Source organism: Pistacia vera, unplaced genomic scaffold (assembly GCF_008641045.1).
Source record: "Pistacia vera cultivar Batoury unplaced genomic scaffold, PisVer_v2 Contig497, whole genome shotgun sequence".
In the NCBI taxonomy this organism is placed as follows: Eukaryota; Viridiplantae; Streptophyta; class Magnoliopsida; order Sapindales; family Anacardiaceae; genus Pistacia; species Pistacia vera.
The window spans coordinates 275,042-418,086 of record NW_022196331.1 but is presented as its reverse complement, the minus strand read 5'-3'; the positions used below and the strand labels follow the sequence as shown (position 1 = coordinate 418,086).

Here is a 143,045-nt window from a genome sequence, read left to right as displayed (position 1 = left end):
TCCTAATTAAAAAATTGTTTAAACCCCCTAAGTTTATTAATTAACAAAAACACCCACAAATTTTTTTTATAAATTAACAAAAACACCCCTACCTAACCCATAGTTGCCAGATCTGGCCAAATCGACGCAAGACTGGTCGGATCTGGCCGGTCGTGGCCGTAACACCAGATTCCAAAAATGGTGGCTGGAATCTGGCAACTGTGGTGGGTGGGGATGTTTTTTTTCATTTTACAAAATTTGTATATATTTGAGTGTTTAGTTAAATTAACAAATTTAGAGGGTTTTTTGTTAATTTTTAAATTCTACCTCCTAATAATCACCTAACTCTACTTACTAATAATATTTCAAAAATACTACTGAAAATAATAAAACTAATATACCAAGTGATATTTGTTGGCGTGTCGTTATGATGTTAGTGTCAATTTATAGTTTCTTAAATGTATTGGATTTTAGTAGGTAGATATTCAATAATGTGATAACAAATATATTCAGTTTAGGGTTACTTTCGAGGTTTTATTTATATTCGAGAGGTATCACACGAATTACGATTTTATCCTTTAATTGTGATCTTGATCACTCTCTTTTAAATTTATCGTAAAATCATAATTATATCATTATAAGACACGCAGATGACCGTCTTCATGGGAATTTTGGTTGATAGTCTCATTTTATTTATTTATTTATAAGTTCTATGTTACCCTAAAATAAAAATGTAAAAAATTATTAAAAGTTCATTAAAAAACAAATGATTTCTATCCGCCATGTAGTTTTTGACGTGGAGTTGACAATTCTTATTCTAAGTCGGAGTAATATAACCAAGCATCCAAACAGAACCCTCCGAAATATTCCGTACACTGGCAGTCTGGCACTCGCCCCCCAAAAACTCAAAACCTCTTTCGCCTAACTAGACAACCTCGGTCGTGTCAATGAACAAACTTTCTCATCCAAATCCTCAGTAAAAACTCCCCGACGTCTCGTTGCAGTCGATTCCTCCCCCTCCCTCCGGCCGCCACGCAATGGGTAACACCTCCTCCATGCTCACTCAATACGACATCGAAGAAGTCCAAAGCCACTGCAACAACACGTGTAACAATTAATAATCAATCTTGAACTCTTAATTAATTCAGTTGTTTGTTTCTTCACGAGCCGTTGGTTTTGAATTTTGATTTTTCGACTGATTTTTTTTTATGAACGTTTCTTTGATCAGTTTCGCAGCAGGAGATTGTGTCGTTGTACCAGAGGTTTTGCCAGCTGGATCGCAGTAATGGCGGTTTTATCTCTGGTGAAGAGTTCCTCAACGTTCCTGAATTCGCCGTCAATCCTCTCTCTCTTGTATGTACGCTGAAGTTATAAATTTTATGGAGGTTGTAATATTTGTGAAAAATAGTTTTCATATATAATTAATAATTTTAGGTATTACTGTAGATATAGTGCTATATTTTTCGAGTCTAAAACAGTGTTTGAATATTAAATTGAATGCATTTTTAGAGATTAGAAGAACTGAGATACGGTTTAGAGTTTGGATTATATGTTAGTTTTTGGAAATTAGTATAAGTTCATAAACAAAACAGATAAAGAGCATCAAAACAAGTGAAATTTTAGGGCTTATTTTAAGATTTCTCTTCATGTATTTATGTGTATGTGAGAATATGTGTATTGTTTGTGAGAAATGATGAATTTATTAGTAGTTTTTGTTATTTGAATAATCAGAGGTTGTTGAGGATGGTAGACGGATTGATTCAAGGAATTTGTGGCGTTTTTGTCTGCATTCAGTCCACTTCTTCTAATTAAGTGAATTATGTTTGTGCGTGTTTATATTTTTCCCTTCAAAAAAAATCTGATAAAAAATTTGTGGAAGTTGTAATATTTGTAAAAAATAGTTTTCAGATGTAATTTTAGTTATTAGTGTAAATCTGGTGCTATATTTTTTGAGTCTGGACAGTGTTTTGAATGCATTTTTAGAGATTAGAAGAACTGAGATGCAATTTAGAGGTTGGATTATATCTTAGCTTTTGTAAATTATTTTTAGTTTTAAACCAAACAGATAAGAACATAAAAACAATTGATTTAAGGCATATTTTAATGTGTGAAAATGCACACGTTAATTGTATTTGTATTTTTTTTTTTTTTTTGAAATGATGGATTTATTGTTAGTTTGTGTTAATTGGATGATCAGAGGTTGTTGAGGATGCTAGATGGATTGAATTTTAAGGATTTTGTGGCATTTTTGTCTGCATTCAGTCCACGTGCGAGTTTGCAACAGAAAATTGAATGTAAGGGTTTATTTATGATTCAGTTTTTGGTTAAGTTAATAAGATTTAGATTATTATTATTATCATTTTTTTTTTTTCGCATAACCATTAATTTTTCGTTCATTTTTGGTGTTTGCTTATATTGTAGTTATATTCAAGGTGTATGATTCAGATGGAAATGGGAAAGTTACATTTAATGATATGCTGGATGTTTTGCGTGATTTGACTGGAAATTTTATATCCGAGCAACAAAGAGAGGTTGGTTATTCTCAATCTTCTTTGCACTTTCAGTTACTTACCGAAGTTTATGATTTTAAAAGTTTCTGTGATTCTGTAGAGTGATATAGTTGCATGAGGTTTAGTTTGTGGAGGATTTCATTATTTCAGATCTTCAATTATAGAAGACTATATATTCATGGTTTTAGTATCTAATTAGGCAATGTTTAACTCATCTATTGGTAGCACCTTTTTATGCTAAGATTTTGAATTCTGCCTGAGTGACATTATAACAGCCTCCCTCTTATATCTAACTCATGATGACCAAGTAGCATGATTGTTGAGGCTAAATCAGAGTTATGCCTTGAAGTAGATGTGCATTTGTGTTTTGTGCAGCAAGTTCTGACGCGTGTTCTTGAGGAAGCAAGCTACACAAAGGATTCCTTAATAGTTTTATCGGACTTTGTTAAGGTACTATGACATTTAATTGCAACTACTTTGACATGCTTGCAGCATAGATGGTTTAATTTTCCTTTATTTTTTTATTAGGATTTGTACAGAGAGTAACATGATTTCTAGAATGTTATCATTTTCTTTTTGGCTCGCTTATGTACTCTTCGTTACCTGGGTTTTCATTTTCTTTTCCTATACACTTTTTTCTATCAATAAAATCCTCTTGTAGGAACAAACTCATACAAAAATTTCCTTCTATTTTTTATTTTTATTTTTATTAATTCTAAGACATGCTTTTGAGTTTCATATAATGTCTTCCTGCCCTTTGGGCTAGTGTTCATCAAGAGTTTGTCTAGTTATCTGAGTCAGGAATTTTGATGGTGAAGTAAAGAAGCATTTGTATCTTTGGCTTGTTCTAGAAATGCAAACTTTAAAACCACATTACCGTGAATGGTATTTGACATTGATATACATAAAACTATGGAAGTTAGTGTAAGTTACGGGATGTGATTATGTTGACTGTTGATGAAGAAATGTGATGGAGAAATCTTGTGATTTTCCTGAATCTTAAGGCCTCATTAAGTTCATGAACACTGTGTGAAGTTGTTCTAATTAATATCATCTTAATGTAAGCAAACAGGTTATCTGCACTAGGGAACAGGCCTTTAAGGAAAACCAGCATTCATGAGTCATATACAAAGTGTTTTTGGGAAACATCCTCGTAATATCATAACTTTCACGACATTATTGTACTTCCATATTTCAGTGCATATGGAATAAATGAAAATTTGCCCCGCAATGCATGCAGATACTTGGAAACTCAGATTTGAAGATGGAAGTTGAGGTTCTGGTGGACTAAAATAAGACCTGCACTCGTTTAACGATACAATGCCAAAAGTGTTTGTAAAATTTGTTCCGTTGTTGAAGCTCAAGGTTTGAATTCTTCTGGGGCGCATTAGAGCAATCTGCTGCTGCTTAAATCGTTGGGCATGTTTGTTGTACGGTACCTAACTTCTCAATTAGACTATAAAAATCTGGTGTAATTGCTATTTGTCATCTCCCTCAGTTAAATTCCCGAATGTGTTTATAATTTAAAGTTCCTCACAGATCTCATTACAGATCAATCGAAGAGAACTAGGTGAGTTCATCTAATTTGCCCTTGTTCTGCGCTTTTCCTCCTTCATAAATCCGTCGCTTGTTTCTTTCTGTAAAATGGTTTCAAACAATGTGTATCGAGTCAATATTGGATGACAATACAATTTAAGATTCTCTTAAGAAATGTATAATTATTCCCCAAATTAAATCCCAATTGCTCTTTCTAATTTTAAAAGGTTTTCAAGGTTAAGAGTTCTGAGTTTCAAACTGATTGTTTTCAAGTTCTGCCTTTGCCTCATCACATGGATCAGGAGTCAGAACTAGTTGCTTGAAAAATCATTTTGGGTTACTTTATTTTATGTAATTCATTTATTTATTTATTTTTGGCTGTTGGATCTAGATTGACAATGGTCAATAATAGAGTACATGGAAATGAGATGTGCAAATTAATGGAAGAGCGATAATGGCTCAAGTACTGTGGAAACTGGAGGAGGAATCTTAAAAGGATCATACTTCCTTACTGGCTCGGTAACGCTACCAGGTTAGATCTAATCCTCCAGTCGGTCAACAATGATCGAGATATTGACCTGGTAATGTTGCCTGGGTAGTTTCTTCTATGGGCCAGAATTATCTAACGGTAGAAAGCAGCCCGGTAAAGTTACTGGGTCAGTAATAGAACAACACCTTTAAAAATGACAGTAAAATGTATATCATGAGTGACTGCTAGTCTGCTACGGTACTGGGGTTCCTCGACACAGAATATAATAATTGATGATGTTGGGTGGAAAGGCATATTTGTTCATATACATCATGATCAAGAGGATCCTTACAATTATATATCATGAGCTACCGGGTTAGATCAAGATACTGACCCGGTCGGGGGTAGTTTCATCTATGGACCACAATGATCAAGTGGTAGAAAGTGGCCCGGTAATGTTACTGGGTCAGCAACAGAACAACACCCTCCCGGTAATGTTACTGGGTCAGTAATAGAACAACACCCTGAAGAAAATGACAATAAAATAATAAATCATGAGTGACTACTACGGTACCGGGTTCCATGACACAGAGTATAATAATTGATGATTTTGGCTCGAAAGGCTAAAATCTCGATTATAATTGTTCATATACATCATGAGGATACTTTTGGTATTGAATTTGGCCAAAAAAATTTATTAAAAATTATTAGAAAAATATTTAAAAAAAAAATATGAAGTTCTTGAACAAGTATCATTATGTGTCATGAGACCTTTCAATATTTATTCAATGGACATCACTCTCATGCCCACGATTTATTCAGTATTCATAGTCACAGGTAACAATTATTTTTGAACCGTCAATAGAATTTTTGTTATTTTGTCTACCTCATAACAGGGGTCTATGTCTTTAACCTATTGAAAATAACAGTTAAACCCACCCTCTTTTCTCCTTATATTAGTCCATCATATGGTGGTTGGTAAGGGCAAAATTAATGTCTAAGTAAATCTAGAAGGACTTTTATTTCCTCCTCAAGGTTTGACAACATAATACACCCAATAAATTGATTATTCTATAAAAACAGTCTTTATCTAATTATATTGTCTTTCGGTTTTTATTTCTTTAACTTTATAAATATTAGTATTTATAAACCAACTTTTTATAGTAAATTATAATTAAAACGAATATATAATCATAAATACTTAAAAAAATGAATAAAAAAATGTGAAAGGGAAGTATAATAAGATAAAAGATACGTAAATCTCTTCAAAACAGAGCTTCATATTCTTTTCAGTTTTTTATTTCTTTATTTTCTATATTCTATATAGTTAATATAAAAATTTAAAAGAATATACAACTTGATTATGGGTATTATAATCTTTACTGGTAAATTATCAATTTTTTTGGGTTCATTTTACTTTCCAAAACCTTAGGGTGCATTGTTACTATCCAAATTTAGAATTTACTGAATTTCGCTACGTTCTGTCGTTATCTACCTTTATCACACATTGGATATGGGACACGTCATCATAGCTAAAAATGAAAACAGTACTGTGGAATCAACAAAAAGGTACAACTCAACTGTACTCATCGCCTTTCTATACTCTGACACGTGTCATTTTGTCTTAATCAAATGATGTTTGCAAAGCGTGTGACATTGTTCTCAAAACGGTCGGCCACAGATGGGCCCCGCGGGTCTGGTCTGGGCCCGTTATATTAGCCGTTAAAGTTTGTATCAACTCAACGACCTTTTAAAAATTGTAACTGAACTTGCGGGAAAATTAAAAAAAATTAATTTAAAAAACAAAAAAGAAATTAAAAAAAGAAAGGTCAGTGTGCCCCACATGGTAATTATGAAATTAAAGGACTAATTAATTAATGCACTAAATTAATCATGTCAATGCCAACACATCTTCTTATTGAAGGATTGATATTGTCAAGGCAAAATTTACTTTCTTTCTTTTTTAATGAATTTTATAGATTAAATTATGAGAAAATGTAGTAAATATTTTACATAAAAATTACTTTATTTATTTTTATTTTTATTTTTATTTACTAATTTATTTTTTATGTATATTTACGACCGAAAAATTTGGTGTAATAATAAGATTGTAATAATCCATTTTTAGGACAATCCGATATAATAATAAAATGTAATAACCCATTTTACAATTTTTTAGTTAATAACTAGAGTATTTTAAAAAAAAAATAACAAATTTTTTTAACTAATTATGTAAATATTAGGTGGTATATCAGACATTTTTATATCTCTTCAACTACTCGGATTGAACGATAGGTGATTTTGAAGTTCGTCGTAAACCTTTTTGGTATTTTTTTTACCAAAAAGGTTTTAATAAATTCTAAGAAACGTTAGAAAGGATATTCTGAGTTTTCGACGATCAGAAATCACCCAGAAAATAAATTCACTGAATACCACCTTTGTTCTGTTAATTCCACTATTTATCCTTGTCAAAATCAATTTTAATCGTTGATTAGGCAACTGTTTACCGTAACTTTACTTTACTTTGCAAGGAAGAAAGAAAGAGAGAAACGGCAACAGGCTCCTGGGGCCAGAGTATGAGATATTCATGTTGAAAAAAGAAGGAATCTTTCGATCAAGGGCGTGCTTTTTTGAGGGATTTTTGTGATCATTTTGTCTGCGGTTCTTCTGGGTTTGTGTTTTGAGCTTCTCTCTTGCAGAAAGCTGGAGTCTTTTTAGATATTTCAATACTGCAAATTCATAGAGTGAAAACTGTTTGTTTGGTGTCGTTTTGAGGATCAAAACTGTGGTTTTTCTTGGCATTTTTTGGTAAGCTTTTCTCTATCTCTTCTTGTTTCTGTTTTTCTTATTTACTTGTTGCCTGAAAGTCTGTTATCAGTTTGCTATAGTATAAACTATCTTGAAACTTTATGTCCTCTTTGTGTTTGTGTATGTGAATGAATCTATCCTGCAGAGTATATTGAACTGTTATTGTAATGGATGGAAGAGGGTGATGGGATTTTGTTTTTGATGGGTTATTGGTATTGATGGAGAATTATATTGAATTTTGTGGTTAGAGGAGTGTAGTTGGTGTCGGCGTTTGATTTTAATGAGATATGGATGAAGGTAATACGAATTCGGGGATGGCAGAGACTGATGTTAAAGCTATGAGAGAGACACTGCGTGCTCAGCAACAGCTTCTGCAGAATCTTTATGCTGAGTTGGATGTGGAAAGAGAGGCTTCGGGTACTGCAGTGAGTGAAGCTTTGTCGATGATATTGCGTCTGCAAGGAGAGAAGTCAGTGGTTATGATGGAAGCAAGTCAGTATAAGAGAATGTCGGAGGAAAAGATTTGTCATGCGGAGGAGTCTTTAGCAATTTTCGAGGATATTTTGTATCAGAAAGAGATGGAAATATCTGCTCTTGAGTTCCAAATTCAGGCTTATAAGTACAGGCTATTAAGCTTGGGTTGTACTGAATTGGGTGTCTGTGAAAGTAGATTTTCGGATAATCTACATATGCAAAATAATGATGCATCCATTGGAGAAAGTGGTTCTAATGGGGGTGTGAGGAGACTCAAATCTATGCCTCCTCTTCAAGCTGAAGATTCCTATCAAACCAAAAATGCTATTGTAAGGGAAAGCTCATTGACCCCGGAACCAGAAATGGTCTCACCTTTACCGGATGAAAAACCGTGTCAGGATTTTATAGAGAATGGCCCGCAGTCAAGGAAGAATTCGAGCAAGTCAATAATCGGAGACTTTAACACATATTGGGAGCAAATAAAAAAATTAGATGAAAAAGTAAAAGAATTTGCAGATCATAAAGATACAAGTGGAGATAAGTCTGCAAGCTTAAAGCCGGAGGCCAGAACGTCTACTTTACTTTCACAATTAAGCAATGACATATCCTCGGACTTAAGAAGATGCAAAATCAACACTAATTTGGACAAAGTAAAAGAATGTAAAACTCGAGTGGAAAAAGAAGAAGTTAGTGAGAGTCACAAAAGTTGCAAAAAAGAGGAGAAAGGAAAGAATAAGCGGATTTGGGAAGGAGAGAACAGACTTGGGAAACCGGATCCAGTTGTGGATGTAACTTTGGATTCTCATGTTAAAAATGAAACTGAAAGTATTAAGACAGTTTTGCATGGTACAAAGCTGAAGAAGAGATTATCGAAATCGAAGGAAGGGAAAAGTGTTGATTTCAAGCCACCTCTTGCTTCCCAAAAATTCAGTCATGCTGAAATTCACTCTGAGTTTCAACAGCTAAGTCAGAGAGTTGAGCGGCTTGAGGGAGAGAGACATAGTGCAAGGCATGAAATTGTTGCTGAAAGGGAAGAGGAATTGAATTTGTTGAAGGAGATACGTGAGCAACTCAATGCAGTACAGTCTGAGATGCAAAGTTGGAGGACTAAGAAATCCCGTCCAGTTGATGAGCCATCCCTTCTTCCTCTACAAGAGGTATGCTTTTATTCATCTTGTTATTTCTTGAACGCGTTTTTTATCCTTCTGCATTTACATGCTATTTTTAATAAACTTCTGTGCACGTATGAACATAATTTTATTTTCTTCTGCTATGTCAACAATACATTATTTATAACATGACTGGTTTTTGTTAACAGGCAATGCTACACTTTTGGCTTTAATCAAGCCACTGAATCAATTCTTCCTGAAACAATGCCCTTGAACATTCATCTATTGCCGGCTGTAACATAAGTGAGTGTGTGACCATACCTATTTTTTCATTGAATTCTGTGGAAATATAGATTAGACACATGAATTTGACCTGATTTGAATTTTGTACTTGCATCTTTGTTGTGTATAATGTAGACGGTGTAGCAGTTGTGTATGTACCCTCCTAATCTCATTATAGGAACTGTGTTTTTTAGATATGTTTTAACTTGTATTTTATTTTTCTACAGAAATTGACAGAGTGATTGTAAGTAATATACAAATTTCAATAACATGATATTTGCTTTGTTTTGTGAGCTGATGGCTTTTGAAATATAATGTTGTCTCATGTGCAATAACAAAACCAATCTGGAGGTTGAGTGAAGTTGCAGGTTGTTTTTAACATAATTGAACCAGATGTTAAATATTTTATATTCTAGCATTTTCATTGTTGATGAATGATAATTGTACAGCAGATAGTCTTCTTTGATGAACTTGTGAGAACCAGTAAATGTTCAATGTTTGACCTTTATCACTCCTCATTGCTGAGGTATTGAGTACTTTGAGTTCGAAGAATTTATGTAGCTGACAATATAAAGAGCCTCTGATGTACTATTCAGAATGTTTCCCTTTTTCCATTTCATAATTACAGGAAAGTTTTGTTAACGACATAGAATTCCCTGGTTAGAATCGCGTCACTGAGCCATATTGATATGAGACACAATTTGAGGTTCTTTATTCTCAGTTTTTTCAGTTATATTAGAAACTGGATTTCGACAGATTTGCATGCAAATGAAGACACAGATATGTGCAGAACACAAGGATGAGTAATTCTTATTGACAATGGCACAGTTAAAAATTTAAGTATTAATTCTTAATTCTTCAATGCATATATAACTCTTGCTTGGCTTGTTCTTCCATGTGCTTTTGTTACTTAATAGTACTTAATAAAGTAAAATTGATCTTAGTCATTGTTTAATTGAGAATATTCCTTCTCAGAATAAGAAAAATTAAAAGTTTTTTTCTACCTGGAGAACACCACCTGCTCTAAAACTGATAGGACTTTTTTGTATATAGATTTAACAATGGCCTAAAACTTGTTCGTTCACTTGCAGAAAAGAATACAATATCGAACTCTGTGAAGAAATCAAGCTGACTTGAAAATATATTTTTGTCATGTTCATATTTTTGTACAGGAAATCTTGCTTTAGTTTTTTGGTGAACTACACCTGTCTCTGTTTTTTGCTCTGTTTTCTCTGTTTCATAACAGCGAAGGTGACCTGAAAGTATCTGGAGAGTGGAAATACTTCAAATACGAATAAGTATATGTTTATTTGATACCATTTTCATGATTTTCAAACAATTTTGAATGTTTAACTAATAACTAGACTTCGAATGAGGTTCCCAAAGACCGAAACCTAGAACGAAGCAGGTGAAGTGATATATACTGAACCTCGGTAAAATGTTGCAGAAGGATCAGAACCAAGTTTGTTTAAACACAAATGCGCAATTTAGTTTTAGCATTTGCATATATGACGTGGCACTGTTGTCAAAGAACCTGCTAATTTTAGCCCATTCGCTTTCTCAAAAGGCTTACAGGAAAAGTTTTGACCCATTTACTTGTAGTTTTGTTGCCTTTAACTCTGAAGTTTTACACTTCATTTTCTCTTCTACTTGACTGGGTAGTTCAACTAATAGTCCTGTAATATCCATGGAAAGAGACTTAGAAGCAAAAAATTGTTTGTGGAGGTCACTTTCCTGGTGCACAAGAGTGAGTATTGGCAACCTTTTTATTGCTAGTGGGATGATCACTGTGTTATGTAATCATTTGTACCAGCTTGAAACCTCCTTACAATATCTGGCCAGTAGCAGTCATTTATGGCCTATCACTTTTATCTACAGTTGCTTTCTTTAAAAATTCAAGAATCATTCATTACTCAAACTTTTATGCCTAAACACCTGTACAACATCGTCGTTGTGTTTTCGTTCTGTTATGTTTATGGTTTTTTGCCTACTCTTGGAGGCTATGTTCTGCATATTTTGAGTTTTCATACGCAAAGATTTACTTTTTTCTGGTAGAATTTTTAGAAATGATCTAGCATAGAGCAAGAGGTTGACAAATTGGTTTTCTATTCTTTATTTTTTAGTCTTTCAGAACTTTTCATCAGTATGAAATATCCAGAAAAAGTTCCTGGAATACCTTGTTGACAAAGAAACCAACTTTTGCAGCTCAAATATCAAAAGCAAAAGCTGTTTTTTGTCACTGTTCAAATGGAAATTTCTATGTTCAATATGTGCAAAAACATAATTATTCGAAGCTCAATTCGATGAATTTTTGTTATTGCGACGAAATCCCTGATAAGATTTTTAGTCATTTCATGGCTATGCAACACAAATCACTAATTTTAGATCTTCCTATAACATCTGCAATATCTGCAGCTGGTGATAAGATTAATCGTGACACAATCGAGAAAATGTGACATCGAATGCGTCGTAACATGATGCAACAATGCACAACCAGTATCAAATCCAGAAGCAGAAAAAAGTTGTATAGCAAATCATGGATAGAAGCATGCGTAAGGCAATTGAATAGGCCAGCTGCTATGCATAAATCTGGAAAAAGTAAAGAACACATCATCTTGTGAGACTATTTGGAATCTTACCAGACAAGAAACTGACAGGAACATAAACAAATTTTCCGGATTTTGGAAGGTCTCCTGAGGAACTTAAATTGCAGAATGACTAAGCATAGAATATTAATACTTTAGATTGTGAAATATATATTATAATAATCCAGAAATCCCCCGAACTCGTTTTGCAAGCTCGAGTTCGAAACTGGAATCCTTGTCAAACTCTACAAATTTGAGAAGTGGGAAATAATAACCTTTGACTGTGTAGGTACTATGAGGGGACTCAAACATTAGACTTTGTGTGAGCAAACCACAAGCCTAACTATACGGCTAATTTCTCAATGAAATATTAAAGTGATGGTCTAGAGTTTTCTGGGATTTTTATTTTGTGCTTTGTTCAATGAATCTAAGCTGGTAGAACCAGCAAAAGTCCAATCTGATGTGAATGAAAATGTTTTATAAATTTGCTTTTGTTGTTTCAAATAAGGTAAGTATTTCTTGATTAATTCTCCAGATAACTAACATCTGAAGAATTAAATCTGATTAAACTTTGAAAGAAGTTGCCAATAGTGTTTTCTTTTCTACATTATCCTTCCGTCTCCCCGTGTGGATGTCTGCATTTTGTTTGAAAATACGAACCTTGCTTATCAACACCGGTTACCGTTCATTATTGTTAATAAATATTAAAAAACAAAATTTCAATCAAACTTTCTCACATTAAAACCTATAAATTTTTTTATTTTTTATGTTTATCGACACCGAAAGTTTGGATGAATTCTGAATATTTTGGAGAAATCATAAATGGATAGTGGCAAGTGTGATTCATGTTTACATTACTATTATATTAATTTATGTTGATAATCAACAAATGAAAGGTGAGGGTGGTAGTGCAGGTAGGTTAAATATGGTGGTGGAAATTAGTTTAATTTAATTTAATTTAAGAGAGTATTCGTGAAGAAAATAAAAAGTTACATGATGAGGCTAGCAATTTGTTTCACGATATATTAAAATATTTAACTTCTCTACCCTATAACTCTATCAAGTTATCCCATGAAATTGAAGGAGATTGGTGAAATATGAGACTTTGTTTTCCAGGGAAGATTATAATTAGCGATAGAATTTGAGGTTGGTCTGACTCTTCAGTTACTAAAACTTTTTTGAATTGAAAGATTATCTCTTATAAACTAGTAAACTTGAACGTGCCTAGTTGGTGTGAAACTCTAGCACTCTCCCTCACGGTCAAGCCCCCTAGCACTCTCCCTCACGATCAAGTCCATATGTTGGATCATGTCTATTGATGGAGGTAGTTGCTGATTCTAACTCCTCACTCACTGGTCAAGCACTCAGCTCAACTAGGCTTGGCTTTGATACCATGATAGAATTTGAGATGGGTTCAACTTCTTATCCAATAAGGTCTTATTGAATGAGAAAATTACCCTCTCTTATAAATCATTAGACTTGAGTGTGCCTAGTCGGTCTGAGGCTCTAACAATTAAGCATTAGATAATCTAAATGATTAAATATTCTTTGTTAGAAGTTATATTTATCTCACATTGTCAATTTGGTATATTGTTATAGTATATATGTGTGTGTGTGTGAACTCTCTTCTCCCTTGAACTAGCTTTTGACCCATTCTATCATGGTATCGGAGGTTGAGACGATGGTGGGTATGTATTCTGATCGTGCACACCGAGCATAACTCACTCCATCAAAATCAACCTCAAACTACACAACTTGTGGTTAGCTACACCAGTAATTAATTGACTAGGAATTCATAATTTGCAATGACTTTAGATTATAGTTATATATTATAATATCTAATTAAGTCTATCCTTGGCCTTGCTAGGACAATTTGACCTACTATCACAAGTTGTCCATTTTGATATTAAGTGATATTATATTAAGAAAGCTCTAAGTCCATTTTGATAAAAATTAATAATATGTTTAGTGGGGGATTAGGGTTCCTCCACTACCAAATATTGGTAGGCCAAAAGAGCTACCAAGACCTTCTGGATCCTATTTCTCTTTTGGGAATTAATTGAATTACTCATGTTGTTTAATTAATTAAACAAGTAGATTTGTATGATTCTAAAGAGATTGGATATGAAATGAAAGTTGATTCATGGAACACAAACTTGATTTGAGATCCCATTACACCAATAAATTCTTATATATTATTGCAAAAAGCCTTTAACAAAGGCTGCCTTTGGTTGGTTCTATTATAATATTTAAGATGTGCATATCTTTGCACTTTGGTGGTGAAAAGAATATCTCCTTTTTTATATACTTATATAGTAAGAATAATTTTACAGAACTACGTCATTAATTTTGTCTGTTTATGATAATCATTAATTAGATTGTTACTACTCGTTTTCTAAATGACGAACTAATGATTATCAAAGACTAATTATAGGAAATTTGTAACCACTTGGTGTGTGACTAGATGACAAGACTTCTGAATGAGTTATCCAACTTGATAACTCTTTGTTTCTCCAAGTTCGAGCAATATGAAAATAAATTTTATTATTTTCCTAATAAATCAATACAATTAATGATGAATTATTGATAGTCACAACTCGATGAGCCCAATCAAACAAGGGCATCTCCCTTGAGAGAAGCTTCTTGAATCAAATAGGAGGAAGGATCGGAGAGATATTGCTTCAACCTGCCCATTTCAATGGCAACATCAAGCATGGTTGGCCTTGTTGAAGGAGAGTATTGGGTGCACAACAGGCCAAGCTCAATCAATTCCAATATAACATCATGCCATATGATTTTATTACAATCAAATGGTGGCATTTGAATATTATATTTAGGCATATACCTAACAATAGCTTGCTCAACTATTGGCTCTAGCCCATTTGGGTAGTGACGTTTGATCCATTCATGCAAGCTTGAACCATCCTGAAATAGCACATCTGTTGGCCTCCTTCCTGCCACTATCTCTAACATTAGCACCCCAAAGCTGAATACATCTCCCTCTGTTGATGCCCTTTTCCCCATTCCATACTCTGAAAATTTCATCAAGTCAACAAGGATTAATCAGTATCAACCAATACTAGCGAGAAATGGACCCTGTGGATTAGTTTAGGTGCGTACAAACTGACCCAGACATTCCAGTTACAAAAAAAAAAATAATAATAATTGTAAAAAAAGTCGTGATTTTTTAATAGTGATGGATAAGTTATAGAGTAAGACCCACCTAATCATCAAGCTTGACTATTTCAGAACCAAAAAGGATTGAGTTGAAAATGGGAAAGTGAAAGGTATTATGAGTCAACCATTTGCATCTACAAAGTACTGTGAAAATTAAACTCTCTACTATGAAGGAACAATGACATTGACACTACAGGAAATTCAATGTCTGATCCATGGACGCAATAGAAAACATCGGAAAGTAATCTGACAAATTTAATATAATGGAATATGAAAGAGATGTAAATTAAAGAAGAAATTATGTACATACCAGGAGCAATATAGCCAACAGATCCACATAACAATCCATCTGTTGAGCTATAGGACATTGATTCATTGGAAGCAACACTACTCTCATCAACTTCTTTAACCAGCTTCGCTATTCCAAAATCAGCTACCAAAGCTGTCATATCGTCATCAAGGAGAATGTTGCTTGGTTTGAGATCACAGTGCACAACTTTCACTGGAGAGTAATGGTGCAAATAGGCCAACCCTTCAGCCACATCAGTACAAACATTCACCAGCTGCAACAAATCCAGGCCAGGGCTACACCCATGGCTCGGATATAGATGCCTCTCCAGGCTCCCATTTGACATCAGTGGCAGAACCAGTGCCTTAAAATCTGGCCTGCTGCAAATTGTGATGATTTTTATCAGGTTTCTGTGCCTGGTTCTTTTCAGGATTTGGCATTCTCTTTTGAAGCTCCCTTTAATCTCCTCAGCTGTCTTTGAGTTCAACACTTTGACAGCAATTCTTGTGTTGTCTTGAAGAATTCCCTTGTAGACATGGCCGAACCGGCCGGAACCGATTAAGCTTGAAGGACTGAACCCTCCTGTGGCTTCAATGAGTTGTCTGTAGGAGACTTTTGGGTATTTGGATTCCTCTTTGTCTTTCTCTTCATCTTCCAAGTTTTCTCCATTGAATACTGATAGTTGCCTTTTGAATTTTGATCTGCGGACCAGAGGGTATCCAAATACGCAGATTACAGGAATTGCAAACAGTGACAGTAGTATTGGCAGAATGACCAAATGAAAATTATGTTTCTTTTTGCAATTTGGCATGCCTTTTATTGATCCACAGAGGCCATTATTGCCCTGGAAAGACTCCATGGTTAGAGATGAAAAGGCTCCCTTCCTGGAAATGTTCCCTGTGAATTTGTTGAAAGAAACGTTGAGTTCCTTCAGAGTTGATGATGCCTCGAAAGACTCAGGAATTTCACCAGACAATCTGTTTGATGATACATCAAATTCCTTAAGATAAGGCAGCTGGCCTATTGAAGATGGAAGAGGACCTTCCAAAATATTACTAGAAAGATTGAGAGATTCTAAGGCAATGCAGCTTCCAAGCTGCGGCGGAATCGTGCCGGAGAGACTGTTTAAAGACAAATCAACTGCCAGCACCATGTCCATCTTACTCAGCTCCAATGGTAGAGGCCCCTCCAAGTGATTGCTGGACAAGTTCAAGTATATCTTCAGGCTCCTCAATCCTGCAACTTCACTAGGAATTATCCCAGAAATCTTATTGTGAGAGAGGTCTAGAATCTCCAAATTGACACATTTTCCTAGACTTGGAGGGATTGTTCCTGAGAGCTGATTTTCATAGAGCAATAGCCTTCTCAGCTGGGAAAGATTAGCAAAACTATCCGGAATTGAACCCGAAAACTTGTTTTTTGATAAATCGAGAAGACCAAGATGGGGAAGATCACCAAGAGCTGAAGGAATCTCACCAGAAAGTGAATTATTTGACAAGAAAACTCTCTCTAGTTTCCTCATCATACACAACTCAGGTGGAATGGTTCCATTCAAGAGGTTGCTAGACAAATTCAAAAGGGTGAGATTGACAATATTAGAAATGTCAGGAGGGATTGAGCCATAAATGAGATTCTCTTCAAGATGAATCTGTACAACTTTGGTGGAAAGATCACCAATAATAGAAGGTATCTCTCCACCAAGATTGTTTCCTGCTAACTCAAGTTCCTTAAAGTTAGAGGAATTAACTAAAGAAGCGAAAAGTGGTTCAAGGTTAGTGTTACCATCATGGCTAACAAAGTCATTGTATGACAAGTAGAGGAACTGTAACTGTGGCATTTTACGTATAATCTCCAAAGGCAACTCCCCGGTTAACATATTCGACTCCAAATCGAGCCATTCGAGTTTCGAAGAGTTTCCAAGAGCTTCAGGAATCTTGCCCTCTAAACGATTAGACCAGAGGAGAAGAAATCTCAAATTTGTGAGCTGACATTCATTCTTCAAAGGAATTTCACCGGTTATAGAATTGTTCGAAAGGTCGATGTATGCCAAGGAAGAAGAAGAATTGTTGCAGAAGAGCGGCGACGGGATATCTCCAACAAGCCTGTTGGTTCCAAGATCAAGATAATTAAGCTGGTGAAGGAGCCCCAAAGTATCAGGAATTTCACCCTGGAGAAAGTTCCAGGACAGGCTGAGTTGCGTGAGTTGAAGAAGGTTTCCAAGCTCTTCAGGAATGTGACCTTCAAAGAAATTCTTTGACAAATCAAGGACAGATAAAGAGGAAAGATTCGCAAGAGAAGGACCAATAGTGCCATGAAGAGACCTTCCACTAAGGTCAAGCTGCACTACTTGGTCACCACCATCGTTGCATTTTACACCAGTCCAATTGCAGACATGAACGCCAGGAGAGTTCCAGCTCTCAAGAGCTTTTCCAGGGTCTGAAACAATACCCTTCTTGAATGAGAGCAATGAAACTCGATCTTTCATTATCTCAGCACTCATTTCCTCCCCAGAAACCTCCACAAACAACACAATGACCAAATATAGAAGACAGAACATGGAGAATTTACAAGACCCCATTTTGTAAAACTGTTGAAAATGAACACATAGAGAGGGAGAGCTAGAGATATATTTTCTTTCGTGTACTGTGGATTTATACTGAAACTTATAATATATAATAAAAAGATTATGACATGATAATATGGAGAGATATAAATCTAAATACAAATAAGCAAGTTGATGATGAGGATGATTTGGCTGTGCCTAACTGCCGTTGCGAAGTGAGGAAAAGATTTGGCACCTGTGAAGATTGACTGTGAGAAGTCAACCAATACGCGGTGGACAAGTGTGAAATGGTGGGAGGACAAATGAGGAAATTAACTTTGGAAGCTGGAGAAGGAGGGACCAGTGGTGTACATGTCAGCTTTGGACCTAACACTTCTCGTTAATGTTGTTTGTTGTCTGTTGTGTTTTGAGTTTGAGTTCTGGGGGGTTGGGATGAATTGTACTTAGTGGAGGATGTGTTGTTAAGGTGGATGCAAGATAATTTAGGTTAATGGAGGGCATGCTTTGGGAGATGATGTGACTCTACTTGGTGCTTGGATTTTGGCACATTTGTCGGCTCAAGTGATGCACTTCACCACTCTGATGATGTCAGTACAATTGGGTAGAAGGGTTTTTTTTCTTTTTCCTCGTATCAAGTGTACATATATCCAACCAATCATGGTTTATCACATCATTGTTTAATGTATACATACGTCGTAATTGGATATACATATATTCACATAAGAAACCTCTATGATAGAATAAAAGTTTTATGTAAAGGTTTATCCGAATGATCAAGTGTGTAATTTGCTCTCACAAGGTCTAAGATTTGGCGGAAACTCCAACTTTGAACTTGGATTTGTAAAGTACGATCCGACATTTCTAAATTACCAAGTGAAAAGAAAGAAAAACAAGGATTAAGGTTAGACAATATAAGAGGTTAGCTAGATGGTCGAGTGTATAATTTACTCTCACAAGATCGAGTATTGGGATGTGTGGTTAAAACATCTAATCTCAAGTTCAAACCCTCCTGACTCTCAAGATTTAAGTAAGGAGCCTCGTGATAGTAGATTGTTACGTTAGTCTTAGTAATATTTCAAATTAATTAAGTAACTAGATCCATCGATGTTTAATTTGTTAATGTTATGCCAAAGTAGCAAGAACTGATTAATCAAACAACACAATCAAATCAAGAAACACAAGAAATACCACAGATATCAAGCACACAGAACACGCCACAATTTACCGTGGTTCACTTATCCTTTTATGGATAAGCTACATCCACGTTGAGCTCAAGAAAGGTATGAGTTCGCTGCACTTCGATTACCAGAAACCAGTCAAGATTACACAGATTCCACTCACCAGATCTACCCGTTTTACAACAGCACTCAGCCTTACAAGATACCCTAAGAATATCCCAAACCCTAGAGAACAACACTCTCACCTGAATGATTAAAGCCCCTAATCACTCGACTGATACTCACAATCTGGAATTGAATCTGAACCCTAACACAGAGACACTAGCCGACTCAAAGAATAACCCTAGCCTCCTTTTGTTTTCTCTCTCAGTAGAATGACTGTATCATGCGCTTATATATGGTTGACTCTGTGAGTGATCCTGGCCATCCAATCTGAAACGAATCATGTGGTATGCATTTGCCCAAACTAATACGCCTGAACGACGCCGTATTAGAGTTACTTAAACGACGCTGTTTTCAGGCTTCCACATTTAACAGTTAATGAAATGGGGGATAACGGGAGGGTGTGTTTTTTGGGCTTTTGACTATAAAAAGGCAAAAGATAAGGAAGAAAAAGTGTTGAAACACATTTATATTGTAGACTTCAAAAACTCAATTATATTCTTCCATGCATGTTGCTGCTTGTTAATTAGCTAGCTAGGGCATCAATATTGACTTGTTTGGCTTCAAGGTCAACACCATATCTACGATGCTAGAGAATTCTTCTTTTATTTGGTTGAGTTTTTTTAATTGAAATCTAGCATAAATTCTTCTTTGTTCGTTAAAGTTTTAGTATGTTTTGGAGGGATCTCGTGTGTTCTAGTGCGACGATGCTAGAGAATTCTTCTTTTATTTGGTTGAGTTTTCTATTGATTTCTAGCATAAATTCTTCTTTGTTCGTTAAAGTTTTAATGTGTTTTGGACACATCTCGTGTGTTCTGGTGCGACGATGCTAGAGAATTCTTCTTTTATTTAGTTGAGTTTTCTATGGATTTCTACATAAATTCTTCTTTGTTCGTTAAAGTTTTAGTGTGTTTTGGAGGGATCTCATGTGGAACGAATAAAAGTTTGTTATCTACAATTTTTAATAGTGTTGACTCTATGTCAATAGATTTTAGGATTGGTTTTCCTACAATATCTTTAATTCTACTCAATTGTTCGTCAATGGTATTTAAGCATTGGTTTAAATAATTATTTTGTATATCATTTATTGACATTCTACTTAAATTTTCTTTGACCTTAAAAGGTGAAACCTTAATTTTTACTCTTTTATAGGGAATCGTTAATTCTGTTAAAGGTGGATGAATTGATTCTATTTCTTCCATATCTTTTTCTCTTGTGATTTTCCATTGTTTTGCTTTTGTTTGGACATATTGATTAGTTTTTCATTGTCAAACCCACTTAAAGAAAGGTATAAGAATTTGGTGTGTTGTCATAAAGTTGTAATAATTTTGTTAAATTATATCTCTTTCTTTTTTATTAAAGGTTTCAAAGAATGTTTCCCCTAATTCTTAATTTTCTTTCGAATAAAAATCATTTCTTAAGTCTGACAAATTTGTCATTTGGGAATAGGTCGGAGACATTCTTTGTGATGTCTCTTTCCCATTTTGTTGGAAAGGTGTTTGAACTGAATAATAAGGTTGTGGTATTGTTGAGGAATTATCTATTCATTAAATATTTGTTTTAACTTGGGTAGGCCTAGGGGAGTCTCTTACTGAACAAGAAAATCTTCTTTGTTCTTTGGGATTTAAACTAGATTAGGGTAAGTGTGAGTAATCAAACTTATTCTTGAAGGCCTAACAAACCTACTCCGAACACTTTCATCAGAACTTTCAGTTATGTTTTCAATCTCTGTATTTTAGATTGGTTGGGTTAAAGGTTAGGGAATTCTCGTTTTTAAAGGTATGACGGCATTTGCTAATCCTCAATATGTGTTATATAAAATTCGCCCTCTTGCAAATAAACTATACCAGAGAAAAGCAATGGAGAACTGCAAAGTTTCTGGGCAGAAAGAGAGCATTGATTTGAAAATTTTATTAGACAAGTTGCTGTGTGAAAGTGCAGATAATGCTTGTTAAATTATTATGAACACACTGTGGCTTGAAATTTCTATTTCCTTTTGTTCTTAGTCCAAATTCTGAAATCAATTAACAATTCCTGTAGTGCAAACCAGACTGTATGGAACTATGGATATCTAATTAGGCTGAAAACAGATCTTGGTTTGATCGCGATTGAAGCTTTCTCACCATTTAATTTTTAATAATATCATGACTAAAATGAATGAATCCTCAGTAAAATATCTTCGAAAATTCATGTATGTTGATGACAACCAATCTTTGTGACACTTTATAAGAGATTATTACGGGCGATCCTGTAAGGTTTTCAAATTTATCATTCGGATGATGTTTTTACCGTAGGTTATCCTCAAAACTTGAAACTATATCATAGATATCTCTTTACGTTATTAAGTGAACTCTCAAAGTTTAAAAATTTGTCGTTAGGTTTGCAAAACACTTTTTTATAAGATTAAAGTTATTATTTTACCTTAATACTTTCTTATAAGACTAAAGTTACCATTTCACTCATTTACCGCAAACGACAACATAATGGAGTTAGGACAAAAGGATATCTATAATACCATTTCAAGTTGTAACTCTTGGCCATATATAGTATATACAGGCTCATTTGCACTAATCAATTTCAGAATTTGGACTAAAAACAATAAATCGATAATAGACTTTTTTGAGTCTCGTCTCATCTCATCTCATCTCATCTCTTTCACATTAAAATTAGAATATGAATGTTAGTCAAAAAAAAAATATATATTTTACAGAGAAAAAAAAAAGTTAAATTAGAATATTTTATGAATTTTTTCATGACACTCATACTCGACATAATAAAATAATAGAAAAATCTGATTTATTTTTTAAGATTTTAAGAGATCGAAAACAATTATTGGGAGACGATAGAACTTGATTTGCATTACATAGTTATGAATCATCAAAAACCAACTAAGTATTCTCCATCAATTAAACATATTACAATCCCAAATAATTATGAATGAAACAATGAGAATTACATTATTATTATTATAATTCTCCAATTTATTTATTTAATTTTGGAATTTTCCCGAGAAAATGTAGTCATGGAATGACAATATAAGAAACTTTATGGCTTTGAAGACACAAGTTACATTACGGCCCAAATATGAAGCCCAAACTGTAATGGACTGAACATATCGGACTGTTATGTTTGAATTCACAGGTCCATACCATGGGCCGGTTTGGCCCATATAATAGGTCGGTTATTCAGTTATATATTAAAAAATTGTTTAAAATATTTTTAAATTTATATTTTGAGTTCTAATTAATTTAAATTTTTAACATGTTTTTTTCAACATAAACATGATAGAAATATTTTCTTTATCTCTACACCTTTTTATTCATTTAAGCAATCATTGTAATTTTTATTAATTAAGTATTAATGAGCTTTTTTTTTTTTTTTTTTGGTTTATGATGATAAATAGAATAAAAACTTTAATTTAAAATTTTAATGGTGCATATATCTAGAAAATGATTGTAAAATCACTTGACTTTTAGCCCCAATTTTATAAATACTATGATTTATTATATGTAAGCCATTGTGACTTAAATCACTTAATTACCTAAATTCTCAATAATCAATTTATTTTAATTCTAATAATATAAATAGTTTAATTACTCTTTGCATTAATTTATTTATTTTTGCCCAACTTGTGCTCAAATTTAGGATTTTCTCAATCATTTTCCTCCATGAAATTACATCTCGCAACAAGTGCCACAAATAAAATAAAAACTAAAAATCCTTAAATTGTCTTTTTCTTTGTGTAAAATAAAAAATAAAAAAACAAAAAACAAAAATATCTTCAAAAATAAAAAACAATCATTTTCAATGGTGATTAGTGAGGTTTTAGAGAGGTTTCTGAATTTGCATTTTCACCCTTCTTCTCCATTCACTCTTCTTCTTCATCACTCTTATCTTCACCTAACCAGCTGAAAAATGGCTTCCGCAGCAGCTCCATTCTTCTCCTTAAGCCCTAGTGCTCAAATCCAATACTCACCAGCATGTACAACCACCGCAACAGCCACCAGAAAAACCCCCAATGTTTTCAACTCAAAATCCCATGAACAAAAGCCCCATAAAAACCCTAATTTCTTCTTTTCATCTTCTTCTTCTTCTTCTTCTTCTTTTCCTATAACTCTGAGAAGATTTCCTTCAAGCCCACTTCAGTTGCAGCCTCTACAAGACTCTGTTCATATTGATTTCCTGGAAAATCTTGAAAATTCAACGAATTTTATTGTGCCCACCGATGAAAGCCACGAGATTGTGCAGCAGAGAGGTGAAAAGATTGAAACTTTTAATAATTTAAGCGTGCCCGGAATTGAAAGTCAGCAGCTTGTGTATTTGGAGCCTCGTAGGAGAGTTTTTATTCAGGACCCACCTTGGATTTCTCCTTTGCCTTTGAAGGGTCTTTATAGTAGAATTAAGCAGCAAGAAGGGAAGGTCAAGTTGGAGAATAGGAGGTATAATTTGTTGAGGAGGAGGCAGGTGAAGGCAGAGACTGAAGCTTGGGAGAGAATGGTGGATGAATATAAAGAATTGGAGGCGAAAATGATTGAGAAAAAGTTGGCACCGAATTTGCCGCATATAAAGGGGCTATTTTTGGGGTGGTTTGAGCCATTGAGAGAGGCAATAGCCAGAGAGCAGAAAGCCCAGAAGACAAAGAAACAGAAGGCGGCATATGCTCCTCACATTGAGTTGTTACCGGCTGATAAGATGGCTGTCATTGTGATGCATAAGATGATGGGGTTGATCATGGCTGCTCATGAGGATGGGTGTGTCCAAGTTGTCCAGGCTGCTGTGCACATTGGCATGGCTATTGAGCAGGAGGTAAGGATGTAAAAGTTTTTGATTTTATTGAATAGATGTGTTTTAGTTATAGACCATGAGATATTTGTATGCTGATGTTGTTATAATTTAGTTAATACATTGTTGGATTGGTAAATGAGAGAAGCAGTTGGATAATTGCTTAGGTTAGTTCAAGTTTGGGATATGGTTGGAGAACATTTGAATTGTGGTGGGAATTTTGCATTACTTGTACTGAAGTTGGGCTGGTTTGTATAATTTCAATATTTCAGTGCTTCTTCTACCACTTTGATCTTAGGTTAACTCACTCTTTCTTGCTGAAATTTCATAGGTAAATGTTGCATATGACCAAACTACCTTAGTTTGACATTTGCTTAACTTATTCATGTGAGGTGCCATCTCTACATTCAGGTGTATATGTTAGTGCATACTACTGATTTTTCATATTCCCAGCATCAACCTTACATTCTCTTGAAGCAAGGTTGAAACGTGTTCCCATCTCCTGTCTGAACAATAATCTCCCCTGTTTCCCTGCTTGCTGGCTATTTATCTCCAATTTTTTGTGATAACAAGACTCTCTCCACATTGTATGCTGATTGAGTTCTATTTGCTTCAGCGGTCAACTCTGTTCTCATGTTTTAAATTTATATAATCTCAGGTTAGGATTCATAGTTTCTTGGAAAAAACTAAGAGTTACAAGAAAAAAAAGATTGTAGCTGATTTTCAAGAGGTTCTGAGCAAGGAAAAGGAGATGTTGAGGAAACGGGTTAATGGTTTGATTAAAAAGAACATGCTTATTGAGGTGCAGAAGTTGCTTAAGAATGAAGAAACTAAACCTTGGGGTCGAGATACTCAAGCTAAGGTTTGTGGCCTTTGGCATGTTTCTAAAATGGTTAATGTGCCATTTTTCCCTTTTCCCTTTTCCTTGCTTTATTTATTTATATTTTATTGAAGATTTTATCATCTTATGGATTTTAATTCTCCCTCCTCTATGTACTTGTACAGCTGGGGAGCTGTCTAATAGAACTATTAATTGGAGCAGCATATGTACAACATCCTGCTGACCAGGTGGGGGACTTTCCACCTGATGTTCGGCCTGCATTTAGGCACAAACTTAAAACTATTATGAGGAGTCCAGGGTGAGACTTTATTTACTTTCTATCTGCAGTTCTTCTCCGATCTTTTAGATATGTCACTCAATTATGGTCCACCAGACCTTATAGACAACATAATCAAAAGCCTTTTCTTGGTAGGAATTGCCTGAAGTCTTGATTAGCTTTTGTTACTTAGTCCCTGCAGTTTATTTATATTCAGGCAATGCCACATATATAAGTTGGTTAATTTGTTGACTAGTTTGAATTCCATACTTTATTGAGCAATATGTATACCTATATTTTAAAATACACTCACTCTGAGAGAGAGAGAACTTTTTTATTTCATTCTGACACATTTTTTTTTTTTTTTTTTTTTTTTGGGGTTCACTAGGCAGAAAATCACGAAGAGGTATGGGGTATAGAGTGTGATCCCCTAGTGCTTGTACTTGAAAAATCTGTAAGTTTAGCCATCTTTTTTCTTTGGATCTTACATTCTTTGTCCACTTGTATGTGATTTGGGTTGACATATTTGATTCTGATCTCATGCTGTAACTCCATGCAAAAGTCAAATTTTGAAGCTAGAAAAAAAAAAAAAAAAAAAAAAAAAAAAAAAAAAAAAAAAAAAAAAAAAAAAAAAAAAAAAAAAAAAAAAAAAAAAAAAAAAATATATGATTTCCAAGTCTCGAATTCATCCTTCTTATATTAATGTAAACTACGTCCCAACATTATAGAGAGAAATCACCACCATTGTATGTTATCTTCAACTTTTCATTGGTCCACCAAAATAAGAAAGTCTTTTAAAAGATTCATTTTTTTATTCTAAATTGTTTGTAGACCTGATTGCTGTAGCTTGTGATCAAGGCATTAGATGACTCTTTAAAAAAAAAAGGGAGTATAAACCTGATGGATTTCTACTATACAACACAAGTACTAGATTATTTGTGGTGTCTTGACATTTATAATTCAACTAAAGTCATGTATCTTTGTTTTTCTGCAGGCTAAGCATATGTTGATTCCTTATGTGCCAATGTTGGTACCACCCAAAAGATGGAAAGGGTACGATCTATATTAATAAGTGATGGTAGTGTAACATGAGTAATGTCAAGAACATAATCTCCTTAATTCCCAATTTTCTCTTGAAAAAGGAATAAAAATGAACAAGTGAAAAAAAAAAATCATAATTTTTAAATGTGATAAACAGTATCTAATTTCAATGAAATAAAATTTACTTAAGGACTGCAATTAGCTGTCAGGGATATTTTAAGTATCTTTAAAATTTTAGTTCTTAAGTTGATATTGAAATTCTTCTACTTCTAGGTATGACAAGGGTGGGTACTTGTTTTTACCTTCGTATGTCATGCGTACTCATGGCTCTAGGAAGCAACAAGAAGCGGTCAAGAGTGTTCCAAGGGAAAGTATGAAGAAAGTATATGAGGTAAAGAAGAATAGAAATTTGCTTGTTTTCTTATCTTTCATATTTTTCTTTCGTTTAGGGGTATGGTCAAACATGTTCTGGGGCTCTCAGCTGGTAAAAATAAGGGATGCACCTTTAACCTGATTTCAGGCATTTGTCTGAGAATGCTTTTTCTCTGGCTTGCTACCAAAAAAAGGAAGAAAGATGTACAGGAGATAGAGTTTGAAATGTGTCAACTGTTGTTCCCCCCGTGTTTATTATAAAATATATCACAAGCCACTGCATCCCTGTATATCTAGTTAAGAGCATGGGTTGGTTTCTAGGTGGAGTTTCTTATAAGTGTTTCTGTTTTGGGGACATGTTAATATCTTTTTAATAAACTTTATATTATGTAACGGTGAAGACTATAAAGTATATAATATACTAATAAAACTGGGAAGAATCATAGTATTTTTATTTTTCTCTTAATTAAACATTTTATGACCTTTCTTTGGGTAATTAACATACTAGATTTTGACTCCTATGAGTTTCTTTTGAAATATAGTAAGTGCTTTCTGTGTCAATATCTACTATTTTCTTTCTCTTTTAATAATTGGAAGCTTGATATTGAACTTTTGCCATTATTCTAGTTCTCACTGGTGGCACTGAATGAACTCCTTATGTGTTTCTTATGCATCATAAAATGAAGTTTTGACTTCAATTACCTATCTTCTAAATGAAATGGTAATCAAGCAGGCTCTGGATACCCTTGGGAACACCAAATGGAGGGTGAACAGAAAAGTACTTATTGTGTTGGAGACCATTTGGGCTAGTGGTGGCAATATTGCAGGCTTGGTTGATCGTGATGATGTAAGTACATGAATAACATCACCTGAGATATGAATTACTCATGCCTAAAAAAATATTTGTATTCTGCTTTTAGGGTACTTTCACTGATAGTGCAGTGAAAAACAGTGACAATGCACTTTTAGCATATGCGTGTTCCCGTCACCTAGCAATTTAAAGGCCCTACTAAACTTTTTACCGTCTGAAAGCACCACTGAATAAATCCAGTAAATTTGACATAAAGATTTCCCCTAAATGCCATATGCGAACAGGATTCAAACTGATGGAACTCCCCTGAAAAACAAATCAACCACAGCCGCAACACAACACAATAACAGAAAATATGCACAATCTGAAAGAAATTAAGATAGTATTAATCAGGATTGAATTATCCCTTGGCAGACCACTTTCATTCATGAACAGGTTCCCAGCAGTTCGAGGAGCTGGGGGCCTCCCAATCAGTCCTAAGAAGATATTCCTTGATAAAAAGACCTGCCTCACACTCTCCTCTCTATATACTAATTATTCTATTTTGTAACCACTTATTAGCCATGTGTACTTTCTTAAATCAAACTCACCGCACTCCTAACAAACTCACCATACTCTCCACATTCACTGTTACGTCACCCTTATTGCACCTTAATGCCTATTCCTACCCCTGCCCTTTGATTTATAAACCTTGTGTATGGGTGGTCTAACACAAACCAATAGTTTATGCAGGTTTTGGCAATTTTGTGTAAAAAAATATGTACATTGGACCTTCATCTAACCCACAACTTCCATTGACCACCTAAGCCAAGGCATCATTTCATCAATTTTCTTTTTGGTTACATTCCTTGCTTGTCAGTTCAAGACATGCTGTTGCATATGTCAGTTATTTATTTGGTTCATCTTACCTGAACTCTTCCTCTTTTGGCCTTTTAGATTCTCATACCAGAGAAGCCCCCGTCAGAGGATTTGACAGAAGTTCAAAAGTGGAAATGGAGTGTGAGAAAGGCAAAGAAAATGAACCGAGAGAGGCATTCTCAACGATGTGATACTGAACTTAAGCTTTCTGTAAGATCTCCAACCCTCTGAAACTATGAATTTATTTTGTTACAATATCACATATAGAAATCTATATGACCTCCCATGTAGAAACAAGGTGATGAAAGATTTCTGAAATTTCTTCCTTATGAAAATATGAGATGGCTGTTGAAGTATTTAGCAACATATAGAAACCTATATGACAGCCCCTGTAGAAATTAAGTCCAGTCTCTTCAACTTTGTGAAGTCATTTTCTGGGTTTAATTTTTTGTGCTGTTCCATCCCTTAAAAATCAATTTCTTCAAAATCAGTTTGACTCTGGTTAGATGTCGGGTAATTAATGGCTGGACAAGTACTGTCCATGTGTCCTTTTAATGTTTCATTTTTGTGACAATGGGTATTGAGCAAACTTGTTTAAGACAGGTGGCTAGGAGAATGAAAGATGAGGAAGGATTTTATTATCCTCACAATCTTGATTTCAGAGGCCGTGCATACCCAATGCATCCACATCTGAATCATCTAAGCTCTGATCTCTGTCGAGGAGTCCTTGAATTTTCTGAAGGACGTCCGTTGGGGAAATCTGGTTTGCGTTGGCTGAAGATACATCTAGCAAACCTGTTTTCTGGTGGTGTTGAAAAGCTTTCACATGATGGGCGCCTGGCATTTGTGGATAATCATTTGGATGACATATTTGATTCAGCAGAAAACCCTATTAATGGAAACAGATGGTGGTTAAAGGCTGAAGATCCTTTTCAGTGCTTAGCTGCATGTATTAATTTGTCAGAAGCCTTAAAGAGCCCATCACCTCATAGTGTCATCTCACACCTTCCCATTCATCAGGTAAATGTTTCATCAGCCGCCTTCAAGCAGCAAAGGGGAATATCTCAACTTTTTACTTCAAGATAGCATACAGATGTTACTTTTTATTTCATTGTTAATTTCATACTTTATATTTTGGAAACACAATGCCAATGTTGTTTCCTTATTGAGCTTGAAAACTGTCATTCAAAGGGAACATTTTGTTGCATTTTCTATTATTGCATGGACTCTAGTTCTCCGGTATCCTTCTCCTTTTGTCTGACAGATGCTATAATTTGTTTTCTTTTCTCTTCTTGTGTGAGTAGGATGGTTCTTGCAACGGCCTGCAACATTATGCAGCCTTGGGGAGAAACAGTGTAGGTTTGCTGTACACGTATCTATATTATTTCTTCCGTTCTTAGTAATTAATTGTTTCAAAATTTTCTTTTTCCCTCTTTGTTTACCCTATTACTAGGGAAAAAGAATTGAGAACTCATTTTGTTGATACAAATGGAATTGGTTTTTTACAAGCCTTATAATCTTTGCCTAGGTTTTCCAAGTCCTGCTTGAAGACTTGCTTTTAGTTTTTCTATAAAAGGTTTACTTCATTTATTTGAAACGTATTAATGTTCTCGTGTTCCCTTTTTGGTTGTTGTCATGTATGTGCTTTCTCAGTTGGAAGCAGCTGCAGTTAACTTAATGGCAGGAGAGAAACCAGCTGATGTTTACTCAGAAATAGCTGTGAGGTATTAGTTACTATCATTATGAGCTTGTAACCTGATCATTAGTATCTCATAGGTTCATGATTTGGACTTGATGTTGAACCATCTTTCTTTCTTCTAGGACATCTTCTATAGGACAAGAGAGAGAAAGAAAATCAATAAGCTAAAAAATGTGATAACATATAATTAAGATGGTTTAAGAGCACAGTAAAACCATTAATCAGAAAGATATGACGGCTTTATTTCACTTAGTGTGAAGAAGATAGTTCATTGGTATCCAGCAAACAAATGTTTGGTACTATATGGTAATTGAGAAAATTGCTTGAAAATTTATTTGGTCGAACAATTAAATATTTTTTGCCAATTAAGATAATAAGAGAGTGTTCGTGCTGCTCAAGAAGTAAAAGCAGTGCAAAGAGAAACTAGATTCATGAGGCATGTGCCTATCAAGATCACCTTATTTTCAAAAGCATGAAGACTTTATGTTAGTCCTGTGTAGACACTATTTTGCTCTTTGTTAAAGCTACTTATTTTAATTTTTCTATTATTGATTCAATCTCTTGCCGTTTATATTTCAACTCCTTATTTGGGCATTTTTTTTCTCTATTTAGTTACTATTTGTTAATGTGCTATGAGACCTGAACTGACTTTTGCATGGGTAGGGTTCACAATATAATGAAGAGGGACAGCAACAAGGATTTTGCTAAATATCCACATGCTTTATTGGCCAATATTTTAATTGATCAGGTTGGCCTTTCAAAGTTCTTAACTGTGATTTTGTTATGTTTTCTTGAACTGATTGTTTAAATGTTTGTAAGCTTCAGGTTGATCGGAAATTGGTGAAACAGACTGTGATGACCTCTGTGTATGGTGTCACTTATGTTGGAGCAAGAGAGCAAATAAAACGAAGATTAGAGGAGAAGGGTCTTATTACAGATGATAGACAGCTCTTTGCTGCAGCTTGCTATGCTGCTAAAGTAAGCAATTAGAATTTTGATTGTGATCATTAGGTTTGCGTGAGGGCTTAATAACCGCCTTAGATTCCAATTTTTATTCAGGAAATAAATAAAACACTCTGTTGGCTTACTGATCTGAAAATTTCAGTATAATTGGTTGTGAGCCTTGGTTCTTGACTTTCATGACAGTATTTTATTGGATTCTAGTTCATTATTTTGTATTGTTGGAGGCTAGAATTATAGCTTAAAGGGTCTTGCGTTTCTAAATGTGAGTCCCATTTCAAGTTTAAACTATCTTTATTTTTAGGTGACATTGACTGCGCTTGGAGAGATATTTCAAGCTGCACGCAGCATAATGGGTTGGCTTGGTGATTGTGCAAAGGTATTACTTTCTGTTTCATCATCTTTTTCTTGTTGTTCACCAGATTGAATTGTGATATAGTAAATTTTCTTTTTTATCTTAAAAATTTTGCAGGTTATTGCTGCAGAGAATCAGGCTGTGCAGTGGACCACTCCCCTAGGTCTTCCAGTTGTGCAACCCTACTGCAAAAGTGAACGACATCTAGTGAGTGCTAGCTTTGTTACTAGTCTATGATTAACCTGATAACCAGCAAGTTCAGATTTATTATTTTCCAATGGCTTACCTGGACTTGTGTTCTTACCATCGTTGTGATTACTCTCCTTCTGTTAGATAGGGGTTACTGTGTTGTGTTTTTTTGACATGTCACTGGAGAAAGAAAAATAAATTAAATAGTAGATCGGTGATCCGGCCTCTAAAATCTTAAAAGTTGGCTGGCATGTTAGCTTCTGTTCAATTGCAAAAGAAATGCCTGGCAAGAAAGTTATCTAAGCTACTTCCTCAGCATGCTATCTCTGAGTCCAAATTTCCCTATATATATGTGCCTTTCGAATTGAAGTTTTCTGATCAAAGTTGGTAGTTTACTCTCTGATGCAAAGCTTTCATAGATGGAGAATGTTAAAAAGTTGAATGCCTCTTGTGGTTGTGCACAATTCATTATTCTATTTGTGAATGATAAAAACCTTTGCATGGTGCTGAAATTATAACCTGGTCCAAAGATATACTCGCTCAGCACCAATCTACTCAAATAATTTTGTGATAATATGGTAACTGAACTCAGTTTGTGGATGCAGATAAGAACATCTCTCCAGGTTTTGGCCTTGCAGCGTGAGGGTAGCTCAGTAAGTCTATTTTAATGTCTTCTGTCTGCTCTTTCTTTCATATCTTTTGTTCCTGTGACTTAAAAATTCATTATCATTTCAATTCTCCAGGTACAGATTAGGAAGCAGAGAACTGCATTTCCTCCAAATTTTGTTCACTCACTGGACGGTTCTCACATGATGATGACTGCTGTTGCCTGCAGGGATGCTGGCTTACATTTTGCAGGTTTGTTTTCCCAGTCTGCTGAAGTGTGCTCAATCTTTTTTTTTTGGATAATCCAGAAATCCCTCACACTTACTTTGCAAGCCCGAGTTCGAAACTGAAGCCCCCGCCTAACCCTGCTATCATTGGGGTGTGGTTAAATATGACTTTTGGCCATGCAAGTGCCCATGAGGGGACTCGAACCTCAGACCTTGTGGGAGCAAACCACAAGCCTGACTATCCAGCTAAACCCTCATGGGTCTGAAGTGTGCTCAGTCTTGTTCATTTGTTTTTGTAATCATTTACATTCTGTAGTCGGTTTTCCCTCGAACATTGTTCTTCTCTTCCGTTTCATACTGCTCATGGAAATTGTTTTTTCTTGATGCTCCAATTATATAGCTGGACAACCTATCTAAATCACCGAGCTTTTCGCTTGCACATGAACATGCTTAAAGGATATGATATTTTAATGTTAAGTCATGTGTCGTCATGTGTCGTGTACTATTTATTATAGAAGCAGCATTAAAAGATCTTTGATTTGAGTTGTATAATACTTTTAGAGAGTATCCAATGTTGGTCATAATGGTGATGCTTACATCTTTATGTTTTTTTTTGGTTGATAATTTTGAGACGAAAATCAGTATGAAAATAATATATTTTTTTGGTCCAATAAATATGTTTGCAGGAGTTCATGACTCGTTTTGGACACATGCATGTGATGTCGACCAGATGAACGAGATACTTCGGAAAAAGTTTGTGGAGCTCTACAGCATGCCAATCCTTGAAAATGTAAGTTTATAATGACCTATTTTCACTTCATTAAAAAGAGAGCCCACGTAGCGAACGTTTTAGGCATGCCTGAAAGCAACTGAGAGAAGAATGCCTTTTTCACATTCTGTAGACATATTTTCTGCCAGGAGAAAGTTAAATGAACTTAACAAAGAATAGCACGAACCTATGCTACTTCATTAGAATGTTTCCATTTGGAAAATGGCTTCAAAAGTAGATGCACACATAGCTTTTCTGTAATGAATTGCAAGGATTACTTTACCATAGTAACAACATTTTGAAGTAGTTTCATGAACTATACAGAATGCTATTATAAATAGCGGTTGTTTTGATTTTGCTTATGACTTCCATCTATGATTCAAAGCATCGTCTTATGGATCTTGGACTATTTAAGACTGCTCTATGATATCTCCGAGTTTCCGTTGACCTTGTTATAACTCATTCTGATTTTCCCAGTTGCTTGAGAGCTTCCAGACATCATATCCGACATTGAAGTTTCCTCCTCTCCCTGAAAGGGGCGACTTTGACTTACGTGAGGTTCTTAAATCTCCATACTTTTTCAACTGATCCATGAACAAGCTGGACTCGTATATGTTAAAGGTACAGAAGCACGACTATCGTGTAGGCCCCAAAAGGATCACAAAGGCTAAGTATGCAGCACTATACACCAAAAGTTTCAGAAATAAGAGCACAAGATCACTTTTGGTGACAGCCAGGAAGGACTACATAAATGTTCAATTCCAATGGCTAGCAGAAAATCATCGTATGGTGGTTAAGATAAACGCCGAAACAGTTGTTTATCACATAGAGGATGACTCACTGACTTCCCAGCTTGGTGACACATATACGCAGAAAACTCATGCATTGATGGGATTCAATTTGAAATTTCATCACCCGGGTGGCTTGTCTGGAGGTTGCGATGACAAAGCTCTGCTAAATCTTGCAGCAAGTTTTTTTTATTTTGCTGTAGGAGCTGATCATCGGAGATCATGATCAATTCTATTCTTTTTTAATATTGTAACATATTAGTGTATCTGTTGTCCAGGGAAACTGTGCCTCAGTGAACTAATGGCAAATAATGTACTTCTTTGGCCAAGAAAAAGAAAATGGAAAGAAGACTTCTGGAATTCAATCTCACGTTTCTTTTGTTTTCAGCCGGAAAACTTATTGCAACACAGGTCACAGTTGTGAATTCACGAAAAATGATTAAAATGCAAACCAATATCAAGTACACATGTTTAGTATCGCATATGTGTTATAAGATTTATAAAAGTTAAAGAAAACTCTGATCAGAAAATGATGAGTTACGGCATGATCAACAACTAGGTAAGATTTAGGCAAAACACCAAAGAAAACTGACATCCTTCATTGAAAAGGGTATTTAGCTTTGGATAATGTAGTTTCAGGTGCAGCGAAAATGCAATCAATGGAAAGAATAGTGAATGCGAAGGAACATTTTGACCTAAAATAAGGACTAATAAAAATTTTCTGAATCTCGAATCCACCGGTATTTTAATTTTACTAGCTGATATGAATGAATTTTGCATATTATTTTCATCTTTACTACATTCAAATCATCTGTGCACTAGACATTACAAGGACAATATACTGAAGATTCAAATGGGACTCCTTCAATAACAGTGCCAATCAATTCAATTTAGCAGGAAATAAAATGTGTTTACTTCACAAAAGAAAATTTTTTAGTTGAACCTTGGGAGGAAACGGTGAGGAGCATCACTCCTTCAAAGGCATATTATCTGCAATCTGCCTGCTTGGTTGAGTTCCCAGGAAGAGTTTTACTTCTACTAACTAGCTGCAAAGACGCAAGTTCTCGCTTGTTGACACCTTTGCCGTGTGTGAAACCTTTGCTAAGATTCCTCTATGCATTTAGCACCACACGCTAGCCATTTTTTTTTCCTTGCAGCTGATTAAAATTGTGGAATGAGTAGAATCTTTGGGTTCATACCTGAATTTAGAGAATTCTCAATATCATTTAGTTGGTAGAGGCAAAATATGTATAAATATGATTTACAGAAGGGGGACATCCATAAGAAGATTGAAGAGGAAATTTGATGCCAACACATTATTTGCAACCAATTAGAACATTCAAGAAAATTACGTGTGTAATTCTCTTTAAATCATGCATAGAAAGTTCAAAGCAAATCAAGTGCATATCAGTTTCAGGTTTTAAAACAGACAAAGAAAACAGCACATCAAACGTATTAACTAGTATTCACAAAAGCTGCTTAACATAGTCAGTCAAAAGAAAGATGGACATACTTTGAATTAGCAACCGCAGAGTCATAAATCCAACAAACTCAAAGGGTCCAGGAAATCAGTTTGGAATTGATAGAATTCCTCGAAGTCAGTTGGCAAAACGTTACAACTGACAAGCAACATTAACTAGATTTCTGTCAAGGAATTTATGGTTCAGATCATATATGTAAGATATTTCATCATTAAACAATGTCTAACAGCAATCAGCAAGCAAAAGCAGCATTAAATTCAGTCAAAAGGAGCTTTGTAATCCTTTTTCGATAAAAATAGGAAGACCAGCCTCAGATACACCTATAAGACACTGCTAAAAAGAAAGCACAAGGATATCCATAAACTAATCAGGCCACCATATTTTTTACTTGCCCACGTCAAGATGAATCAGTATAAGCGAAAAGAAGCTATTATTGGAACATGATCATTTATCATAAATGACAGTACCTCACTTGTAAGGTATGCTGACGTGGGACAATAATAATGGCTAGTAAATTAAATTAGCAGTATTAGTTTCACTAGTATCTATTATCTTACCATCCAGTGAAATTTCATGTGGATGACAAGGATCTGAAGTCAACGTTCTTTCAGGTGTGAAGAGTGAAGGCAAAGCATAAAAAAGATCACATAGATCAGCTGTGTACTTATATACCCATCTGCTTCATCCACAAGGACCACTTGATAGCCTCTAAAAACTTATCATTCTTCCGCAGTGCAGCGATCAGATTCTTGTATGTTATCTTGTCAGGTTCTATACCAGTCTTTCTCATTTCTTTTACCAAACCTACTGCATCTTCAACCATTCCAGCAACGCCATATGCCTTAATTAAAGTGTTATAGCTGCACAAATCAGGACCGAGCCCACATTCTTTCAGTTCTGCGAGCACACTAGCAACTTCATGGATCCATCCTTTCTCTCCATAGATATTGATCATGATGTTGTAAGTATAGTGATCAGAAGCACAACTTGCTTCCTTCATTCTCTGCAAAACATTTCTAAAATTCTGCATTTGACCTTCTTTCCCATATGCATCCAACATACAATTATAGGCTTCAAGGGAAACCGAAAAGCCATCAAATTGCATTTTCTGAACAGTTGATGACATTTTTGTTAAGTCCTTATGTTGACCATAGGCAGCAATGATAGTATTGTAAGAAATAACATCTGCTAAACCTAGACTTTTAGCCATTAAGAACAACCTCCTAACTTTCTTGAAAAGCTTAGCTTTTCCATAAACGTCAAGCATGGTATTGACGGTGATCGTATTGGGAGTAAACCCATGCTGAAGCATCTCATTCAAAATCCTTGAAAGCTCATCAATTGGTAGAGCACGAGCACAACAATTTATGACACAATTATACAAGTCCTGATCCCAAGTGATTCCACTCTTCAAGATGTTATAGTACAGAGATGCTAACTTATCCTGCATGCCACATTGTTGATAAACACGGAGCATATCCCGGTACAGATAAATGTCTGGAACAATGTCTTGCTGTTTCTCCATTGTTTCTAGAACAGAGCAAGCATCTTTCAAAGATCCAGCTTTGACATACATTCTTACAATAATGCTAAAGGCAATCATGTCCAAGACAATTCCTGAAGATTTCAACTTCAGATAAAGTTTTTCTGCTTCAGTGAACAGACCCATAACGCTGTAGGTGTCAATCATTGTGCAAGTGATGTGCAAGTTTGGCTTGCCATCAGAACTGGGCATGTGAGAGTATATCTTAACAGCATTCTCGGGATGACCCGACTCCTTGCAAGAGCAAATTAACAAATGATACAAATTATCCTCAAAAAGTGGATCTTTCCACTTCTTGTCCCCCAAGACAATCATAGCATCATCAACCAGTCCATGTTTCACATAAGCCATGACCAGAATGGAGCAAGAAGTTGGGTTGACTAAAACATGTTGATAGAAGGACCCTTTCAAAATAAGAGGTACTTTATCGATCCTTCCGGCCCTCTCATGTGCTTGCAAAAGAGTACCAAGGATGGAGGAGTGTTGGCAACCCATCTTCAGCATATCATCAAGAATTTTTACAGCACCCTCCCCATCCTCATGTTTAGCTTGCAAGTTTATTAGAGTGTACAAGTTAGATGAGTTTGGCTTGTAACCCTGCCGCTTAAGTTCCTTATAGTACCATGCTGCCTCCCTATAGTTTCCAGCTCGACCCCAACCTTCAATCATGGAGCGGTAAGTTGTCTCATCCGGTACTAAACCGACATCCTGGATGCTTAGGAATAGGCGTTGAGCAGCATCCATATTGGATACTTTCCCATACCCAGTAATTAATGTATTGTAAGCAATGATATTTGGTGAAAAACCTGCTTCATGCATTGAGACTAATACTAGTTCAGCCTCCTCTAACTTGCCTCGCTGACAATAAGTGTTAAGCATGACCAACCAATTCTCCAACCTAAGAACTACATGATCTTCTTTCATTAAGCCAATAACCTCTTCTGCTTTATCGTACAAACTTAAACGGGTATAAATTGTGATCATTGCTGAGTAAGCAGATTCACACATGATTCCAAATTTCCTCATCTGGGAAAACGTAAATTCTGCCTCCTCAACATTCCAACCCTTCTGGTAAAGGCCCATAAGCATACCAAAGGTGGCAACATTAGGTCGAACATCACATTCCAACATCATATGGAACCACTTTGCACCCAACTCCACAAGTCCTCGTTTACTACACGCATAAATAAGCGTATTAAAAACCTGAAAATTCATCTCACTACCCAACTCGTTACTCACTTCCCTAACAATTCTCTCTGCTGCATCCCAATCTTCTCTCCTACCAAACACTCGCAGAAGCAAATTATAAGCAGTCAAATTCTTATCCAATTTCCCATTAGTCCTCATCCACTCAAAAAACTTCAAAGTATTGCTATCACTACACCTCTCAAGCCGTTTCAAGATTGCATTACATCGCTCCACACTCAAATTAGCCCTAACAACAGAATAATCAACATCCAATTCACCATTATTAACAAAAAATTCCTCCTTTTCTTGCTCCCTATCACTCCTTTTAAAACTAAAACTCAAACCCAAATCTCTTTTAACCCCTTTCTTCATCCCATAACCTCTCCTCCTAACTTTACGAGAAAAATTCGACTTTTCTACATCTACATCCCCATTTCCCAGATCACTTTTTCTCAAAACACTCTCATTATCAGTTTCATTCACTTCATTACTGTTAGACAACCCAGTTTCTGAAGCACAAACATTGACATGCTTGACCCTATTCAAAGTAGAGATGATACAACACCTAGTGAAATGAATGTATCTAGAAACTGAAAATATGGGACAGTTATCAGACAACTGAACTGGGTTTGAACTGAAACTGAACTTCCTTGACTCAGTTGAGTCCAAAGAGATTGGCAACAACTTCAAAGAAGCCATGAAAACTCAACAATTAAATGATCAAACTTAAACTTAACTCTATATTTAGACCGATAAAAAAAGTGCTCTTGCGTGAGTTATGAGTGTACCTTGGGATATTTGTTCGGATAAAATGGATGGTGAAGTATAGGAGCAAAATAAACGGCCTTTAAAATTTCCTGTTTTGTTTTTCTCTGTATTATAGACAAAATATGGGGGGAACAATGAAGTTTTCTGCTTGGTCTTGGCCCTACTAGAAATAGACAGAAAAGTGGGGACCTTTCATATTTAAATATGTGAAATCCCAGCAACATTACAGGGACAAGCTAGTTTCGTAATCCCAGAGGACCCAGACCATTACTGTTATGTTTGAGTTTCTTAAAATCCCAGTAAAAGTACCAAAATGTTAGTGCAGTAATATCCTGTCAACATTCTCACAGCATTACTGTAATGTTGGAGTTTCGTAAAACCCCAGTACCACTACCGGAATGGTAATGCAGTTTCGTAAACCCCAGTAACATTACCAAAACGATGCATATTAAAATTTCAGTGAAGCTGCCAAATAGATGTTGTTTCATAAAATCCCGGTAACAGTACAACTACAAAGGAGTTTCATAAAATCCCAATAAGATGATGCAATTTTAACCCCAGTAATGTTATCTAAACGATAAAGTTTTATAAAATTCCGTTAACGTTACCAAATACACGCAGTTTATGAAAATTCCTTAAAAGTTACTGAAAAATAGTGAAGTTTTGTAAAATGGCAGTACCTATACTTCTTAATTTGGAGTATCCAAGTAACTTTACTGGAACGACGTCTTTTTGTAATGTATAAAATTCTTGTAAAATTCCATGTCATTACTAATGATAGACTTTATTCTCAAATCTAATTTATAATGGAACATTACAGAACAAATAAACATTGTTTTCAAACAACACTATAGTTTAAGAAATCACCAAAGGGAAGCAGTAAAAAAGATCATCAGCTCATTACATGATCAAAAAGAGTTAAAAATTGTGTTCCATTCACATGAAAAATTCAATTATTCAGATAAATCTTAGATACTGTTGATACTTGATTTTGACACTAATGACTCGCACATGTAAAGTGCTAAATAACTTTTAGAAATTACACGTGAATAATAATGATAATCTAATGCAAAAGCTGAATAATAATTTAGAGATGATTTTTAAAATGGTTTGGATACTTAAAGCGAATCTTACATCTACTGTTTTTTTATATATGAGAGATTACAGGAGGTCGCATATAGCAAACAGCGAATAGAGATACAATAACTGAATATTCAGATAAAATATCAAGTCAGCCTCTTTCTCTTGGGTTATCTTTGCTCTAAAAATAAAGATTACAATCAGGATAAGGGTTCAGTATCAAAATCCCGAAAATGAAAAGGGGAGTCCTCTATTTATAGTAAAGGAATTTAAGGTAATGCTTACAAATCTGCAAGTGGGTAGGTGCCGTGCAAGTCTTTCCTTGCGTCCCATTGACTGATAACTTAGGAAATATTCTCAAATTAATTGGGGTTTGGATAGGTGTGTAGCCCACATTCACTATAAACAAAACCTGAATATGTCAAGCTGGTGATAGCCATACTCTTTCTGTCATAGAGCGATGTGGTAGCTCTTGAACGGCGTAAAATCTTCCTAATCTCTTATTGGGGCTTACTTATATAAGTTTACGTCAATCTAACTTTTTAGGCATAAAAGATACGTTATACATTAAATATAAATCAAAATCCAAGTAATGATTTGATTGAGTGTATAAGACTTAATTAATTTGTGCATTCAACCATTAACTAAAACTTCTTGTTCTTTAACTCATCATGAATCAACAGAACTAAGAAAGAAATGGATGCTCTAGCAGCTCTTCAAAGGTCCATCTCAGTGAACAGAAGTTTCATAATGTTACCGGGAATCTCCTAGTACCATTACTGCTACAACCCAGTTTCATAAAATCCCAGTGACATTATAGGAATAGGCAGTTTCGTAAACTGCAGTAATGTTACCGGAATGACGTAATTTTCTAAAGTCTCACTACTGGACCTTTGCAGTTTCATAGAAGCCCAGTAACATTATTGAAATAATGCAATTTTGTACCCCAGAAATGTTACAGTAATGATGTAGTTTTCTATAATCCAGGACACATGCAATTTTTTCCAGCAATATTACTGAAGCGGTATTGATTGTTACCGGAACCATGTATCTTTGTAATGAATAAATTTTTTTATAAAATTGCCATCAGAAGAATCATAGATTCATTATACATTAAATACAGATAAAAATCCAAGAAATTAATGAACTGATTAAGTTTATAAGACTAAACTGATTTGTACATCAACTGCTCTTGTTTTAACTGATTATCATGAATCAACAGAAGCAAGAAAAGGATGCTCCAGCAACTCTTCAGCCGTCCATCTCCGCATAAAATCTCTGAAGAAGCACTTGTACAGGAAATCCCTTGCATTCTCCGATATATTTCTCGGAAGAATCAGAACTTCTTTAGTGTACCCAATATGCAGGAGAATCTCCTCGTTCGTCTCATATTCCCAGGCTGGTTTTCCACATAACATTTCCTCCACAACACACCCAAGAGCCCAAATATCTGCAGGCTAGGCCAGGATTTTGTCTTCCACCAACTCCGGTGCCATATAGCTACACGTTCCTCGGTAAGAATCTTCCTCCATGTCCTCGTCGTCCATGTTCTTCGCCAACCCGAAGTCCACCAGTTTTGCAGTGAATCCTCCACCACTTCCGGGAACAAGCAGCATGTAATTTCCAGGTTTTATATCACAGTGAACTATCCCATTCCCGTGAATGTAAAACAACCCCTTGACGATGTCTCTTGTGTATTTCATTGCTTCTTGCTCAAGCAATCCGTTAGAAGAAGAGTAAGACTTATTGATATAATCGTAATGACTACCTCCACTGCAGAACTCCAGAAACAGGTTATAAATCTTTTCACCTTCACACCCGATCGTCTCCTTGTCTCCATAGCATTTAATCACGTTCGGAATCTTTGGATCAAATCTCGAGAACACCTGTTTGTCGTACCTGAGTGATGAAGCTTGAGCCATGGACTCTGTTTTCACCGCCATTTCAGAAGGTAAATCAGTGAGCTTGTCGTATTCGTTCAAGGGTTGGTTTCTTTTAACCAAGAAAACCGAACCAAACCCTCCTTCTCCAAGAAACCGCTCCCTCACGGCCTCACCCACAAAAAGCCATTCCAGTACTCAACGTTAATTTCCAGTCTTTTGTTCTTCTTCACCCTCCATATCTGGTGTCTCTTGAAAAGATTCTTCTTATTTTGTAACTCCAGCCTCTTGGTCCCACGTCCCAGATGTGGTTTTGACACTAAAACCGCCATAACTGAGTGGGATCCTGAGGCAGAATAAATTGAAGAAATGAGAGTTTTTGACGAGAGAACAAACAGAATTAGGTAACTACTTAGCGCATTAGCTTGAAGTTTAAGAATTTGAGTACAAATAGGTAATAAATTAAACTTCTTGGGTTTATATGTACCAATACTCCTGAACTTCTTAAACTTTAGAAGTAGTTTATTACCTCTCTACATTTATTTTAAACAATCTTGGCACCTTTGTTGCGACTTTTGTTTTTCTTGCTATATTCTCTGGGATTCGTTTAATTCAAGTTCATTAACTGTTTAATTTCTGTTAGTTTGTTTTTAAACTTATGTAAAAATTTAACTTTAAAATTTTAAACACTAGGGAATTGAAGTTTAGATTGATAATATGTGAGATACTTGCTTTTCTACTCCATCAATTTGATTTTTGTTTGGTGCTGCAGTACATTCTATGAACTTGGAGGAGTAGTCTTTCTTTTCTATTGCAATTTCATAAGTTTTTGTCACATATTGTATACCCCAGAATAATTATAATTTATTTGTAATTATTTAGTTTCTTGCTTGACTTATTGATTATACATTGAATTAATGGTAGGAAAAAGTGATAGAGCTGTAAGATGAAACACAAGCAGGGGAAAGTGAAAAAACAGAAACAGAAATATGTGAGGAAGTTCTTGGTAAAGCTTCCGAATTTAACCAAAATTTTGCATCTTCACATACTCAACATCATGATACGGTAGCAAAAGCAGAGTTAAGGCGCATAGTGCAACAACAAGAAAATAAGATTAAACAATTGAAGGAACAACTCATCTTATTTGATCAACAAAAACAGAAAATAAAAATGCTTGAAGAACAACATTTTCAAATGTTAGAGATGCTGAAACATATCACTATAGCAACTGCACGCGCCCAACGAGCTAGAGCTCTAACTTGACTGTCATCATCATCTCCAACTAATGAAGAGTGTTCCTCATCTGCTATAACTATTTTATGAACCTCAACTAGTGACACTTGAGATGCTAACAATATTGATGGTTAGTTTTTTTTTTATATGGGTAGTAGATATTTTGACATGAGGGTAGGACCATCTTTTTGGACTTTTTAAAATTGCTTGCATATATCCTTAGATTGTGTACATGGGGTGGGCATTTTGTTTGTTAATTATGCACAGATAGATTGTTACTTATGAAAATGTGGGGTGCATACTTTATTTTTTTGTTATGCACACATGATAGTGCATTTTGGATTTTTATTGCTCATCATGCATAAAAATCCATGTATGGACTATATATATATATATATATGAAAATATGATATTTGATAGTGATCAGATTTTTATATTATATCAATTATTTTATTGATGTTGAATGTATAAACTGGGTCATTTACAAAGAGCAAAAATAATGCTCTTAAATGTTAATCAATTAGCTATTAAATTATTAGATGTAGAAATAATATAACAGCAAAGACTAATAAATAATATCTTACTAAAATAATTAGTTTCTAAAACTCATATACAATCGGTTACTATATTATTTAGATGCAAAAAATTAATTTTAATGACTAAACATTAATTACAAAATGTAAGAAACCAAATTAATTTTTATATATATTATTCTGATAACAACTTCTGATGGTATGATTGTATGCATTTTGTATATACCCAGTTTGGTTTCTTACATTTTGTAACTAATGTTTAGTCATTAAAATTAATTTTTTGCTTTTAAATAATATAATAATAGATTGTATATGAGTTTTGGAAACTAATCATTTTAGTCAAATATTATCTATTAGTCTTTGCCGCTATATTATTTCTACATCTAATAATTTAATAGCTAATTGGTTAACATTTACGAGCATTATTTTTTCTCTTCGTAAATGACTTAGTTTATACATTCAACATCAACAAAATAATTAGCACAATATAAAAATCTGATAACTAAATCAAAAATCATATTTTCATACATATATATATAGTCCATACATGGATTTTTATGCATGATGAGCAATAAAAATCTAAAATGCACTATCATGTGTGCATAACCAAAAAATAGAGCATGCACCCCACGTTTTCATCAGTAGTTATCTATTCATGCATAACTAACAAACAAAACACCCACCCCATGTATACTTTCTAAGGATATATGCAAGCAATTCTAAAAAGTCCAAAAAGATGATCCTACCCCCCTGTCAAAATATCTACTACCCATATATATAAAAATAAAAAAAATAAAAAAATAAACAAAAATAAAAAAAAAACACTAACCATCAATACTGTTAGCATCTCAAGTGTCACTAGTTGAGGTTCATGAAATAGCTGTAGTAGATGAGAAACACTCTTCATTAGTTGGAGATGGCGATGGCAGTCGAGTCGAAGCTCTAGCTCGTTGGGCGTGTGCAGTTGCTATAGTGATCTGCTTCAGCATCTCCAACATTTGAAAATGTTGTTCTTCAAGCATTTTCATTTTCCGTTTTTGTTGATCAAATAAGATGAGTTGTTCCTCTAACTGTTTAATCTTATTTTCTTGTTGTTGCACTATGCGCCTTAACTCTGCTTCTGCTACTGTATCATGATGTTGAGTATGTGAAGATGCAAAATTTTGGTTAAATCCGGAAGCTTTACTGAGAACTTCCTCACATATTTCTGCTTCTGTTTTTTCACTTTCCTCTGCTTGTGTTTCATCTTGTAGCTCTATCATTTTTTCCTACCATCAATTCAATGTATATTCAATAAGTCAAGTAAGAAATTAAATAATTACAAATAAATTATAATTATTCTGGGGTATAAAATATGTGACAAAAACTTATGAAATAGCAAAAGAAAAGAAAGACTACTCCTCAAAGTTCACAGAATGTACTGCGGCACCAAACTAAAATCAAATTGGAGTAGAAAAGCAAGTATCTCACATATTATCAATCTAAACTTCAATTCCTTAGTTTAAAATTTTAAAGTTAAATTTTTACATAAATTTAAAAACAAGCTAACATAAATTAAATAGGTAATGAACTTGAATTAAACGAATCCCATAGAATAAAGCAAGAAAAACAAAAGTTGCAACAAAGGTGCTAAATATAATGGCACCGTTGCTATTAATGAAACTGAATTTTTGGAGATGGCATGGGGATTAGGCAATAGTGGGATGCCTTTCTTGTGGAGATAGTTTTTCCAATCTCCTCTTAAAAGATTCTCCAAGTTTTTCAGTGTTTGGTGTGCCAAAGTGATGTGCAATATGTCCGAACTACTGTTTACGTTGTGATAATTTTAGTGGTGTAATTTCAAGAAAATAAACTAAAAAGGATTAAAAAGTAAATAAGCAGGATAATAGAACTTATTAACTCATTTCAAAGTGTTACATCCAAAATGAAGGAAATGGGGTATTCAGGACATAGAATATGGATTATATTTATACATAACTCAAAATTCAAACATGAATGGCAAATATGCAATATACTACAATTTCCATGGTTCTTTTCATACTAACATACATTCCTCTCATCAGAACATATAACACAAAACAGAAGCATATTTATGTTTAGGAAAAAATTACTCATTTTCACTACTCCTGATCACAACACATAACATATAACAGAAGCAACCTTATTTTGATAATTCAAAGATGATGAACTTACATATAGCTCTCTTGCTTGTTCATTAATCCACCCTTTCCCGACGCTCCAACGAGTGTCATGAAATAATTGTATAGGACCAACAGATTGTCTAAGTTGGTTTGCCTTAAGAGTTTATATAGTCATTGACCATAAATTGAAATAAAATTAGTAAACAGTAAAACAAAGTTGTATATTTGTATAGATGAATAATATTAAATACATTTTCCTTTTTGTGTTGAATAAAATTCTTGGAACCACCGCGGTGGTTACACCTCATCTTCGACTGGTTCTTAGAATAAGTTTTTGACCATGCCTAACACCACAAAATTTAATATTAAAACACAATACATATATAATAACATAAAAAGTGATGTTGACCTTATCTGAAACTTTTCACTAGAAAAAATGTCACAAAGATATATCCAATCATCGGGATCTTTAATTTCTTCAGGTCTATTCTATAATGCTTCCTCCTTTGTAGCATATGCTTTGAATTTCTTGTGTAGGGCACTCCGAAAACTGTTGAATCTCTTACACAGTTTGTGCTTCAGCCATTTGAGTACATAAAGCTCCGTGACATTGATGTTAAACTTGGTCTGAATTCAGCATTAATGTACATGCATTAAACTTATATGGGTATTATATATTATTTTCATAAAGAAGTACGACAATATGGATAACGATATGAAAGACATTACCATGATACAAGCAGTCATTTGTTTTTCCACATCGTTGGGAACTTTCTTCCAAGTAAGCACTCCAACGGGGGCATAGTTCCTCACAACTATTCCTACCTCAGTACTCAACTTTGATGCATTTACTCTAGTATGTACTCCATCTTCTTTTTCAAAATCTACATGGAACTTCGACTTGGCTGTTTGTAAAAGTCTTTCACATCCGACTCCTCTAGTCTTCCCTCTCACATTCTTTGCCACAATATTGCCTACAAAATTAAAATAATGAATCATTAGTAAATAATATGTTATCACAAAGACTGTTTACATGTTGGTAAAGTAAAATGGATTCTTAAATTTTAAGCAAACATTGGAGACAATATCTAAAATCCAAGTATATATTTCAGTATGCTTAAGTTAACCAATATCATAACTTTACCAGCATTTGCAGCAGTTTCAAGAGTCGGTTCAACACTCTGATTCATCCGAACAACATTTGCACGTCTAGCTAGGGTCATTCTTGTACCAGGAGCCATCTTCGGAATCTGCAAACATCAACATATGAGAAAAAATAACTAGTAAGATTTAAGTCACTGTATACAATTAATCTCACGAAATTAGATCATTAATTGTATTTAAACATACATATAATCAGTAAATAGTACATAATAAGCATACAATCATACCATCAAAAGTTGTTATCAGAATCACTCATTAATTCATTTTCATTATTAGTACAATAATCAATCAACGTAGCATCTTCTTCTTCAACATCAACATTGACATTATCCCTCACTACTTCAGCTCCAACATGTGTAATTGTTGCATCAATCAAGTCTGGATCAACATCATTTTTAATGAAATGTCCCTTGTCAAGCTCATCTTCTTGTACAAGAACAACGTGCTCCTCTTCTTCATTTGTGTTATCCATCTCTTGTACATCCCATAGGTTTCTACGTTGAGCTTTTCGAACCACTTTCCAATTAGTCCCAAGTTTGTAATCATCAACATAGAATTTTTGTTGAGCTTGAATTGCAAGTATAAAAAGAGATGGTGTTTTGCATTTTCCTTTGATTTCTTGGGCTTCAAAACAGAGCTTATAGCATTGTATATTTTAAGTAAAAAATTGGAAATTTTCATTTCATTTATTTGTGGTTTTGAGGATCGTTTTTACTATATGTTTAAGGGAACCATATCCTAAATTGCTCTTATCTCATGATCAAATGTGAATATCATTGAATGTTCTTTTGAACTTTGAAGTAATGTATCACTTGCTACAAAAATTACTTTTTTTTTTCAGAATTCATGAAAGACATTGCGTGCACACAACTACATTGCGTGCACAGACATTAACAGTAGAATCTCTCATTTCATCAAATACAGAATCTACTGGCCTATTATCAACCATTTGAAAGAACCAATAGCACAAAAAATAACAAAACTATAATCACAGGTAAAAACTGATCATATTAAACTCACAATCATATGCTATATCCCAAATTCATATATTTTATTATCCTGCTGCTAGCTATTAAGTTTGTGTCCATAAATATGATGTTCCTATTTCATATATGAGGTGTGAGCTAACAAATGTGGAAACACATGTTGTCCAACAGACTTTGACAGCACATTTTGGCATAAAGAATAGACCCACGAAGATATTATGCCTTGAACATTCTCTTTCAAAAATCTATGACAGATTTAATATTCCTCAACCTGCCCCTCACTGTCATCCAATGCAGGTAAGGGGCTATAAGTCAACTTGAAAACTTATCACGTTTCTCTACTGACATGGTGGAAAGAATTAGTCAAAGTGTTGCAGAGAATCCCAAATCCATAACAAGGAAATTAAAGTCTAAGATGCCAATAAGACCTCTAAGTCAACAAAGAAAGGATGCATATAATAATGGCACCAATTCACAAGTTATCAAACAAAATTAAAGTATCATTGGGAACTAATTATTATGTCAAAATGCAATGTCAATACATGAAAATACCTCAGCTCCTCAATATTTGATATTGGATTCAATGTTACCATGTGAGAGAACCAAAGAACCAAAATCTGTACTTACAGGAGGTTAGGGACTGCCTCATATTGGATGAATGAAGGAAGCCAAGAAGAACAATTGAAAGATGAAGGTGCGTGGAGAAGAGATGAGGTGAGGTTCTGAATTTGGGAAATTCAGGAAATAGGGATTAAGATGAAGATGCGTCGAGAAGAGATGAGGTAAGTTTCTGCATTTGGGAAATTTGAAAAATAGCTAGGGATTCCAACGAAGATGCGTAGTGAAGAGATAGGGATTGGGACAAAAAAAAAAAAAAAAGCCTTGCTTTATATAGGTTAGGGTTTTGTTATATAACTTAAAAAAATAAGGCTTTTATTTAGTTGTTTAATTTTTAAATATAATTATATTTGACAAACAAGTAAATTTGGAACTAAACATTTAGTCACAAAAGAATTAGTCTTACTTGCCTATATTTTAGGTCTAGCGGGAACAAATAATTTGGAGGGAATATGAATTTTTCAACTTAAATTGGCAACTAAACCGATTTAATTGTTGTATATAATTTTTTTTGCAACTATTGTTAATATGAACACAAACATTTGTTGTTAAAAATAGCTTGGACCCTTATAATTATTGTCCAAATATGGGATATTTTGGTAATTTTATTATTATGTAACTAATCATAATAGTTACTAATAAATTCCTAATTATTCGCAACTAATTTAACTACTAAGGGCTAGTTGCAAAAAATTGTTTTCTGTAACTAGTCATGTAGACGCAAAATATAATATTTTACATGCAAATTGTCAAATTATGGATGGAAAAATCACCCGCTAAAAATGGCAACTAAATTTATTAATCAATAAAGTAATCTATTCTGTGACTAGCAAAATAGTCGTAGAAAATTAACTTTAGAAGCCCAAAGTTGGAACATGTGGACCCTAAAATTTTAATCCTCTTTGCCCGACCAATAGCAATTTAGTTGGTAAATTTAACCTTTCTGCGACTAATTCTGGTCCGTTGCTAAAAGATTGGTTACAGAATATAGTTTTTCTTGTAATGATCCCATTAGTGGAGGCACTGAGCTCACTGACTAGCCATCTGAAATGGCTGTGAAAAGCGCAAGCATGGCTGAGGCAGCCACTCTCAAGTATGAGAAACAGATTTTTACGTGCTTTAAAGAGTCTCCATACGTGGTCAAATGTTATGGAGACGTGGAAACTGAAGAGGGCGAAAGTGAAAAGATTTTTAATTTGTTGTTGGAGTTCTGTGGTGGCGGCAGTGTGTATGATTTACATAAACAAGGGTTCTTTCAAGGGGTTACTTGAGGAAGAAGTAAAGCGTTTCACAAGAGATATTGTCAGAAGGTTACGATTTCTTCACTGTAATTTGATTGTTCATAATAACATCTTGCTTGCCCCTGTAAGTGATGTGAGGTTGATTGCGAAGCTAATTTTGGACTGGGGCTGATTGCGAAACTACCAGATTTCGGACTGTCGAAGAACTTGAACTACGAGGACAGGGAAGAGATTTCTCATAAAGGGACTTATATTGGAGTCTCACACTGACTGGACACGCTCAAAACTTTTGATTTATAAAGGGATAATTCTTCCATTCAACAAGACCTTATTGAGTAAGGAATCAAACTCATCTCAAATTCTAAATGTTGAGTGTTTGACCAGCAAGTAAGGCTCCATAACCAGCGAGTGGGAAGTTATAGTTAGCAACTACCTACATCAACAAACATGACTCAACATATGAGTTTGACCATGAGAAAAGAGTGTTGAAGTCCTACACCAATTAAGCACACTCAAACCTAATGCCATATGAGCTTGATTGACCGCCGAATAGTTGCTGCAACATCCTTTTCTATCTGTTGATGCTTGAGTTTAGTTTATTAGTTAATTGATTCTTTTATCCATATTTAATGTATGATGAATCAAAGATTCATCCGACAACCGGATTTTTATGTGAATGAAGTACAATTAATTCTTTCATCAATCCATGGTTTAGTAACCACATATCTGTGTGTGAATTTCTGAATCTGTGATGACCTTGTATGTGTTTTTAGTCAGTGATTTTACAGTATGACCAAACATATCCAATTTTGTCAAGCATCAGTTCAGAAATAACAAGAAATTAGGGATTGTGGATGAAGTCCAACTGTTTTCTTTATTTAATAATTCAACTGCAAATGAAGTATAACGTAAATTGGATTTTACAGATTTCCCTATGGGGAGTTCCCTTTGAAGTGCTTCTTTGATCATTCTTTTCAAAGGTGAAGAGAAGCAAAGAACTTCAGGAATCACTGATGCCAACTTGTTCTTTCAAGGTTGGCATTGAGCTTCCAGATAAGAAGGATTGGATGAGTATAAGAGCAAGTTTGGGTCTATGCAATGGAACTTCATGGCCTGCTCCCCGCACTGAAACAAAGGTTAGTCCGGCGTAATCTTGGGTCCATCCCCCCACCTGCTCAGCAGATTATGTTAATTCCGAGTAAATACTATTTGTCCACCGAAAGTAGATTCTCTATGTCCCTCATAGAATGATAAACATTTTCACTGTAAGAAAAAACCAAGTATTGCTCATTGGAGAGTGATTTACCTGTCCTTCATCGTACCAGGCATGCCAGGGTGTTATTGTTGGAAGCTTAAGAGCATCTATGCTGTACCGGGTGGATGTAACAGGGATAATGGCATCTGTATCACCACTTTTGTATGGAAGAACAAACAGGACTAGAGTCATTACAATGCTACTAGCTACATTCAAAAATTACACCACGCAGACATATGAAAATGCAAAAGCAGAGGTCAGAGTGCACCTGAACATCCATATACGAAGTCCATGATGTATAAGCTCATGATAAATGTCCAGCACTGACCGAGGAGAATCTTTCCAGTTACTACTAACCAAATCACTGCAAAATAGTAAAAAGAAAGAAAATTTATGGAGGCATGCAGCTACTATTTATCTAATCCACTTTTTGTAAAAGGATTTGCAACCAACTAAACTAAGCACTGAGCTACTAATGTCCCCATTTACTACTAGCAAAGGAACCGACCAACCATTAATAAAGTATTCTTAAAAGCAGTATACCTGCAAGTATCCCATTTTGCAGGTGCAGCTGCTGGTATAACATGGAGTGCCTTTCGAACCTCAGGTCGATTAAAGTATACAACGGAGTGCTTCTCAGTGCAAGGATCATACTTCTCATTGACGTGACCGACAGCCTATAAGATGAAATATTCAATAATGATCTGAAAAGTTATCAAATATTAAGGCGTCACTCAAAGAAGAGTTCTTTCATAGTTCACAAAGCATGTTCTCACATGCACTTTTTTCAGCAGCCGATTTGACTGGCTAACATTAGCAGTGCAGGAAGGAGTGAAAATGCTATATGGGTCGATGTTCCCCATTTCTTCACCAGCAATATCTAGCATCTTTTCACAAGAACTTGAGCTGTGAATAAATGACTGAAAATCACATAGAAGGTTCAGTAGTTTGTATGTTTGATCAGATATCAGACCAGCTGCCCACATAAACTGGAAAACCCCCAAGTGATCGTGGAAATCATCAGTCAGAGCATTTCCCACCTGCATTAGAAATGCAAATTAACATTTTAATCTGTTCACATGAGTCCGAATGACCATGAACCATAGCGATTTCAATAAAAAATCCATACCATGTAACCCTTCAGATTAATTGTTTTATCCCCAGTAGCTAGGTTGTACCTCACGATAGCTTGGCTCAACTGAGGAACATAATGTCCTGGAACACATTTTACAACATTTTGAGGTATACTCAAAAGAAGTTCCAATGCCATTGCATAGAGTTAAAATGATATTATAAGGTCAAATAAATTTAAAGCTTCTAATAAAATCCTCAGCCATTATAGCTATCGATTAGGAAAAGGTGCAAATAGTACATTAACAAGTGCAGTATTTTTGCAGTCTGAAGAGATACAAATCATAGCATATTTCATACCGCCATAACTTTCTCCAGTGATATAGAAATCCCTGCCTTTGAACTGTGGAAAGCGATCAAGCCATTTAAGTAAAAATGCCAGGGAGTCCGCAGCTGCAAATCAAAGATGATAAGTTAATTAATATATAAGACAGCAGCAATGACCAGAAGTTTATTGCAGAACTACAAGATACAAAGTGGAAGAAGCATTACCAGTTCTTTTATCACCATTGCTCAACAGGTCAGAGGATGTATTTGAATATGAAAAACCAACTCCAACAGGGGAATCAAGAAACAGAATGTTGGCAACTGCAAGTTGTTGATAGTTATTAGATATAATTGCGTTCACTCAAACGAGGGAAAGAAGAAAAAGTAACAATTAATCATTCTGGAAAATATGACCATAAAATTTGAATATTATTAGGACAGCTATCTAAACGAAATGTCACATGTTCACATATTTAAACTATATTCAATCAGGTTATTCTACTGAGGTAATCTGATTATCAGCAAAAAGAAACAAACAACATCTTAAACTCATAGGAGAATATAAATATATGCTGAACATTCAAGTATTTGACATCCAAAGGACTGCATATAACCATTTTCGGGAGAAACTTCAATATGAAATAAATCCAGAATTACATTATCAAGAGATTTTTTACACTATCTTATGCAGACAAAGTGGTTTTGTGCAATCTTAAATACTAGTCAAGTCGAGGACTCAAACTGTCAAGGAATCCTTGGCGTCAAACTTGGGGAAGATCATGTATAAGGTTGTAAATAATCTCACTATTTGGAGAACAGGAATCTGGAATCTTAATCATCTCAAATCATTTTACAGAAAGACATGACAGAAAAAAATCATGATTTGGTAAAAAAATATATTACTTAGTTGTTTCTTTTGCTAGGAAATTTTAGATTTCCATTAAGAAAATACCAGAGCATTATGTTGCTGCATCAATCTTGCATCAGATTATCCACAAATCAAACACAACAGTTACTCTTCTAGTTACCACTTCAACATGCACAAAACTGACAATATAAAAAATTGATTCATTGAAAAATCTATCAGGTATCTCTTACCTTGATTCCAAGAATAAGGATTCAAATAAAGGGTCTTCCCATCTGGTCTTATATGAAACGGACCAATTTCCTCTGCCTCTCCATATGCAATGGATGAACATCCAGGCCCTAAAGAAAGCACTTGAATCAGAATCAACTCATAGAACTGAATAATAAAGTTGAGAGCTATTAAAAAGCCAAGAAAAATATCAACTTCCATAGATAAAAAATAGCAAGAATAGAGGAACAAGTCTGGCCATCATTCATTTTACACTATTGTTCATTCCTCTTTTGAGTGTTAATCATAAACAAGGTTACAACTATATTACTGGTCCAGTAATTTCACCTTATCAGGTGGAACACAAAAGTCATAAATTTTTAGAAAGTCGCTTATGTTACTAAAAATAACCTTGTGGGTATCATAACCCCATAATTGTAAGAAAGAATACACAAAAATAATAACACAAGAATACACATAATCGTCTGTATAATCTCTCAACTGCAAGGTTTTAGGTTTAGGATTCTACTACTGATAACACAAGAATACACATAAGCATCTGTATAATCTCTCAACATAATCAAAAAGTAAAAAGCCAAAACAACAGTAACCAAAAAAAAAAAAAACAAAAAAGGATACACAAAAATGAAAACTTTATACCTAAGCCAAATATGGTACTATTTTTGTTTTGATTGTTACTAACATGACGTTATCAAAATGACCTTGTGGTATATCATAACCCCATAACTTTAGTAACTATACCGGGACTGTGTAACTGATAATACATGAATTCACAGATTTAGATTCATGAACAGTCAACAGAATCAATAAAGTGAAGAGCCATACAACAGTAATGAAGAGAAAAACTAAAAATGGTTCACAAAAGTGAAAACTTGTATACTTTAGACCTACAAATTTGGTAACTTTATACCTGATATATGATTATTCACCATAATCTAAAAGTAAAAAACCAAGACAAAATTACTAAAATCAAAGAAACTACATAAGGGCACACGAAAGTGAAAACTTTAGACCTCCATTGAACCATATATGATTCTATTTTTATGTTTAATGTTACTAATATGATATGTCAAAATGACCTCGCCAGGATTATGATACTGTAACAGATTCAGATGCATGAACAGTCAGCATAATCAAAAGGTAAAGAGCCAGAACACAGGAATTGAAAGAAAGAAACTAAAAGTGCTTCACAAAAAATAAAACTTTGAGACCCACAATCAAAAAGTTAAGAACAAAATTAAAAGCGAAAGAGTTAAACTATTTCAATGAAAATAAAGTAACTGAAAAAGGGTATGTAAAAGTCAAAACTGGAGACCTCCATTGAGCCAGAGAACAAGAGGTTTAGAATCAGGGTCTTCATCAGCTTCAATCAGCCAATAAAACAAAGCTCTCCCGAACTCTTCATTTACTGGAACATAACCAGCATAGTGCTCAAAGCTGGCATTGAAACTCTGCCCTGGAAGCTTCAGAACCTTATCAAGTCTTTGCTGCTCAACTGGGTCAACAGAAAAGCCATTACCCAGATAAGAAAATGTCAAGATGAACACAATTTGAGAAAGAAACGAGGACCCTTTTGGATTGGCCATTCTTGGAGGAGATTTTGTGGGTTGTTATTGGCATAAAAATAGAAGCTTTATATGGGTGGAGTCAATGATAACAAGTTGGTTATATAAAAAAGGAGTTCATCTTTTGCAGCAAATGATGTTGTCAGAAAACAAAATTCTGTTTTTCTTATTTTACTAAACGTCATGATAATTTTTTGGAAATTTTTTATGATTTTATTTTCTTCAAAAATTTCTTGAAAAAAAAAAATTCTAAAATAATGTTTGTGAGCCCAACTCAAATCGTCCAAACAGAAGCGAAAGCCCAAAGGCACAATCCACTAATTGACTCCAACAATTTCAATGATTTAAGGTCGGTTTGGTTTGTTATTTTGGATAAGATTTTGAAAATAGTATTGGGTAGTTGAGTTGGGTGATTATTAAGAGGTAAAATCTAAAAATTAACAAAAAAAGGCTTAGGTTTGCTAATTTAACTAAACACCCCAATATATAAAAATTTTGTAAAATGATAAAAACACTCTCACCCACCCACAGTGCCAAATTTCGACCACCACCGCCAAAATCTGGCGTTACAATGCAGACCAATAGGATATGGCCGTCAGCAACCGACGAATTACCGGCCAATTTCGATCGTTTGTATGCCGTTGTGATAGATTCCAGCTACCACTAACTATGGTTGCCATAATCTAACAACTATGAGTGGGTGAGGGTGTTTTTATTNATGAAAACTTTGAGACCCACAATCAAAAAGTTAAGAACAAAATTAAAAGCGAAAGAGTTAAACTATTTCAATGAAAATAAAGTAACTGAAAAAGGGTATGTAAAAGTCAAAACTGGAGACCTCCATTGAGCCAGAGAACAAGAGGTTTAGAATCAGGGTCTTCATCAGCTTCAATCAGCCAATAAAACAAAGCTCTCCCGAACTCTTCATTTACTGGAACATAACCAGCATAGTGCTCAAAGCTGGCATTGAAACTCTGCCCTGGAAGCTTCAGAACCTTATCAAGTCTTTGCTGCTCAACTGGGTCAACAGAAAAGCCATTACCCAGATAAGAAAATGTCAAGATGAACACAATTTGAGAAAGAAACGAGGACCCTTTTGGATTGGCCATTCTTGGAGGAGATTTTGTGGGTTGTTATTGGCATAAAAATAGAAGCTTTATATGGGTGGAGTCAATGATAACAAGTTGGTTATATAAAAAAGGAGTTCATCTTTTGCAGCAAATGATGTTGTCAGAAAACAAAATTCTGTTTTTCTTATTTTACTAAACGTCATGATAATTTTTTGGAAATTTTTTATGATTTTATTTTCTTCAAAAATTTCTTGAAAAAAAAAAATTCTAAAATAATGTTTGTGAGCCCAACTCAAATCGTCCAAACAGAAGCGAAAGCCCAAAGGCACAATCCACTAATTGACTCCAACAATTTCAATGATTTAAGGTCGGTTTGGTTTGTTATTTTGGATAAGATTTTGAAAATAGTATTGGGTAGTTGAGTTGGGTGATTATTAAGAGGTAAAATCTAAAAATTAACAAAAAAAGGCTTAGGTTTGCTAATTTAACTAAACACCCCAATATATAAAAATTTTGTAAAATGATAAAAACACTCTCACCCACCCACAGTGCCAAATTTCGACCACCACCGCCAAAATCTGGCGTTACAATGCAGACCAATAGGATATGGCCGTCAGCAACCGACGAATTACCGGCCAATTTCGATCGTTTGTATGCCGTTGTGATAGATTCCAGCTACCACTAACTATGGTTGCCATAATCTAACAACTATGAGTGGGTGAGGGTGTTTTTATTAATTTTTAAACTTTTTTCTGAAGGTTTTTAATTAAATTAATAAACTTAAGAGGTCTAAAAGTAATTAAATAAAATATAATAATATTTTCTAAATAATGAAACAAACAGTTGTTTTGAAAATAGGATTGGGAATAGAGTATAAAATAAAGAACCAAACGAACCCTTAGATTTCCTCTTACCAAGAAGGGAATTCTGAAAACAACTAGATTTCAAAGCGAGTAATGCTACAGTCACCGAAGTAGTGCACCGAATTCATGCACCGAATGACGTGGCTAAATCCTGACCATTTATTAATTTAACTGAATATTAATAGACAGTCAAGATTTTACCACATCATTCGGTACATAAAATCGGTGCACAATCTTCGGTGGCTTTATCATTTCCGTTTCAAAGCATGGGCTAAAAACAAAAAACAAAAAAATGAAAAATGAAAACAATTTGCTTTGAAAACAAGTTAAATTCAAAACAGTGGTCTTCATGGTCCTTGAATTGCCTTCAATTGTTAACAAAATTGAGAGACCCTTCTTGTCCATTTGCTTCTTGGGTTGCTTTTGAAGCATGGAGTTTATTTTGTAAATATATTTCTTATTTCCATTAAAAAGAAAAAAGAAAAAAAATACCGAAATTATGAAAAAAAAAAAAGAGAGAAGAAAACGTTAAATTGACAAATTTTAAAAGTTTAAACAATAAATTCGATCACAAAGTAAAATATATCATAACATACCAAAGTAGTGTTAATATTCATAACAGTATTGAACTAGTAATCATCGTTAAATTGAAATCTTTAATGGTTATGTATGGTTAAGTGTTCTAATTAAATAGCGTCTATCAATTTGATAACATTATCAAATTTGTAATGTAACGAACTGTGGTTGTTTTTGTTCGTTATATAATTTCCATTTATAATAAAGATTTTACATATTTTCATATGCAAGCAAGGAAATTGGTAGCTCCAAAGAGCATGTTTGCTTTAAAAGTAAGTTTTAACTTTAAGAGCTGGCTTCATCAGTTCATGAGTTGCTTTGACAAACTTGAGAGACCCAACTTCCTATATTTATATCAGAAATACTATGCTTACTCACGAGTTTTACTAACAGTCTTATTACCTTTGTTAAAATTACATATAGTATCTGTACTATGCGTATGGTACCCGTACTATACATTATATTTATAAAGGATAGCAAAATGGTGTGTAAGCATAACATTACTCTATTTATATACTCAATCTTCAATATGGATGTCTTAAATTTTTGAGTGTGAATTAAAGGTCAACAATTAGTCATTGACTTCACAAATGCAAAATTAAAGATAACATAAAATATCACTTAACTTTTGATCCGTACGTTAAAAACTTCGTAATATATCTATCGGAGAAATTACAATAGTATATTGTATTAGTAGGTCATGCTCACACAACCCATTAACCAAAAAAAATAAATAAATAAATAAATAAATAAAAGATGCATTTGTTTGAGTATTTTATTCCTATTATAAATAAAAAAAACATATTTATTTCCTTATTCTCAAAATTATATCCAAAATTATTTAACTATTTTTAGTTTTCAAATCTAACTCGTAATAATCACCCAACTACCTCATAATAACCACTCAATTCTATCTAACAATAATATTTCAAAAATACTACTCCAAATAACTGAAATACGCGTTTGTTTCTCTATTCTATTCATATTCCAAAAATAAAAATTCATATTTGTGTTTTTATTCTCAAAATCCTATCATAAATTATTCACTATTCTGATACTTTTTAAAATAGTATTTTGGAATAAGTAAAGTTGAGTTGAGTTGGGTTATCTTTACGAGAAATGTAATTATTAATATTTTGAATTGAATAAAATATAATTGAATTTTGAGAATATTGAAACAAATGCATTTTTTAGTTTTTAAGGTTGGATAGGGTAAAAATAATAAACCAAATGGATCATACTATTTTTAATTTCAAATCCTACCTCGTAATAACTATCCAACTCTACCTATTAATAATATTTCAAAAATATTACTCTAAATAACTAAACAAATGCACCACTCTGTATGAAATTATCCACTTTTGTTATAAAAAAATTTCTGATTATTTCTGTACATGTTGAAATGTATCAATACAAAAAAAAAAAAAAAAAAAAAAAAAAAAAAAAAAAAAAAAAAAAATGTATGAAAATAATGGATATTATAAGACCCACTTTCTCAATAATTATTTTCTAGCAAATTAATCATCTCTTTTTGTAGTTTATGACAATATATTATAGATATATAATTTGATTTGATTGGGCCCAAACATTTTGGGATCACATGTGATTTGATTTTAAGCATAAATTAATCATGTGGACCATGTAGTTGTTGGTATGCTAATCCACACTGTAGCAGATTAAATTATAGCTTACTAATTTTAAATAAATTTATTAATTAATTATGAGATGTGAGAAGAAAAAACAAAGTTAAAATATAATATGGTAAAGTACATATTTGTCCCGATGAAATTTCTTAAATGCAGACAAAAATAAGATCTAAATGATATTATTTATCTATTATTATTTTTAAAATATTTATAACGGGAGAGAGTCTATTGTACAATAGATACATAAGTATTTATTAATGTTAATATGAATACACGGCAGGTTTTTCATTATAATGATTATCTCATATAATGTCACATATGTTATGTTTAAGTCAAATACTTAAATATAACTCACAAATTGTTATATTAACGAATGTATTAATCACACTCTCTTCGAAAAATAATATAATAACGAATCTGAACATGGAAGAAAACCCTAAAAAATAAACTTGAATAAAAGATAAATAACTCATCCATGGGTAGCCAAGCAATAAGGTCGAATCAAGGGAATTATACATGGCTTCAACCCATAATCTCTGGTTTGATTGTCACTCTTGATTTACCTAGAGGACCGCAGCAATGGATTGCTGTGAGATAGTTTTCTTTGAGAATTAATTGAGTTTACACGTAAAGTAATTTGACACCTTAATTAAAAATAATAATAATAATAAATAAATAAAAATAACCCTGGGGTACCCGTATACTGAGTAGAGAAGAAAAATAGAAAAGGGTATCTTCGACTTCATAATTAAATATAATAAAATTTAGTAGTTTAGATAGCAAAGTGTAATTTTAGAAGTGCATGCGTGCTTCATTAGGCCATTGTTCGGGTGGAAAAAAATCGTTTACCCTTTGAATATCAATAAAATCGCGTCCGCATTCATTGAACCCTGGCGCCTCCAGACTTGACATTTCGCCTTCTCCGCGCCCACATTCGCTCGCTGTCGTGACCAAATCATCACTAATCATGTGTGTTTTATTGTTTCCTTAAAAAGCCTGCAGCTTCATTGTTTATCTCCTCACTGTCTTCCTAAACCACTAATAACCACAACACATGGCCTTCACGGAGTTCAGACCACTCGACGAGAAACTTCTGATAGAGTATATCAAAGCCACGCCCTCTTTGTCCTCCAAAATTGGTAACCAGTTTGATGACTTGACCATCAAAGAAGTCGGAGATGGCAACCTCAATTTCGTTTATATCGTTGTCGGCACTTCTTGTTCTATAGTCATCAAGCAGGTATTTCAAATATAATTTCTTCTGTCTTGATATAATTCATAGTGTCAACTGTTGAGCTAACCTTTGTAATTCGCTTGTGGATGCGCAGGCACTCGAATACATTCGATGTATAGGTGAATCATGGCCAATGACAAGGGAGCGAGCCTATTTTGAGGCATTGGCGTTGAAAGAGCACCGCCAACTGTGCCCTGATCATGTTCCTGAAGTCTATCATTTTGATCGTCCGATGTCTTTGATCGGAATGCGATTCTTGGAGCCTCCACATATTATCCTGAGGAAAGGGCTGATTGCAGGAATTGAGTATCCATTGCTCGCAGAACACATATCAGAATATATGGCAAAAACTCTTTTCTACACATCTCTTCTGTACCGTTCTACCATGGAGCATAAACGAGCTGGTAAGAATCATTACGTAACTTATATCTTAATTCACAATTTACGCACTTAATTTCCAGTGGGATGCTAATGAGCTTACTTGAATGATTGATGCAGTCGCTGAATTTTGTGGGAATGTAGAGTTATGCAATCATACTGCGCGTGTTGTTTTTTCTGACCCCTACAGAGTATCTCAATATAACCATTGGACTTCTCCTTATCTTGATCGAGATGTGGAGGCTCTGAGGGAGGACAATTATTTGAAGATTGAAATTGCTGAGTTGAAATCCAAGTACTACTTCTTCCAATGTACTAATTTTCTTTCCACAATATGTGGCAATTCCAATATAGTTATATCAGAGCTTCCATTTCTGTAGGTTCTGTGAAAGAGCTCAAGCTCTCATACATGGGGATCTCCACACTGGCTCTGTAATGATTACTCTTGATTCAACTCAAGTTATAGATCCAGAATTTGCATTTTATGGCCCAATGGGTTTTGATATTGGAGCTTTTCTTGGAAACTTGATTTTGGCCTATTTTGCCCAAGATGGACATGCTAATCAAAGGAATGACCGTAAAGTATGTCAGTTATAATTTAGTTCTGGAATTTTGCAGATAAACTAGAGTGTGATGCATACCATTAATGTTTGGCACTTTTGAGATTTTTCAATTAGTTTTTTTTTTTTTTTGATGACTTTTAAGGGTCATTTCTGGAGTTGGCATTGTCTTGCAGAGTTATAAAGAATGGATTTTGAGAACAATTGAAGAGACTTGGACTCTGTTCCACAAAAAATTCACGGCACTTTGGGATCAACATAAAGGTGGCTCTGGTGAGGCATACATTCCAGAAATTTATAATAATCCTGAGATTCAGCAGCTTGTTCAACAAAAATTTATGAAAGATCTGTTCCACGACACCCTTGGATTTGGTGCTGCCAAAATGATAAGGTAAGATAAATTCAAAGGAATATGTTAAGAGTTAAAATATTTCTTGTTAGTTTAAACTTTCAGGATTCGTACTGAAACATTAATAAATTTTTTCTTCTTTTCGAAACATTATTGACATTCTACTTCTCAAATTTATGTCTTCTGATGATATTTTAATTTTTTTGATTGTTAGGAGGATTGTGGGTGTGGTCCATGTTGAGGATTTTGAATCAATTAAGGATGCCAGAAAACGAGCAGCTTGTGAACAACAAGCTCTTGAATTTGCAAAAATGCTTCTAAAGGAAAGGCGGAAATTCCAAGCCATGGCCGAAGTTGTTTCAGCCATTGCAAGCCTCCATCTACAGTGACTGTTCATATACAGTGATTAAATTCTCCCTCTCTGCTCTTTTGACTCGTCGACTTGGTGTTGTTAATGCGTTATTTTCATCTGCAGCATTCGTGTTCTGTCCATATCACCTTTCTCAATTAGCTAGTATGTCTAGAACCAATTATATTGAAGATTTCATAGCCACACATGGGCATCACTTTTGAGTAATGAAATGTTCAAGATCTAAATAAACCTTCTGCAGTCTGTTAAACTAATTAATTGATACTTGTTATTGGAGCAAGTGATGACTCAAGATACTGGTAAAATTAAATATAATACCCTTTGCGGTTCGGTTTACGGATACCCGGTTTTGCATAGTCTTACTTTTGGTTATAAAATATTTTAGTCAAAAATTTCTTTAAAAAAAAATTAAATTAATGTTTGTGAGCCCAACTCAAATCGTCCAAACAGAAGCAAAAGCCCAAAGGCCCAATCCACTAATTGTCTCCAACAATTTCCCTCTTGCCAAGAAGGGAATTCTGAAAACAACTAGATTTCAAAGCATGGGCTAAAAACAAAAACAAAAAATGAAAACAATTTGCTTTGAAAACAAGTTAAATTCATAATAGTGGTCTTCATGGTCCTTGAATTGCCTTCAGTTGTTAACAAAATTAAGAGACCCTTCTTGTCCATTTGCTTCTTGGGTTGCTTTTGAAGCATGAAGTTTGTTTTGTAAATATATTTCTCATTTCCATTAAAAAAAAAAAAAAAAACCCAAATTAAGAAAAAAGAGAGAAGAAAACGTTAAATTGACAAATTTTAAAAGTTTAAACAATAAATTCGATCACAAAGTAAAATACATAATAACATATCAAAGTAGTGTTAATGTTCATAACAGTATTGAACCAATAATTATCGTTAGATTGAAATCTTGAATGGTTATGTATGGTTGAGTATTCTAGTTAAATAGCGTTTATCAATTTGATAATATTATCAAATCTGTAATGCAACAAACCTGTGATTGTTTTTGTTCGTTATATAATTTCCATTTATAATAAAGATTTTACATATTTTCATATGCAAGCAAGGAAATTGGTAGCTCCAAAGAGTATGTTTGCTTTTAAAGTAAGTTTCAACTTTAAGAGTGGCTTCATTGCCTTCATGAGTTGCTTTAAAACTTTTGATCCGTACATTAAAAACTTCGTAACATTTGTATCGGAGAATTTATAATAGTATATTATATTAGTAGGTCACGCTCACACAACCCATTAACCAAATAAATAAATAAATAAATAAATGTGTATGAAATTATCCACTTTTCTTATAAAAAATTTCATGTTAATTTTAAATTACATGTTTAAATGTCTCAAGTCAAAAAAAAAATTATTTGAGTATGAAATTAGTGGATCTTATAAGACCCACTTTCTCAATAATTATTTTCTAAATAAGAACATAATTTATTTTTTAATTACAATATTCATTTTTGTAGTTTATTACCAACTTTATATACCAAATAATAAAATACCCAACAAAAAAAGGAGTCAATAATTAAAACCCAAAATTAGGAAATTAATCATCTCTTTTTGTAGTTTATGACAATATAGTATAGATATATAATTTAATTTGATTGGGCCCAAACATTTCATATGATTTGATTTTAAGCATAAATTAATCATGTGGACCATGGGGTTGTTGGTATGCTAATCCACACTATAGCATATTAAATTATAGCTTACTAATTTTAGATAAATTTATTAATTAATTGTGAGATGTGAGAAGAAAAAACAAAGTTAAAATATATTATAGTAAAGTATATATTATTCCTGATGAAATTTCTTAAATGCAGACAAAAATAAGATCTAAATGATATTATTTATCTATTATTATTTTTTAAATATTTATAACGGGAGAGAGTACATAGAATTTATTAATGTTAATGTTAATGTGATATAATGTCACATATGTTATGTTTAAGTCAAATACTTAAATATAACTCATAAATGTTACAAATGATAATTGTTATATTAAAGAATCTATTAATCACTCTATCTTCGAAAAATAATATAATAACGAATCCGAACATGGAAAGAAAACCCTAAAAAATAAACTTGAATAAAAGATAAATAACCTACCCACGGGTAGCCTAGCAGTAAGAGCGAACCAAGGGGGCTATTCATGGCTTCAACCCACAATCCCTGGTTTGATTGCCACCCCTTATTAACCTAGAGGACCGCAGCTGTGGGTTGCTGTGAGATAGCTTTCTCTGAGAATTAGTCGAGCTTGCACATAAACTAATCATGACATCTTAGTTAAAAATAATAATAATAAATAAATAAAAATAACCCTGGGGTGTGTTTGTTTCTCTATTTTGGGTAGGATTTACATATTTGTTTCTCTATTCTGAAAATCAAATTATATTATATTCAACTATTTTTAAACTCCCCAAGTTTGTTAATTTAACTAAACACTCCCAACCAAAAAAAAAAAAAAAAAAGTTTAGAAATTGACAAAAACATTCACATCCACCCACATTTGCCAAATTTTGGTCACAACCGCCGAAAGGTGGCTAAAATCTAACATAATAGCGCACTGCCTGCTAGATACGGCCAAAGATCTAGCCGTTGACGGCTAGATCTTTGGTTGTAGCTAGCTGTCAAAGATGGCCAAGGTATGGCTGTCGTTGACGACCAAATGTAGTCAGATCTAGCCGTAATGGCCAGATCTAGCCGAAAAATGTCATATCAATGTACGACTGACCAGGTCTGTTAGTCATACGTTATTACGATGACTTTCGGCCACCCTCCAGTGGTGATGGCCGACTGCCGACATTTAATGGGTAGGTAAAGGTGTTTTTGTTAATTTTTAATATTTTATTATAAGAGTTTTTAACTAAATTAATAAACCTAAAGGGATATTTTTATTAATTTTCAAACCTATATGAAATAATCACCTAACTCAACTTCTTCTGAGTACTAAATTAAAACAGTATCTTGTTTCTTACAAAAGGCCAAGGCTTTGTGTTGTTGAATGAGATACTGTTTGTCAGAGAAATGCACATGAGAAAGCAAATAATAAATCAAATTAAATCCACGTGGTGGTCCTGTTCTTTGCCCCTCTTTAAATAGGATAAAAACATCACCTTCAAGTCCTGCAATTTGCAACTCCCCCCATGTGCTTTGCTCTTTATTTCTATCTTCCCACTGTATCATTTTGTTGGGAACTTGAGCTTCTCATTTAGTTTAGATTTCTGTACTCAATATTTTATGCATATTAGATGCAAGAACATCGATCCCCTATTTTCTTCCGTTTTGCATAATATGATATGCCAAACTCTGGGTATTCGAGAAACAAGATAATTCAAGAGATGCACTAACATGACGTCTCATAATATGTTACACGTGTTTATATAACACTCTCTGATTAGTTTAGTGATGGCAATGAGCCGGGCCGAGATCGGTTACCTTGGCCTAGATCCAAGCCCGACCTCAAAATAAAGGCCCAAGCCCATTACGGGTATCACAAGTAAAGCTCAAGTCCAGTTTGACGGGTTTTTTGTAACCTCAGGCCCGACCCAAACCCATCTATTTTTATAATGTGAATTTTTAAATATAAGAATACGCTCGAAACCTATTATATTAATAGATCTATATTTATTTAGATAAAAACTGGAGAAAATATATGATTTTGCGTTTGTGTTCATAAATCAATACAACAAAGATAAGACAACGACATTGGAAAATATAGAAAGAAAACAAACATTTCTCGATATCGACATCAATAGTTGCAACATTCTTGGTCTCATATATTAAATGCATGACTATGAAAAATGTATTGGGGGACCAATTTACACTAGAATTTCAATTATTATGGCTCTATTTTTATCATGAACCATGTGTTTTATGTCCCATCTTTTATTTTTTCATATCAATTTTATAAGAGAAAAATAAATTAAGAAAATAAACTCATAATTTATTTAATACTAAAATGGAAAAATATTATGAAAATTCATATGAAATAGATTTGGTTGTACCGTTGTAGCAAACAAATGACTTAAATCGAACATTTTTAGATGGTCGGACAAAGAATGCACATCTGATTATTATAATAGTTTATGCTCTTATTTTATATAAACGTGTAAGATCGATTAATATAAAGTGTTCCCACATTTATTTAAAAAATAATAATATTAATTAATCTCACAAGAATATATAAACCTGCTAATTGACAACTTTCATTCACATTATATGTTCAACAATTTTTATTTTATTTTATGAATTGACATTTTATTAGTATAAAAAAAATTGACCAAATTGCCAAGGTCATTTTCCAAGTAATTCAGTGGATTCATGAACCATTATATGAAATTCCCTTTGGTTATTTCCTTAGTTAACATCAATATTCTTCTCCATCTCTATCAAGAGATAAATTAATAGACGGTGAATATTTTTTCCTTTAATATATGATTTTAGTTTAATAAGATCCACGAGCATCACATGGGATATTTTATATTAATTTATCATCTCTCTTTCATTATCATCATTTTTTTTTTTTTAATTTATTGACGGCTTATAATTTGGTCAAAAAAATCCACAAAAAATAAAATATAATAAAGTTCCTTTAACATCAACTTACATCATGGGTGTAAACTAGGTTACTTTTACTTTAATTTTCAAACCTTTATTTGTGTTGTGTCTTAGATTCTATGGTTACAAAAATTATAAAGTGATGATATTCAATACAAATTAAGATTTATCGTACTATTGAAGTAATGTTACCCTTTTGTCATGATGCTCGTATTGTGAATCGTAATGATCTTATGATTAAACTGAGGTAAGATTGCACTATGGATTTTAATATTATATTTCGATACAAGCCAAAATTTAAGTAAAATTAGGATTCCACATAGACTAAGTATGATATTTGTAGTTGGTTTTTCAACACTGACCTCATCCAACCTGGTTTTAAGGATGAGTTTTATCCCATCGGTTTGTAAAATTAGTAGTTGAGTAAGCAGTATGTAGAAAAAGCCTTAATCATAGATGGGGCAACCTAGGGATGTCGGCTACCTAATCATTTGTAAAGTCCACAAAGTCATCTAAGATAATCGACCGTATTAAATTACATATTATATGAAGTCACTTTGTCCTTCTCGGATGTGATATCCATAAAATAATAATAATAATTCTTATATGCACAACTAAAATCCAAGTGAACCCCAAAGAGATAGCTTCACGGTCAAGGAGGCTTTAGATTTATTTAATTTTTTTAGTTTGTAGAGTGTTTAATGGATCCGAAAGATTAATTAAGGAAATATGATGGGTTATATAGACTTTTAAACTTATAAAATATTTATTAAATCTTAAAAATTAGTTAAAATACGGATAAAATAATATAAATACTAAAAAAAATCCAGATTTTGAATAAACATAAATTTTTGGTAACAAGAGCTTGATGATGCATTGAATATTGGAAGTGATAAGAACTGGAAAAGGGCCAGCATCGAAGATATTTATTTAAAGCTCATAATATTAACACTCACCGTGGAGACAATGGACTGGATATGAATTAATGAGATAAAATAATAAAAGGCACATGTGGGTTTTGGAGATAAGTAGAGAGACAAACATCACGTGTTGCATGACGTAATTTAATAATTAAAATCAACCCAACACGTAATCAAACCTTAAACATTCTGAACCACACTCTGATGACACGTTTCAATGAGTTGGCGCCCCACATTGGTCTTTGGAATTTGCTTCCCGTTTCATTTTAGGGTTTAGCGTTTGATTTGACATTATAAAAAAAAAATTATTAAAATCTCAGATGCTTTATTGAAGAAGTAGAATTACAATTTTTTAATTATTTCAGATGTACAAAAAAACGATGAAAAAAGATAATAAAACTTTATCATATTTAAAATTATAAAATACTAATAAATAAAATTTTTTTACCTTGTAATAAAAAAAAAAAACTCCCAAAGACCGGTTGAATTGGAGTATTTTTATGAGCATATATATAAATTTATTATTTTAAAAAATTATCAGAATTGCTAGAATATAAACTCTCAAACGTAGGTTGAGTGTTTTAAAAACCGCTACTAAACACCCTTTAAAACCTTTATGATCATTTACCTTCAAAATCACTACAATAGTTTATCCTCATAACCGCTATTATGAAACTCCTAAGCGGACGACATCTCTAAATTATATGTTCCAATTTTTTTATAAATATTTGAGCTATTTAGTTTAGGTTTTAACATAGGAGTTGTTTACATATAATATATATTAAAATACATATTTTTTTCTTAATTCTCTAGTGTCCATATTAATATATCACATCAAAATAGATCAACTTAAAATTTAAACTAGTTGGTTTGAAATGTTGTGAACTCAAAAAATCTAAATATAGTTGTATAGTATATTTATAAAAACTATAATGATCATAATCTAATTATATTTATTATAAATAAACATATTGTATGTATTTAATGTGAAATTACAGGAGTCGAAAAAATCAGAAGCCAAACATAAGAGCATGTGCTACCTCGTATAAAATGGTGATTAATACTATAGTAATATCATATATAATGACACATCATTTGATAAAAGATTAAAAATAAAAAATACTTTGAATTTGTAACATTATTCTAAATATTTGTATATGAAAAGTAACACGTAAAATCTTATCAATTAATTGTTGTTTAATTTTATTTTTTTGTTAATTTTTTTTTATAACTAACAAAATTATTCTAAATTTTCCACATAATAGTCAATTAACAACTGTTTATCTTTTTTTTTATTTTTTTATTTTCTATATAAAAAACACTATTGGGATATTTTAGACTTTTACATAAACAAACTTTCAAAAATGCTATTAATTAATAAAACCTAAGGACCAAACCTAAATGACCAAAATATATTTTACTCATCGTCGATATATATCTACGAATTTACTCGAAAACTATATAAATAACATGATATAATTAGATAAACGTATAAATAACAACACTATACTTCTGTCTCATAATTTTTTCATCTTTCTTCCACTGTATTTACATCAACCATCCACGAAACTTGGCAATAATTTCCCAAAATCTTGTAGGTTTTGACAAAGAATAATGGTTACTTTTTGAAATTTCCAAAAGCGAATTCCCAAGCAATTTCTCAAAAGAAGCCAAGGAAGTTGCCAAGAAACACACAAAATTTGGATTTGATGTCCAGCCTTAACGCCACCATTCCGCCTCTAATTTCTTCCCCGCACATGCAACTAAATACACAAAATCTTGGACGGCTACAACTTGCATATCTTTATTTGTTTTTATCCACCAAGTTACCTATTAATATTCTTCTATAATGTGAAGATAATATATATTATGATAAGATTTTATTCGATAAACGTTTGTTACAACCTACATAGATGTAACACGTACGGAGATAAAGAAACACTTGTGGTGAGATTTTATTAGATAAATGTAAGATGCTGATGCAACATGATCTTCGCGGTTAATTGCATACAAAAACATGTATGATGAGATTCACATTAGATAGCGTAAAACGTGAATGTAATGTGTTAAATTTTCGGTACATTGAAACTCAAATAAGGGTTAATTTTCAAAGCTTTTTTCTATGATTATGTTGTTGAAATCACTATCATGAGCAGTTAGCACACAAAAATGGACCACAAAAAACTTTAAATTATCACATGCAAATGCATCCATCAAGTTGTGTTCTTGGTCTTCCAAGTTCAACAAAAGTCTACCCCAGTAATTTCCTTCTTTTGGCTCCCCAAAGTGATGCCAAACTTCAACTTGTTTCTCACTCAAATTCACTATATTTGATTGGGAAATATAAATTATATATCAAATTTTAAATAATATATTTAATTTCATATCATGTCAAAGACTCACGACCAGGGTCGTTATATAGAATTCGAACCATAGTTGATTATTATAGATGTATATATTTGTATTAAAAAATGACTTTTTAAGTGAGAAAAATATCTTGTATACTCGATATATATGTGAACAACTAATTACGAAATCACATGTAAACCATGTGTACCGAGATAATATATTCGATTGATTGGTCACATACGATGGGCACGTATCGAAAAATATCTCATTATGATTTAATTTGTATAGAAAAAATTGGTAGAAATAATAGAGTAGGTGAGATTGTACAAAAAGGGGGAGAGATTGGTTAGAAAAGGTGATGGGTAATGAAAGATCATATTGATGGTGATGCATATGGTGGTGGTCAAGTGGCATTTCCTTGTACTTGGAATGCAACTACACTTCTTTATGTTACATTCAAAATAAAAATACAACCATAACATTAACCACCCCTTGACAGTCGGGTTGGCGGTCGGGTAGAGCAATATAGACTTTTGGGTATATTACTCATGTATTACTGAAGAAGTCTTGAGTTCGATTCTGCTCGGTTCCTAATAGGAGGGCCCAGATAATTAGTTAAATTATGCATATTTTATCCTTATATCTATGTTGTTCTTATGTTATAAATAATTTATCACCAGAGATAAATAAAATGTGGGGTTCTTTTGGAATAAGAGGGTTTGCTATAATATTATATAGTTTACAAACTTTATACTTATATTTATCTTTCTCTTTTCTCATAAATAATATTATATATCTTAAATTTTATTCTATATTTAATAAATCCATACGATATTCAAATAAATATCTCTTTATTTATTGTATTAAAAGCTGTCTTCATGTAAGATTAATAAATGAAAATGATAGCTAGTATAATGTGAGTCCTCCATATAATTATTAAAAAGTGTTAACCTTTTATAAGCATGGCCCAATTATAAAGTGAAACTATACTCATAAATGTTAGGGCAAAACTTTATAGTAAATCTCAATAAAGTTTACCCCCAAAAAAATGGAAGGAATTTATTGCTTGAAATAAATCATCACAAATTTGTATTATAGTTAGATTATAATTATTAATTAAAATATTGAGATTATGATATAATCAAGTTAGTTGTTAAATAAACCCTTATCTCCTAGATTTAATTGAAGATTTAAGTTAGAGTTATTTACAAGTTATAGATCATTAATTATTTTTTTAGAAATTACTTTATCTTTACTCAAATGTCTACAAATTTTTTAAATCGACGCTAATTCTTGTAAATACAGAGAATCTTTTACCTAATTATTGTATAATCGACACTAATAAAACCCGGTCAATATATAAGATCATTTTAAAGACTATATTATGCATTCATTGATTGAGATATGAACGTCATGATATATAATTGACACTAATTCTTGTATATATAAGGCGGATGATTTGTCATTATTTAAGCATCAAACTAGTAAAACTCAATCAAATGATTGTTTTAATTACAACGACAACGATATATATTCACTGATTGATTGATATATAAATGTCGTGATATATTTATGTATCACACTGTAATATACGAAAAGTATAATCCGTGTTTTTGTTATGTGTCAAACTAATGAAACTTTGTTGAATATAAATAACCATTTTAAAAACACAAATACATTCGTTGTTTTGACATATGGATGTTGTGATATATTCCTTGTCCGGTAGACTTTTCTTTACTCGGATTTCATCCGAGGACCAAAATGTGATTTAATTAACATTATGGGGAAGAATAGTAATATTTAAAACTTTTCATGGTGAAGTGAAATATCATATTAGTAAACAATTACAATTTACTTCTAGATAGACCCCCGAATAAATAAAATATAAATAACAAATAATAAAAATTTCTAGTTCTTCAAAGCTTGTTGCTGACAGAGAGAGAGAGAGAGACAGAGAGAGAGATAATAGAGGGACAGAGCTCTTCTGCTACGGTGGTTTGGTTACTTATCGCAGAAGGTTCTCTGGGTCTTTTTTTATTTATTAAAAATTAAAAAAAAAATTATAAAAGACAAGCCGTAGATTACGATAATACTTTGATACAACAACAAAGTATAAATCAAAGGGGTTTCGTGGGGAGAACCTGTAAGAAGGGATTTTACCGTTTTATTGATTCATATCTTCACGTAATCGCTTTTGGTTATCTGTTCTTTCTCCTCTCTCTCATAAAAGGGGAAAAAAGGGGTCTCTGTAGTGTTTTGATTGGGATTTTTTGTTTTCTGTGTTTTTGTTTGTGGGTTTGGTGAATTCGGGGCTAATTTTGGGAGATAACTTGTGGGTCGTTTGGGGTTTGTGATTGTTTTGAAGAATTTGATGATGGGTTGGTGACGATTAGGGTTTTTTTGGGGTTATCTCTGGTGACTTGGCTTTGGATTGAGGGTTTTTTGGAGGATTGTTGGTGAGGGTTGATTGTTATTGGCGTTTTTAGGGTTTAATCTTTGGTGGGTATTGTAAATATTGGTTGTTTTTGCAGGTTTTTGAAGTGGGTTGGTGATTATTCTGGGTTATATCAAGGCTAAAGGTAAAAAAATAAAAATAAAAAAGTTTGTATTTTGGTGAGGCTCGTCTTGTAAAGGGCTTGAGTTTGAACTATATTTTCTGTGTTGTGGTGGGGATTTTGGTTTTTGAGGTTAAGATAGAGAAGATGAGTTCAAGTATCACAGAAAGTTTGGTTCATGAGGGCAAGCTTTTAGTTCATATTGCAGAGAATGGCCACTCATTTGAGCTTGAATGTAATGAAACCACGCCTGTTGAGGCTGTTATGCGGTTGATTGAATCTCTTTCAGGTATAAACTTTCATGATCAGCTTCCTCTCTGCTCGGACTTGAAACTGGAGCCCCAAAAGCAGCTTTCAGCTTACAGGCTCCCGTCTAATGATAGAGAAGTGTTTATATTTAATAAAGTGAGGTTGCAAAATAATTCACCACCTCCTTCACCTGAGCTAATTGATATACTTGAGGCTGCTGAACCTGCTCTGCCAGCTTCGTCGCAAGACCCTCACCCTTTAGATGATGCCTCGGACCCTGCTTTGAAGGCATTGCCTTCTTATGAGAGGCAATTTAGGTACCATTACCATAAGGGGCACGCCATATATGTTCGCACACTAGCTAAGTTTGAGAACTGTGACCGGCTCTTGAGGGAGCAAAAGGTGCAAGACAGAGCTGTGGAGGTTGCCAGGGTTAATTTGGAGAACTATTATAGGGTGATTAACCAAAATTATAATGAATTCATGAAGCGTTATTTCCAACAGTATAGGATACATTCTGATCTCTTGGCGAATTTCGGGAAGGAAATTGAGAAATTGAGGTCTGTGAAGCTTCATCCTAGTTTACAGACCCCTTCACGCAAGTGCTTAGTGGATTTTGTGAAGGAAGAAACTTTGCGGAAAGCAGCTGAGAATTGTAGTAACTCACACAAGCAGTTTGAGAATAAAGTTTCAAAGTTTAAACAGATGTTTGCCGAAGTTAAGCGCAAAGTTGAGGACTTGCTTACCAGGTCCTCCTTGCCCATCAGGAATTTAGAAGCAATGATCAAAGAGCACCAGAGATTCATCCATGAACAAAAGAGTATAATGCAGTCATTGAGGTTCGTTCAGCTTTGTTTCTCTCTCCTTTTTTTTTTTTTTTTTGTTGCCAGTTAAAAAACATTATTAATCGTTTTATTGAGGTCTATTTTATATATGACTTTCTGGGGCTTGTTTTAAGTTGCTTGATGAACTTAATTGTGCCCAGTATCACGGCATTGCAAAGGGTCAGGTGTACAGCTTGTCTGATCGTTTATCTATGTAACAACTTTTATTGATATTGATGTTGCACAATCTTCTTTTTATCTGGGTTGGGATCCACATATTCTCTGATTTTGAGATCTTGGATACACCGCTTGGTTTTGTTGTTTCTATGTCCTTTCCTGTTGATTTAAGTTATGGCGTTTACTTCTTTGAGAGACAACCTAGAATACAGATGGGGTGGGGTGCCGGGGTTTAGTGTTGTTGTGCTAGGCTTTGATGCCCATAGTTGGGAGATGGAGATGTCATGTTGGGATACTGGGATACTTGATTTTTCCGTTGTGGCTCACACAGACAATTGGGTGCTAACCATATTGCTTTGGTTGGGAAGTCACCTCATACCCGCTCAGAGATAAAAGGTCTTGCTATATGTATGTTGCTGTGATCAGTTATGAGATATGTACATCTTTGCCTGAGGAATTAAGTAAAAAAAATTTGTTGTATGCATAAAAGATCGTAGACCTTCTTTGTCATTTAAAAGTGGTTCTGATTCATTCTGAAGTTGAGATTATTAAATTTCACAAACTTGGCATTTTTTGAGTATTGCATAATGTTTTAAAAGTGCATGAGGTTCTGAAGATCATGATGCCAATATAATCAAGCTCTTGTAGTTATAGTTGATTATTTGGTTTCTGTGTGTATATATGATGCGAATTTACTGCAACAGTTGTGTTTTAGTAATTTACCAATTCTCTAGTTAATAACTAGACATGTACTATCATGCAGCAAGGATGTCAGCACGGTGAAGAAGCTTGTGGATGATTGTCTGTCCAGCCAGTTGTCCTCCTCAATTCGTCCTCATGATGCCGTTTCAGCCCTGGGTCCTATGTATGATGTCCATGACAAGAATCACCTTCCTAAAATGCAGGCTTGCGATCGTTCTATCTCCAAGCTGCTTGACTTTTGCAAGGATAAGAAGAATGAAATGAACAACTTTGTGCACGATTACATGCAAAGGATAACTTATATTACTTACATAATTAAAGATGCTAAGTTACAGTTTCCTGTTTTTAAAGAGGCAATGATGCGCCAGGATGAGATATTTACAGACCTGAAGTTGGTCCGGGGTATTGGTCCTGCATATAGAGCCTGCCTTGCGGAAATAGTGAGAAGAAAGGCTTCCATGAAGCTGTACATGGGCATGGCTGGACTATTGGCCGAAAGGCTTGCGACAAAGAGGGAGGTTGAGGTTAGGAGACGGGAGGAGTTTCTGAAGACGCATAGTGCATATGTACCCAGGGATATATTAGCATCCATGGGTTTATATGATACTCCTAATCAGTGCGATGTTAATATAGCTCCTTTTGATGGTAATCTGCTTGATATTGACATTTCAGACCTGGAATACTATGCTCCTGAGTATTTGGCAGGACTGTCTTCTAAGGGTGAGAAATCTGGAAGCTTAAGAGGTTCTGTTTCCATGTCAAATGACAGTTTACATTCGGCTGAGGCTGAAGAGATTGCAGTGGACACTCTTGAGAAAGATGACTCTGAGGAGCTCCTTGAGGGATGTGAGTTGGTTGAGATAGCTGGAACTAGCAAGATGGAAGTTGAGAATGCAAAACTAAAAGCTGAACTTGCTTCAGCTATTGCTATAATTTGTTCCTTCTGCCCTGATGTAGTATATGATTCACTTGATGACAATAAATTGGATTGTATATTAAAGAATGCCACTGAGAAGACACTTGAAGCCTTGCATCTGAAAGACGAGTATGGAAAACATCTCCAATCCATGCTTAAGGCAAAGCAAATGCAGTGTGTTTCGTATGAGAAGCGCATACAAGAGCTGGAGCAGAGATTTTCTGATCAGTATTTGGAGGGGCAGAAGCATTTAAACAGTAAGGATTCATCTGAGTTTTCCCTTTTCGGTGCAAAGCCTGATGATTGCAAACCGGAAACCTCAAGTGGTGGAGAAACCCACATTCCTTGTATATCTACTTCTGAGCCCATGGATGAGGTTTCATGTGTTTCGAATTCGTTGGATGTAAAGCTGGGGCTTTTCAATAGGCAACCAAGCAAAGGTCGAGAAGCAGTGGATGAAAATATGTTGGATTCTTCTGGCATGATAAATCCACAATTAGATTCATCAATGGTGGAGCCACCTCGTGAAGAACTGCCTGTCGGTGATAGATATGGGAAAGACAAGATGGCAGGGCAGTTGGGCATGTCCCTGACTAACAGTTCTACTGCTGAGAGCATGCCTGAGCGTCTGAATGTCTTACCTTGTGATGCTGCAGCTGATTTGAGGTCGGATTCTAAAGATAGCAGTGATCTTGTGTTGGAGTTGCAAAATGCACTTGCTGAAAAGTCAGATCAATTGAGTGAAACTGAGATCAAGCTTAAATCTGCGATGGAGGAGGTTGCAATGCTTGGAAGGGAGTTGGAGATGAGTCGGAAGCTCCTTGACGAATCTCAGGTAATAATGCTTATTCCCACTTTGGTCTTTTAGCCCAATTATCTAGAGAATATGTGGGAATTTACCGTGTTATGTTTCCAACAGTTGTTCCTTTAAATTTATTAATAAGAACATAATTTATTTTCTATTAATACTAATAGATATAAAGAATACACCTTGTCTTTTATAGGATGAAAACACGTGTTGTCAATCAAATCGTGATTTATGGTATTTAGCATTAATTAATTTACCCTATTTAACAAATCCTGATTATTGGTGTTTAACAAAGGATGGATGATTTAAGAAAGTCTGATTGCTATGCATAAAAACAAACTGATCAATTTTTGGGTTTGGGTGCTTATTATGCGACTCTGAATCTCTTCTATTCTTAATTCATGAAACACTTAGCGGCCAAGTATTCCACTTGGTTCCCTCTTATTTCTTTCTGCTTTACAAAATTCTGTCTCTGAAAAATGCACATATTTTGATATTTCATCTCTGATCTGGCACCAGTACAAAGACCTGATCAATTCTCCATTATGCCTTCAGTGTCCAAGTAATAACAAGGGATTTGTCATAACAATTGAAGTTGTTTCCAATTAACTCTTTGATGGTTTCCCCCCCTGATTGCATAAGGTTTTATTGAAGATGAGAGACACAGAAAAGAGGATCTAACTTTTGTTTTCACAATCATGGACCATCTCTGTTTTAGCATTTCTTGTACAATATATTAGTGTTGTCAGGTTTGTCTGAGGTTCGGTCCATTTTTTCGATGAGAATTTGTCTCTCCCCTTGTCATGTTGAAATGTTAATGGCTCTAGTAATGATTTTCATCTGAGTCTTTTTCTGCATGGAAACACCTCTTTGATAAATTTATCCCTGAAGATGTTTTAGTATCCTAATTTATAAATTTCTTCCTGTGTAACAGATGAATTGTGCTCACTTGGAGAATTGTTTACATGAAGCAAGAGAGGAAGCCCAAACACATCTGTGTGCAGCTGATCGGAGGGCCTCAGAGTATAGTGCATTGCGTGCTTCTGCTATCAAATTGCGTAGTCTCTTTGAAAGACTTCGTGCCAGTGTTTGTGTTTCGGGAGGGGTTGCTGGTTTTGCTGACTCCTTGCATGCCTTTGCTCAATCTTTGGCCAAGTAAGTTAATTGCTAGAGTTGTGTTTATGAACTCCCCTCCATGGCTTGCAAAATGTCGTTTCCTGATCCCATGTGGAATTTTCATATATGGATTGACCTCTTACAAGATAAAAAAGAATTTTTTTTTTTTCAACTTTTTGATTGACTATGGGGGAGGACTTGGTTTGGTTTGTGGGTTTCCCTATGAATTCTAAATCGCTTCCAAATTACATATCAAATGCCTCGGGATATCTTACTTATTGGCCCATTAAATCTAAGAAACCTATTACAATTGCATGTTGAATATAAGTTTAGACATAAATGAAGGCTTGAATTGTTTTTGATTTGCTAATTTTTTTTATTTTACTAATGATGGCGGTGTGAATTGCTTTTCTTTGAAAAATTTGCAGTTCCATTAATGACAGTGAAGATGATAGTACTCTGGAATTCCAGAAATGCATTCGAATCCTTGCAGACAGAGTTGGTTACTTGTCTAGACATCGTGAGGAGCTGCTTGACAAGTACCGTAAGGTTGAAGTTGCCAATGAACAGCTTAGGAAAGAATTGGAAGAAAAGAAAGAGCTGGTTAAAACACTGTTTACAAAGCATCAACTTGAGAAGCAGGTATCGTGTTCTCATATTCTTAGTTTCCTTTACAGATTTATAATCTGAGCTAAGTTTGTTGCATGAGTTTTGGTTTTCGTTACCCAATTGTTTTTATCTTCCCTTTCCCCCCAACCCTCCTTTCCCCCCCCCTTTTTTTTAATAGATAAAAAATGAATATATCTAAGAAAAGTGGTTGCATATTTTGCTTTAGGCAAACAAAGAGAAGATCTCATTTTGCCGTCTAGAAGTCCATGAGATTGCTGCATTTGTTCTCAATGCTGCTGGTCATTATGAGGCAATCAACAGGAACTGCTTGAAGTACTACCTCTCTGCTGAATCGGTAGCCTTGTTTACAGAAAATCTCCAAAGCCGACCCACCTTCATTGTCGGGAAGATTGTGCATATTGAACGCCAAACTGCAAAACCGTTGCCGCCTATTTCTTCCAGTAGGCCTGACCATGGCAAGGCAGATCAAATTGATCATCTGACTACTGACACTGGGACTGATCGCTTGACCTTGAATTCTGGATCAACTTCTTCTAACCCATATGGTCTCCCAATTGGCTGTGAATATTTCATAGTGACAGTAGCCATGTTACCTGGCACCCCCATTCATTCACCACCTCCTTCCTGATCTTGCTCCAGGCAGATATTGATGTGATGGAAGACACCAAGTGTATATACACCATATAAATATATTCTCAATATAAAGCACTCATGGAGAGAGTTGAACTTGCATTTTCTTCTGTACAGCTGATGATTTAATTTAAGTTTAATCTCCCCTTTGTATATATCGAACTACTATGAATTCTCTCTTTAGTATGTACAAAATTGTGAATATTCATCTAGACCTTGATCCTTAACTGCCCTTTTGCATTGCAAAACTTTATACATTTATTCAAGTTCTTTTAACTCTAGTAGATCTTCTCTTCAGTCCATTACTGCAGCAAAGTTTACCAAACATGCAGATAGAAGAATTGATATATGTGATCTCTTGCTCATTACTTGCTTGGTTTAGCTCAACTTCACAACATTAGTTTTATGATTCTTTCATGATTTAGAAAAATCTTCTGACACGTGTCTATTCATGGTAGTATGTGGTTGAGATTTATTTCTATTTTTGTTCTGTAAAAATCAGGTTATGAAATGATTTTCTATTGGAAACAAAACATTTGCCAGGGTAAACGACTCTACTGAAAATGAAATGTTCATATGCATTTGTACAAAGCTGGTGCTATGAGCATACACAAAAATTTTCACTCTGTCTTTATTCCTTCTGCATTTCGGTTGATTCATACATAAAATATCATTTGTTCTTAATGAAAATATACATATTTTTACATCAAAACACCATTGTTTTCAGCAGTTGATTCCACAATCCTTAGGATCAGGTCCCCTGGCTCTTGTCACAAAGGGGTCTATTCTCACCCAAACCAAAGAGAAGATTGAAGCCAGAAGAACTGACCATATGATAACGATGGTTGGCGTCCGGTTTTGCCTCCCCATTAGACCTTTCAAGAAAGGATAGAGATGTGCGATAACCCAGAAGACAAAGAAGAACTTTCCAATTAGCGGTCTAAGTGCCTGGTAACCAGTGTTTAAGGCATCTGTGAAGCCTGCAACAATGCCGACAAGGTTGATGATCAAAACAGTGGTTGGAGGGATCAAGAGAGTTGTCCATTTGAAATTGTATAGTTCTTTTGACTCCTTATCATCAAATAACTTGAACGTGACAGTGAAGATTGTGTCAACTCCAGCCAGGATTTTCAGCAGGCCTTGCACAACAGCAAAGAGGTGTGAAGAAATGCCTCCAATTACCCAGAATTGCTCGTTTCGCCACCATTCTTCAACGGTTACTCCACTCCATCTCAGCTCAAGTATGCCACTGGTAAAGAATGAGATGAATAGAGCAACTAACAAGAGTCCTGAAAATGCACTCATCTGGATTGTGCAAGAATCAACAAGAAGTTCATTAGCTGATAAAAACCAAGAATTCTAAAGCAAGTACATGACTAAATGAGTTTCAGTTTCTACCTCTGACATGATGAATTTATCTGTGAGCAAGCAGATTGCAGGTAGGAGACAGTAAGTGAGAATTATTATAGAGGTGAAGGGATACATTGTTGTGTTAATATACGCGAAACGCTGAAGAAGCTTGAGCTTTCCGTCCTTGAAGCCATACCAGATTGGATTATGCCTACTGAAGAAAATCTCAACAGAACCAAGTGCCCAACGAAGGGCTTGATTGAGCCTATCTGACAAGTTGATTGGAGCTGAACCCTTGAATGCAGACCTCTTCGGCATACAGTAAACGGACCTCCAGCCTCTGGAATGTAGCTTGAATCCTGTGATGATGTCTTCTGTAATTGAACCATAAATCCATCCTAACTGCATTGGCAAAACAAAAGTGACCAAAATGTTCATGCATTTAGATTGATGTGAAGAACAACGGAAGAAACAATGAAATTCTAGGTGTTGAGCTTACCTCAATTCCCCATTCAGTTCTGTCTTCATAGTCACAACTCATCACATGAATAGCTTCTTTCAGAAGTGCTTCTTTGCTTGAGGAAGTTGGGGCACCACCTTCCTCTATTAAAGTTGAAGTCACAAAAATTGATGAATCTCCAAATCTATGCTCAAAATTCATCTTGGACATCAACTTCTCCTTGCTTTCACCATCCACTTCTACTCCATGAAAAATTTTAAGTTCAAGTTAGATAATAACTAAAGTACAATAACTTGAACTCAATCGAGTAAATATACTGAGTTAGACTCTCATTCGTTAACTATTTGAGATGTGATATATACTGTCAATGAAATATTTAACCAAGATTGCTGATACCTTCAAAGTTAGCAACAACTCCATTTACTAATGACTTGGAAACTTTCTGATGTTTCTTTTTGCGTCCAAAACATGGACAGCAGCTACAGCTTTCCATTTTCGGACGCTTGGCGACTTTTGGAGGTTCGTGGCCGTACAAAGCTTGCCTTCTAAAAACACATCCTGTGCCAACATACATTGGTCCCTGAATGCCATCTAGGCCCTTCATGTTAATCTGCAAAACATTGTGAAAGCAATGTGACTTTGTCTGGTTTTGAACCATTTTGGAAGTTGTAAAATGTGTTGAATTTCGGGGAGACTTACATCAAAGAAGACTCTATTTCTGTTGGCATAACGATCGTGTTTATCGATGCCATCGAATCTTTGAGGGAATTGAACAAAACAAACCCTCTTTCCAACCTGTGGATCCATTAGGAAACACATTGCTTCTCTCACAGCCTTGCTGTTGTTTACATAATGGTCGCAGTCCAAGTTCAGCATGAATGGTGCATTTGTCAGCACCCCGGAGACACGAACCTGGAAAGAAATTACAAAGAATCAGAAGTGGTTTATATTACATTATGCAGGACTGAAAAACCTGACAGAAACTGGGAATACGAATTATTCTGATTTTACAATAGTTTTTAAGATCGTATTTGAAAATTGTTTCCGAAAACATTTCAACTCGTATGAACCAGTCACGCTGCTATAATATTACTGTTCTTTAGAAAAACGAGAAATTGTATTTAGCTTCTATATCAAACAAGAAATACATTGAGCTATTTAGCAAGTTGGAAAGAATAACAAAGAGTCAGAAGTGGTTTATATCCCATAATCCAGGACTGAAATACTTGAACATAAGCTGAAGCAAATTCTAAGGACCTTTCAAGGAACTGTGAAACAAATTATTTTGATTTTACAGTAGTTTTGAAGATTGTATCTGAAAACAATTTCTGAAACATTTCAACTCTTATCAAAATCACGTTCAAAATCGAGAAACGGTATTTAAATTCTATATCAAGCAGGAAAGACAGTGAGATATTTACCAAGGCATTCATGGCACCAGCTCTCTTATTATGGTGAAATGCAGGCCTTTTCTCACGAGAGACATAAACGAGGCGGGGCAGTTCATTTCCCTCAGCATCAAAGCCTCCACCTTCTCCAAGAAACACTTGAATCATTCCAGGATGATCCTGAGTATTGTTTCCCGGCCATGGCGTTCCATCTTGCATGATCCATCCCTCTACCGGTACTATTCTCGCTTTCGCCACAAGGGCATTTATCCTCACCTTGAACTCTTCATATTCTCTCTGAAAAAACCAAACAAAAAATTACCTTATACGTGCAGTTCAAAAGCTTTTAGTTCAAGTGGTAACTGAGCGTTGCGAACCTTCATGACGCGACGTTCCTTGACAAAGGTAGGCTGGATTTTATCAGCGAGATAATCAACTTTTAGAGCGAAGTACATCTCGGGAGCTCGAGGCTCGATGTTGAATTTCTTGCAGAAAGGCACCCATTTGCGGGAGAACTCAGCAGTTTCCGAGAGGGTTTCGAAGGTCAGCAAGGAAGCTCCATCGTCAGAAACGTAGCATGAGATTTTATCAACAGGATAGTCCATTGCCAAGATTGATAAAACTGTGTTGGCCGTAACCAGAGGAGGCTCCTTTAAGGGATCCACTGTTGTCACAAAAACATCAACCGGAGCTAGCGTGTTTGGTTCTCCTTCCCGCTCATATCTAACATTGCAAATTTATCAGGACCAACTGGAAAAAGTTATAATTATTCTTGAATTTGCATTTTAATGTAGATTACTAGAGGAATCAAATGGCCTGACCGGGTAGGACACGGCCCATCTTTTAATTTGTTAAGCCCGGGCTACCCGTATGATGAGATCCAATTTGAATTCCAATGTGGGCCTAATGATGGGCTTAAAGGTTGGGCCTATTCTGGCCCATTATCAGGTTCAAGCTTATAATATAAGCTTAAGGCTTGATTGGTAGATTATTTGAAAAATGTTATTTTGACAAACTATTTTAAGTTTAGTTGAGTTTGATTAAATTATGAAAATATGTTTACTATAATATTTGAAAATTATATCAAATTTGGATAAAATGTTGAATAGTTGTTTGGTATATTTTTGGAAAAACATTTTCTGAAAACATTTAAATTATTTTTAACCTTTTATATTTGTTAATTTAGCTAAACACCCCCTACAATGAAACTTTAAAAATTAACTAAACCACCCCCCAAAATCTGGCTGTCTTCAACCGCCAAATCTCTGGCCGAAAATGGCAAGATCGACGCACGAGCAACCAAATCCGGCCGGTCGTGCATCGTTCCGACACTAGCTACTAGTGGTTGCTAGTAGACAGTAGTAGTCTTGAGTGGATTATTTTTAAACTGGAAGGAGTGAAAGGTAATTGTTTTTAGTTGAATAAAGTTTGGAAAAATATTTTGAATTTAATAGAATATGATAATAGAAAACAAATCCCCTCATCTTTTCATTTTTAATAAAAAAAAATTATTTAATTTAGATTAATTTTCAGAATAATGATCCTAGAAGTGTAAACAAGCATATATTTTGTTTTTTTATCCAATTAAGATAATAAAAAAATAATTCAAAAGAGTGAAACAAATTAACATGGCTTAGTATTTTGCAAATGATATTGATAAATTTGACATCTTTAATTATTAAATATTTTTTTATTTGATAAATCGGTGTGAGTATGATGTAACCTGATGGAAAGGCGATCGAGATAGGTCTCGCGTAGGATCGGAAGCCATTTGGGAAGTTGATCGAAGACCCAAGAGAAAGCGAACCAAATTTCGCAAATCACAGAGGTGAGCCAGAGCCCAATGGCGTCAGGGACTGGGTGGGTAACTCTATACTGGAGAAAAAGGCCCATTATAATAAACCGAGCCACCACCACCATCCGATAAGGGCTGAGCTTGCTTGATGGGATGGCTACTTTTCTTGACAATGGCTGCCTTGATTCATCAATCCTGCACCAATTCACAAATCAATAATGTTTTATTATCAATTCGTTAATATTTGTTTATTTATAAAATCCATTTTTGGAAACACTAAAACGAAAAATATTCTTATAGCTTGAGAATTGGTATGTTTATCATAGGATAAACCCTAGAAAAACTTGAATTTGCATGTAAATATGCTAATAATATATGCAATGAAATAGAGAATAATTAAATGTAATCAAGCACATACATGCCCATTTCAGGATCATTTGTGCCATCCATCTCCATCACAAGATTGCCTTGCTGCAATATTTTCCAGTCATCCATTTTCTCCTTCGCTTCTCCATCCTTTTTATCCCAGCTTATTTCACTTCCTGATACGTATAAATCATATTTGAACATTAATTTCTAGTCCTATATATANGTAAAACAAATTAACATGGCTTAGTATTTTGCAAATGATATTGATCATTTTGACATCTTTAATTATTAAATATTTTTTTTATTTGATAAATCGGTGTGAGTATGATGTAACCTGATGGAAAGGCGATCGAGATAGGTCTCGCGTAGGATCGGAAGCCATTTGGGAAGCTGATCGAAAACCCAAGAGAAAGCGAACCAAATTTCGCAAATCACAGAGGTGAGCCAGAGCCCAATGGCGTCAGGGACGGGATGGGTAACTCTATACTGGAGAAAAAGGCCCATTATAATAAACCGAGCCACCACCACCATCCGATAAGGGCTAAGCTTGCTTGATGGGATGGCTACTTTTCTTGACAATGGCTGCCTTGATTCATCAATCCTGCACCAATTCACAAATCAATAATGTTTTATTATCAATTCGTTAATATTTGTTTATTTATAAAATCCATTTTTGGAAACACTAAAACGAAAAATATTCTTATAGCTTGAGAATTGGTATGTTTATCATAGGATAAACCCTAGAAAAACTTGAATTTGCATGTAAATATGCTAATAATATATGCAATGAAATAGAGAATAATTAAATGTAATCAAGCACATACATGCCCATTTCAGGATCATTTGTGCCATCCATCTCCATCACAAGATTGCCTTGCTGCAATATTTTCCAGTCATCCATTTTCTCCTTCGCTTCTCCATCCTTTTTATCCCAGCTTATTTCACTTCCTGATACGTATAAATCATATTTGAACATTAATTTCTAGTCCTATATATACATATATATTACATACTTGTTTTTCGTATTATTCCCTTTAGTGAGGCTTAGAGTACGTTTTCCCAACTTAAACCTCAAATATTATCTATCTCAGACTTGTTTGGATAGATTATATTTATGATTCGAGTCGAGAGAATGCACTTTAAACTTTATTAAATGAGATGGATATAACAATAATTTTTTTTGTCTTAATAGAGAAGGTGAGTAATTTAAAGCGATATATTCTTAATTATTTTGGTTTAGATTATGAAATAATTAAAAAAGAAAATTGGCATACTGGGTTCAGGTAAGGGATGCACTCGTTTATGAAGAGAAGAAGAAAGCTTTTGTTCTCCTTTGATAACTTGTGGGAACTCGGCATTTTCATCTTCATTAGGGCCTCTTCCATAGTTCAACTTCCCACTGAGCACAGCTTCCATTGCATGCTTCTGCTTTTCACTTTCATCTTCGATGTTAAACTCATGTTCAATATCATCAATATCCTCTTCATCGGCATCTCCCGGCACCCTTGGACTCCCTTCATGCAAGAACATTCAAAACGATTAGTTAATCCCTGACAAGTTACTGTACTCGAGTTAAATAAATCTTCTAAGATTGTATAAGAGGTCTTAAGATTGATTCCTGGTCGCACCAGTTAAACCGTTTTAACTTGGATAACGTCTTGAATGGAATATACCTTTGAGACGTTTGTATCTGGTCTTGCACTGAGGACAGAGTTGAGTTCCTTCTTTTCTTTCATACTCATAGCATGGCCTGCAAACTGGAAACCCGCATTCATCGCATGCCACAAACAGATCTCCCTCTACAGTTTTCCCAATCTCATCTCCACATATCTCACAAATTTGCCCATCCAAATTTCTTGAAGTCGACTTTGGCTGCAACCGAAACAAAAACAGATAAAATGTAAAAACACATTTCAAAAACAGTTTTTTTCTTTCTTTCTTTTGGTGTGTGTGTTTAATATTATTATTACCTCTTCATGGTTGTGAATGGCAACGAACTCATTGCGGTTGTGGGAGCCTGCAAAGAGAACAGAATTACTAGCCATGGAGGGTGGGGAGGGAGAGAGAGGGGAGGTGAGTGTGGAAAGGAGAAATGGGGTTTATATAGAAGATGAACGAAGGTGGGACATAGAAGTCTGCATATCTCTCACCTAATGTGTCTACATAAGAGTGAGATTGTTGGTTGCAGAGTCCACATCAATTGCTTGAACTTAAACCTAATTTGATCCTCCATTAATTTGATCCTCCATTTTTAGATAATTAATAAAATGCATGCAATATTCCCGCAGCCATAAATATTGTTTTAATTAAACTTCTTATTCAATCATGATTGTGTTATGTCAAAAGATTGAGAAAATAAAATATTTTATATAAATGATTATGAGATAGATATACGAATTAACATGATAGTATTCTGTCCAAGTTTATCTCATAGGTATGATGAGTCAACCTTGGGGGTTTACACACACACACATATGGGGTGCTCAAAAGAACCTATTGGAACCAGAATCGGAGGGTATCTGGGGTTTGGTTCCGGTTCCTACCCAGAACCAATCGTCAACGGATAGGTTTTGGTTCCAAATTTTTAGAACCGTTACTGTACAATTCCGGTTCCAATTCCTATAGTTAGGAACCGGAACTAGGAACCGAGACTAATATAAAATAAAATTAAAGATTATGGCGGTTAATAAAAACATTTGTAAAAAAAGTAATGTTAATACATTTATATTTATATTTCATAATATTTAAAGTAAGTTGGTTTGACTTTTGAGAATCTACCTTTACAAAGTAATAGAGTTTGTAATTTTGAATTTATAATTTGTAATTTTATTTTTGTTAACAAGTGCCAGGTGGGGGGGTATTTGTAAGATTTTAAGGGTTTTTTTGCCATTTTAAAAACTTTTGGGGGGTCATGAATTTTACAGGATACCTAGAACCGGAACCGGAACTGTTGTTACAAGTTCTGGTTCTGGGTACCTAGGAACCGGAATCGTAAGTTCCGGTTCTAGTTCCAAATTTCAAGGAACCGTCGATTCCGGTTCCAGTTCCAGTTCCTTAAAAAAATACAGGGTACCCAGAACCGAACACCCCTATATATATTATTTCCTTCTGCGTTTTTGAGCTCCCTTACACAAGTTCATCCAACCAAAACAGGAAGTTATTAATTCATTTGATTCCTTGGTTTGATATTATAGCAAAGGTAAGTTGCAGTAAGTACTAATTGCCTTTTACAATTCTTTAAAATGGTGCACCATATTTCATATCCATGGAAAAACAAGTGTATCTGTGTGTCTGGGCAAGCGCTTCTTTAAGATCCTTCAATTAGATCTTAGATATGAGAAAGTCGATCAATGATATTGCATGGTAGTATTGTTGACCTAATACCATAAATTAATGAACTTATGACAAATAATTACTGTATTTAAGGGTTATCAATGTCATTAGATAGTAATATTAATGATGTGATACATGGTAATATTTTAGATTTTTTTGGTAGATTTTGATGATCATTGATTTTTTTTTTTTTTTTTTTTTGGTTAATGAAGGGATTATTTTTTCCATATCTCAATTAGTCATCGGAAGCGAGGCTACCTTATTAATAATCGAGAGGAATCGAACTCAAAATCTTGAGTAATATACTCAAAAGTCTCTCATATCACACCATCAGCCAGACACTCAAGGGTAGTTAACTGTCTTATTTGATGTAAACATATTGGAGCTATACACTGAACTAACAGTATAATTAATTTGAGAAACTCACGTCATGAAAGTATCAAAAAGTCCACATCCAACTAACATCTCCATAATTAAACCTCTCAACTAACTATTTTTAAACCCTAAACATGCTGCACACAGCACTATTCTTAAGGCTATGGATTACGACTGCACAATATATGTAAAATAACAATATATAGATCGAACAAGTCTCCTTGCATTAGAAAGACAATTTTAACTATAGGTATGGTTTAACTGTGATAGACTTTCAATGAGCGAACTTTACTTACAATGTCAGAAGATCGAATCTCTTAGAACGAGTATTTACTCAAGCCCATTCTCATATCTTGTGTGGGGCATTCAGGCTTTCACAGAAAGAAAAAAAAAAAAAAAAAATTGGCTAAATTCATATAAAAACTATAAAAGCCTGCCCTTTTAATAGTTTTTTTTTATATAGAAAATTTATTAGGAATCCGTATAGAGAATGAAAATTTACGGGGTTCTTTTATTTCTTACCTTGATAACCCTTCTATAATTTTCTTGTTGCGTGCATGTTGGTTCCTTAATCAACAACGAATTATAGGAGCCGAACTTAAATTTCGGATGAATTAACAATTTTTTTGTAAGTATACTGATAAAACACTATTACTCTTAATTAAATACTTATATGACATAGTTTTTATTTGATTATTGTACGATGACTTTATAGAATCGATATAGTTCCTCGAACACTCAAGCACCATAAAGATACAAATCTAATTAAATACATAGTCATAATCAACTCAACAAAATCATCATCCCATATATATACACGTTATTTTTGAAAACAACAGGATCTATCTTCTTACCTAAATGCTGCCTTCTATTACTTAATTAATCTTCTTTTGCACTTAGTATTTTACGTTACATTATGTGTGTGTATATATATATGTGTGTACGAATTTGTTTTGAGCTTCATTCACTCAAAACATGTCCATTTGATTACGATGACCAAACACTTATATAACAACACGTTTCTTGATTGTCTTTTTGTAACCAGACATGTAAGATATTATACCTTAAAGTGTTGGATCCTCGGTGTTACATATTCACCACCATTGCACCATGCACCCACTTAAACTTGCTTTAATCTCTTAAAGTGTAAGTGGGAAGTGTTTAATGAAAGCAATTTTCATATCTTGTCCTCGTCACATGTAATCTATCAGTTTATTGTATCTATGCAACAAAGGTGGTTTGTTCTTATCAAAAGTGATTACAAACCGTATCATCAGTTTAAGCTTCGGAGATTAATCAAGTCATTATCCCTATACAGATCTTAAAGTGTTGCATACCAATCAAAGTTGTTGTCAGAATCTGTAATCCTACCCACTTATATATGTATGTACATGCAACCAGGAATAGTATATGGTTCAAATTAACAAGCTTCTGGCATCAGGCCAATCCAAAATCTCATATAAGATATGGTGTCACATTATAAGTATACCATGAAAAATTCAATAGTGTGACACATTCCAAGTACTTTAATATATATAAACTCTTCCTACAGGATTTTTGCAAGTGGGGATTTCTTTTAATCAGTTGCTGATTTTCCAGGACACAGTTCCAGGTTTGATCAATGAAATTTTCAAATATGAGCCAGTTGATTACCTTGTTGAACCAATGCTGCAAATTATCAAACTTTTAGATTGGTATGTTCATGATTTACATATTTGTTTGGCACTTTCATGTTTATGTTTGAGTTTTGATAAACTAATAAACGTTATATGTTATATTAATGCGGCTTGTTGCTGATTGTTTTGAGTTTTGGAACTTTTCTGAATTCTATTGCTTATTGCTTGCTGGTCTTTGATTCTATTGTAAGATTGTAGGAATTGGAAATTCTTGCCTATCTTTCAGGGAATTGTAGTTCTATAGAATAGATTATTTTTCTACTTATTAATAAATTTTAATCATTGGATTATATTATATCAGAAGCTTGCTGATGATTCTTTTGCCTCAAATATTAAGCCTAAAATGATGTTAAATTTTGCTTCTAGGTCATCTTCTTTTATGTATTAGACCCTTCTTTTTTTTTTTTTTTTTTCAGTGGATACTTTATACCACATTTTCCTTGTTTCTCTATATTACTTGCTTTGATATGTTTACCCTTGAAGTCATCTTGATTTTCTGAAGTTAGCATAAGGGGATAGGATTGGCATTTAATCTCCCTATAGCTTAGTGATGCTAAATTCTTTCAATTCCATCTTTGAATATTTGTTGAAGTGCATTGAAGAAGTTTGTTCAATTGTGTCAAGTTTAGGCTTCANTTCTACTTATTAATAAATTTTAATCATTGGATTATATTATATCAGAAGCTTGCTGATGATTCTTTTGCCTCAAATATTAAGCCTAAAATGATGTTAAATTTTGCTTCTAGGTCATCTTCTTTTATGTATTAGACCCTTCTTTTTTTTTTTTTTTTTTCAGTGGATACTTTATACCACATTTTCCTTGTTTCTCTATATTACTTGCTTTGATATGTTTACCCTTGAAGTCATTTTGATTTTCTGAAGTTAGCATAAGGGGATAGGATTGGCATTTAATCTCCCTATAGCTTAGTGATGCTGAATTCTTTCAATTCCATCTTTGAATATTTGTTGAAGTGCATTGAAGAAGTTTGTTCAATTGTGTCAAGTTTAGGCTTCATTAGCTTCCTATATATTCTTTTGGAGTCATAGATGGTCCATCAAGTCATTAAGAACAAAGGACGCCTTCAATACTAATGGTTTTGAAATTCGTCTGTACTCAAACTGTAATAGTCTGGGTTAACCCAGTAGATATTGCCTGATTAGGGTTTACTTCAGTGCATGGTTTTGAATGATGAGAGATGGATTTTAAAGTTTCTGGTTGTTTAGCTAGATAGTATAAAGCTGCATATCTAGAGACATTTTGTGTGTGAAAGACTGAAAACTCTAATTCTCATGAGCCAAGATGTGCAGTTTGAGATGTCTAAACTTTAAACCAACTGATAGATTCATGGGGGCATCCCATTTGAGAAGTAACAGAAGCACCATTCCTTCAAATTCATCAATTACAAAACTGTTACAACGTACATCACACATTGCTACACAAAAATTTCCACTCTAGTTTTATTCCCTCCTGTGCATCTCCAGTTTGTTGGTTCATGCATCACATATCTTATACTTTTAAGCAAAGAATTAATGTACAGAAAGTGCCTGGAGATGCATAGATTGATTCAAAGAAGAATAAGATATCAAATCTTTCAGCAATTGATTCCACACAGCGAGGTGTTAGGCCCCTTGGTTTTCATCACAAATGGATCAATTCTGACCCAAAGCAAGGAGAAGATTGAAGCCAAAAGGACTGACCATATAACAACAATAGTTGGCGTCCTGTTCTGCCTCCCCATTAGACCTTTGAGGAAAGGATAGAGATGGACAATCACCCAGAAGGCGAAGAAGAGCTTTCCGAATAGAGGTCCCCATGCTTGAGTTCCATTGTTTATGGCATCTGAGACACCGGCAACAACTCCAACAAGGTTTACGATCAAGACAGTGGTGGGAGGGATCAGAAGAGTTGTCCACTTGAAGGTGTAGAGTTCACCAAACTCCTCATCATCGGATGCCTTGGATGTGACAGTGAAGTTGGTGTTAACTCCAGCCAAAACTTTCAGAAGACCTTGCACAACAGCGAAGAGGTGTGCAGAAATGCCACCAATGACCCAGAATTGTTCATTTCTCCACCATTCCTCAATGCTCACTCCACTCCATCTTAGCTCAAGAATACCCGTAGTGAAGATTGCGATAAAGAGACCAATGAAGAAGAGACTTGCAAAAGTGGTAATCTGGATCATGCAAGAACGAGTTTATTAGTATACCGGAAGGATGCAGTGTGTATGCATTTGTTGGACGAATGGAAATGCAGTGATTCCTTGTAACACAAGGCATTTGAAATGTTTTTGTTTCAAATTTAAAGTATTGAAAACGGTTCAATTTTACCTCCGGCATGATGAACTTATCAGTGAGCAAGCAGATAGCTGGGAGGAGACAGTAGGCAAGGAGAGGTAAGGAGGTGAAGGGATAGATAGTTGTGTTGACATATGCAAAACGCTCGAGAAACTTGAGCTTTCCTCCCTTGAAGCCGTACCAGACTGGACTATGACGACTGAAGAAAATCTCAACAGAACCAAGTGCCCACCGAAGGACTTGATTCAGCCTATCTGACAAGTTGATGGGAGCTGAACCCTTGAATGCAGCCATCTTTGGCATACAGTATATGGACCTCCAGCCGCGGCAATGCATCTTGAAACCAGTAAGAATATCCTCTGTAATCGAACCATAAATCCATCCCAACTGCATAGGTAAAAGCAGCCAAACTTTAGATAACCAAGCATCAAACAAAATGCAGAGTGTTAAAGATTGAAGCTTCTGATGTTACCTCAAGACCCCATTCAGTCTTTTCTTCGTAGCCACAACTGATGACATGAATGGCTTCTTTAAGCAGAGCTGCAGGACTTGAGGAAGGAGGGACACCACCTTGATCCATTAAAGTTGAAGTCACAAAAATTGCTGACTGTCCAAATTTCTTTTCAAAGTTCATCTGGGACATCAATACCTCCTTATCGTTCTCCATTCCTACTGAGGTGACGTATTTAAGTTCTAGTTATGCAATGAAAGAATGAAATAGTGTGCAATTCAGAGATGATTGACTTGATAAGAATTTGATACCTCCTAGGCTTGCATTTTCTCCATTGGCACCATGCTTATCATACTTCTTCTTGCGGCGTCCAAAACATGGACAGCAGTCACAGACTACCATCTTGGGGCGTTTGGGACCTTTTGGAGGTTCATAGCCATACAAAGCTTGCCTTCTGAAAACACATCCTGTGCCGACATACACTGGACCCTGGATGCCATCTAGGCCTCTCATGTTAATCTGCAAAACAGGGAGAATAGAAAAATTACTTTACATTGATCTTACACAATCTACAAGGGATTAAGTAACCATTTTGAATGGTGGATATATGGACTGATTCTTTTAGGCTTACATCAAAGAAGACAGTGTTTCTGTTGGCATAACGATCGTGCCTATCAATACCATCGAATCTCTGAGGGAATTGGACATAGCAAACTTTCCTTCCAATCTGAGGATCCATCAGGAAACACATGGCCTCTCTCACAGCCTTGCTATTGTTGATATAATGATCACAATCCAAGTTCAGCATGAAAGGAGCATTGGTAAGCACCCCAGAGACACGAACCTGGAAATATAGACAGGCAATTGAAAGAGTTATCACTCAATACTGAACAATTACAGTGGCTCAGATCATTACAAGACAGTGGAATCTTTACCAAGGCATTCATGGCACCGGCTTTCTTGTGGTGTTGGAAACCAGGCCTTTTCTCACGAGACACATAAACAAGGCGGGGTAGCTCATTTCCTTCAGCATCATGGCCTCCACTTTGACCAAGAAAGACTTGAATCATTCCAGGGTGATCCCTGGTATTGTTTCCTGGCCATGGTGTACCATCTTGCATAATCCACCCCTCTGGAGGAACCTTCGACGCCTTTGCAACAAGAGCGTTTATCCTAACCTTGAACTCTTCATATTCTCTCTGTCAAACAAGCACCATCCAATGACACTTCATTTGAAAAAAAAAAAAAAAAAAAAAAAAAAAATTCATTCAAAGTACTCTGAACTTGATGAAGTCAATGAAATTTATGCGAACCTTCATTGCCCGGCGCTCCTTAACAAATGTAGGCTGGACTTTGTCCTTGAGTATCAATCTTCAAGGTGAAGTACATCTCAGGCTCTAGGCTCATGCAACTTCTTGCAGAAAGGTACCCATTTTCGAGCAAATTCAGCTGTTTCAGACAAGGCTTCAAAGGTGAGCATTGAAGCACCATCATCAGAAATGTAGCATGAGATTTTATCAACAGGATAGTCCATTGCCAAGATTGACAACACTGTGTTAGCTGTGACAAGAGGAGGCTCCTTCATGGGATCCACTGTACTGACAAAGATATCCACTGGATCAAGCATATTTGGTTCACCCTCCTGCTCATACCTACATTAAAAATTTATCAGGAAGCAATTAGTCACCAACTTGACTGAATTATGAAAACGCATAAATTAGAATAAGTTAGAAATGTTTTCAAAAACAGTTTTCGGGTAAGATTGTTACCTGAATGAAAGGCGATCAAGATAGGTCTCTCGATCGATTGGGAACCACTTGGGAAACTGATCAAGAATCCAAGAAAATGCAAACCAGATTTCACATATGATAGATGTTAGCCAGAGTCCAATAGCATTATGCACTGGATTCAAAATTCTATATCTGAGGAAAAAGGCCAAGATGACAAGCCGAGCCACAATCACCATCCTATAAGGATTGATCTTGCTAGAGGCAATTGGCACTTTTCTTGAGAGTGGCTGCCTAGCTTCATCAATCCTGCAATATTTGACACATGAGGACATTTCTTGTTAGTGAATATTCTCAGATGCAGATGTCTGCATTTTTTTTTAAATCTGGACTCGAAGCCCTGACGGAAAGAGTTTGCTGAAATGGAAGTTTTTGCTGTACTCCTTCCGCCTGGAGTTTGAGTTCGGATTTTGAAAAAAATGCAGACGTTCACAGGAAAGAGAACTTTTAATTTCTAGTAGTTTGGTTACATACAGGGCCATATCAGGGTCATTAGCATCATCAGGTTCAGGGCCAAGATTGCCTTGCTGGTATTTCCAGTCATCCATTCTCTCTTTCCATCCTCCTTCTTTCTTTTCATCCCATCTTGCACTTCCTGTTTGACACAAAATGTAGTTTAGAACACGCTGTTAACATCTTACAAGTTCTATCAGAAGGATTATTAATTTACCAGGTTCGGAAACTGGATATGGATGAACTCTTTTATGAAGTGAAGAAGACAGCATCTGTTCTCCATGGCCATAACCTCCAACTGGAAACTCCCCACTCACCTGCATACATAAATATGTTTATTTTGATCTTTTTTATTACAATAATCCCTTAAAGATTTATTGATTCTTCACAATGAGCAAAGCTTTTTTTGCTTACAGGTCTGGATCGAACACCGGCTATAACCGGAGGGAACTGGGAATTCTCATCAGTCTCAGGGCCTCTTCCATAGCTCATCTTCCCATGAAGCAGATCAGCCACATGCAACTGCTTGTTCTTGTTTTGTTCCTCATCAATTTTGAACTCATGTTCAATATCATCAATGTCCTCTTCATCATCGTCTCCCTCCACTCTTGGACTCCCTTCACAACAATCATCAAACATAAAGCAAACTCATCAGTACGCTCTCAACGGTACGAGAAAATTTACTGATAGCCAGATAAAAAAGGAGTGACTAACTAGTCTGGTGACATAATGAACCTTACCCGTCAGAAAATGCATGAAAATATGCTATACTACAGAAGTGATTTTAGAAAACCTCGACAGTACGAGAAAATTTATGGACCAAAGACATAACAAGCGTTACCCTCTAGAAAATGCATAGAAAAATGAACAAATTTCATTACCTTTGAGACGCTTGTATCGAGTCCTGCATTGAGGACAAACTTGGGTTCCTTCTCTCCTTTCATACTCATAGCAAGGCCTACACACAGGGAACCCACATTCATTACAAGCCACAAACAGGTCTCCATCCACAGTGAGCCCAACTTCATCGCCACAAATCTCACAAACTTGAGCGTCCAAGTTCTTCAAAGGCTTAGGCTGCACAAAAAACCAAACCACAAAACACACATTACAACACAAAACCACCCAACAATTTCCGCTCTTTCAACTCATTTTCTTCTCAGTCAATTACCTCCTCATGGTTGTGGATGACAACAAGTTCATTGCGGTTATGCGACCCCGCGACGAGTCCGGCGCTGGCTTCCATGGCTGATGGGGAGAAAGAGAGGTGATGAAGATAGTGAAATGAGAGTTGGGGGGTTATATTTGATGAAGGAGAAGAAGAAGCTGTAGGACATAACTTGGACACTGAAAATATTGATTATTTTTTTTCACCTAATGTGTCCACATAAGGGTGGTGAAGTTAGTTGCAGAGTCTCCATTGCCTTAAAGTTAAGCTTCGTCTATTTTTCAACTACCGTTTTGAGCTTTGTTTTTCAAGCTTCGACGACCACCATTTTCGTTCCTTCTTTTACACTGTCTCTTCCTTTTAATGGGATATATTCTAAGTACTTCCAAGGAGTTTTAAGAGTTGTCAAATGACGATTCTTATGGATATTTCACTATTCAAATCATTAGTATTTCAATATTTATTATTGATATTGATGTTAGTAACACCAAATTTCTCTAATATATTTATTTTGGGTGAAGTATGATTGCGACAAATCTATATGAGTTAAACTCAAAGCGAACCCATGAATAATCCGTTCAAGTATACCTTTGAGTGACTAATTCTTTGAGAAATTTAAGACTTCTTGAATAATACATCCAATAATTATCATTTAATTACTCAGTCGATCACGAATAGTTTAAATTTTTTTAAATAAGAACGGCCGTTGATGAATAATAATTTTGTCTTTTAGTATTGATTAATGATAATTAATCGTGAATTACCGTCTTAAGCAAGATTTATATCTTGAAAATAATGATGGTCTACGTATTTCCGAGGTATAAGTTTAATCCTAAATGTATGTATTTGAGGGTATAGTCAGCCTCTTATATTGAGTAATCTATCTTTCGACCATTGAACCACTGTCAAAATTATAGACTAAGTTATAAGGACTAATCTTGTGACCACTGACCAGGAATTAATTAATTAATATTTTTAGTCACAATTGCAACTATGAAAAGCACCAATTAGAAAGTGTTTTAGTTTCTGGGTCAAGGTCTAACCATTACCAAACTTCAAAAGTTGGCGGCAAATTGAATTGTTTTCAATTAAGATAATCCTTTGATGCCAGATTTAATCTTTCTGATTGAGTACCTCTTGAATGCAGAAATTAATTGGCTATTCAATTTGAAATCCTTATCACTGCCACCTGAATGAAAATTAATATGTGGATCAACACTAATTTCTGGTTTAAAATTTTTGGGTCCATCCTATACCCAGAAATGTCGATCAACTATATACGTAAAGAATTATTAAATTTTGTTAAATTTATCTGAGTTCTTTACCCGAATAGCTTACGAAAAATACGATTATATGAATAAATAAAATAAGTCAAAAAAAAAAATGCTTAGAAGAGGAGCAATCAGGCCAAACGTGATACAAGTATGGTACAGAACCATTGCTTTCAGCAGTTTGTTTGGTAAGTAGTTTTGCAGAGGAAGAAAGATAAATATAACATGTGGAGAAGTATGCTTCAAATGCAAGAACTTAAAACCTAAGTCAAGTTCACATCATTAGGTAAAGTAAGATGGAGCCTCTACATCTGGATAGTTTTGTCTCTCCTACTTAAAAATTTGATCGAAAAACACATATTACTTACATAATCACATACTTATATATTCCCTTTTCGTCTAGGGCGATTTCTCCCCGGTGGTCAATAGAACAAACTTGTCACCGGCACATTCAACCGATGAATTCATATCCATATACTAGAGGTAGGGATTATGTGGTATGTCTGTTGTATCCGAGACTCTACTTTTGATATCTCTAAGATGCAACACACAGTTTAACAGGAAAAGTGAACAGAAGAGTTTCCAGATATCCAACTTGGCATGGTTTAGGTAAGTTCTTGACGCAGGTAATAACACAAGCAAAGTCTAGCACACAATAGAGATTAGCTAAGTTGGATGTTAAAACATCTTCATCATGCAACATTTGAGAAAGTGATATTTACATTTTCCTTTTCCTATAATCAACCAAAAGGTTCCAGCAAAGTGACTACGCAATGACTTTGAGAATGAGAAAAGAAAACAGGAGAAATAACAGGACTAAGTTGAATAGTTTTGACAAATCGGCGAAGCAAACAATTACTGCAAACAATTTAATCGGCAAAAACTTATAACTGAATCGTTCTTAAATAAGGTGCAGGTAAAGATATCATGCCTGCCCATCTTGCACATAAAGCTTACAGACTGCATTTCTTCCACAAGAAACTTCCACAAAAACTTATACATGCTCGCTTGACTTGAAATTGGAAAGAGAAAAACGCAAAATTTATGCCAAATGTTACAATATATGATTTGGAAATGCTGCTTATGTTGTTGATAATCTAATCGACTTGTCGTACAGGTGCTATTTTACACTAAGGCTATACACAAGTTTCAAGAATCGACCCAGTTGCAGAGCATAGATAAAGATCACTGGCCAACTTTCTCTAGTTAAAATACCTCTTGGAATATTAGAGTGAGCTCAGACACCAGCTGAGACTTCATTTGCGACTGGAATATCTTTTTTCTTTGGTGGTTCTTGTGTCTTCTGTAATAGAGCCTTGTTTGGAACCAAAACGATGGATATGTTCCTGTCTCTGAAGTTTTTGCTCTCCTCAGTTGCAAGCTGCAAACCATTGCACCAAGAAAGATCGGCATACAAAATTAAATGAGTGGAAAAGGAAAGGCTAAAAGTAAAACAGGGAATCACATTGATTGTTGAAGTTTCATTTACAACTAATTTCTCCATGAATTGCCTAGTTTAGCAACGAAATTCCCAGAAAAATATTTAGAAATTAATAAAACTAAAATACAACAGTAAACTAATATTACGTTTTATATAATAACAAATAATAATATCGCTCTCTCATAGTAGGAAACATATAAAATACTATTGTTCCCAAATTTCACATAGCGCATATTCATGGTAGGAAACAAATATAACAGTTACCTCTCCAACATCATTCTGGAAACGTTTAATAAGCTCAATTGCAATATTTCTGAACTCATTCTCCCGCCCTTTGAGGTTTACTATAACCTTAACCTGAACAAATTTGCTCAAATTCTTAAAATGGAAAAAAATACAAGCAAATATCATAGATGTGTTAATCTAAATAAGATATGTTCATAAGAATATCTAATCTACCTTGTCACCATCTTTCAAAAACCTCTGTGCAGCTTTCAAGCGAACAGTATAGTCATGTTGATCAATTTTGTAACTGTTAACAGAGTCAAACATAATGATTTTCAATAAAAATAAAATAAAGTAACCATAACTATATCTATGGTATAGCTCCAGAATAATTATTTTGATCAATGTATCAAAGAACTTACCCCATTTTTAACTCCTTCAAATCCATACGATTGGCTAACATTTAAAAGAATGCTTTGGTCAGTATCTTTATTCTTTTCTCATAAGTGAAAATTCATGCATTAATTAGAGAAAAGGTAAGCTCTAAAAGGTAGAAGACATTCACCAGCACTTTTTTTCTGCTGTTCTCTTTTCTTTTTTTGTTGCTCATATCTATATTTACTGAGAAAAAAGTAAAAACAGGCATTAATTATCAAAACCAAAATAAACCAGTCACTGCCATACTGATCTATATGTCATCATTATTTACGTGAGCACTAAAGCCAGTGACCCTCAAAATTCATCATCTTGGGAAATTCACAAAAATATATATACAACAGCAGATTTTATATCTGCAGAAATCTTTCTTCCAAACTATAATCAAAAACATAATAAAGAAGTAAAATATAAATATAGACATGTGCATTATCCCATGTCATTCCTTGAAAGAATTAAGCAAAATACATACTCGTAGTCCATTATTCTGACAACTGGTGGATCGGCTTCTGGGGATACTATTACCTGCAAAAATTGCCAATAGGGATTAGTTCCATAAAATTCCATAGCACTATCCTAGTGTTAAAAGTAAACTTCAAAGAATGTTTACCTCTCATAGAAAAAAATTTAAGATATGTAAAGAGCTAAGGAACAAATTACTCAACCACGGCAGTGAAATAACTAAGAAGAGAATTAACATGCTTCTTTAAGGAATAGAAATATACAACTAGTAAGTTGAAAAGTAAACCTGAATTCTTACTTTAATGTCACTATTACAAGGGATTGTTCATTTTGTCTGGAAAATTTAAGTGAATAACAATAATTAAGATATTTTATGTTGTTTGTGGTACTGACTTTACACTTATTCTAAGAAATTATGTATAAACAGAAAAAGTTAATATCTATCATTTTTATACAAATAGAAGTAGTCTTAAATTTCAACAGACTGCATACACTTTAAAACACTCATTAAGAGTAAGAACTTTGGAAAGTTGAATTCTTCCCAAGACATAAAAACGAAACATTCTTAGTCGTGATGCGGCCACAACACAAAAGTTTGCAGATTCTACGACATGCAAATGAACCCAATATAAAGCATTCTCACTACTAAACCCAACCAAAAAGTAAGTAGACAATAACACTGGCCCTGTAACACAATGAACTCCAATCATTAGAACGCAGTAGTTTGCAGCAAATGGCTAATTTTACAAAATAAATCTTTTGTAACGAATTATGCCCTACAAACATTTATTTGTCAAGAAAAACTGAAAAAGAACAGGAAAAAGCATACCAGGTCAAGTTCAGCGTCTTCAGCCATTTGAATGGCTTCACTTTTAGAAACCACACCAACCTGCAGCACAAAACAAAATCAATACTTTCACACCAAAAACAAGAAATTTTCCCGCATTACAGCGCCCAGTACTGTAATTTTTACTTGGACAATTCAATTTTCTATTTTTTAACTTGAAACATTATACTTGTAATATATTTAATATAAAGTTGGCGTACTAGCCTACACCATACAAAAAAAAAATCTAAATTTTTTTCTTAAAACCAAGCAAAGATTCAAATTTTCCAAAAAGAAGATTATTTTGCCCTTTCTCAGCATCCAAACAAAAGATACATTAGAAAGCAAAAGAGAACTAACCATATTCTGCTTTGCATCGATAAGTCTCACAGCAGCTGACCTATTCCACACAAACAACCACTTCAAGTCACTCCGCAATCACAATAAACATGAATAATTAACCGTAATCAAAGATAAACACCTGATGCCATCGATATCGAAGACTTGTTCATCGTCTGATTCGTTCCGTCGGGACCGTCTGGAATCGAAACGGGGCCCGCCACGACCGCCTCCGCCGCCGTAGCGGGCGGTGATGCGAGCTGTTGTGGTGCTGGTGAGGGGACGAGGAAATAGAGACTAGAAAGAGATGGTTAGGATTACGGATAGAAATGGAGACCGAAGAATTTGGATTCAGATGAAGAGAAACACGGCGCGGTTTTAGTAAAGGGGAGAGCTGTGGTGGCAAGAACAGCCATGGCGCTGGCGTAGTTCCAGTGGAGCGCGTTTGCTGATTACTTAGCTCAGCTCACCAGCGAGAAATTTTTTTTCTATCCAGAAATTTTTATTTTAATTTGAAGGTTGAGCGGACTGGTTGTCAGATTGGGCCGGGCCGGGCTAAGCGTCCGGGCTTAATCTTCAGCCCAAGATAAAATTATAAGTTTGATATATATATATATATATAATCACAAAAATTGTTTTATATAAAACAGGAAACTTGCTTTATATGTTTGTTGAAATATTTGAAGTTGTGTTCAACTATTTGTTTATTTTTAAAGAGTATAATTCAAAATCACGTGTGACAATAAATAATTAAAATGGTTTTAATTTAAAATAATTTAAACAAAAGTAATCGAACATAATATATTTCCAAAAAAATAATAATAAATAAATGGATTTTAATTTAAAACAAGTTAAACATTAGTAGCCGACAATAATTCATATTTCCCAAGAAAAAATCTAAAAAAATGTTTATATACTTTTTATGGAAAATCCCTGAATTATTAACAAAATATTCTAATAAATGCACATTATCTAAGACGATCCAAAAGATGCTCTCATAAGAAATCCTTTTAACCATGTAAATATATTTCTAAGAATGATATTATAAGAATTGTTTTATAGTGTAGAAAAGTGGCTCAATAAAATTCTTAAATATATTATTTAAAAATTTTAAATTTTAATTCCTTAATAACTCGATAAGGAAAAAGTATTAAATTTAAATCTTTTCCTGATTTTGAGAAAAAAAAAAAACCAACTAACATTCTAACACACAAGTAATTAATTAAAATACACATAAATTAACTTAAATATTTCAGCCATCTTCAAAGCTTCAATTTGTCTCTCGTTTTATTCAATTGAGTTCAAGATTGTTAATTTCTATGCTGAACCATAATATTACTGCAAGTAATGGGTATGATATTTTGCTAGCTCTATTAAAAAACATTTGATAATATATATCAAAAACTTTATTTAGAAAAGAGTATTTATGCTCTTACTACACCTTACATTATGTCTTATTTTTGTAAAGAAGAAAAAACTAAAACATTTACATGCAAACCTTAACCAACCCATATACAAATCCAATGGATCAATCCATGACCCGGACCGACCGGGTAACAGAGCAGTCAAAACTCAAAAAAAGCACACCAACTCTGCCCTTCAAGGCCCTCAAAACATTAATTTTAATCAACTTCTTCAATCTTCGGCCCTGCACCCTCCAGACCCGGCTGAGCACCACCATAGCTGCTGGCGCCACTGGGCATACATCCCATTGGCATATCACCACCAGCGCCGCCCTGGTACATTTAGCAATAATGGATTGCAAATCCCCTCCAACTCCTTCAACTTGTCCTCGAGCTCATCAACTTCAGCCAACTGGTTCGCATCCAGCCACTCTATGGTCTCAGCCACCGCCTTCTCGATCTTCTTCTCCTCTGGCTTCAGTTTCCCGGAAAACTTCTCATCCTTATGGTGTTATGTTATATGCATATCTCCAATCCTTTTTCGCCTCCACCTTCTTCTTCACTCCCTCATCCCAGCCTTGTACCTCTCCGCCCTCTTCACATATTCTCAATCTCTTCCTTGCTCAACCTCCTTTATCATTCGTAATGGTGATCTTGTTCTTCACACCAGCCGTTTTATCTTCCGCGCTGACATTGAGAATGCCATTAGCATCAATGTCAAAACACACATTGATTGGGGAACTCCCTCGGCGCAGGAGGGATCCCGGTGAGCTCAAACTCCCAAGAGATTATTATCCTTCGTTCTCGCCGCTCGCCTTCATAAACTTGGATCAAACGCCGGTTGATTATCCGAATAGGTCGAAAAAATCTGCTCTTTCTTGGCAGGGACTGTCGTGTTCCTTTGGAAAAAGTAGTCATCACTCCACGGCAGTTTCAAGGCCAAGACTCGAGGCGTAACATCAAGAAGCAACAAGTCGAACCTCTCGTTTCCTTCCCCAGTCAAATGGCAGCCTGAACCGCCGCTCCATACGCCACAGCTCATCGGGGTTAATACTCTTACAGAGCTCCTTCCCGTTGAAGAAATCCTGCAAAAGCGACTGAACTTTCGGGATTCTGGTGGATCCACGACAAGAACCACTTCATCAACATGACTTTTATAACCTTGGCGTCTCTCAAACATCTCCACAGGCTCCATACACTTCCGAACAAATCATGTTCAGCTCCTCGAACCTGGCTCTGGTAATCGTCGCTAAAAATCAACCCCTTCGTACAAGAATCAATCTCGATTGTCGTTTGACTGGTGGAAGATAAAGTTCTCTTCGCCCTTTGCACGCAGTTCTCAATCTCCTCAAAGCTCGAGCGTTGCCGCTGATATCTTTCTTATTCTTTCTTCTAAACTCCGCCACAAAATGATTCACCCATCCTGTTGTCAAAATCTTCACCGCCCAGATGTGTATCTCCCGCCGTGGCTTTAACTTCAAAGACCCTCTTCGATCGTCAACAATGAGACATCAAAAGTCCGCGCCGCCGAGGTCGAAAATCAGCACGTTTTGTTCGCCTTTTCTTGAAGCTTTCTTGTCCAACCATAAGCAATGGCCGCGGCAGTTGGTTCATTAATGATTCTCATCACGTTAAGCCCCGCGATCACTCCGGCGTCCTTCGTGGCCTGCCGCTGAGAGTCGTTAAAATACGCCGGAACCGTCCCACTGCGTTCTTTAACTCTGACCGAGATAAGCTTCCGCGATTTCTCTCATTTTCGTCAGCACCATGGACGATATTCTTCAGGAGAGAACTGTTTCTTTCTCCTTTGTACTGAACACGATCATCGGCTTCTCTCGGGTCCCGGAATCACCCTAAAAGGCCAGTGCCTCAGTCACTTTGGACGTCGGGTCGGAGAAACGACGACCGATGAGTCTTTTCGCATCGAACACTGTGTTTTGCGGATTCATGGCCACTTGGTTCTTCGCAGCGTCGCCGATTAACCGCTCGGTGTCCGTGAAGACGTGGACGAGGTCGTGCGGTTGCCTGGTGGTTGGTATGATCTTACGCGGTCGCGTTTTGCCACAGCCCACGCAGCTGTAAGTCGTGCCGAGGTCTATGCCAATTGCTTTGCCTTCGCTTGTACTCGCCATTTTGAATCAGAATAATCCGATGAATCGATCAGATAAAAGAGTTAAAGAAGATTTTGAGCGTTTTCTGATTGTTTTGAGGGAAAATCTGAAGTGGGTTTGGAACAAGAAGTTGATTTTATAGAGATATTTTAAATTCCCGAGAAAGTTCGAGAAAAACGAGTGGAAAGTAGAAGAAAGTTTTAAAAGAGGAGAGTTCTGGAGGAGTTAAATGGCAGTCATTATAGGCGGGTAGTTTTCTTGACGCTTTTGGGGCTGATAGTTGGTTCATTTACGTGTGTTGTACGGTTGAGTGGTGATTAGGTTGAACCGATGAGGTGTTTTTGGAAATTTAGTTTCAGATTGGTTACACTTTGACAGTTAGAAACTTGTCGAAGTGAATTACGGAAGTGGAATTGTTTTTTATTTCTTTCGGTGACGATAATTCAATCCCTCTATATTTCTTAATCCATTAATTACGCGATATTTAGGAAATAATTAAAAAATCTATAAAAAATTTGATGCTTAAGAAGTTTAAATTAAAAAATTAACTTGTATTTATAAATAAATCAAGATTGTGATGATAATTAAAGATAATATTAAAAAAGCATTTTGATAACTTTTTATTATTATTTATTGGTAAACCAATGGGATTTTATCCTTTTAAATAAAATATTTGTTAATGGCAAAACGTGGTCCTAAAAGCGTTTTGGAAGCATTTTGAGTTGTTGATGTGAGAGAATCGGCCGCTTTTAAAGTGATGAGGTGGCAGGTAACTAAAGAGTCTTAATTACACGTGGCTTTTCTTCGTACACAACGGAAGAGGTAAATTCCGAATTGTGTCGCTTTTTTTTTAGGGTTAATTTTATTAATTGCCGTTATGAAATAATAGATCTCTTAAGATTTCAAAAATAAATGTTAAGAGAGTAATTTAATAATATTTATAAATTTTTTATCACATAAATGTTAACAGTTCAATAACAGCATATTAACGATAAAGAGACTTTTTTCCTTAAGGGTCGATGTTTAAAACTTTTTTTAATAAATTTACATTTTTTTATTGATATACAATAATAATATAGAGAATATAAAAATTTGTAACATAAAATGATGTATTTTAATATAATCAGAAGACATATGGCTCCGTTTGGTTCACATTTTTACGTTTTTGGGAAAAGTTTTTTGAAAAAAGTTAAAAAAAAGTTGAATTGAGCGGGTATTACGATGTAGGATTTACAAATTAATAAAATACCCCTTATGTTTGTTTATTTACAAAACACCCCTATAATAAAACATTAAAAGTTAATAAAAACACCCATATAATAAAACATTAAAAGTTAACAAAAACACCCCCAACCCACCCTCAAATACGGACAGCCGGCCACCACCTCCGGAGGGTGGTCGGAGTCGCCGTATCAACTCATGACCGGTTGGATCTTGCCGGTCGTGCGCTGATATGACATTTTTCGGTCAGATCTATAGCCGTATTTGCTCGTTAATGACGGCCAACAAACGGTCGTCATTGATGGTCAACGACGACCGTTTGTTGGTCGTCGTTACCGACTGGTTACGACCAAAAATCTGGCCTTTTCCAGCCAAATGCACCATGGATCTGGCCGGAAAAGGCTAGATCGACGCACTATCGGCCAGATTCAGCCGGTAGTGGCCATCCTACCAAATTCCGGCCATTTTCCGACAGTGGTGATCGGAATCTGGTAAATGTGGATTGCTGGGGTGTTTTTGCAATTTTTTTAAAATATTTAGGGGTATTTATTAAATTAACAAATTTAGGGGGTTTAAAAAAAGTTGAATAATATTATGAGTTTTTAAGGCTTCGTTTGGTACAAAATTTTGGGTTTTTGGAAAAAGTTTTTTGAAAAAAGTTAAAAAAAAGTTGAATTGGGCGGGTATTACGATGTAAGATTTACAAATTATAAAATACCCTCTATGTTTGTTTTTTTACAAAACACCCCCTATAATAAAACATTAAAAGTCAACAAAAACACCTCCAACCCACCCTCAAATACGGACAGCCGACCACCATTGCCGGAGGGTGGCCGGAGTTGCTGTAACAAAAACATTAAAAATATTTAAGGGTATTTAATTAAATTAACAAATTTAAGGGGTTTAAAAAAAGTTGAATAAAGTTGAATAATATTATGAGTTTTTGGGTATTTTACTGTTTAACTTTTTTGAGAATACTAAAAGTAGTATTCCCAAAATCCAACCAAACGAAGCCTAAGTATTTTACTATTTAACTTTTTTGGGAATACTAATAATAGTATTCCCAAAAACCAACCAAACGGAGCCTAGAATTTATAGAGGAAAAAAAAAGTTTTATTTAAATAATAAAACAATGGATTTTATAAATCAAAATTCATTTCTTTGTCCAACTTATTCATTTCTTTGTCCCACTTTGTTTATTGAATAAGCTAGTTGAAACAATTTCTATTCTATTTTGGTTTAATCATAAAATCATAAACTATTCTAACCACATAAACATAGATAAGAATAAGAGTATATTTTAAAAATAAATAATTTTAACAGTACAAAAGGTCAATAATTTAATTGTGATTAAATAAATTGACATGATTAAGAATAAGATCAAGAGTTTATTTAATAACTTCATCTTTGGCAACATGTCCTTTCAAAGAAAATTTTGTCATACCCAAATGATATAAAAAATGTACTTTGCAACTAAGCAAATTTATCTTCATCAAAGTATGATATCATTGATGTGTCAATTGTCATAAGTTTATATTCATATTACAAGAGTGTAGTGGATTATCGTGTTTGTCTAAATTTGACAATGCCATGTGAGAAAACCCTACAACGTGCGAGCTATTTAAATTTAAGACATATATGTTATGAGTTTATAATTTAATTAATGATATAAATAAAGGAAATTAAAAGAACGGGAATAGAACATATATGCCAAACATACGACTTCTACGATTGAAGAACATATTGAAGGCACGAGTAAGAAGGAAACATTAGGGAAAGAACATCTGTTAAGACATGTAGGAATAACAACTCAAGAGAAGAGCATTCGAACTATAGTGTAGCGGATTGTCAAGTTGATCTAAATATGACAATATCATGTGGGAATAAGACCAGGAAAATAATATAGTCACCGACGGTAAGTGCACCGAATTTATGCATCGAATGACGTGACAAAATTCTGATCGTTGATTAATTTTAACTTAATATTAATCAACGGTCAGGATTTTGTTACGTCATTCGGTGCACTACTTCAGTGACTGTAGCATTACTCACAAGACCAAAGGTCTTGTACTATTACTACTCTACGTAAAACCTATTGGGAGAATGTCCTCTGTAACTTTGGAATCATCCACTTGATGCCATCGAACGATATTTAAGATTAAGACATGCACTCGGGGAATTTTCTCTACCTCTTCTTACCTTGAACGGGTAGGAATACCTTATGTCGTTGAACTGGTAAACCATCTTTTGATTATCATAACCTTATCCATTGCTCAATAACAAAAGAGTAATGTTACCATCACCAAAAGTATGCACCAAATAATATAACACAATACTGACCGTCGATTAATATTAAGTTATAATTAATGAACGGTCAGGATTTCACTACGTCATTCGGTGCATACTTTCGATGTACTATTTTCGGTGACGTATCATTTTCCATAACAAAAAAGGGTAATGCGGGAATATTTACCTTTTATCCAACGACAAAGAATGAAGAAAATGAAAATAGAAACATATATGGCAATGAGGTGGGCTGCCACGATCAAAAGAAACTTTGCACAAAAAGTGCAGAATTATATTTGTACTACTAACTTCAAAAAGCCCACAGAGAGACGTTACATGAAGAACTCAATCTTCTTTAAACTCCCCAAACAGGCCGCAAAAACAGCAATTCCCTCTATTCCTGTCCGACGTCATACACACGTGGCGAAATCACGGAAGTCCAACCCCTGCCCCACTGATCACAGTAGCAAAAGTGAGATAGATACTTATAGATTGGCCTGAAACACCGACACGTGGCATTGGTGTCATTGCCGTCGAGGTGAGATTGGCGGGATAGGGACACGTGTGGGTTTTAACCGGTTAAAGTTAGGGCAAACGAGGGAGAGTGAAACGATGCGTTTTGGTTTTGGGCGTTTTGGGAAAGCTGTTTTTATCAGGAAGTGGAAGTGATTTTTCGCGATGCACCTTTTTTCTTATAATCTGAGGAGTTGAAATACCGATTTTGTCCTTGAGTCATTACTGACACGTAAGACATATGTGATAAGTTGAAGATGAATTTACTGTTATACCCTTATTGTACTCTTATCCAAGTACTCTTGTAGTCTTGTGATCAAAAAGTACTTCACCTAACTTTGCACTGCTTTTCGCTACAGTTTAAAGCACTCCGAATATTCTAAAATAATTAAAAAAAATTGAATATTCAAAGTGAAAATAAATTTGAGAAATTAATTATTTTATATTTTTAATATTAGAGTATTGAACTTTAAGGATTATTTTGATAAGTATAGAATTCAAAATGTTTTTGTGATGGATCTCAAATATACGGAATGTTTGAAGTGTTTAATTTAATTTAAATGTTATAAAAAAAATTCTATTTTTTGATTTTTTTTAAATGTGGAAAAATGTTTAAATTATCTATTATAATATATATTTATATATTATTCATTTATGATTTCTTTAGCTTAAAAATTTAGCTGAAAATTGTTTGAATTCCTTACATGCAGCAGTTATTCATCTCTATGAATGATCGAAAATAACCCGATCGATCACAATTTTAAAAAATTGAATTATATTATAATCTTTAGTTGATTATTAATATTTACCAAAAATATTTTCTCAAAATATCAAAATTATTTATTAATATTAAACTCAAAACTAAAATGTATTGCATTATATTTAAAATATAATATGCATATTTATTGTGAATCTTTCTCTTTATAACTAACTACATTTAGGTAGTTTGAATGTTTGTTTGAAACTCTTGAGTGTATTACTTAAGAGGTTCTTAATTCGAATCCTCACGACTATTAATAAGAGATAGCTATTTGAGACTTACTTAACCGTTAACTTCGAGGCGAATCTCCACGACTGCTAATGAGGAATAATCACTGGAGACTTATCTAACTGTTAACTTCGAGGCTCTAGGGGATTAATTAGTTGAGATACGTATCAGCTAACCCACACCTCCAGATACCCGAAAAACGAAAAAGAATCTTTCTCCTTATAGCTATTTTATCATTAAATATAAAATGAAATTAAAAAAATTTCAAAAATAGTTAAGAGTGTGACAAAAATAGACAGAAGGGCAAAATAGAGAAATCAAAAGGAAAGAAAATCTTAACATACTTCTCAAGTCCTCAACAACCAAGGACATTGACGTAATCCTACACCATTCCAACATCAAAATAAAACCAAACAAAATAAGGAAAACAAAACGGTTAAATTTCCTAAACTCCCCTGATCTTAAATTTTTTTTAAAATACCTCCTCGTGTTATAAAATCATCATATTCCCCCTTACAAAAATCCCTCTAATTCTCAAAATCCAAATAGAACCAAATTGAATAGTGCATTTTGATTCGATATATGACAGTTTACATTCTAATTAAATATAAAAATACAAAATTCGCCGAACCGGCACCATGCGTCTTTATACTCTGACCGAGATAAGCTTCCGCGATTTCTCTCATTTTCGTCAGCACCATGGACGATATTTCTTCGGAGAGAACGTTTCTTCTCCTTTGTACTGAACAACGATCATCGGCTTCTCTCGCGTCCCGGAATCACCCTAAAGGCCAGTGCCTCATGTCACTTTGGCCCGTCGGGTCGGAGAAACGACGACCGATGAGTCTTTTCGCATCGAACACTGTGTTTTGCGGATTCATGGCCACTTGGTTCTTCGCACGTCGCCGATTAACCGCTCGGTGTCCGTGAACGCCACGTAGGACGGCGTCGTGCGGTTGCCTTGGTCGTTGGCTATGACTCTACGACCGGTCGTTTTGCCACACGCCCACGCAGCTGTAAGTCGTGCCGAGGTCTATGCCAATTGCTTTGCCTTCGCTTGTACTCGCCATTTTGAATCAGAATAATCCATGAAATCGATCAGATAAAGAGTTAAAGAAGATATTTTGAGCGTTTTCTGATGTTTGTGAGGAAAATCTGAAGTGGGTTTGGAACAAGAAGTTGATTTTATAGAGATATTTTAGAATTCCCGAGAAATTCGAGAATAACGAGTGGAAAGTAGAAGAAAGTTTTAAAAGAGAGAGTTCTGGGGGAGTTAAATGGCAGTCCATTATAGGCGGGTAGTTTTCTTGACGCTTTTGGGGCTGATAGTTGGTTCATTTACGTGTGTGTTGTACGGTTGAGTGGTGTAATTAGTTTGAACCGATAGGGTGTTTTTGAAATTTAGTTTCAGATTTGGTTCACTTTGACAGTTGAAAACTTGTCGAAGTGAATTACGGAAGTGGAATTGTTTTTTATTTCTTTCGGTGACGTAATTCAATCCCTTATCATTTCTTAATCCATTTAATTACGCGATATAGGAAATAATTAAAAAATCTATAAAAATTTGATGCTTAAGAAAGTTTAAATAATAAATATAACTTGTATTTATAAAATATACAAGATTGTGATTGATAATTAAAGATAATATTAAAAAAGCATTTTGATAACTTTTTATATTATTTATTGGTAACCAATGGGATTTTATCCTTTTAATAAATATTTGTTAATGGCAAACGGTGGTCCTAAAAGCGTTTTGGAAGCATTTTGAGTTGTTGATGTGAAGAGAATCGGCGCTTTTAAAGTGATGAGGTGGCAGGTAACAAAAGAGTCTAAATCCACGTGGCTTTTCTTCGTACACAACGGAAGAGGTAAATTCCGAATTGTGTCGCTTTTTTTTTAGGGTTATTTTATTAATTGCCGTTATGAAATAATAGATCTCTTAAGATTTCAAAAATAAATGTTAAGAGAGTAATTTAATAATATTTATAAATTTTTTATCACATAAATGTTAACAGTTCAATAACAGCATATTAACGATAAAGAGACTTTTTTCCTTAAGGGTCGATGTTTAAAACTTTTTTTTATAAATTTACATTTTTTTATTGATATACAATATAATATAGAGAATATAAAATTTGTAACATAAAATGATGTATTTTAATATAATCAGAAGACATATGGCTCCGTTTGGTTCACATTTTTACGTTTTGGAAAAGTTTTTTGAAAAAAATTAAAAAAAAAGTTGAATTGAGCGGTATTACGATGTAGGATTTACAAATTATAAAATACCCCTTATGTTTGTTTTTTACAAAACACCCCTAAATAAACATTAAAAGTTAATAAAAACACCCATATAATAACATTAAAGTTAACAAAAACACCCCAACCCCCCTCAAATACGGCCAGCCGGCCACCACCTCCGGAGGTTGGTCGGAGTCGCCGTATCAACTCATGACCGGTTGGATCTTGCCGGTCGTGCGCTGATATGACATTTTTCGTTCGATCTAGCCGTATTTGCTCGTTAATGCCGGCCAACAAACGGTCGTCATTGATGGTCAACGCCGACCGTTTGTTGGTCGTCGTTACCGACTGGTTACGACCAAAAATCTGGCCTTTTCCAGCCAAATGCACCATGGATCTGGCCGGAAAAGGCTAGATCGACGCACTATCGGCCAGATTCAGCCGGTAGTGCCACCTACCAAATTCCGGCCATTTTCCGACAGTGGTGATCGGAATCTGGTAAATGTGGATTGCTGGGGTTTTTTTGCAATTTTTTTAAAATATTTAGGGTATTTATTAAATTAACAATTTAGGGGTTTAAAAAAGTTGAATAATATTATGAGTTTTTAAGGCTTCGTTTGGTACAAATTTTGGTTTTTTGGAAAAGTTTTTTGAAAAAGTTAAAAAAAGTTGAATTGGGCGGGTATTACGATGTAAGATTTACAAATTATAAAATACCCTCTATGTTTGTTTTTTACAAAACACCCCCTATAATAAAACATTAAAAGTCAACAAAAACACCTCCAACCCACCCTCAAATACGGACAGCCGACCACCATTGCCGAGGTGGCCGGAGTTGCTGTAACAAAACATAAAATATTTAAGGGTATTTATTATTAAAACAATTTAAGGGTTTTAAAAAAAGTTGAATAAAGTTGAAAATATTATGAGTTTTTTGGGTATTTTACTGTTTAACTTTTTTGAGAATACTAAAAGTAGTATTCCCAAAATCCAACCAAACAAGCCTAATTTTTACTATTTAACTTTTTTGGGAATACTAATAATAGTATTCCCAAAACCAACCAAACGAGCCTAGAATTATAGAGGAAAAAAAAGTTTTATTTAAATAATAAACAATGGATTTTATAATCAAAATTCATTTCTTTGTCCAACTATTCATTTCTTTGTCCCACTTTGTTTATGAATAAGCTAGTTGAAACAATTTTATTCTATTTTGGTTTAATCATAAAATCATAAACTATTCTAACCACATAAACATAGATAAGAATAAGAGTATATTTAAAAATAATATTTTAACAGTACAAAAGGTCAATAATTTAATTGTGATTAAATAATTGACATATTAAGAATAAAATCAAGAGTTTATTTATAACTTCATCTTTGGCAACTGTCCTTTCAAAGAAAATTTTGTCATACCGAAATTATATAAAAATGTACTTTGCAACAAGGCAATCATCTTTCAAGTATAATATCATTGATGCATTATAAGTTTATTCCATATTGCGAGAGTGCAGTGGATTGACTAAATTTGACAATCTCATGTGAGAAAACCCTATACATAGGATCTATTTAAATTTAAGACATAATTGTTAGGAGTTTATAATTTAATTAATGATATAAATAAAAGGAAATTAAAAGAACGGGAATAGAACATATATGCCAAACATACGACTTCTACGATTGAAGAACATATTGAGGCACGAGTAAGAAGGAATCATAGGGAAAGAACTCTGTTAAACATGTAGAATAACAACTCAAGAAGAGCATTCGAACTATAGTGTAGCGGATTGTCAGTTGATCTAAATATGACAATATCATGTGGAATAAGACCAGGAAATAATATAGTCCCGACAATCACGTGTGACAATAAATAATTAAAATGGATTTTAATTTAAAATAATTTAAACAAAAGTAATCGAACATAAATTCATATTTCCAAAAAAAATAATAATAAATAAATGGATTTTAATTTAAAACAAGTTAAACATTAGTAGCCGACAATAATTCATATTTCCCAAAGAAAAAATCTAAAAAAATGTTTATATACTTTTTTATTGGAAAATCCCTGAATTATTATACAAAATATTCTAAATAAATGCACATTTATCTAAAGACGAATCCCAAAAGATGCTCTCATAAGAAATCCTTTTAACCATGTAAATATATTTCTAAGAATGATATTAATAAGAATTGTTCTATAGTGTAGAAATAGTGGCTCAATAAAAATTCTTAAATATATTATTTAAAAAATTTTAAATTTTAATTCCTTAATAACTCGATAAGGAAAAAAGTATTAAATTTAAATCTTTTCCTGATTTTTGAGAAAAAAAAAAAACCCAACTAACAATTCTAACACCCAAGTAATTAATTAAAATACACATAAATTAACTTAAATATTTCAGCATCTTCAAAGCTTCAAATTTGTCTCTCGTTTTATTCAATTGAGTTCAAGATTGTTAATTTCTATGCTGAACCATAATATTACTTGCAAGTAATGGGTATGTATATTTTGCTAGCTCTATTAAAAAACATTTGATAATATATATCAAAAACTTTATTTAGAAAAGAGTATTTATGCTCTTACTACACCTTACATTATGTTACTCTATTTTTGTAAAAGAAGAAAAAACCAAAACATTTTACATGCAAACCTTAACCCAACCCATATACAAATCCCAATGGATCAATCCATGACCCGGACCAACACGGGAAACAGAGCAGTCAAAAATCAAAACAGAGCACACCAACTCTGTTCTTCAAGGCCCTCAAAACATGAATTTTAATCAACTTCTTCAATCTTCGGCCCTGCACCTCCTCCAGACCCGGCTGAGCCACCACCATAGCTGCTGGCGCCACCCGGCATATCATCACCCGTTGGCATGTCAGCACCAGCGCCGCCCTGGTACATCTTAGCAATAATGGGATTGCAAATCCCCTCCAACTCCTTCAACTTGTCCTCGAGCTCATCAACTTCAGCCAACTGGTTCGCATCCAGCCACTCTATGGTCTCAGCCACCGCCTTCTCGATCTTCTCCTTCTCCTCTGGCTTCAGTTTCCCGGAAAACTTCTCATCCTTAATGGTGTTCCTCATGTTATATGCATAATTCTCCAATCCATTTTTCGCCTCCACCTTCTTCTTCACCTCCTCATCCTCAGCCTTGTACCTCTCCGCCTCCTTCACCATATTCTCAATCTCTTCCTTGCTCAACCTCCCTTTATCATTCGTAATGGTGATCTTGTTCTTCACACCAGCCGTTTTATCTTCCGCGCTGACATTGAGAATGCCATTAGCATCAATGTCAAAACACACATTGATTTGGGGAACTCCTCTTGGCGCAGGAGGGATCCCGGTGAGCTCAAACTTCCCAAGAAGATTATTATCCTTCGTTCTCGCCCGCTCGCCTTCATAAACTTGGATCAAAACGCCCGGTTGATTATCCGAATAGGTCGAAAAAATCTGCTCTTTCTTGGTAGGGATCGTCGTGTTCCTTGGAATCAAAGTAGTCATCACTCCACCGGCAGTTTCAAGGCCAAGACTCAGAGGCGTAACATCAAGAAGCAACAAGTCTTGAACCCTCTCGTTTCCTTCCCCGGTCAGAATGGCAGCCTGAACCGCCGCTCCATACGCCACAGCTTCATCGGGGTTAATACTCTTACAGAGCTCCTTCCCGTTGAAGAAATCCTGCAAAAGCGACTGAACTTTCGGGATTCTGGTGGATCCACCGACAAGAACCACTTCATCAACATGACTTTTATCAACCTTGGCGTCTCTCAAACACTTCTCCACAGGCTCCATACACTTCCTGAACAAATCCATGTTCAGCTCCTCGAACCTGGCTCTGGTAATCGTCGCATAAAAATCAACCCCTTCGTACAAAGAATCAATCTCGATTGTCGTTTGACTGGTGGAAGATAAAGTTCTCTTCGCCCTTTCGCACGCAGTTCTCAATCTCCTTAAAGCTCGAGCGTTGCCGCTGATATCTTTCTTATTCTTTCTTCTAAACTCCGCCACAAAATGATTCACCATCCTGTTGTCAAAATCTTCACCGCCCAGATGTGTATCTCCCGCCGTGGCTTTAACTTCAAAGATCCCTTCTTCGATCGTCAACAATGAGACATCAAATGTCCCGCCGCCGAGGTCGAAAATCAGCACGTTTTGTTCGCCTTTTCTTGAAGCTTTCTTGTCCAAACCATAAGCAATGGCCGCAGCAGTTGGTTCATTAATGATTCTCATCACGTTAAGCCCCGCGATCACTCCGGCGTCCTTCGTGGCCTGCCGCTGAGAGTCGTTAAAATACGCCGGGACCGTCACCACTGCGTTCTTTATACTCTGACCGAGATAAGCTTCCGCGATTTCTCTCATTTTCGTCAGCACCATGGACGATATTTCTTCAGGAGAGAACTGTTTCTCTTCTCCTTTGTACTGAACAACGATCATCGGCTTCTCTCCGGGTCCCGGAATCACCCTAAAAGGCCAGTGCCTCATGTCGCTTTGGACCGTCGGGTCGGAGAAACGACGACCGATGAGTCTTTTCGCATCGAACACTGTGTTTTGCGGATTCATGGCCACTTGGTTCTTCGCAGCGTCGCCGATTAACCGCTCGGTGTCCGTGAACGCCACGTAGGACGGCGTCGTGCGGTTGCCTTGGTCGTTGGCTATGATCTCTACGCGGTCGTTTTGCCACACGCCCACGCAGCTGTAAGTCGTGCCGAGGTCTATGCCAATTGCTTTGCCTTCGCTTGTACTCGCCATTTTGAATCAGAATAATCCGATGAAATCGATCAGATAAAAGAGTTAAAGAAGATATTTTGAGCGTTTTCTGATTGTTTTGAGGGAAAATCTGAAGTGGGTTTGGAACAAGAAGTTGATTTTATAGAGATATTTTAAGAATTCCCGAGAAAGTTCGAGAAAATACTAGTGGAAAGTAGAAGAAAGTTTGAAAAGAGGAGAGTTCTGGAGGGAGTTAAATGGCAGTCTATTATAGGCGGGTAGTTTTCTTGACGCTTTTGGGGCTGATAGTTGGTTCATTTACTTGTGTGTTGTACGGTTGAGTGGTGTAATTAGGTTGAACCGGGGAGGGTGTTTTTGGAAATTGTGTTTCAGATTTGGTTACACTTTGACAGTTAGAAACTTGTCGAAGTGAATTACGGAAGTGGAATTGTTTTTTATTTCTTTCGGTGACGATAATTCAATCCCTCTTATCATTTCTTAATCCATTTAATTACGCGATATTTAGGAAATAATTAAAAAATCTATAAAAAATTTGATGCTTAAGAAAGTTTAAATTAAAATAATATAACTATTATTTATTAAAATAAATACAAGATTGTGATTGATAATTAAAGATAATATTAAAAAAGCATTTTGATAACTTTTTATTATTATTTATTGGTAAACAAATGGGATTTTATCCTTTTAAATAAAATATTTGTTAATGGCAAAACGGTGGTCCTAAAAGCGTTTTGGAAGCATTTTGAGTTGTTGATGTGAAGAGAATCGGCGCTTTTAAAGTGATGAGGTGGCAGGTAACTAAAGAGTCTTAATTACACGTGGCTTTTCTTCGTACACAACGGAAGAGGTAAATTCCGAATTGTGTCATTTTTTTTTAGGGTAATTTTATTAATTGCCGTTATGAAATAAAGATCTTTTAAGATTTCAAAAAAATAATGATATACAATATAATAAGAGAATATACCAATTGTACATAAAATGATGTATTTAATATATCAGAAGATATAGAATTTATGGAGTAAAAAAAAAAAAAAAACTTTTATTTAAATAATAAAACAATGGATTTTTCAATCAAAATTCATTCTTGTCCAACTTGTTTTTGAATAAGCTATTGAAACAATTTCTATTCTATTTTGGTTTAATCATATATCAAAATTATTCTGACCACAATAACAAGATAAGAGTATATTTTAAAAATAATTAATTTTAACCATAAAAGGTCACATTTAATTGTGATTAAATAATTGACATGATTAAGAATAGGTCATGAGTTTATTTATAACATCACTTTGGTAACATGTCCTTTCAAAGAAAATTTTGTCATACCCAAATGATATAAAAATTACTTTGCAACTAAGCAAATTTATCTTCATCAAGTATTGATACATTGATTTGTCAATTTGTCATAATTTTATTCATATTACAAGAGTGTATGGATTATCGTGTTTGTACTAATTTGACAATGCCATGTGAGAAAACCCTACAACGTGCGAGCTATTTAAATTTAAGACATCTTATGTTTATGAGTTTATAATTTAATTAATGATATAAATAAAGGAAATTAAAAGAACGGATAGAACATATATGCCAAAGATACGACTTCTATGATTGAAGAGCATTGAGTACGAGTAAGAAGGAACATTAGGAAAGAACTACGTGAAGACTTAGGAATAACACTTAAAGAAGAGCATTCGAACTATGGTTGTAGGGATAGTCGTCAAGTCGATCTAATATGACAATATCATTGGGAATAAGACCAAAGTTTTGTGCCATTACTACTCTACGTAAACCTATTGGAGAATGTCCTCTGTAACTTTGGAATCATCCACTTGATGCCATCGACGATATTTAAGATTAAGACATGCATTCGGGAATTTTCTCTCTACCCCTTCTTACTTTTAAAGTTAAGAGTATCTTATGTTGTTGAACTGATAAGCCTTTTGATTATCGTAACCTCATCCATTGCTCAAGAACAAAAAGGGTTATGGCGGCATATTGACCTTTTATCCAACGCAAAGAATAAAAAATAAAATAGAAACATATATGGCAATAGGGTGGGCTGCCACGATCAAAAGAAACTTTGCCAAAAAGTGCAAATTATATTTGTACTACTAACTTCAAAAAGCCCACAGAGAGACGTTACTGAAGAACTCAATCTTCTTTAAACCCCCAAACAGGCCGCAAAAACAGCAATTCCCTCTATTCCTTTCCGACGTCATACACACGTGGCGAAATCAGGAAGTCCAACCCCTGCCCCACTGATCACAGTAGCAAAAGTGAGATAGATACTTATGATTGGCCTGAAACACCGACACGTGGCATTGCTGTCAAGGTGAGATTGGCGGGATAGGGACACGTGTGGGTGTTAACCGGTTAAAGTTAGGGCAAACGAGGGAGCGTGAAACGATCGTTTTGGTTTTGGCATTTTGGGAAAGCGTTTATCAGGAAGTGGAAGTGATTTTTCGGGAAGCACCTTTTTTCTTATAATTTGAGGACTTGAAATACCGATTTTGTCCTTGAGTCATTACTGACACGTAGACATATGATAAGTTGAAGATAATTTACTGTTATACCCTTATTGTACTCTTACCAAGTACTCTTGTAGTCTGTGATCAAAAAGTACTTCACCTAACTTGCCTGCTTTTCGCTACAGTTTAAGCCTCCGAATATTCTAAAATAATTTTTTTTTTTAAATTTGAATATTCAAGTGAAAATAATTTGAGAAATTAATTATTTTATATTTTAATATTAGATTATTGAACTTTGAGGATTATTTTGATAAGTATAGAATTCAAAATGTTTTTGTGATGGATTTCAAATATACGGAATGTTTGAACTTTGAATTGTTTAATTTAATTAAATGTATAAAAAAAATTCTATTTTTTGATTTTTTTTAAATGTGGAAAATGTTAATTCTATTATAATATATATTTATATAATTCATTTATGATTCTTTCTAGCTTAAAATTAGCTGAAAATTGTTTGATTCCTTACATGCAACCGTTATTCATCTCTATGAATGATCGAAATAACCCGATCGATCACAATTTTAAAAAATTGAATTTATTATAATCTTTAGTTATTATTAATATTTACCAAAAATATTTCTCTCAAAATATCAAAAATATTATTCATATTAAACTCAAAACTAAAATGTATTGCGTTATATTTAAAATTAATAACATATTTATGTGAATCTTCTTCTTATAACTACCTCTAAGTAGTTTGACGTTTGTTTGATACTTTTGATGTATAACTAAGAGGTTCTGAGTTCGAATCCTCACGATTATAATAGGATAGCCATTGGACTATTTAACCGTTAACTTCGAGGCAATCTCCACTACTACTAATGAGGAATAGTCACTAGAGATTTACCTAATTGTTAACTTCAGGGTCTTGAGGGATTAATTAGTTGAGGTGCGTCAGCTGACCCACACCCCCTATACCCGAAAAACGAAAAAGAATCTTTCTCCTTATAGCTATTTATCATAATATAAAATGAAATTAAAAAAAAATTGAAAAATAGTTAAAGGTGTGACAAAATAGACAAAGGGCAAAATAGAGAAATCAAAAGGAAAGAAATCTTAACATACTTCTCAAGTCCTCAACACCAAGGACTTGACGTAATCCTACACCATTCCAAACTCAAAATAAAACCAACAAAATAAGAAAACAACGGTTAAATTTCCTAAACTCCCTGATCTAAATTTTTTTTAAAATACTCCTCGTGTTTATAAAATCTCATATCCCCCTTCAAAAATCCCTCTAATTCTCAAAATCCAAATAGAACCAAATTGAATAGTGCATTTTGATTCGATATTGACAGTTTACATACTAATTGAAATATAAAATACAAAATGTAAATACTCTAATTGGATTATACTATATACATAATTGTACTATTTTTCTTTTTAAATTGGAGAATTATCATTAGACGAACCTTTTTCTTACAATACATTAATTCGGTGTATTACTATATTATATACAACTTAATTTCATTAAAAGCGAAATTGACTACGGTAAGACTATAACTAAAATAAATATTACTAATCATTTTACACATTTATTCGGTTTAAACACTATTTTTGGTTCATTAAAACAAATTGGTATCTAATGTGTTAACTTCATTTCATAAAAAATGAAATTGGCAAAAATAAGGCATAATTTTTATACTAATATTTTTACATGTTTGTTATTATTACTATTTTTTGTTCTTGAAATAATTTGTCTTTCATTTACCTAAATTATTCAATTATAAAACGTGCAACTATATACCAAACCATAAATCTGATCCAAACCAAACCAACCCACTTAATTTTTATTAAAGATTTGGCTCGAGTTATTACATCGCGCACACCGCTTACCACCCTAATTATAGTTATAAATTGGGATCCAAAGTCCAACCCTTGTAGGCGACTATACATAGTTCCGCAAGACTATAAGGTATATCGTCTTAGGATATTACGAAAGTTTTTGAAACTATAAGGGCTTCTTGTAATTTCCAAACCCCCCAAATAAAACCAACCAAAACAAAAACACAACCGAAACTCTCTAATCAGAGAAGGGTTTCTATTCTCCTCTCTCTCCTCGCACCGTCCCTCTCATAACCTTTCTCTTCCCTTCTCTCTTCGTTTCTCCGCGCAGAGGGAGGACAGATATCCCCAGAAACACCATCTATATACACCTACGTACACCAAGTTTCCTTTCAACAATTCCCTTCCTTTCCTTCTTTTTGCGCCATCTCTCTCGAGGTTTTTTGGTTGTTGCCCCTCGTCGTTTTGGTTGAATTTGATATCGTTATGCACAAGGTGATCAGACGGTGCTATTTTGAGGCCTGGTGGTGGTCGTGGAAGCAGCAAACCCGACTCTTTGGTGCTTCTTCTTCGTCTTCATCGTCGTCTGCGCCTCCGTCCTTGGCGTTTGGTTCTTTCTCTTCTGATCTCCCTGTTTTACGTCCCCAGCGCGGCGCCTGCCTCTTCTTTCCCGTTAACGGTATATTCATGATGAACTGGGTTTGTTTCTTTTGGATCAGGTGGTTTTTTTCATCTGGTTTGTGGCTCTTTTGGGTTGTATCGATGAGTTTTTGTTTGTGTTTTGATGGTAGGGATTGAATTTTTGGCTAGAGCTTATTGTTAATGAAATATGATCTTTTGATTGATTTTGATATACTCTGGTGTGTGTGTTGTTATTGTCTGGTTGGTAATTTTCGGTTTTTCTTTTGCCACTTGAGCTTGGTGGTGCTTGCTTATTCTTTTGTTTAAAGAAAATTTGTATTTTTTGGTTGTTGGTTTTATGTGGGTTATGAAATGGGTTAGACAGCCGCTGAATATATTGGGTTTTTTTTCTTCCTATTTTCTAATTTATGGTTGTGTTTAGGGGCAGAAATATGGCTTGTTTGTGTCAAAAGTTAAAATTTTGATGCAATTTTGTTTCTTTTGAAAGCAGATGATGCTTTAGAATATTATAAGTGGAAGATTGAAAAGTTTATCTTTTTGTATTTGCATCAGCATGTTGTTGCAAGTCCCTTGTATACGTGGTTTTGATTTTCATCCAAAAACCAAATGAAACCCAAAAAAAAAAAAAAAAAAAATGTATTTTATTGTGCTATAGGTTTTGGATTAATGCCTTAGAGTGGAGATAATGTAAAATGTCCTAATTCTTGGTGTGGCACTAATACGTGTACTCGCTTGTAAATAGGGACGGACAAGAATATGTAGGCTTTAGGTGCATCTGTGAGTTGTGGGTTGCCCATGAGGACCTATGGATATTTGGCTCTTTTAAGAAATTAACAATTTTTCCTGTAGAAATTTTAATTTTCATTAATTCTGTAAATATTGTTTTTGTGTAGTTCTTTCCTGCATCATTTCTCTTTCACGGATTTCTTCTTGTAGCAATTTGCTTTAGCTGTTTTTGAAGGTTTTGGACCCTTTCGTTGGAGACTGGAGATGCAAGGTTTGAGTCGTGAGCGTGTGCGATCCACTCGAGACCAGCTGTTGCAGCTTAGAGAGGTTATATCTTGTGATCTTACAGCTTTTAAATGCAACTATTCTATTGCATATAAAATTTAATAAGAATCAATCATTTTGAATCTCTTTTTTTCTAGAATAATGTCTGAGTATGCACCTTATCTCCTTAGTACGATTGTTGTCTCTGATGATATTCTCAAATTAAACGGAGAATTTGATGCTGAATTTTGGTGAAGAGCAAAACTGGGGTTGTGGCTGAACGTGCTGAAATTAATGTAGTTAGAGTTCGGCCAAATTTATTTGCTTTGTAATTATTGCATTTATTTGGCTGTGGTTTTTTGTGTGCAGCGTGTGGTTTGGTGAGGTGAATGGAATGGTTATTCTATGGCTGGCTGAATTTTTTTTTAATCAGATTTTTGTTGTTTGCATCAAATGTTCTTGTGATTATTTTATCTCTTTTTTTTTTTTTTTTTTTTTTTTTGTATATTTTACTTTTTCATATGACAATCCTTTTGCCTGCCTCCAGCCTCCATAATCACCTCAGAGTCGTTATTCTGACAGATAATCGTCGGAGCCGTCCTGCACAGTTTTCTCCCTCTGGAGAGGAGAGATCACGAGACAATAGAGAGTATGGTGGACATATGAGTCCAGACAGGATGCAAATCAATTTAATCGCCAGACCTCAATCACCAATTTTCAAGGGCACAAACTCGTCTAACCAAGGGGTAAGACACGATTTAATTGATCTTTTTATGTGACTTCTGTAGTTTTTTTATTATTGTTTATTGTATCACTTAAGTTTCTAAAGGATTATTGTCTTGGCTACAGGGTACTGTCGTTTGTGTATATGTATATTGTTTCTTTCTTTGTGTTATTGAATTGTTTTGAGTTTAAACTTCTTCAGCAAAGATTACACAGACCCAAGTATATTTGGAAACGCAGTCTCTTCAGATGGTCTTATTTGTAAGCACATGTGCTTCCTCCTCAATTTCTGTTGCATATATAGTATGTAACTGGGTCTTTATGGTAGCTTCCAATTAGCTTGTATCCAATACCTAAAGTGTTGATCAAGAGTTATTCCACCAGCACTTGTATACATTTTACATAACCGTTTTTTAAGCTAGGATTGGTTACTTGGATTTACAATTGAAGCCACAATTTTCCTTTTGTGTTAATTTTTATTTATAATTTTGACTTAAAGCGAATGAAATATTTCCACTGACAATTACAAAAGAAGTTTATTGCTTGTAGAATTCTTCCATTGTCTATTTGTGGATATTTTTTGACTCTAATTTCAAAATATTTTTTAATACTTGAATCAGGGACCAGCTCCTGTTTTAGTCAAGCTGAGTTTCCATGGTCGGCTAAAAGGGGAGTCTCTCTGACAACGAACGTGTCTTGAAGTACTGTAGGGTAATGCTTTTATTGATTTATTTTCTGCATGTAATATTGATTGAAAACTGATTTACAACCTTGTAACATAATCATTGTTTAATGTTTGAGTTCCAAATATATCTAGCCATGGTGAAGATGTTATCTTAATTAATAATTATTCAATGGTTGATTTCTGATGTAATCCAAATTTATTGCTTGTAAATGCTCATGAAACATGAGTAGCGACTGGTTTTTGATTCTTATTCTGTTTCCTTTCACAGTATTTTGAATAAACTTACCCCTGAGAAATTGATCTACTTAAGGGTCAACTCATGAGACTCTGGCATCACCTCAGCTGATACTTAAAGGTCTGTTCCTTTTTTTATTTTAATGTGTTAGATCTTCAGAAATTTATCAAGTTGTTTACTGAATTTGTTCATTATTTGCAACAGAGTTATATCTCTTATATTTGATAAGGCTGTTCTTGAGCCCACATTTTGCCCCATGTACGCTCAACTATGTTCTGATTTGAATGAAAAGCTTCCCCCTTTCCCTCGGATGAAACCTGGTGGGAAAGAAATCACCTTTTAAGCGCTCCTCTTGAATAATTGCCAGGGGGCGTTTGAGGGTTCTGACAAACTAAGAGAAGTAAGGCAGATGACTACTCCGAGCAAGAAATGGAGCGTAGGATAAAGAAAGAATGCTCAAGCTTCGTACTCTTGGAAACAACGTTTAATTGGTGAGCTTCTGAGCAGAAATGGTGCCTGAAAGATTGTCCATCACTTGTTCATGTTTGTGCGGGGATGGTGATTGAAAAGATTAATATTTGAGACATTTTATGTGTTATTTAAATGTTGCTCATTTTTTGCTCATTGTGTTATTCAGGAACTTTTGGGCATGATAGTGCATCTTGTCCCGCAGAAGAAATTGTTGAGGCCATATGTCAGTTTTTCAACACCATCGGTAAGCAGCTTGATGAAGTCCAAAATCACGGCGTATAAATGATAGGTACTTTACTAGGTTGAAGGACTTGACTTCAAACCCTCAGCTTGCTCCCCGACTGAGGTTCATGGTTCGGGATGTTCTAATCTGCGTACAAACAACTGGGTTCCCAGGAGAGAAGAGGTAGGCTGATGTTTATTTTCCCAAAATTTTTGGCCTATATGATACTTTATAACTGTTGATTATGTTTTATATCTATTTATCTCTTTCTCCTTTAATATTGCAGTGAAAGCAAAAACAATAACTGAAATTCATTCAGAGGGCAGAAAAAAATCTAGGGTTACGTCCGGGTGCTACTGCAAGTATGAGAAATAATCGTGTCTCTGGGGCTCAGGTGTTAACTGGTCCAGGTGGCATGCCCATCCCTCGTCCTGCTCAGTGGTATGATGCCTGGCATGCCAGGAACCAGAAAGATGCCTGGGATGCCTGGAATTGATAATGTAATTGGGAGGTACTAGCAACGGAGTATGCTAGGGGTGATGGAGCTGGAATCCAGCCGATGGGACGTGTCCAGTCAGCATCACTTCACACGAGGCTGTTACCTCAGGGTACTGGGCTTAATGAGTGGCAGAAGTGCCCTTCTGCAGGGGAGTGGTACCCTCCTGGTTCCACTCCCCTTCTATTCTGTCTCAGAACCTTCATTCAATCTCCTGCATCTTCTAAACCTGCTCCGGCACCCTATGTGCCCTCCAGTTGTGGAGAAACCACAGGCACCAGCTGTAGGTTGAACATGGATGAACTTCGTAAAAACACAGTTTCACTTCTCGAAGAATATTTCAGTACCTAGATTTGGGTGAAGCACATGACATGTGTGAGGAATTGAAGTCTCCTGGATACCAACCTGAGTTTGTCAAAGAATCCATCTCCCAGCACTTGAGAAAAGTCCACCTCGTGTTGATCCACTAGCGAAGCTCTTGGAACACTTGCTTGCTAAGAAGTAATTACACCTAAACATAGAGACTGGATGCTTGAACTATGCAGGTTATGGATGATATTGCTATTGATTGCCAGCACCTAATATTTTGGCGAGATTATGTGGAAGCTCATTTTGGTGGGGGGCTTGGATTTTAAGTCTTAAGGAGATCCTTACAAAGATGAAGATGACAGGTTCCAGAAAACTCTTTTTGATGAACCATGAATACACTTAGTTTGATGTCCATCTGGGCAAAATATTTTGGATTCCCAAGCATCTGATATCGAGTCCTGCCGGAGTTTGTTCTGCAGTCTAATATTTCTATGAGGAGTACTTCAGTTCATTATCCACAAGACCTCCTGTGCTAGCTTTTAGGGCATCATAACCTTAAGGCAAGCGACATGTTTATTTGATCAGGGAGTGCTGCCAAAAGCAAAATAGGTAATTTTTATTTGAGTTTTGTATATTTTCCGAGGTCAGAGCTATAATGTTTTATTGAGGAAAAAATCAAACTATAAAGCCATGGATTTTGTTCTCAGTTATGCCTAATATTGGTCCTAATCGCTTGAGAAGAGTGGCCCTTTCGAGGATCAGTTGTTTTGTATTTGATTAGTTTTTGAATCATTTTTACTTTCTTGACTGGGTAAACTATTTTATTGTTAAAATGTTCACTTCATAAAATCCCCAAGTTTTGCCTTTCCACTACTGAACAGGATACTAATTATTCTTTCTGCCCCTTTTCCGTGTCTGACTTTCTTCTATAGTTGGAATCTCCTGATTTTGAGTTTATTTTGCCTTTTGCTGTTCTTGAAAACTGTTGTTTGTTGGAAAAGAACATAGTTCTCTTTGATGATCTCAGTATTTGATAGTATCATGGTTCAGTGTTGTATCTAATGATTCTCAATAGTTAATATAATGTTTCAGTATCGTATTTGTAATTTTCAAAGTCATAACATCATCCTTAATACGGTTCTATTTGGAATCATATAACATGTTAAGGAATCACATAACTAACTTAGAATGAATGGTTTGTGTCACATGATACTACTCTCAGACCAACCCCCAGAAAAAGGAGGAAAAGGTCCATGAACATGAAAAGGGGTGCGCAAAATACTAAAATGATGACAACTTTTGAGTGGGAAAGTGACCTCAAGTGGATTATATATATATATTTTTATTTTTTTTGACAGAATGAATGAATTTTGTGGCACTTTACTTTTGTTTGCTGCTGCAAGAACTGCAGCATTTTTGCATAGGGTCTCAATCTTTTGATCCCATGATGCTCACACCCCATCCTTCTTATGGCAGAGCTATGTAAAGTTCAAACCTGCCGGTTTCTTCTACATTTCTATGAATGGAATTTTCCTAGAGGTGTCGGCTCAAAACTCAGTCCTCGGACCCTCCTTGGTAGGACGCACAGCCCAATTTAGGTGGGACCGGTCCCAGGTCCGGGCTTGTTAATTTTTAAACCCCTCAAATATACCATAAACCCTTCTCAAAAGTATTAAAGCCTTCTTATAATATACATGATAATTTAGGTTTTAAAATATACTTTAAAAAAAAAATTTCAGGCATAGGACTTGTCGGGCTCCAGAAAATTCCTGGGCCTAGGAACCTCTTTAGATTGGGTTTGGTCCTTCAAGTATCAGTCCCAATATGTCCGATCCGGAGGGTTCAGCCCTGGGACTGACTTGGCCGGGTCTTGTCCACCTCTAAATTTTTCTCATTTAAAAGAAATAATGTTTTTATAATCTAGTGAACGATTGTATATGTGTCCGTCAATTGGTATCAAGCATATTAACTGACTTGACTGTTGTCATACGACCGAATATATTTGTATTTACTTGTAATAATATGGTCTAAATAAATAGGTTCACATGTGAACTCTTTAGTAATTTAATTGATACAATTTAATATATCGACTTTGTTCATAATTCACTTAATTATATAGGATTAATTAGTATATAACAATATTTATTTTCTTATAATTGAGGATTGAAGAATATTTGAAAGATGACGTTGAATAATGATGTAATTTTTATTTAGTTAGTCTATCAAAAAAAAAATGTTCTAGAAATTACATTATTTATGCATCATCATTCAAAAATTTGATATTTATGCAAAAAAAAGAAAAAAAAAACAGAAGAAAATTGTATATGACCAACACTGCATGTGGCCATGTGCATTAAACATATTTGTTGTGAATTTGTAAAAGGAATGGGCTCCAAATTATGAGGTTGAAGGGTCGTATTAAATATTTTATCTATTAATCCATGGTTCATAATTTAGAAAGATTTATAACTATCACATCAGATTTTGCTTAAAAGAAAAGAAAAATCTATTTTTCTTGCAATTTAATTAAGTAATATATTATACTTCACAATTTTTTCATACAACTCTAATGTATAATTTATTAGTGGTCAACTTGTAATATGCTTGTTTGTTTAAATATAAACTGATTTACTATGATTATGATCTCAAAATTGTAAAAAAAATTATAAGTGAAATTTTATTATTTTATTATCTCAGTAAATTTTTATTGAATTTGATAAGTCATTTAATCGGAAAAAAGTAGTATAGTTATAATGGTTTACTCTTCTTTCCACGCCAGTGCCTCGTAAAGGTTTGTACAAACAAAATATGATGTTATAAATATACAAACATGTGAAGAACCGTCTTTTAGATAGGTGATATATCATTTGGCTATGTTGGGTTAAATCGATTAATTTTTGAGACGAAGAATCTCAAGTATACACTAATTAATTTCAGCTACCTTATAAATAACTAGTCACAATTAATCAGATAAATACACATTGGATATTAAGCCGTGAATAAATAAATAATTATCAAAAAATCACAAACAAAGGAACAAAAGATAAGAAAACAGCAAGCAACAAGGACGAATAAAAATTGAAAAATCCGACTACTTGAACAGCTGCCGAAGTTTTCTCCCCGTCGCGCCCAACTCACAACGCCGCCGGCAGCGAAGCCACGCCCACCGCCGCCTCTTCCGCCTTTCATCACCTTAACTCTCAGCTGCTTCTGCGGTCTCAAACGAACTGGGGTTTTTCAACGCCCTCTTGTTGCAGAACAAGCTGCTGCCGAAGGCTGAAAACTCTTCTGAACCTTTCAAAGAAGAGCTTCTGCTTCAGGAGCTCAAAGGTCTGAAGAAAGAGAGTGAAGAAGAGGAAAAAGATGAGGGAGAAGGTGAAGTTCGCCATGTTGTTGAGGAGGAATAAGAACTCTTTTGTGTGAGTAATTGAAAGGCTGTGGGTTTCATGTGGACAGTGATAATTCCCCTTTACGCTGGAAGCAGAAGGTCTCTCTAAATCCTCCATCAACTTTTACGAATTAGTTGTCCCGTACTAAACGATCCTAATGGTTTTGTTTAAATTATTCAGGCAAGAGTGGAAGCAAGAGTTCATCAGGTGAGAGAGGATCTAAGAGAAGCTAAGGTTAGGTTCTGAAATTATGGTAACTAAGTTGATTTTGCTTTCCTGATGCTGTGGTGAATTTCTTTGACATTATGACTGAATTCTTGAGTATTTATGAGCGAATGGTTTTTAGTATACTTCTGTTTAACGTTAATTTTGTTCCAAATACAGAGTTAGCATGAAGATCACGTGGAGCAGCTTAGGGCCTCTGTTGATTTTATTGTGGAGCTTTGCGACACTGTTTTTCTCGGTTATAGTGACCTACTGAAATTTCCTTGTTCGCTACAGTCTACATCATCACTGCTGCATTGTATTTACTTATGTGGGCGCCTTACAATTTTGCAGGCAAGAGGGTAATTTGCAAATTGGGTCCACCAAGCGTGGACTTCATTTTGGTAGGTCTCGCATGAGAGCCTTAAATTGTATTAGTATATATCTTGACAGTACATCATTATTCAACCATACTCAGACGTAGCTCAAAACATCAAGGATCTAGAAATATTTTCTTACAAAGAGTAAAGTTTGTTTCCCTATATGATCTAAGAAATGACATACTTGTACCTCCATCTTCGTTGACAACCAAGACCAATTACACCCAGAAACCCACCACAATCCAATGGCATGCGTACATAAACAGTTTCACTTCCTGTTTCACTCCACATCTTCTCTTTCTTCATGGTTTGGCATTGAGTGCAATTCTTAGGAAGTGGATCTCCACAAGTTCATTGCCTCAAAACAAGATGCTCAAAACTTTGTAGTTGAGTGCTCAAGGAATCCTGCCGTGAGATTGTTGTTGGATAAGTTTAAGTGACTCAAAAACGTCAGTTTGCAATACTAGATGGGATTTCACCTGAAGTAGGATTTTCTAGAGCAATCAAGGATTCTAAGGATAGATGCCCCAATGTTCAGGAAGTCTTCCATTAAGAAAATTATGGGACAAATTCCAGTGATTGCAAAGACTGTAAGATTTGTCACTTCAAGAGGAATCTCTCAATAAATTATTTTTGGAAAAGTTACAATTCTTACCAAATTAAGAATACTGCTATATTCCGCATTCCCCTTTCATCACAAGGCTGGCCCCCACAAAGCTACCAATCATATAATACACAGTCTCTATACTTGTGCTAAAGATCCTCTATTGTTATCAGGGCACTAAAATTATTGATACACCTTGGTATGGTTCTGAGATTGTTTTCAGACGGTCTAAGTTTGTAGACAGTAACACAAAGTTCCATTGGTTAGAACACATTAAAATTTAATTTGAACGAGAGTTGAGATTTTCAAGAATACAAACTTTCTCCTATCCATGTTGGGAATTTTTGCAAAAAAACTGATTTTTCACATCTCAAGCAAGTATCGTTAAGGAATTGATACTTTTAAGTGAATCCAGTATTTTCCAGAGAGTTGTTTTATTGTGGAGATGAGACTAGTAGGAAGTTAAATTTCCCATAGAAGACTGAGTGACCAAAGAAATTATTATTACCTAAATTTAGGTAACGCAATTCACAGTAATTCACCCACAATTTGTAATTCTCCAGATAACAGTATCTTTGAGGTAAGAAGTTGCATGCTCTTGGACAATTTCTACCATAGCATAAAAATTGGTAAATGGATCCTGAAAACTGTTATTGGAAAGATCTAGGTTCATCACCTTGGGATATAGGGGCAAAGACCTCAACAGATATTCAATTCAGAAAAGTGATAGAAGATAGACAACATTAACTAATTTGGGAGTTCTCCATGGTTCGGTTGTGGGAGAGGTTAATAAGTAATCGACGGGAAAAGAATTTAAAAACCGATTAGAAATGGTATCTACAATTGTTAGTTTGATATTTCCAACTTATCTAATTCTTTGTGAATAAGCCATGATGGAAATTTTACCCTAAAAGACAAAATCCAAGTTTAAATACTCAAGTTGAAAAGGGGAGCCAATCAGGACTAAATGTTAATGTTATTGAGTTCTGAGATGCAGAAAAATACAACAGATTGGTGATTTGCAAACTGAATTTCAGAAATAGTGTCCATCCACTTTGTTATGGGAAGATCTAAATATCCTAGGACAAAAGTTTTCCCATAGAAGAATGAATTAGAACCAAATAGAGTTGTTTTGGTAGGTCAAGCTTGAACTAGATTCTTAAGTTTCCCAAGTTTATTGTCAAATGACCAAAAAGTTGAGATCCACCCAAATATAAACCTGTAGCCCCTTCTGATATACATCCTGAGAAGATATCCAGGACTTCAGATACGCTTTGATTTAATTTCCACCTAATAGATAGATTGATTTCAGTTTGCAGTGTTTCCAAATGATCTTGAAGTCTCCCTTCAATTTTATTTCTGACAATGTATGTGCTCAAGGTGGCTAAATTTGTACCACATATTGGGAATGCAGAGTTGAAATCATTAAAGATAATCAAAGTGACTCAAGAAGTCGAGTTTGAAGTCCTCAGAATAGGACCTCGAAAATTATTAAAAGATAGTGAAAGAAAGACTAATCTAAGAACAACATCCAACTAGAATTGTGTCACCCTAATCCTTTAAAGAAAGATCCAGGACAGTAGAGACGAGAGTTTTGCAATGGGTAGTGGAGAAGTTAAAAGCTCACAACCTGACAATTTCACATCACTTTTAAACAGAGAGATTATTTATGGCTTGCAACTCCTCAAGGTTGCTGAGGTTCACATAACTCAAACAAGGTGTTCCAACAAAGAAAGGCCAGATAACAAAAAGTGTTTCTCACAAACAAATTCGAATAAACATTGCACCAAGGCCAGACATTTCAGTAAGAGAGATTTCCCATTGAGGAGGAATCATTCCTGAAAATCCAGCTCATAAAGACCAAGATACCTTAACTTTCCCATAGACCCAAGAAATCTAGGAATCTGATTCCTTCAAAATCATTGTTGCTTAAGTTTCAAGTAATCAAATCTTTCAATCAAGCAAGAGTGGGTTATCTTACCACCGAACTTTGACTTCTTATAGCTCATACTCGAAAATTATTGTAAGGATCCCATGGATTTTGAAGGTGGAAGCTGGAGGACATGACCTGTCGAGTTGTCACAAACACACCATCCCATGACAGCATCTCCACTCACCAGCCAGAGGCAAGCCGGGTTGATGGATCTTTGAGATCATGCTTGAACCTTAAAAGTGCTTCTCTCTCACTTTCAATGCAATTCAAGGGTTGTTCTGTTGCAGAAGCAATGTTGATGGTTTGCTAAGCTAGTAACTCAGAAAAGAACAACAATACTCATGCCTCGGTTCATGGTCATTGAACTCTGAGTGAAGGGGATGTGATGAACCACGTATCAATGCATTATATTATATATAGATTATTGCTCAATAATCCAACATATCTCATTTCAGGATTATTTGGAAATTTTTTGCATGAAGTTGCAGGAATTTCCTGATTCAACTTTTGATCAAAATTTCTAAGAGTGGGCTAACGTTTTTGCTAACACCATAGACTCTTAAGTGACTAAAAGAAGTAATTATTTATCCATATATTATCTTTTAACCTTTTTTATATAGTATTTATGATGAACTTAATCCTTGCTAATTGTATATTATATAGGAGAGCTATATCTAAGGATTCCATAATATGAATGGATTAATTTATTTATAATCTATTCACATTAATTAGTGAATATTGTAATTTTATAAGCTCTGTTTCCGATATTTTGCTTTTGCAATTGTGCCACTGTCTACATGGAGTTGCGTGGATTGGTGTAAAGATTTGATGTCTATTATAATTCGTTTGGAATTTCGGAATATTTTTTTTTTTTCCCAGAAAGTGATAGATGCACTCAACTCTAAGTCAAATTTTTTTTCCTAGATTATGTTGTCTAATTAAGACGATTCTCATTGGTTTTTTTTCTTTCTGCAAAACTGTTCAAATACATAATTTCTTCGTTTACTTGAGCTAGTTCCTCATCACTCTATTTCAAGATCAAGTCCTTTATATTTTCAAGAAGTTTAGACTTATCATCAGAGACTTTTAAGGTTTCTGTTATCCATCGATTTGAACCAACCATTATGGTCTCGATAACATACATTGGAGAAGTTTTTTGCATGTCAGTTCCAAGTAATTAATTTATTGGTCCCATTTGGTCGACCTCTCTGGCAGAAGGGTCAAAAACAACAAAAGAAAAAATTCAACACAGGTCGCCCTCTTGTAAACCTATGTAATGATAAGAAAAAACAGTTCTATATACTATCACAATGGATTGTAAAAATCGCTTATAAGCATCTGAACCACTATAAAAATTTTTGTCGACTTTATTTTATGTACTTATCACTGTCATCACAATACTTCATTCATTTTTCCATATTTGTTCTTGGAGATTTCTAAACATTTAACACGTGCGAATCATTGGTGGTTAGAATCAAGCATAAACAAAACCATTATATCCTTGTATTCTATATGAATTATTATAAATCATAGCTAGCTACTTTTTTTTTTTTTTAAATAGATAATTAGGAGAAAATCTCATATAGCTTTAATATTTCCTCTTTGGTTGACTTAGAAAGTTAGGTCTCCTCTGATGAAACGGCCAAATATAGTTGTGGAAGTCTCTGAAAATTTCAAACAAATATTAATTTCAACTTTGTCATAAAAGTTCAAAGACTTTTAAATAGAAACTGCTCGCAGAGAGACTTAGACTTTCCAATCAACGAAGGAGAAGACGGTAATTTAGATGTCACATCTAACTATTAACACACTCTTACATTCAAAGTAAGAGCTACGTACCATTCTCAATACCAACATTTTAATACTTATAACATAACATAAATATCAACTTTCAAACATCCTCGCTAAACAAGTGTAAATTACTTAACTATTATGTTGATAATAAACAACTTTTGATGTAAAATATATTCAGCAAAAGCAGTCCTTACTGTCAAATTAATCATGATCACATATATATTCCTTCATTTCTGTTCTTATCAACTACTAAAATCGACACAAACCAGTTTCAGTTCCGTTGCCCACCAATCAGTATTCATTTACAGGTTCATTATTCTACTTTCTATATTATTGAATTTATATGATATACTATCTTAGGGAATAGATGACCTCCCTCTCATAAAAAACATAACCCTTAATCTTTATCTTAATATATATGACCTAATTTAACTTAACATAAATTAAGTTGGCAGAAACTAAAGTAACCATAATTATGTGCTTCAAACCTAGATCAGTTTTGGTTAACAGGAGAGAATGATAAATCTCCATTAACATATATCACTGAACAAACTCAACTTTTACTATTTTCAACCAACCAATTTATGGGTCCGGATACAATGAATTTGGAGACATTTTCTGCATGTGTATTGCAAGTAATTCATTTATTGGTCCAAGTTTAATCTTTTTGTCATTGAAAAATCTAATTTAGTTATATGTTGTATCAATTTTTGTTTTCAGTATGATGTTAGTCGTCTTGACTCAAACGTATCATTTACTCAAGAAAAAATTATTTCCTGAAAACCCAAAGTGTTATCTACGTCAAATGAATTAATTAAGTAGAGTTTTTAAATAATAAGAATCATCTGTTTAAAGAGAATTTGTTTAGTTATTTTAATTTTTTAACAACAGTTAATCACTAGGAGAAAATCTCATATGAATGCTTTCATAATTTCCTCTTTGATTGAGTTGAAAGTAACAGTATCCTAGATGAAACAAGGCCAAGCATCTTTTTTATTGACCACACATCTTAATCTTATCTTCTAAGTATCATTTCGTTTTTGGTAGGAACAACAAATAAACAAATAATTGCTAAGTGTTTGAAGTTATAATGTGTCCCACATCGTTAAGTTGATGGTTGTATAGATGTATATATTGCGGTTGGATTCTCTCCTTCATTAAATTAACTGTTGAGTGTGAGTTTTACTTAAATCTTTTTATAAACTTTAAATGTATTATTATATTGAGGGCTGTTTTATATTTTGGGCTCACGCTGTATTATTTATTACTGTATAATTTATTTGGACTGAATTATATTTTGGCTTAAGCTTGTTTGGCTGTATATTATCAAAGCAAGTGAACCGAGTTGGAAAGGAGACCCATTATAACCCATACTTAAGGTCAAGATATCTAAGATCAGTGAGATTCTGGTTGTACGGACACATTCCGGTAAATCTAGCTCCAGAAAGATCGAGGACCAAATGGAGGAATCTGAACGTTGGAAAATATCCTTTCCTTAGCTCAAGTAATCAATCTTTTCAATCAAGCGAGGGATTTATCTTACATGCACAAGTTCTTCACTTTTGTTACATGTCACAAAACATAAAACACATTACATCCCAAAAAAATAATATGTAACATTATCATAAAAGTACATACAGTATTTCAAAAACATAATTTCTACAATTAAATTATTATATTTTAGATATTTAGTTATTAACATAATTTGAACCATGTGATGAACAAACGTCCTTTTTTTTTTTTTTTCTAAGAGAACGAACATGCGACTCCCAGAAGAATAACATCATGATAATCCATAGATATCTACAATCCACATAGCATATACTCCCCAACGAATTATTGATTTGGGCCTCTATACATATTAGAGAGAGATATAAGCAATGTTATTGCGTGAATCGCACCCATAGGACAACATCAAATCCACGTAAACCAACCTACATTTCAATATGGCAAACCAATCACGAGCAGTAAAATGATGCAAAGAGGACGCAACAAACCCTATGGTATTGAAGCAACAAACAAATTAAAATAAACACTGTATTAACGCCTATGGCGTTGAAAGCGAAACACAAATGTATTGATTCCCTGCCATGTGATATAGATGGTGCAGATGTGGGGGTGCTAACTGGGATCTTTTCTAGTGTCTTGCCATACACCACAGGAGGTTCAGACCAGCTTTAAATGTTGACAGTAGCTATCAATGATGCACCACCATCAAGGCATTATTCATTTCTTTCAACAAATCAATTTCTTCTGATGGGAATTTTCTGCACAATTACCGCGGGGTGCACATATTATTTGATTATTTCCATGAGATGTTAAGTTTCTAGTTTGTCTAAGCCAAGTTCATGCGTCGATACGGCAATGTCCTTCTGTAGAAATAGCTCCCCAACGTCTAACAACTCCACAATTTCATAATCTTTGCAAATCTCTTTTGCTTTGTTTTAAAAATATCAAAGCTGTAAAGCTACCTTTATAAGAGCATTCACTTATATTGCATTATTAATAGTAAAAAACTGTATTGCCTACACATTAAATCTTGCTTAGTATATATATGAGGCACAAAACAAATTTATTTGCATCAACAAATGCAAAAGCATTATATCACTAGATACCCTCGCGGTTGACACACCACACAATATATTTAGTTGTCATCATGGTTAAGTACATTTAGGGGGTAGAATTAGTGGCTTTCTTATGATAATTTTATTATAAAAAAAAAATATTAGCCTTTCGCATTGATGTTTCTATGTAAGATGAGTTTTCACGATTGTATGCAGTACTCGTCAAAGGGTGAGCAAAAATTTCAGCTTGACCAAATCGCATGGTACCCAAAACTAGAAACTCTGCCCGACAAGTTCCAATTACAGTACCAGTTTTGGTTCCACATCTCAGAATCAGTATTGTGCAGTTCCGGTCCTATCCTGAGTCGGACCTGTCATCCCCTACTCTGCAGATGCTTGTTGGGGCTGTTGTCTTTCCTGGCTCAATTTAAAAGTCTTATGTGTGCTTAGCTTTACTGGAATCAATGAGAGTAATTTGGCGCACCTAAGGAGAAAATCTTATTCTAACACTGGCCAATTTACAACAGATAAATATAAGCAAAAATATTAATTAATTATTAATTTAGGTCCTACTCTTCATACATACCTCCACTTGTTTATCTGCCATCGCCAGATGCAATTTAGTGTTGCAAAATCATCATCCTTAGATTAATTCAAAACTCATGATCACTCATTTCCTCCTCAAGAATTTCGTTGCCTCCACTGGTCAAATCTCACCAGGCATGTAAAATTGTTTCACCTCGTTCCATCAACATTCGAGCCGCATTACGTCTCTCTTAACCAACTCTTTTAAGACATTAACACGACCTTCATGACTGCAATATGTACTGGGTTATTTCCGTCCCGATCACAAGCAAGGCAATTTCAGATAACCGATACCAATATTTTAACTATACCAGCACCCTTTATGAAGTTGCTAAGTGAAGTGTGATTAGTTACGGGAACTCAGCTCTCGGCAAGCACAGGCTTTCGACCCAAGTCCTGACACATTCTGCATGACCAAGCATGGAATTATGTGCAAAGGTGTTTCTCCGTAACAGGCTCACAGTAATTCCTATCAGAAAGAGCATCCTCTTGAAGCAGTTAAGCAAAGAATTATATCCCTTAACTGTTGCTTCATAGATTCTTCTTCCATTTTTTGTGAGTACGATTCACAATATTAATTTACCTTTAGTGTTTTCTAATAAGCCTGAAAATAATGACACTTCTATACTTTAAGCAAGAAGACTACATTTTATATGTAGAATTAGTGACTAAAGAGAAGTCTCATCAACAACTTTTCTTTATGTTTTTTCTAGAGTAATAATATACCCTGAAGTGAATGAGATCTCATCACTTCTATAGAAAAATGGTGATTACCTAAGAAAAGTCTCAAAAAAATCTATTTTCTTAGAAATGATTGCTTCTTTTCTTGTCTTCTTCAAAACAAAAGAAAATTGTAAAATATCTTAGAAATTTAAGAACAACGGAAAGTGTTTTTATTACGGTGTTCACATCACAATTTTTTCAATGACTAACAATAGTTATGGGGCCCAATTTTTTTCAGAATTTATGAGGAATGAGAATTAATTTCTCTTAGTTAAATACTAAATTTTTAAATAAATTTAAAAAATAATTATGATTTTAAAATAAACTCTTTCGACCCGTTCATAAATTTAACCAAACAAATTGTTAAAGGCTTTTAACAGTTAAAGGGCCACATTGCTGCGTAGTTGTAGGCGTCAGGACTCGACTTTAGTCAATCCATTAAGCATACATATTAGACATTAATAAACAATTATAAAATTGAGACTTTTATCGGAAAAAAAGACCGCTAACCCAACTGGGATAATTTGGTACATTGTGTTACATTCGGCCAACCCCCAAATCAATCCAAGAAGAATGATACCGTGTCATGGGAACATGATGATTCAATTAATGACAATAATATTAATAATAAAAGAAGATTTTATCATAAAAAGTGTTAATGTTATTTATCATGACAACAATCAATAATAGTTTTTCTTTTAGACTTTTTTATTCCCATAATCAAAAAGCATTATTTGACTCATATTTGTTGTATTTAAATTGTAATGTTAATTTTCGCAATAATGAATAATTAAATTACACATTTTTGGCTTTGTTTGAATAAAAGTGGACTTAGTGGCTCAACCTATTTAGGAACGTTAAAGTGGAGTAAATATTTTATATTATTACATTCTATTTTTTTTTTTTTTTAAACCTTTTTAGTTGACTCATTTTGGAAGAAGCAATTTGGTGGGCGCCAAAAAAACAAAAAAAAAAATTACACCTATAATATAAAAATAACCCATTCCATTTTAAAGATAGTAATCCTTGGCAGCCTAATTATCATTACACATAGTTAAGTTGAAATAGTTTACCATCAAAATAGATCTTTATTAGGTAAATAATTGATTTTTAAATCAGATTTTACCTTTATTCATACTGATTTGTGGATAAAAAAATAATTCCAAATTAGTAGTTTGGCTTTCCCTAATATATGTCCTGCAAGAGGGAGGAATGTGGGCCCATGAAATTATTATGCAATGGAATTCCATTTAATCTCTTCTCTTCTTCTTTTTTTTTTTTTTTTTTAATAAATAAAAATAGTTATAATCTCTTAATATTCATTACTACATTCACTTATTCAAGTCTTTATATGAAACTGGTTTCCCATTAATCACAAATAAAAGTAACTAAATTATATACTTTTAAAATCTTTATTTATCACTTGGTCAAATGTCAAGTAATTAATAACTACCAGATGTTTTATAATTATTTTTCTGGAAATGCTACATTTTAGAATTAAAAAAAAATTTATAAAATTTTTTTATTTAATTTTTGAAATTGTTTTATTATGTTTTTCAGTTTAATTATGATGAATTGTGTTGGAATTACGAAAAAATAGGTGAAGTGATACAATTAGTTTACTAAAAACAAATTAAAGCCCGCTGGGCTAGTTGGGCCTAAAATTAATGCCTGTATCTAGCAGCCCAAATCCAGACTTCAACTTTATCCTCTTACTCCCCATATAAAGTTATACAGTACTCCCCTGAGGTTTAATTTTTTATAACTAAAATTTTATGTTCAAATAAATTTTAAAAATCATTTAAGAAATTGCTAAATTTACCTTTAAATAAATTTCAAAATTATATTCAAACACTAGAATATAAATTCTAATTTTTAGATATGTTATTATTCTTATGAAATGTGTATCTAAATAACAATCAATTTAAGTATACTAAGTATTATCGGATGATCCAATTAAAATAGATGTAAAACCAGAGGCAGCTCCTAGTTGGTCAACTGTGGTTTGTTTGAGATTGAATACAGTATATAATATCTGATTGATCCTAAATTATAATATGCTCAAAGAGAATCCTCCAGTGGGTGGTTGTTGACAATTCATGTGACTAAAAACGTTAGTTTGAAATATTGGACCGATTTCACCAGATAGCTGATTTCCAGAGCAATCCGGATTCTATGGATGTCATAGCTCGATGCTTCCAAGAATTCTCCAGTAAGAGAATTATTCGACCAATTCAGTTTGCATGCTCAGATTTGTTACTTCTCATGACTCTCCCAGAAAATTGGTTTATGACAGGTCTATACTTTTACAAGATTAGAATAGTGTTATATCGTCACTTTCCCCTACATCAAAGCTTGCACCCTCAAAACTATACCCACCATGAAAGTTTTGTACCATAAGAAGTTCGATGCGGCAGAATACTTCATGACCATCACGGCACTCCTTTTCACTTATGAAGCACTTTAACTTGGTTCTTTGTGTGATATCGGTATGTTTCCATAAAATTTGTTCTTTGAAGGTGAAGTGATTCAAGTGATGTTAATTTCCCATGAAAGCTAGAATGTTACCCTTATTTATTTGTTACCTAAATAAGAATTGCAATTTTTTCCAGCTCATCACCAAGTCAGATATTCTCCAGAAAGAAAATTATCTTTAAGGTTGGGAATTCGTATTCACGTGACTTACTTCATCCTATGACGAAAAATTTGAAATGGATCTGATAGGTTGTGTTGGAAAGATCTACATCAAGATAGTGGACGTATTAAGAGGAATGGACCTGATAGATTGTTTGAATTCAGTCACGTGAATCGAGATAAACAAACTCACTTTAGTTTTGCATTTTCCACGGATTTGGTTGGTAGAGAGATTTAAATAACTAAATCGTGAACAAAATTCCAAACCTACCTAGAAATGTGATCTATAATTCCCTGCGTTTGATACGTCCACAGCTATTTATTCTTGCTGTGGACAATGAATCCTGTCCGAAAAATCTGGGCCTTAAATAGACAGACTCAAAATAGTAACAGCTAAGTTGTAATGGTGAATCCTTGATGTTACGGAATTCATTGCTAAAACGAAGAGACAAGGGAGCTCGCTGTTCTATATCCACCGTTCATACTCAAATGTCCAGATTCCTGAATTCAAAAATCACCTCTCGAACGGCTTCTATTACGGCGGCTGCAACAGTTTTCTGTTGAAGGGCTTTAGTTATGATATTCAAGGTTTGGTTTTAAGAATTTTATTCTCAACGGTTTTATTCCAGTTTCGTTAAGTGGCATTAAATCCTTTCTCGTGAAACGGTGCAGTTTAGTACCAGGATGAAGCGCATACAAGTCCACGACTCAACCTTCGAGCAAAGCTACCAGAGTTTTCTAGGTTTATTTCAACTGCGCTCACATGACCTAGAGATGTGGTCACTTGTTAAAGGCAATCAGTTTTGTGTTTTCTTTTTGCTACATCTGATAGGTCACACGGATTGCCAACGGGACCTATTTTTATATAAAAGCAGTTCTTCAGACTTCCTATTTAAACTAAGCTGAACAACACAAAAATTCGTTCTCTCCCTCAAATTTGTCTGTTTGTTTCTCTGGAAAGTGTATGCTTTCTGGTTTTCTGGCTCAGTCGATCATAAGGATCCCACTTATTTAAGCATTTTTGGATTGATAATGTGACTGCAAGGAAAATCAACCGTCATGAAAATGCAGGGTGTGATCCCGTGAGGTTGGTCACTGCCATCCCGTTAGCCCTGCAACATAAAGGGCCACGTGAAGCTGTCCGAAAACCGAAGTGGTGTTTGCCGTAGCACCCGACGCCACAAGTCGTTCTGGAAAATTCGTTTCCTTTCTCCTCAATTTTTCTGTTGTTTTCTCGGAACGTGTATAGCACTTTCTGGTTTTTCGTTCTCAGTCGATCATAGGATCCCACTTATTTAAAGCATTTTTGATTTGATAATTCCCGAAATATCGAGGCCGACATATGACATTTGTAGTGCTCTTACAGAGTGGGTTAAATTATCTCCAAAGCAAGAAAAGCATTAGAACTTTTGAAAGCAGAAAATGGGTTTTAATTCTGCAATACATGTGATTTGAATCATCGATTGTTGCTAAACATTTGGTGCAATTTCATTTGCTCTGCACACTCTTAAACGAATAGTATTATAACGAAATAGTTCTTACTAATTGTCTTATATAGTGCATATCCGCACTTTAAACAAGGCTTCACTTTTACTTTACTTTCCAAGTACTCTTAAATCAATTTCTGATTTAGTCTCTTTAGACATTTTATCTATTTCTTAGAGTTTGTTTTTTTTGGCCATTGTAATTAGAATTTTACCGTGAGGATGCCCAATAATATCTGAATGCTAAAACTTTCAATATAAAGACCAGTTTAAAATGGATAAACTGCTTTTGAAATGAAAACATTCATCTTATTTCACACAGTTTATTTCTCTCTTTAAACCATACCAACCAGCTCATAAAGAGAATAGCATCATTGTTTTGCAAAAATTTTAAAGTTTTTCCCTAGAAATCTAGAATGACGTAACTTGTCCCCTCCGTCTTCTGTTGACAAGCTAACGGACCATTAACACCCCAAAAGCCCACTACAAATCCAATGCATCTTACAGGAAACAGTTCACTCCATTTCATCTCCACTTCCCTGCTTTCTTCTTTCATGTTTGGCCTTGAATCAAGTCATTGTAGTGTATTTTCTTAGAGTTGACTTCACGTCTCACACAAAGTCATTGCCAGCAAAGAAAAAAAAACAAGATGCATCAAAACTTTTGTTTGGTGCTCAAAGGATCATCCTTGAGATTGTTGTTGTGATGATGTTGCGCAGACTTAGAAAAGAAGGTCACCATATTGGATGGCTTTCACAGCTGAAACTGATTGCTCAGAGAATCAATGGATCTATCGATGTCTAGTACCCAATGGTTTTTAGGAATTCTTCCTGACGAAAATCTATTGACATGTTCAATTTGGGGGTTTTTGTTTGCAATCCTATTGAGGTTTTTGTAACTTCGTAGAAATCTCTCTCAGAGAAATGGTTATATTGAAATGATCTAAAATTCTACCAAATTAAGACATAGTGCGTATTCATGGGCCATTTCACCTTTCTTACAGCTTCCTTCTCCTCAATAAACTGCTACCGACTCGTAAATTTGTTAAAAAATATACTATGTGGTGTCTAAAGAGCTCTTTTGTTGCATCATGGCACTAAAACAAATGTCATTTTTGTAATCGAATGGGTATAATCATATCACATATTATTTTCTTCATTATCTTCTAACTAAAATCAAGTACAACAGAACACATTTGTTGTCTCTTTACCAAATAACTGAACTAGGTTCAACAAACGACACAATTATTAGAATGATACCAATCTTTGCTAGATTGAAACTATAACCAAAGAAAAGAGAATTAACAGACATTTGCACTTATTTTAATATTTTCACAGATGAAATATGCGGAATTTTAACTTTTTTGGGTTCTTCATATACCTTTTTTATAGTTCTGTTTTAGATATTTTCTTTTGCAATTGTGCCACTGTCTACTTTGCTTTCACAAGGAGTTCTTGTGAATGTCGATCGTCAATTTTGTTTGGAATTTCAGAATATGCTGTGTTCCAGGCGGCGGAATATTGCATCTCACACTGCTAAGTCCAATAATACAAATATATAATGAGGATTAGTGTTTGCCTCAGTAAGAGACTCTCATCGGTTTTCTTCTTGCCCTTAGGATTGTCTCTTGATGCTTAATTTATACTTACAAATAATTGAGTTTGATAAGGCTAAGTATCACAATGATGCTCAAAAAACTAAGATCATTTTAGTTAAAAGATCAGACTATGAAAATCTTCCCATTAACATATACATACTGAACACAGCCTTACCTCTACTATTTTTGAACCCAACCAATTAATTGACTGACGATACCAAATTTGAGAAGTTTTCTGAATGTCGTTGCAACTAATTTAATTTATGGTCCCTTGGTTCAGGCCTTTGCTATCACACAAAGTAGACCTAAAGGACCTAAGAAAAAATTATGAGTCAGTCATTTTT

The 143,045-nt window shown here is 34.5% G+C and overlaps 13 protein-coding genes, 1 non-coding gene and 2 pseudogenes across 17 annotated transcripts; 7 read left to right on the top strand and 9 right to left on the bottom strand.

Moving 5' to 3' along the window:
* The first annotated feature begins 841 nt into the window (after positions 1–841).
* On the top strand, positions 842–4,219 carry LOC116105324 (calcineurin subunit B-like). Of its 2 annotated transcripts, none has more exons than XM_031391760.1 (6): positions 842–1,020; positions 1,208–1,332; positions 2,177–2,273; positions 2,401–2,510; positions 2,865–2,939; positions 3,730–4,219. In XM_031391760.1, exons 1-6 carry the CDS (start codon positions 1,017–1,019, stop codon positions 3,778–3,780), a joined length of 462 nt encoding a protein of 153 aa, XP_031247620.1. In that variant the 5' UTR covers positions 842–1,016; the 3' UTR covers positions 3,781–4,219. The 2 variants fall into 2 exon arrangements, with proteins under 2 accessions (XP_031247620.1, XP_031247619.1); XM_031391759.1 differs by having other exon boundaries at positions 843–1,086.
* Positions 4,220–6,806: 2,587 nt separating this feature from the next.
* Positions 6,807–9,446, top strand: LOC116105325 (myosin-binding protein 7-like). Of its 2 annotated transcripts, none has more exons than XM_031391763.1 (3): positions 6,807–7,302; positions 7,600–8,933; positions 9,095–9,446. In XM_031391763.1, the coding sequence occupies exons 2-3, from the start codon at positions 7,617–7,619 to the stop codon at positions 9,116–9,118; spliced, it is 1,341 nt and encodes a 446-aa protein (XP_031247623.1). In that variant the 5' UTR covers positions 6,807–7,302; positions 7,600–7,616; the 3' UTR covers positions 9,119–9,446. The 2 variants fall into 2 exon arrangements, with proteins under 2 accessions (XP_031247623.1, XP_031247622.1); XM_031391762.1 differs by having other exon boundaries at positions 7,448–8,933.
* Positions 9,447–14,278: 4,832 nt separating this feature from the next.
* On the bottom strand, positions 14,279–17,843 carry LOC116105301 (putative leucine-rich repeat receptor-like serine/threonine-protein kinase At2g24130). The gene is made up of 2 exons (XM_031391741.1): positions 15,240–17,843; positions 14,279–14,784 (listed from the first exon to the last, which is right to left on the bottom strand). Exons 1-2 carry the CDS (start codon positions 17,794–17,796, stop codon positions 14,363–14,365), a joined length of 2,979 nt encoding a protein of 992 aa, XP_031247601.1. The 5' UTR covers positions 17,797–17,843; the 3' UTR covers positions 14,279–14,362.
* Positions 17,844–22,936: 5,093 nt separating this feature from the next.
* LOC116105302 (DNA-directed RNA polymerase 3B, chloroplastic-like) lies at positions 22,937–34,045 on the top strand. The gene is given in 20 exon segments (XM_031391742.1): positions 22,937–23,927; positions 24,562–24,765; positions 24,909–25,042; positions 25,389–25,411; positions 25,414–25,454; positions 25,995–26,053; positions 26,315–26,432; positions 27,147–27,260; positions 28,161–28,292; positions 28,686–29,102; positions 29,387–29,437; positions 29,736–29,806; positions 30,445–30,529; positions 30,607–30,759; positions 31,046–31,120; positions 31,214–31,303; positions 31,891–31,938; positions 32,029–32,143; positions 32,805–32,908; positions 33,365–34,045. Coding segments are annotated over 20 exon segments (3,036 nt in total). The 5' UTR covers positions 22,937–23,036; the 3' UTR covers positions 33,476–34,045.
* A 780-nt stretch (positions 34,046–34,825) lies between these two features.
* On the bottom strand, positions 34,826–38,723 carry LOC116105326 (pentatricopeptide repeat-containing protein At4g30825, chloroplastic). The gene is made up of 2 exons (XM_031391764.1): positions 35,714–38,723; positions 34,826–34,874 (listed from the first exon to the last, which is right to left on the bottom strand). Exon 1 carries the CDS (start codon positions 38,584–38,586, stop codon positions 35,821–35,823), a length of 2,766 nt encoding a protein of 921 aa, XP_031247624.1. The 5' UTR covers positions 38,587–38,723; the 3' UTR covers positions 34,826–34,874; positions 35,714–35,820.
* Positions 38,724–40,943: 2,220 nt separating this feature from the next.
* Positions 40,944–41,678, bottom strand: LOC116105311 (mitogen-activated protein kinase kinase kinase 17-like). Its single transcript, XM_031391746.1, has 2 exons — positions 41,240–41,678; positions 40,944–41,134 (listed from the first exon to the last, which is right to left on the bottom strand). Exons 1-2 carry the CDS (start codon positions 41,676–41,678, stop codon positions 40,944–40,946), a joined length of 630 nt encoding a protein of 209 aa, XP_031247606.1.
* An 8,694-nt stretch (positions 41,679–50,372) lies between these two features.
* On the bottom strand, positions 50,373–55,014 carry LOC116105315 (serine carboxypeptidase II-2). Its single transcript, XM_031391751.1, has 10 exons — positions 54,596–55,014; positions 53,283–53,390; positions 52,410–52,505; positions 52,218–52,310; positions 51,916–52,001; positions 51,563–51,826; positions 51,330–51,463; positions 51,055–51,150; positions 50,838–50,943; positions 50,373–50,702 (listed from the first exon to the last, which is right to left on the bottom strand). Exons 1-10 carry the CDS (start codon positions 54,864–54,866, stop codon positions 50,532–50,534), a joined length of 1,425 nt encoding a protein of 474 aa, XP_031247611.1. The 5' UTR covers positions 54,867–55,014; the 3' UTR covers positions 50,373–50,531.
* Positions 55,015–59,950: 4,936 nt separating this feature from the next.
* Positions 59,951–61,910, top strand: LOC116105328 (methylthioribose kinase-like). Its single transcript, XM_031391766.1, has 6 exons — positions 59,951–60,240; positions 60,329–60,638; positions 60,733–60,907; positions 60,993–61,194; positions 61,349–61,563; positions 61,736–61,910. The coding sequence occupies exons 1-6, from the start codon at positions 60,055–60,057 to the stop codon at positions 61,908–61,910; spliced, it is 1,263 nt and encodes a 420-aa protein (XP_031247626.1). The 5' UTR covers positions 59,951–60,054.
* A 9,746-nt stretch (positions 61,911–71,656) lies between these two features.
* LOC116105313 (autophagy-related protein 11) lies at positions 71,657–78,541 on the top strand. Its single transcript, XM_031391748.1, has 5 exons — positions 71,657–73,365; positions 74,291–75,980; positions 76,888–77,108; positions 77,498–77,711; positions 77,905–78,541. Exons 1-5 carry the CDS (start codon positions 72,425–72,427, stop codon positions 78,325–78,327), a joined length of 3,489 nt encoding a protein of 1,162 aa, XP_031247608.1. The 5' UTR covers positions 71,657–72,424; the 3' UTR covers positions 78,328–78,541.
* Positions 78,542–78,902: 361 nt separating this feature from the next.
* Positions 78,903–85,754, bottom strand: LOC116105314 (cellulose synthase A catalytic subunit 7 [UDP-forming]-like). Of its 2 annotated transcripts, XM_031391750.1 has the most exons (12): positions 85,662–85,754; positions 85,365–85,563; positions 84,966–85,205; positions 84,516–84,639; positions 84,026–84,292; positions 81,905–82,250; positions 81,561–81,824; positions 80,839–81,051; positions 80,536–80,749; positions 80,179–80,378; positions 79,728–80,081; positions 78,903–79,634 (listed from the first exon to the last, which is right to left on the bottom strand). In XM_031391750.1, exons 1-12 carry the CDS (start codon positions 85,734–85,736, stop codon positions 79,053–79,055), a joined length of 3,078 nt encoding a protein of 1,025 aa, XP_031247610.1. In that variant the 5' UTR covers positions 85,737–85,754; the 3' UTR covers positions 78,903–79,052. The 2 variants fall into 2 exon arrangements, with proteins under 2 accessions (XP_031247610.1, XP_031247609.1); XM_031391749.1 differs by lacking the exons at positions 84,026–84,292; positions 84,516–84,639; positions 84,966–85,205; positions 85,365–85,563; positions 85,662–85,754 and adding exons at positions 83,251–83,517; positions 83,741–83,858 and having other exon boundaries at positions 78,905–79,634.
* A 4,680-nt stretch (positions 85,755–90,434) lies between these two features.
* On the bottom strand, positions 90,435–95,405 carry LOC116105323 (cellulose synthase A catalytic subunit 7 [UDP-forming]-like). Its single transcript, XM_031391758.1, is given in 15 exon segments — positions 90,435–91,249; positions 91,404–91,757; positions 91,843–92,039; positions 92,133–92,340; positions 92,453–92,665; positions 92,757–93,020; positions 93,135–93,186; positions 93,188–93,217; positions 93,219–93,473; positions 93,591–93,857; positions 94,083–94,203; positions 94,279–94,378; positions 94,476–94,678; positions 94,943–95,138; positions 95,233–95,405. Coding segments are annotated over 15 exon segments (3,117 nt in total). The 5' UTR covers positions 95,308–95,405; the 3' UTR covers positions 90,435–90,667.
* A 2,332-nt stretch (positions 95,406–97,737) lies between these two features.
* Positions 97,738–101,973, bottom strand: LOC116105308 (translation initiation factor IF3-4, chloroplastic). Its single transcript, XM_031391745.1, has 10 exons — positions 101,860–101,973; positions 100,371–100,525; positions 100,250–100,289; positions 99,893–99,952; positions 99,074–99,126; positions 98,732–98,787; positions 98,589–98,622; positions 98,401–98,473; positions 98,206–98,298; positions 97,738–97,881 (listed from the first exon to the last, which is right to left on the bottom strand). The coding sequence occupies exons 1-10, from the start codon at positions 101,971–101,973 to the stop codon at positions 97,738–97,740; spliced, it is 822 nt and encodes a 273-aa protein (XP_031247605.1).
* A 617-nt stretch (positions 101,974–102,590) lies between these two features.
* LOC116105307 lies at positions 102,591–109,832 on the bottom strand (annotated as a pseudogene).
* A 3,680-nt stretch (positions 109,833–113,512) lies between these two features.
* On the bottom strand, positions 113,513–115,916 carry LOC116105300 (heat shock 70 kDa protein). Its single transcript, XM_031391740.1, has one exon. The coding sequence runs from the start codon at positions 115,742–115,744 to the stop codon at positions 113,771–113,773; it is 1,974 nt and encodes a 657-aa protein (XP_031247600.1). The 5' UTR covers positions 115,745–115,916; the 3' UTR covers positions 113,513–113,770.
* A 43-nt stretch (positions 115,917–115,959) lies between these two features.
* On the top strand, positions 115,960–125,203 carry LOC116105306 (annotated as a pseudogene).
* On the top strand, positions 121,392–121,493 carry LOC116105335. Its single transcript, XR_004124072.1, has one exon. It is a non-coding gene; the product is annotated as a small nucleolar RNA snoR103 (small nucleolar RNA).
* Positions 125,204–143,045: the final 17,842 nt, after the last annotated feature.

Excerpts from the sequence above, each read along its gene's own strand:
- LOC116105328 (XM_031391766.1), top strand. The coding sequence starts at position 60,055 with ATGGCCTTCACGGAGTTCAGACCACTCGACGAGAAACTTCTGATAGAG. Across the intron at positions 60,908-60,992 it reads ATTGCTGAGTTGAAATCCAA|GTTCTGTGAAAGAGCTCAAG; the intron begins GTACTACTTCTT and ends CCATTTCTGTAG. Across the intron at positions 61,195-61,348 it reads ATCAAAGGAATGACCGTAAA|AGTTATAAAGAATGGATTTT; the intron begins GTATGTCAGTTA and ends ATTGTCTTGCAG.
- LOC116105325 (XM_031391762.1), top strand. The coding sequence starts at position 7,590 with ATGGATGAAGGTAATACGAATTCGGGGATGGCAGAGACTGATGTTAAA. Across the intron at positions 8,934-9,094 it reads CCCTTCTTCCTCTACAAGAG|GCAATGCTACACTTTTGGCT; the intron begins GTATGCTTTTAT and ends TTTTGTTAACAG.
- LOC116105326 (XM_031391764.1), bottom strand. The coding sequence starts at position 38,586 with ATGGCTTCTTTGAAGTTGTTGCCAATCTCTTTGGACTCAACTGAGTCA.
- LOC116105300 (XM_031391740.1), bottom strand. The coding sequence starts at position 115,744 with ATGGCGAGTACAAGCGAAGGCAAAGCAATTGGCATAGACCTCGGCACG.
- LOC116105313 (XM_031391748.1), top strand. The coding sequence starts at position 72,425 with ATGAGTTCAAGTATCACAGAAAGTTTGGTTCATGAGGGCAAGCTTTTA. Across the intron at positions 73,366-74,290 it reads AGTATAATGCAGTCATTGAG|CAAGGATGTCAGCACGGTGA; the intron begins GTTCGTTCAGCT and ends ACTATCATGCAG. Across the intron at positions 75,981-76,887 it reads AGCTCCTTGACGAATCTCAG|ATGAATTGTGCTCACTTGGA; the intron begins GTAATAATGCTT and ends CCTGTGTAACAG.
- LOC116105311 (XM_031391746.1), bottom strand. The coding sequence starts at position 41,678 with ATGGCGGTGAAAACAGAGTCCATGGCTCAAGCTTCATCACTCAGGTAC. Across the intron at positions 41,135-41,239 it reads AGATTCTTACCGAGGAACGT|CCTGGGAATATGAGACGAAC; the intron begins GTAGCTATATGG and ends GTGGAAAACCAG.
- LOC116105301 (XM_031391741.1), bottom strand. The coding sequence starts at position 17,796 with ATGGGGTCTTGTAAATTCTCCATGTTCTGTCTTCTATATTTGGTCATT. Across the intron at positions 14,785-15,239 it reads TGTTGGCTATATTGCTCCTG|AGTATGGAATGGGGAAAAGG; the intron begins GTATGTACATAA and ends TGAAATTTTCAG.
- LOC116105324 (XM_031391759.1), top strand. The coding sequence starts at position 1,017 with ATGGGTAACACCTCCTCCATGCTCACTCAATACGACATCGAAGAAGTC. Across the intron at positions 2,274-2,400 it reads TTTGCAACAGAAAATTGAAT|TTATATTCAAGGTGTATGAT; the intron begins GTAAGGGTTTAT and ends CTTATATTGTAG. Across the intron at positions 2,940-3,729 it reads TTTTATCGGACTTTGTTAAG|ATACTTGGAAACTCAGATTT; the intron begins GTACTATGACAT and ends CAATGCATGCAG.
- LOC116105308 (XM_031391745.1), bottom strand. The coding sequence starts at position 101,973 with ATGTACCAGGGCGGCGCTGGTGGTGATATGCCAATGGGATGTATGCCC. Across the intron at positions 100,526-101,859 it reads CAGGGCCGAAGATTGAAGAA|TCTCTATTTCCTCGTCCCCT; the intron begins GTTGATTAAAAT and ends ATCTCTTTCTAG. Across the intron at positions 97,882-98,205 it reads TCCAGAATGATGTTGGAGAG|CTTGCAACTGAGGAGAGCAA; the intron begins GTAACTGTTATA and ends AATGGTTTGCAG.
- LOC116105315 (XM_031391751.1), bottom strand. The coding sequence starts at position 54,866 with ATGGCCAATCCAAAAGGGTCCTCGTTTCTTTCTCAAATTGTGTTCATC. Across the intron at positions 52,311-52,409 it reads CAATGGTGATAAAAGAACTG|CTGCGGACTCCCTGGCATTT; the intron begins GTAATGCTTCTT and ends TTTGATTTGCAG. Across the intron at positions 50,703-50,837 it reads CCTGGTACGATGAAGGACAG|GTGGGGGGATGGACCCAAGA; the intron begins GTAAATCACTCT and ends TCTGCTGAGCAG.
- LOC116105314 (XM_031391750.1), bottom strand. The coding sequence starts at position 85,736 with ATGGCTAGTAATTCTGTTCTCTTTGCAGGCTCCCACAACCGCAATGAG. Across the intron at positions 80,082-80,178 it reads GAACTGAATGGGGAATTGAG|TTAGGATGGATTTATGGTTC; the intron begins GTAAGCTCAACA and ends TTGCCAATGCAG. Across the intron at positions 79,635-79,727 it reads ATAAATTCATCATGTCAGAG|ATGAGTGCATTTTCAGGACT; the intron begins GTAGAAACTGAA and ends TGCACAATCCAG.